This window comes from Puma concolor, chromosome B4 (assembly GCF_028749965.1).
Source record: "Puma concolor isolate L17-30 chromosome B4, mPumCon1.1.hap2, whole genome shotgun sequence".
Classification (NCBI taxonomy): domain Eukaryota; kingdom Metazoa; phylum Chordata; class Mammalia; order Carnivora; family Felidae; genus Puma; species Puma concolor.
Genome location: NC_141673.1, coordinates 89,767,172 through 89,911,350, shown reverse-complemented (window position 1 = coordinate 89,911,350; position 144,179 = coordinate 89,767,172). Strand labels below are relative to the sequence as shown.

The following is a 144,179-nucleotide window of genomic DNA, read 5'->3' as shown; positions in this document are numbered from 1 at the left end:
TTTAAATATTGAAAATTAGGTCGATAGATTGTGCTGCATTCATGTTTAATTTTTTGGCAATTAAAACACACTTTTTTTTTATCATTTATTTTTTGTTCTCAGCTTTTGAGCCTATCATACATGTAAGCCTGTGCATGATATTTCATTTGGATCTTTTCCTTGTTACTTCTCCAAGTAGTGTTCTCAATTCTAAGGTAACACAGGCACGGATGCCTAAGGATTCTATGATTTTCTCAGACGTTACTCTTTTTTTTTTTTTTTTTTTGTTAGAGGTTAACTCACTTTGCTTCTCAAACATCAGCACCAGTTGGGTGGTACTGCCTGAACAGAAGTCTGAGTCCCAGCTCTGTGGTGCCCCTTTCCTTGGGTGTCTAGGGAAACACCACCAGTCAAACAGCAGCCCCTCAAGTGGTCTGCGTCCCAGCTCTTCAGACCCCCTCCTCCAGGCTTCTAAATTGTAATCATCTCTTCCTTTTGTTTCCTCATTTGGGGAGTGGTAGCTGTCTCCTGCAGTTTCTGCTTCCATAATACCTTGCCATAGTTTATATTAAATTCTCTCTGTTAAAATAACTGGAGGACTTCTATTTCTTGACTTATATCCCTGAGAAATACGGGCACCATTGACACAATCTCCAATTCACTCCCTATTTCTTTCTCCCTTGTTCTAAGTCACAACATTCAAAGGACAGTAGAAATGAACACACCTTTTATCTCCCATAGGCATTCAGCTTTGTATATAAAATATTCTGCCTTACTCTTAGATGCATTCTCAAGTATATAAATGACAGTGAAAAGCATCACTGAAGTCAATATGTTTTACAATGTTTATTAAAGTCCACTGATGCAATTTCTGCTTTTTTCCCCCCTCAAGCTCAGTCTTGCTTTCACCAAACTGGCTTTTGTTCTGTGGCCTCTTTGAATTCATTTTCTTCTGACTTTTTTTCCTGCATTATTTCTGTATTTATGTCAAAAGAAATTTATTTTTAAGATACTTCAAGAAAAAGGTGTATTTTTGTAACTTGGCTCCGAATTGCCAAGCAGGTATAGCAGTGTGCACTTTTACTGAATATGATTGAACATAAATTCAGGAGAAACCAAGTATACTACCATTGACAGGTTACTCACATGGCATGCACATCTGCTAAGTCTCTGAACAATCTACATCATGATGTTTTTCTGACTACTCACTCTTATGAAACTACCTCTACATGTGTCATAATCTATGTTTGTTCACAGAATGAGAGTAAAAATGATAATCCTAGGCTAAGACAGTGGTTCTCAAATATTTTTGCTTCAAGAATACTTTATACGTCTAAAATTTTTTGACAACCTCAAAAACTTTTGTTTATGCAAATTATATCTATCAATATTTACTGAGTTAGAAACTTGTATTAAGAATTTTTAAAAGGGGTGCCTAGGTGGCTCAGTTGGTCGGGTGTCTGACTCTTGATTTTGGCTCAGGTCATGATCTCACAGTTCTTGGGATCAAGCCTTCCCATCAGGCTCTGAGCTGACAGCATGGAGCCTGCTTGGAATTCTCTCTCTCTCTCTCTCTCTCTCTGCCCCTCCCCTGCTTAGAAATCAATCTCTCTCTCTCTCTCAAAATAAAGAAATAAACATTTAAAAAAAGAATTTCTAAAATATTGTAGTTTATTTTAAAATAATAAAATAACATCAGTGAAGCAATTTTATGAGAAATAATTATATGCTATTTATGATTTTTGCAAATCTGATTAATGCCTGGCTCAACAGGAGACAGCTGATTCTCTCATATCTGTTTTGCATTCAATCTTTTATAATATGCTGTTTTACTTGAAGTCTTTGGCAAATGCAGCCTCACATAGATATCTAGTTTGAAAAGGGAAGAATATTTTTTTCAAGTTCGTTCTTTTTTTCTTTCTTTCTTTCTTTCTTTCTTTCTTTCTTTCTTTCTTTCTTTCTGTGTTACCCCCCCTTTTTTTTAAATTTAAATTTTAGTTAGTTAACATACAATGCAATATTGGTTTCAGGAGTAGAATTCAGTGATTTATCAGTTATATACAACACCCAGTGCTCATCACGACAAGTGCATTTGTTAGTACCCATCACCCATCTAACCCATCTCCCAACCACCTCCCTCTGTCAACATGTCATTAGAATCTCTTATGGTTTGTTTCCCTCTCTTCTCTTTTATCCCCCCACTTCCTATATGTTCATCTGTTTTGTTTCTTAAATTCCACACATGAGTGAAATCATGTATTTGTCTTTCTCTTATGGACTTATTTAGCTTAGCATAATACATTCTAGCTCTATCCACAACATTGCAAATGGAAATATTTCAGTCTTTTTGATGGCTGAGTAGTATTCCATTGTATATATGTACTTCATCTTCTTTATTCATTCATCAGTCTATGGACATTTGGGCTCTCTCCACACTTTGGCTATTGATGCTAATGCTGTTATAAACATTGGGGTGCATGTACCCCTTTGAATCTGTATTATTGTATCCTTTGGCTAAATGCCTAATAGTACAATTGTTGGATCATAGGGTAGTTCTATTTTTAGTTTCTTGAGGACCCTGCATACTGTTCTCCAGAGTGGCTGCACCAGTTTCCATTCCCAATGACAGTGCAAGAGGGTTCCTGAAAAGGGAAGAGTATTTTAATAACATTTTTAGATAATTGTGGGTATTCTTCTTTGACATTACACCAAAACTTGACAAGTGGTAGTTTCTTAAACTTCAGTTGCAATATGGGATCTGAAAGCATATTAACAAACTTTATGTACTCTACACATTGTAATCAATTGGTCTCTCTTGAACTTTTACCCATGATTGATTTTGTAAAATGATATAGTAGTCATTTGGAAACTCTTGATTCACTGAGTCAATGCAGTGCTTCTAAATGTTGACACATTTCATTATACGATATAAAAATTACTTTAATTAAAATAACAATGAGCTCATTTGAAAACTTAAGTATTGAGAAGCATCAAACTCATGATGGCAAACAGAAGTTTTCGAAAATCTAATTCTTTTGCTCAAAAATTTACTTTTTTATTATTTACTTTTTATTAAATCAGGAAAGTCTGTTTTCCTTGAAATGATTGGCTCACTTTCTTTGATTTTGAAGAAATTATCAGCCAAATGGCTAAATTGCATAATGGTAGCTTGTCTGCCAATCATTCTTTCAAGTAAAAGTAGTGCTCCATGGAAAAAAGATGGCTAGATCTGTTTGCAACTCAGAAAAATTGCACATGCGCTATTGACTTGGAAACAATCATTGCGCTCCATTATGTGGCAGAAGTGGTTTCTGTATACTGCCTATTACATCACATAGAATACAAAACGTGTCAAGATTTAAGGAAACTAACATGGCTTTTATTGTTTCATAAAGGAAATTCTTAACTGAAATCATTTTTTTTTAAATTGCAAGTATGTAGAGATGGTGTTTAGTGCAGAGGTACCCGCTGTTTTACCTGCCTTTGCTTTTGTGTCATCAGTGCAAATGTCAACACAGTGAGAGAGGCAAGTAACACTTTGTTGTAATTGTAAGCATAGTTTTGACCCCATGGATTCCCGAAAAGACTCCCCAGGGGTCTGCAGAAGATACTCTAAGGACCACCATACCAAACAATATGTTGATTCCACTCACCATTCAGAAACTCTCAAAGATAAAATAGTAATTCATGTCATTGGTTTAAAACACACACACTTTTTTTTTCTATTCCCAACAGTTAGTTTAACCAATTTGAAATTATCCATTTTTAGCAATAGTGACATTTATTTAATACTACATTTCATGGCTAAAATGGCAATAAACAACCAAAAATAGCATAGGAGAATGTAGCAAACATATTTGTTGTGGTCTCATCAAAAGAAAGCCTTAGTTCTAGAAAAATCATTTTCTATATCACATATTGTATATGCATACTTTGCACTGGAAATTAGAGAGCTTTTTTCCCCTCCTTTGCATACATTTATGTTTGCCTCTTTACCACTTTTATGACATTTTATTACTAAAGATTTTTTGAATCTCATTAAAATCATGAATGCATATCAGTAAATGGTAGTCCTTTGGAGTCTAAACAAAAATGTACAAATTGCACTTCATTATACTTATGGTAGGTGGGAGACTCAAGTGCAGTCAGAATCTGTGTTTTTCTCAAAGAAATTCTCTTCACAAAAGGTAGTAAAGACTGAGCTTCTGTTTTGAACTTGCAAATTGTCCTTTCTTGACCCAGATATAAACTGCTATCTTAAATTTCATGCTTCTAAAGGAAAGTGTGCCAACTTACTCTCTCCCTTTCTTTACTCTTACTCCTACATATATAAATCTAATGTATGCATGCTTTCCAGAAGTTTCTATACATTTCTCAGAATAGTAGTGACCAACCATGGACTAGACTACTGAAAAGACGGGGAATGTTAGTATAGTAGTTGTAATTCCTACAGTGCTGAGCGATAGCACCACATCGGAGAAGGGAATCTTCCCAGAATCAGTTTTATTTTAGATGAGAACAATCTTAGTAAATCTGATAAGTTAACAAAAATAAAACTCTCGTTACGTCAGATAAAGTGGAAGGAAAACAGGCTCTTTCAACTTCCTCTTATTTTAAGGAAAAGTCACAGGGGAATCATTTGGCTTTACAACTTTGATATACTTAGATGGATTTTCAGTACTTCTCATATTTTCATCTGAAAATGTTAAATCATTGTGAAGGAGTTACAGTGACCATTCACAGCATATGTGGAGAAAAACCTGCTTAGAATTATGTAAAACACTAAGAATTGATATAATGTTTATATTTTAGAATATCTTTAGTTATTTGAGAATCTCATTAGAGACCACATGTTGGGATATAAAGCTCTTTCGGCAGATTTCACCATGTAGAGCTGGTTACCCTTTGTTTCTTTGGCTGACCCCAGCAATATGCAGCATTGTCTAAAGCTGCCAGTGCACAACCAAGCTGTGGGCTGATGGAAAACGTCAGCCAAGAGATTCACCTAGAATCCAGCTAACAGGGCTGGGCGTCCCCTTTCACCCAAAGGCATCAGGAGACCATTAGTTCTTCTTTTTTTTTAATGTTTATTTATTTTTGAGAAAGAGGTGGGGGTGTGAAAGAGCACAAGCAGGGAAGGGACAGAGAGAGAGGGGGACAGAGAGAGAGGGGTACAGAAGATCCATACTGACAACAGGGAGCCTGATGGAGGGCTAGAACTCACAAGGCCTGAGATCAAGACCTGAGCCGAAGTCCGACCCTTAACCAACTGAGCCACCCAGGCGCCCCAGGAGGCCATTAGTTCTAGGGGCAAAACTGCCAAGTCTGACAGACCATGTAGAGAATGACTGTAGCCGACAAACCATAGGCAGCCTTTATCTTTCCAAGTGATGGGAGACTCTATTCACTTTTGTCTTTTTGGAGATAATAAAAAAATAGTGTTTGAAATCGTCAAAAGCATGATAAGATACACAAGTAATACGGTGTTAACTTTTGAATAGAAGAGGTTAGATAAACAGCTTCACAAAGAAGAGTCTCTTCTCAAGAGCTACCTTCCTAAAAATTTCATCGGACGCTAGTCTCTTGCTTTTACTACCTTTACATAAATCATGTTTGCATCCTGTCTTTCCTCACATAGGAAGGCATTCCTTCCCTTTCAGAGAGGAAAATAAAGAAAAATGTTTCCTTGCAAAATTCTTTTGCTCACTTCGTTTGTGTTGAGATGGCAACCAACCCAGCTGTCAGCAGAGGCTGCTTGGTGCTTCAGAAATGTGTATCAGCAGAATACACTCCATCCTGTGTGCCGGAGTAAGAAGCCAGCTGGGTGATCACTGGTTTGGTGAGGACAGAGGAGTCTCCCTCAGCGATTCCTTTTCTATCTCTGCCCATCTACCCTTTCCTTCCTGCCTTCCTTCCTTGATCTATTCTTTCACATTTCTAGGGTTTGTGCCACTGAACTTGGAACTAACCAGTGATTACTATATGAACTGTGATGTTCCAGTGCAACTCCTAATCTGAGAGGAAGATTTAGAACCTGCTCCTTCTTGTCCCAGGAGCAGTAGTTTTCAAACACTGGTGTGGTGTGTGGACCATCTGAGATATTGCAGATCCTGGGTGAGGCAGGGGATCTTTATGTGTATAAATATAAGGTAATTTCAACTAAAGTGATCCTGAGACTAATTCTGAGAAAAACGTTAAAAAACTACTTCCACTCTCTTCCTGGGGCATCATCTAACCTTGGGATAGAGTAAAGAGAAGTTGGAAAAGCCATCTGAAGAATTTGATTCAGCATCCATCTTTCTTGGCAACCATATCTCTAGACCAGGAGTTCCCAATCCTGGCTCTACCATAGAATCACTTGGGCAGGTTTAAAAAAAAAATGCAAATAAATACTCAGACTGACCTCCCAAGATTCTAATTTACAAGGCATTGGTTTTTAAAAAACAAAAACAAAAACAAAACTCCTCAAGGGACTTTAATATCAGATCTAGAGTAAAGATTCTTGAAGTGTGGTCCCCAGAATCAGCATCACTTGAGAATATGTTGGGAAAATTCTTAGACTCCCCACAGACCTACTGGATCAGGAATTCCAGGGATTGGAACCAGTAATCAGTTGTTAAAGGAGACCTCCAGGTGATTCTAATGCATGCTAAAGTTTGGGAACCACTGCTCTAGACTAAACTTCAAATGTGAACATGTAAATACTGTTCCAGTGATTGATAAATCAGCTATGTTGTCCTTCTCCTCCAGAGTAGTATTTTTTTTGCACACACCACTCAGTGAAGAATCCAAAGTCATTCCTAACACGAAGGTTTATTTGCTAGAAAAACATTTAATAAATTACAGTGAGACAAAAGAACTGAAAACCCCTGAGAGATGTAGAGTCTAGTTAATTAACCCTGTTGCTCATTGGCATATCACTTAGAAGATCAATGTTTTTCTAAAATAAATGTAAGAAAGTCAAAGATGAATCAACTGCTGAAAGGCAGAAGATGAACCCAGATTTACATTATTTCTCCTTTCCTCCCCCAATATGACATGGAAAGGTTTGGAAATATGGAATTCAATAGAGTAAACAGCCTCTTAAACATAGTGGATTCCTTTTGACTTCAAGCTTTAAAGTTTAATAGATGAGGTAGTGGCATTTTGGGGGCATCTATGTAATTAGGTATTTTTTATATAAGATTCTCAGAGCTTTACAAGTATCAAATTATTTATTCTGTGCCACAACATTGGAGGTAGGTATGACTTTAATACAAAGAAGGAAAGCAAAGTGGGAAAGATGGAATAATTTGCCCAAGATGACACAGCTATAACGTGCCTGAGCCTGTTCTTTTCACTACACCATGTAGGGGGAAAAATCACAGCTGCTGGTTTGTTTTTTAATGTCTTGAAACTTTATTTTGTTCAAAACCACTTTTTCTTCATGACCTCAATTTTTCTTCCTCATCTCCTAGTGTCTCTTTTTTGCATTTGTTTGTAATTCTTTTGTTGTTTCTTGGGGGAAACATTTTGTATCACTTCTATTTATGCCTTGCAATGTGATTTTTCTCTTTTTAATCAGTTGGGAAAAAATAACTGAAAAAAAATCTGCTCTTTCAATCACAGGATGTTTTGAGTCCTTTGCTTTAACTAAGTTAAGATATTCGAATAAGTAAAGAGAGGTGAACATAATTCACTTTCAAATTTTCCAAGGCAACATTAGCAGCTTCCTCTGCTGCTTCTGAGAAAGATGAAGTTGGCTATTTGAAGGAAATCCCCACCAAATTTAATCCCTTTCCCAGGATTTGTTTTTCATATTATTTATCACATTGATAGGTTTCTACATATTATGGGTTTGGCAAAGACTTCTGTGGAAGGGCCAGAAAACTAATCTCTTGATACTTCTGTGTCAAAAAAAGCACAGAAATTCAAGCTGTCAGGTATCAGAAGTCTGCACCTTATAAATTCTTCACCTGGCTTTGTAAACCTAGTGGCTTTGAATAAACATTTAATTTTCTCACTTATGATTAACAGTGTGGTGGTTTCTTGCACCATAGCCTACATTTTTCAGAAAAAGGAAGATTGAGAGCAAAAGGAGAGTGAGAGAAGAGTGGTGTTTTTTAATCCTAAACTGAGTACATAATAATTATGTGAAATATTGAAAGACTAAAATGAACTGGATAAATCTATAAGTAATAGGACTTATTTATGCTTCTTTCATACAGGATTGAGGATGGAGAAATTTATTTGGAGTTCTGATTGCAGTTAGCAAGAGTTGATTGATCTAAGACCTATATTTTCAACCTCTTTCACTCTTTATCACTCTTTATCCCTTTAGGTTTTAATTTCTTTTTACCTCCGGAAACACTTAAGTTTCTACAGGGCACTGTAGTGCTTGGGACTAAGTCAGTGGACAGACTAAGTTTGTCCACCTTTTGGACAGATCCTCAGGAATTCACTACCCTCTGTCCTGGGTTCAATCCCATGGTGTTTGTGACAAGTCATGTCTACATCTTGGTAAAGTTGAAAGAGCACACAATTCTGGAAGGTATATTGGCTTGTGTGTAAGTCTTGACTGACAACAACTTTCTGTATGACTTCAGAAAATAACTTAGTTCTTCAAACATTTTTCATTTGTGAAAATAAAATACAAATATCTATTTTATAAGGTTGTTATGACTAGTTTATGATTAATAACAACAGTGGCAGCAAAAACAAGAACAGAGCATCATAATAGCCAAATCCCGTTCTGAAATGGTGATCATGGTATTAGCTCAATGAATATGAAGAGGAAGTTTTCCTCTTTAACTTCCTGAACTGCCAGCAAAAGAATAGTTTAGATATTTTGAAGCCACTTAAAAGCATGAAGTTGAACAGAAATCAAAATGGCTGTGCTAATGCTGCAGTGAAGCTTGATTTTTAAGTAATCTTTTTCCTCTTTCACAAACCTCTCCTCCTCCCTTCTGAGCCTTTTGTTTTGGAACCAGCACCACCCTGAAGACTTGACTGAAGGAGGCTGGTAGCCAGACCCAATCCTGGTGGAAACCAGCTAGATCCTGTAGTTCCCTAGAAAACACCTCAGCCCTTTCACCCAGGGAGTTTTGCAGGTTTTTTTGAAGGCCCTAGCCTGCTGCAGCCTTCTTTGCCCTGCAAAGTAATAAAGCTATTGTTCCTCTTTATCCCCAACTCTGTCTTCGTGTTATATTTTGGCTCCGAGCCATAGAGTTCGGTTTTTGACAACAATTTGCCCATGCCAGAGAAAGTTTTCTAAATAATCCACTACTAAAGAACATTCTCTGAACATCTGAGCTGGGTAAGGTTAACATTTTCCTCCGAATATGTGTTTTTGCAACCTCTATTAATTTCTAACGGAGTTATGCAAATTTCTCAAAGGACCGATCTGGCCTTAAATCATGAAAATGTGGGGATCTGTACCCTTTTAAGTATGTTTTGGTTTGACATTGGCTGTGCTTTGGGCTAGATCCTTGCTTCTCAAAGCATTGTGTGACTACATGCCTAACCTCAGTGAATGCAAATTGCCAAAGGCCTGCACGTTGCTAGGAATTCTAATTGAGTATTATAATATGTAAAATTTTCTTGGTACTATCAACATTTCATCAGTAGTTGAAAAATCTGGTTTTTATCAATTCAGAAACACAGCTTATCTGTAGACAGCCAGCAAGTGAGCAGAATATCTCCAGAAAAACAAAACAAAACAAAAAACATTATACTTTCAGATTAATTCTCTCTTGGAAAACAAAAATAACAGGAGTTAGTAATTTATGGCCGAGGAATGCAAACACAAGAGAATCAGACTTTTGGGGGGAGAAGTAAAAGAATATTTAATTTATTTGTTCTTTACCTTATTGTAAAATGGCACTTGATAAAGTTGTGTCTGGGACAGGCTTCTACAAGACATGCTTTACATTCAAAGTGATTTTAAAAAAAGGGTAAAAATGGGTTTTGTGTGTGTGTGTGTGTGTGTTCTTTTCAGTAGTTTTTCTCCTATTGTTTTGAAGCATTGAATGCTAGATATTACCACACATCTGCAAGTGCAGAGTATAGAAGATTAGCTTACTTAGATCAGCCAAAAAGTCGGCAATGCACCCTGATGACCCACATCTGTTCTCTTCTTTGAGCCAATTCCACATAATGTGAATGAGTCAGAGAAAAACATGCTGGTTCAGTCAACAGCAGCTCTTTTTCTTCATTTTAGCAATGACTGGGACTTAGAGCTGGAAATGGCTTAAAAATATGTATCTAGTCCTTTCCCTGCCTGAAGGCAAGCATATGGTAGAGAGTATTTTCATCATGAACCATCTCCTACAAAAGAAATTTTACAACTTCCTTGAACACTTTCAAGTGTCTAGCATCCACACATTGTAATGTATCCATTCTCTTTCTTTTTTTAAAATAATTTATTGTCAAATTGGTTTCCATACAACACCCAGTGCTCATCCCAACAGGTGCCTTCCTCAATGCCCATCACCCACTTTTCCCTCTCCCTCACCCCCCATCAACCCTCAGTTTGTTCTCAGTATTTAAGACTCTCTTACGGTTTGCTTCCTTCTCTCTCTGTAACTTTCCTCCCCCATGATATTCTGTTAAATTTCTCAGGATCCACATATGAGTGAAAACATATGGTATCTGTCTTTCTCTGCCTGACTTATTTCACTTAGCATAACACTCTCCAATTCCATCCATGTTGCTACAAATGGCCATATTTCATTCTTTCTCATTGCCAAGTAGTATTCCATTGTATATATAAACCACATCTTATTTATCCATTCATCAGTCGATAGACATTTAGGATCTTTCCATAATTTGGCTATTGTTGAAAGTGCTGCTATAAACATTGGGGTACAAGTGCCCCTATGCATCAGCACTCCTGCATCCCTTGGGTAAATTCCTAGCAGTATCCATTCTCTTTTTTGCCACTTTATAGTGCAACTGCTGAAACCTGCACTTCTTTAACTGCACCCCACTCCCAGTGGGAAGGGATGGTGACTCTTCCTTCCAAGTGCTTTAACACTGTCACTGGCTAGGGGATCTCAGAGAGCGTGTCATTAAAAAAAATCATGGCAGTGTATTTGTGTTATAAAGGCTATGGGTCATATTAACTGTTATTTATCTCTTTATAAAAACATTTAGTGTCCTCCTTATGTGTCCTTGTACTGTTTTATGTCCTCCTCATGTGCTCTTGTATTCCTAGGAGTGTGTGCAAAAAAGAAGTACACGGTGGAAAGTAACAGATACTGCTTTGCATTTTTCTTGCTCCTTGGAACTAATGGAGCACTTAGCTAGAGTCTGCCCTCCTTGATGTGACATAATCCCACAGTGTAGGAGTTTTGTAGCCTAGGGAGAGAATGCCTCCAACACCTTTCCTAAGGGCAGAAGTACAACCCTAAAGTCATTTGCTTGCTTTCCTGAACAAGACTCTCTTTTATTCGAAGGCTTTAAATTATTTAGTGAAAGAAGAAAAAAAAAGATGAGCAACTATGGCTATAATACGAGCATATAGAGGGAGACGAGTTTCCCATGCTGCAACATAGTTTCTGAATTTTACAATAAACTCACATTAGCAAACCCACTCAACATGACAAATGTGAAAATAATGTACTTGTTGGGGGTGAGAAGGTACGGTCTCAGTCACTTTTTCTTGTGTTTTTTGTTTGTTGCGTTCAACGTGTTCCTTACCCGCCTTGAGTCAATTATGGGAAGGACTAATGGAAAGTAAAGAATGCATTGAAAATGAGGCCAGTATACCAGGAAAATTGTTTGCTCAGATCAGATTCCATTCTCATGAGCAAATATGCTGAAGCCTTCATTTCTTTGGCATTGAGTCTAAAATCACATTATGTCATGAAAATAAAGTAACTTATATATGTTTAAAGATAGCCAGCTTCTGTTTTATTTGTTGTAACTTCTAGATACAATTCTTGGTAAAGTTCTATAAGTGAATTAGTCTTTTGAAGTTTTCAAGGGACAGATTTAATTCAGTCTGGAGCTAAACATGAATTTATTGGCTCATATGACCCAAAATTCCAGGAGGTAGGTGTGATTTTAGGTGTGGCTGATTTGACATTTGTTTTACAACAGCGTCCTCCAGGATCTCTCCCTTTTCTCTCTTGACTTTGCCTTCTTCTGCATGGGCTCTACTCTAAGGAAGAATCTTTCCAGAAGTTAGAAAAAGGGAAACATCCCTCCAGTGTCACGGTGCCAAAGGAAGGAGACCTTTTGTTTGCTGACCTTCCTCTAAGTAGTCCTGTGATTGTGGCTTTATTGTCCTGCTTTGAGTCACATAACCATCCCTGAATATTTCAGTGGTTATGGAATATAGCTGAATGAGCCCAGCTCTCCTTGTCCCAATCAGCTCAAGGTGGTGATGATAGTTGGTAGCCTGTGTGGAATGAGGAATCTGCCAGGTGAGAAGATTCCTGGACTAAGAGACCTCCAAGACTTTTATCCTTTCATCCGTGAGAAGGGTTAACTTAACCACAGAGCTCAGGAACCACTTCTACTAGAATGTAAGACTAAAAAACCTCCCCAACAAACCATTACATTGATCTTATGTGTGGTTCCAGTCCCCAAACTCTTGTTGCATTCTACTTAGGCCATCTCTGTTTCTCGATGCCTATGCCAAAGCTATCGAACTTCTCTTTATCTGTAGCTACACTGCAGGACCTATGAATTTTCCATGTACTGTGTGTAGGAGTTTTCCACATGCAAGCACCTAGCTCTGGAGTACTATATGAGATCAGCATCAAACAGGTAGTTAATTACCCATAGGTCAAAATACCCATAGAGTAAAAAAAAAAAAAAAACAAACTCTACCCAGAAGAAAGGAAACTGGGAGGAAAAGGAAAGATATCTATGTCAGTACATGTTAATAATACTATTTGAAACTATTATCAAAGCCAATGTATTTTTATTATTTTTTTAAAGTGTAGTTGACAGGTAATATTATATTAGTTTCAGATGCATGACATAGTGATTCAACAATCATATATGTTGCACAATGCTCATCATGATAAATGTAGTTATCATCTTTCACCATCCAAAGTTATTACAATAGTATTGATTACATTCCTTATGCTGTACTTTTCACCCCTGTGACTTAGTTATTGTATAACTGGAAGTTTATACCTCTTAATCCCCTTCACCTATGATTCCTCCAACCACCAGTGTATATGAGTCTGTTTTTGTTTTTGTTTTTGTTTGTCTATTTTGTTTTTTAGATTCCACACAGAAGTGAAATGATATGGTATTTTTTTCTGTCTGACTTATTTCACTTAGCATGATACTCTCTGGGTCCATCCATGTTGTCAATGTCAAGATTTCATTCTTTATTATGGTTGAGTAGTATTCCATTGTAAATATACACTACATCTTTATCCATTCATCTATTCATGGACACTTGGGTTGCTTCCACATCTTGGCTATTGTAAATAATGCTGCAGTAGACATAGGAGTGCATGCATATATCTTTTCAAATTAGTGTTTTCGTTTTCCTTGGGTAAATACTCAGAAGTGGAATTACAGAATTATATGGTATTTCTATTTTTACTTTTAAAAATGTTTATTTATTTAGTTTTGAGAGAGAAGTAGAGGGAGAGAGTGCATTCATGAGCAGAGGGAGGGCAGAGACAGAGGGAGAGAGAGAAACCGGACCAGGCTCTATGCTGTCAGCCCAGAGCCCGATGTGGGGCTCGGTCTCACAGTGAGATCATGACATGAGCTGAAATCAAGAGTCAGACACTTAACCAACTGAGCCACCCAGGTGCCCCTCTATTTTTCATTTTTTGTGGAGCCTCCACACTCTTTTCCATAATAGCTGTACCAATTTACATTCCCATTAACAGTGCACAAGAGTTCCCTTTTCTCCACCTCCTTGCCAATACTTTTTATTTCTTGTCTTTTTTTTTTTAATATTATTCAAATATAACTGACATACAATATGTTTGTTTCAGGTATACAGCATAGTGATTTGACAATTCTGTACATTACACAGTGCCCATCATGATTGACTGTAGTTACCATCTGTCATCATATAATGTTATTACAGTATTATTGACTATATTCCCTCTGATGTATTTTCATCCCCATGACTTATTTATTTTACAACTGGAAATTTGTACTTTGTAATCTCCTTCATCTATTTCACCCAACTCCCTTTTGCCTCCCTTCTGGCAACCACCAGTTTATTCTCTGTGTTTGTGAGTCTATATCTGTTTTTTGTTTATTAGTTTTTCAATTCCACATATAAGTGAAATCATATGGTATTTGTCTTTTTCTGTTGGACTTATATCACTTAGCTTAATACCTTCTAGGCCCATCCATAAAGCTGCAAATGGCAAGATCTCATTCTTTTATATACATGAGGGTTCCCTTTTCTTCATATCCTTGCCAATGCTTATTTTTTGTCTTTTTGATGTTAGTTATTTTAACTGATGTGAGGTGACATCTCATTGTGGTTTTGATTTGCATTTCCCTGGTGATTAGTGATGGTGGTGAGCATCTTTTAATATGTCTATTGGCCGTCTGTATGTCGTCTTTGAAAAAATGTCTATTTAGGTCCTCTGCCCACTTTTTTTTTTTTTTTTTAAAGAAACAGGTTTTTTTTTAACGTTTATTTATTTTTGAGACAGAGAGAGACAGAGCATGAACGGGGGAGGGTCAGAGAGAGAGGGAGACACAGAATCTGAAACAGGCTCCGGGCTCTGAGCAGTCAGCACAGAGCCCGACGCGGGGCTCGAACTCACAGACCGCGAGATCATGACCTGAGCCGAAGCGGGACGCTTAACTGACTGAGCCACCCAGGTGCCCCATCTGCCCACTTTTTAATTTTTTTTTTTTTTTTTTTTTTTTTTTTTTTGCTTTTCTGGTGTGAGTTGTATGAAGTCTTTATACATGTTGCATGTTAACCTCTTGTCTGATATATCATTTGCAAATATCTTTTCCCATTCAGTAAGTTGACTTCTCATTTTGTTGATGGTTTCCTTTACTGTGCAAAAGCTTTTTAGTTTGATGTAGTCCCGATTGTTTATTTTTGGTTTTGTTTTGCTTACTTGAGGAGATAGATCCAGAAAAATATTGCTAAGGCCAATGTCCAAGAGATTACTGGCTATGTCTTTTAGGAGTTTTATGGTTTCAGATCTTACATTTAGATGTTTAATCCATTTTGAGTTTATTTTGGTGTATGGTGTAAATAATCTGGTTTTATTCTTTTGCATGTAGTTCTCCAGTTTTCCCAATACCATTTGTTGCATATTTTTCCTATTGTATATTTCTGCTTTCTTTGTCATAGATTAATTGACCATATAAGTGTGGATTTATTTCTGGTCTCTATTCAGTTCCATTGATTTATGTTTCTGTTTTTGTGACAGTAACATATTGCTGTTCTGATTACTATAGTTTTGTAGTATAGTTTGAAATCTGGGATTGTGATATGTGTAGCTTTGTTCTTGTCTCTCAATATTACTTTGACTATGTGGAGTCTTTTGTGGTTCCATACAAATTTTAGGGTTATTTGTTCTAGTTCTGTGAAAAATACTACTAGTATTTTGATAAGTATTGCATTAAATCTGTAAATTGCTTTGGGTAGTATAGACATTTTAACAATACTAATTCTTCCAGTTCATGAGCATGTATATCTTTTTATTTCAAGTTGTGATAATTTTTTAAAATTTTATGTTAAATGGCAAAAGTGGACATTTTCTCTATATAAAGATATTTGTGACTAGGAATCTTTTTGTTATAATGGATATAGTTCTTTATAAAAATATTCATTTAGCTGGAGGTTAATCTTTATAGGTTTGAATCTACTTTTGCCCATTTGACCTATGTTTATTGTTTCTATTGTGTGTTAGGCAGCGTTTTCTAGAGAAACACAATGAATATATATAGAAAGAATTTTAAGGAACTGACTTACACAATTATGGAAATTGACAAGTCCATAATTTGCAGAGTGGACTAGCAGGCTAGAGACCCAGAGAAGAATTGATATTGCAACTTAAGTCCAAAGGCTGTCTGTTGCAGAATTCCTTCTTGTCCCTGGGAGAGGTCAGTCATTTGTTCTATTTAGGTCATCAGCTGATTAGATGAGGCCCACCTACTTTGCAGAGGACAATCTATTTTACTCAAAGTTCATCAATCTAAATGTTAATCTTATCCAAAAACAGCCTTATAGAAACATTGAGAATAATGTGCAATCAAAAATCTGGGAACTGTAGGCCAAATTGATACATAAAACTAGTTATCACATAATGTAAAGTATTGTGCTACAGCGAATCAGGTTTTATGAATTTTTGGTTATGTTAATGATCCAATGATTTGCATATTGTTTGGAATTTTGTGTTAGATTTTGTGACTATGAAATCTTCCTCTTCATACTTCCCTACATGAGAAGTACATGGCATGTATTTGCTGTACAGCTGAATGAATTCAAATTAGTATTGTTATAAGAATTTGTTGAATATATTAGTAGGTGGTCTTTTGATATTTTTAAGAGAAAACCTGAGGTCTTCTAAAACCAACACTTAGAGTATGTTTTAAGAGCAAAGATTGTACAGTTAGTAATTTTTTTCCTAAAGTCAAAAATATTAAAGACATTGAAAATGAGCAGGAAAAAATGTTTCATGTTTCTAAGGATTAGAAGACTGTAAGAAAGGGAAAAGGTAAGCTTTGTGGTTCCCATGATGGTTTGATAATGGGCAGCTAAGCCAATTCATTCATCAAGTACAGGACATAATGCCCCTTTACACACTCATTCACATCACTCCCACTTCCTGCATATTTTCAGCAGGAAAATTTGCTATCTGAATCAATAGTTGCTGTTCTCAATATATTTCCTTCCAGAATTCTGGAACCAAAACAATTTGGCCCTTCACAAATTGGAATCAGTCCCAGGTTTGTTTGTATGTATGTATATATTTATGTGTATGTATAGCTGTACATGTATAAATGTGTTTATTGTTTTCTTTAAAAGTGTCTATTCAATTTGTGAACCCTCACTAAAGAGAAGTGGAATGTGTAAAGCATTCAGACACACATAAGCCTGGTTGAGGTTTAGTGTTGTGAGAGGTAACGCACATTTGTTCTTACCTACTGCAAGTACCAAAATTTTGACTGTGGTAATTTGCTTGTCCAGATATCTATTTACAGCAATGCTTGGAGAGGCCTTGTAATCTTTACTTTAGGGAGATAATGAAAATCTTAGCTTAAAATGACTGCACACATGCAGTGGAATGGAAATGACATTTTTTTTACTGAGGTGTGAACCTAAGCATGATGATACACAACACAGAAATGGTTCAGATAGATTCTCATTCTGTCCTAATTTTAGAACAGGGTGAAATATCCTTGACCTGTGTGGCTAAGAGAAATATTTTGGTTGTCATCCACATGCAGTTTGCACCCCCACATACTCCTTGTTTTTACATTGCCCTTTCTAACTTCAAACTCATGCTGTTCTGGATTAAGATGATGGAGTCAACTTGTGCCTCTCAGCCTGCCTTCTGCCTCTCAAAAACTACCACAAGAATCACTGTCAATTTCCTTACTAAGAAGGTTCATTTCTGTATTACTCTTGACAGTTTCTGTTCTTAATTGCATGTGAACCTTGGGCTGCCTCTTCTTTGACAGGCTCCATACAACATTGTCTCTCATTTCTGTGATTTATGGATGGCACTACCTTCTGATTAACTGTGATACTGCATTCTGACTCCAATTCTCTGACACCCCAATGGAATTCTAATCCAATTCGAACACTGACTTCCTAGAGTTGGTACTGACCCCACAAGTTGAAGTTCTTCACAAGACTGCCTCCACGTCAGAGGCCAGTCAGAAGTTTGGGGGTCTCCAAGCCACCCTCAATTCTGCCTGGTTGGCCAAAAATTTTAGGGCTTCCCAGAGCCTCCTCAGGTTTGATAATTTGTTAGAACAACTCACAGAACTCACTGAATGTGCTGTATTTACGATTGCGGTTTCATTAGAAAGGTTACAGGTCAGAAACAGCCAGATGAAGAGAGGCATAGAGCAAAGCTAGGTGGTGGGGTAGAATGCAGATCTTCCATGCTCTCTTTGCATGCAAACTGGATACACCCCTCTCCCAGCACATAAATGTGTTCACCAATCAGGAGTCTCCACTGAGTCTCCGTGCCTAAAGTTTTTATTGGTGTTTCATTACATAAGCATAAATAATTGAGTGAATCATTGTTCATGTGATTGGACTCAATTTCCACGTTTTCTCCCCTTCCCACAAGTTGAGTTGGCCCAAAGTTCTAACCCTTTAATCACACAGTTGGTCTTTCTGGTAATCAGTCTCCATCTTGAAGGTATGCAGAGCCTAGGGGAGTTACCTCATTAGCATAACAAAAGCACTCCTTATCACTCAGGAAATTCCAAGGATTCTTAGAGCTCTGTGTCAGATAAGAGGGACAAAGACCAGATCTAGATATACATATAGATACAGATTTTATCATACAACAAATAGATTCTTCCCATTTCTGGTCTCTATTTGTGACATGATTAGGAAAAGTTAAATTGGCTCACTTTTGGTGGGAAAATCCTGCCTGGCTTCCAGGCTAAAAATGGTTCTCCCATTAGGTAGAAACATAGATGACATGACATTTCTACTGAAATAGCTAAATATTCTTCCCTAATAAATAGGTCAGGGACTTACTGTTTAACCCTTTCACAACCTACTGTCACATGTGATATAAAAGTACTTTTTGAAATTAAGTATTTATGTGGAGCCTTGGCTGGCCTAGTCAGTAGAGCATATGATTCTAGATATCATCATCATGAGTTCAAGCCCCATGTTGGGTGTGGAGCCTACTTAAAATAAAAGATAAAAATAAATAAATAAAATTAAGTGTTTATGTTTCCCTTTGTGATTTTCATATTTCCAAAAACTAACTAAAGGTGAAACCTTAACCAATATTTATTGAACCTCTGTTATGTACCAGACACTGTGGATGCACATTAAAATGAAAAAGACCAAGTTCCTTTTCTCTCTAGAAGCTCTAAAATATAAGTGCAAGAGCTGAATAATCATATATGTCAGTAATAACATATTCTCTTCTAGGCAGAGCTACTCTTGTTAAGAGTCATACTAAAACCCTTCATTGAAACTTGGGAGTTGGAACAGAGCACACATACACACAAATCACCAATGCAAGCTACATTATAAAGGATTTTGCAAGGTAAAACATGACTGGCTAAAATAACTATATCGATGAAGTGTTCTGAGAGTAGCGGAATGAAAAATCATAGGAAGCCAAAGTCCCTGCGAAAGCTACATCCGGTAAGGCAATAGAGTAGGAGAATGGAAAGCCTGTGTGATGAAGATTGAGAGAAACCAAAGTAGGGAGCAGAATCTATTATTGAGACACTATCGCTTGTTCCCTGTTTTAGCTGGAGCATAGGGTAGCTGTAGATGAGCAATAATTTATGGAGCTGTTTTCTGTTTGGCAAAGAGGGGAATAGAAAGTTTTTAAGATGATGTCTTGTAGGATGAACTGGGACAGATGAGCCCTTCTGGCTGGAGAACAATTTCAAAAGCATTTGGAACTGTTTTGGCAGATGGCAAAGATTCCAACCAGGAGTAACAGCAGGAATGGGGAAAATGGTACAGGAACATATAGTTAACTTTGAAAAGGGCATAGATACAGGACTTGGCAAGTGGAAATGGAGAATAATTTTGGTGAAAATACCAGAAGCTTGAGGAAAATGTAAAATCACAATCGGCTGAAATCAGACAATACCGTCTTCAGGCAAAATGGAGTCTATTAAAATGTGAGAGGCTCTTTTTTTTTTAACAGTATTTTCAGGTTTACGCATTACTTGGAGAAAATTGCAGGGATTGGTTCGTTGTTCACCTGTGCGTGTAGGTTTGTGAGAATATATAATGGCTTGAGAATGTATTGTAACAGTAATCTCCTGCATTAATTAATGTATTAATATAATTAATATCAAAGTACTCAGATATCAGTGTTACACACGGAAACAAAGATGTGACAGTTGCGGTGTAAAAGAAGGATGTCTTTTATGCCCAGTACTCTGTGGAGTGCTTAGAGCATTAAAACCACATCTGGACAATACTTGCCTTATAAAACCAATTAGGTATGTAAACACTGACTGTAATGGCATTTTAACAGCTGAAAAGCATATTTTAAAATAAAACAGGAAGGCCATTCTTGTTTTAAGGTCAACATTTTCAAGATGAACATTTATTTCAACATTACATTGAAACTACCCAAACTGAAATCTTTTGCACATTGCTCTAGAGCTGGCTACTGTGTCACACTCCTATACAGAGGCTGTCTACAGGAAGCCATTGGCTCAAACACTCTGGTCAAACACGTTTTTCAAGGCATTAGCTAATTTTTTTCAAAAGCAAAAATGTTCTGTGGGTAGACCCATTCATTGATGCACTAAACACACCACAGTCTGTGTATTCTTTTCCTTGAAATCTGAATAAATTGAACAGTCTGGTTTATTTATGGTTAATGATTAGAGGCTTTAGATTGATTACCAGGTTTTCATACCATTAATTCCCTTCAAAAAGAGCTCTGCTGGTTGATTTACCTCATCCACCCATCAGTGCCACCAGTCGTCAGCCAACCAACTAGTACGGGACTTAGGTGAGGAACAGACAACTGGCTCCTTGGACATTTCTGATTATTTTCATCCTCAGGGGCATTTTTTTTTTTTTTTTAATTTTTTTTTTTTTCAACATTTATTTATTTTTTGGGACAGAGAGAGACAGAGCATGAACGGGTGAGGGGCAGAGAGAGAGGGAGACACAGAATCGGAAACAGGCTCCAGGCTCTGAGCCATCAGCCCAGAGCCCGACGCGGGGCTTGAACTCACGGACCGCGAGATCGTGACCTGGCTGAAGTCGGACGCTTAACCGACTGCGCCACCCAGGCGCCCCCTCAGGGGCATTTTTAAAAGATGACAGAAACTAACGTTCCTTCTACCATTTCTTTCTAGAAGAGTTTGAGATTGTCACTTGCATACAGTCTGTGTTTGATGGCTAAAAAACACTTTCCTGATTTTTAGACTTTGGATTTTTTTTTTAACCGCTTATTTAGAGTTGACTGTTTATACAAACTGGTTTGATATTTCTGAGTGACTTGACAATGAGATAAGCACAAAGTCAATTTCTGAGTTCTTTCTTATTGGCTTCTGCATACACACGTCATGGCCATGCTCCTCTAGAACCCCCTTCTTCATCTGTGAATCCAAAACTTCCTTTGTAAATTTCCACTAGTCTCCCTGGAAATCTTCAGTGTGTGGAATAAGAGACTGAAGTTTTGTATTTTTGTGATTTTATTTTATTTTTAGTATTTATTTATTTTTGAGAGAGAGAGAGAGAGAGAGATAGAGAGTAAGCAGTGGGGGTGGGCAGAGAGAGGAGACAGAATCCCAAGCAGTCTCCACACTGTCAGCACAGAGCCTGATGCAGGGCTTGAACCCACGAACCATGAGATCCTGACCTGGGCTGAAACCAACAGTTGGACACTTAACCAACTGAGCCATCCAGGCACCCCTGTGATGGTTTGATGAGAAAGCAGAGAAGATACATTTTAAGAAGTATAAAATTTGATTCATATACATATGAATATGGTATGATATGATATAAAATGATATGATAGATATATGAGTATCTGTATAGGTAGTTATAGGTATATATAAAATGCAAAATTGTTGACTACCATTCTTTGATGTATTAGGAACAATGTTGGCAGTGGTTTGGAGTCAGGAGACCCTGAGGCCTGGCTCCGCATCTATGTGATTTTTAAGTGTCTATACCTAATATTTGGTTCTTCATTCTTTTTAAATAGGTAAATTTATATCTTTGACCTAATGCTTAAGTGTTATCATTCTAAATTACATAGATTTGAAAGCAAGGTAAAGATCAAGAGTTAAACATTTTTTCTGTGGTGATCTGTTTAAAGTTATCATATACAAGGTGTCTCCTCAAACAGGACCTCCCAAATGTGGGGCCACCTGATCAGGTGAAAGCCAGGTGGCATGTGTGGTGAAAGAATTCACCCAAGGCAGAACAAAGGAGTTAGAAGGTTATTGAATACAGCACAGGAACAACAGGCAGGACAGCAAAGAAGAGACTGTCTTCCATGAGGCCATGGGTGGGGGCTGTATTTAAAGCAAGAAGGAAGGTGAGGAGGAATGGGGACTCATGGAACTTTCCCTTTTTTGGTAATTGTGCCTGGTTGAAAGTAGCCCATTGTTTAGTTAGACATATGGATATTTTGAGGTGGGTTGCCAAATGGGCCTGTTTGTATTCAGCTGGTCCCTGTGGGCCCTTTCTACATTCCATTGCTCAAGCCTGTTACCTAAAAACAGACTCTACAATACACACTTAATAGAAGTAACCCTGGCAAACACAATTGCTAGCATGTAGTTTCTTTTCTTTTCCTTGAAGCCCATTAGAAGTTGCATGGCTGAAGAGAAAGTTTGGAAACCATAGAAGTGTCACCTCTCCCCTCCACCGCCAACAGGGTTAATTTGTTTTTTTGAAGTGAAAAATAACATTGTTCACTTAAGCACAAATCTTTTTCTCATTCTAGCTCATCCTTTATTCCAGTTTGTAATCACTGTCACCTTGAGCACTGATATACCCTGAAAATTCAACAAAATGAGTAGTAATCAATAGTTAAATAAGCAAAGAAGGAATAAAGAAGATGGAACAAGAGCGAAGGGATGAATCTTATTGTCGTTGAGGCTGAGGACTGAGTTGGGTTCTGAGAGACTCCCTGTCTCCGACTGCAGTGTTAAAAGGACCTGAACAAAGTTTGCTTACATCTCTTGCTGTGAACCAGCAGAATTTTTGAATAGGTTTCTCCACATATAAAAATCTATTGTAAAAATATGGAAAATAATGGAGTGGAAATACAGACACTGAACTTTGGGCCTGAATGTCTCTTACAGATGTGTTTGGACCCTGAATATGGAATTCTCATGGAATTTTGAGATTCATCACATTGCAGTGTGACTCTTCCCCCCCTTCTCCCTCCCCCTCCCCCAATGTTGGTGATTGAAGATCTTCTCTTATGTGGCATGAGTAATTGCTTTTTGTATTCAAACCTTGAGCCAGAGGCGGTATATAAAGTAGATAAATTGGAATGGCATCTTAAACATTCTTATTGTTCAGGTGGTGGTGGTTTGAAAAGTGATGCAGACTTCGGTAGTAACTCCCTCTTTGAGGACACCTATTAACTTATTTTATTATACATATTTCTTTCTATATGTAATTCCTAAATTTTCTTGTCCCTTTTAGCTAGCATTTGAAGACTGAGGAGAAATCTCTACTTGAAGTTCTAAGAACTGATGCAACTTTGATACTTTGAGAATTTATTTTTGAAATGTTGACCTAAGTAACGCTGTAGCTGTTTTAGTTCTCTGTTTATATTTTAAAAATAATTTTCTTATTACCGAATCAATATGTTTCTAAAGAAATCAGAAACTACCAGTAAGCCAGAGGGAGATACAATCACCATAATTTTACATCCATGATAACCACTGTAAATAGGTTAGTTTATCTCTCCAGGTGGTTTTATGTATACTTATTTATGTATATATATCTTATTTTCACAAAAATGGGATCATACTGTACATTCAGCATTGTAAACTACTTAAACACATCAGAAGTATCCTTTTTTTGTTTAAGTTTATTTTATTTATTTTTAAAGAGACAAAGATAGTGTGAGTGGGGGAGGGGCAGAGAGAGAGGGAGAGAGAGAATCCCAACCAGGTTCCACACTGCCAGCACAGAGCCTGAAGTGGGGCTTGAACTCATGAAACTGAGATCGAGAGTCAGACACTTAACCATCTGAGCCACCCAGGGGCCTCTCAAAAGTTATCTTCTTGTCAGTACAAGTTTTCTATTATTTTAAATGGTTGCATTGTATGATGTACCATCGTTTATTTAACTAGTCTTCTAGATGTAGCATATATAGGCTGTTTTCAGTTTTTCATTAATACAAAAATATTTTTGATAAGCAGTTAAATCTTTATTCACATCTTATTAAAGTCCTTCATAACATGGATTTAAATCCATATAGCTCATTTTGTAAACCATTTTGTGTGTGATTCTTCTGCCTTTATCTAGAATTTGTAACTACTTCTCTTGTATTTACACACTTATGTTTCTTTGTTTGTATAAATATGATTAAAATTGTCAGCTAATGTAAGGAAGTTGCTCCCCCCCCACCTCTGCTCCATCCATCTGTTGAGAAAAAGAGACAACACCAGGAATTTAGCCTAAACAAAAGAAAAAACTGGAGATGTTCTAGAGTCTATACACATTTAGCTTGATGCTGTATACCATGGGTTGACAAACTATGGCCCGTGGTACTATAAATAAAGTTTTTTATGAGCAAAATTTTATCAGAACACAGCCACTCTCATTTGTTTCCATATTTATCTGGCTGTTTTCATACTATAGTGGCAAGGTTGAGTGGTTACACTCATGTTCTACTTAGATATAGGCCATGAAGAAAAAAGCTTCTGCTCAAAAAGCTTACATATTTACTCTCTGGCATTCTACAGAGAAAAGTTTTCTGGCCCCTACCCTAAACCATGGATTCCCAAAGTCATTTCAGTATGTCATTGACCCAGTCCATCAATAGCACCATACACGTTTTTTCATTGGTGCTCTGAAGTTTTGTTTTATGGTGTTTTGTTTAATCAGCCGGTTGTTTTATACAAAATTGGAATTGAAGTAACTTTAGTAGAGGAAAGTTACCAGTCCCATGCTTAAACAGTAGCTTTACCTAATTGTTACCCTTCAAGCATTATTAGAGCTTAGGAGCCTTCCTTAGTCATCTGAAATACTAATAAACTGAGGAGTGGAGGTCTAAGTAGGCACACTGTCTTTTTTGTGCCATCTATCAAAATTTCTTGTGACAAAGGGAATATATGAGAGCCTTAAGGAATTCAGGTAACCCTGAACTAGAAAGCTGCAGTATAAATAGAGCTGCTGCTGTGTTTTTCTGCATGTAACATTTCATTCATTGTGAAACTTGAGGCAAGGAGCTCTGTCCAGAATACTTCAGAATCAAAGTTTAGAGTGGTTGCATTCAATTAGCATGTAACTGTGAATCATACAGAAATATTTAGTCATACTTTATTCTATTTACTATGATTATTTTTTATTATGATATTATGATCAATAAGTGATGGACAAAATGAAGAGATTTATTTGTACTTGGGATAGTAGTGAAGATGGGATGGTGCTGACAATTGTGGTGGAGACAGACAATGACTGACCACATACATGGACTTTTTAAGGTAGGTCTGTGGATTATTTAGGGTTTAGCTTATCTCTATATTTGGGAGGAAGGTAAGTGTTACATAATCACCAAAGCAATTTATGAACTATAGAAATGATCCCTGAAAGTATCCTCTTAACATCAAAGGAATTTAAAAGGGTGTGATAGATTTAATGGAGAGCATTAGGAATAAAACAATAGCCTTTATTCAAATGTTACCAACTTAGACCTCTCCTGACCATCTACATAATATCTTCCCCTTATTCCCTATCTCCCTTCTCTGCTTATTTTTTTCTTCGTGGCCTATATCTAAGTAGAACATGGCAAACATTTTATTTTCTTTTTCTCTTTATTATTTATATTCCATTCTCAGCTCCCACTAGACTATGCTCCACTGAGGGCAGGTACTTTGGTCTCAGTTTTTGTACACTTTGTTGACTGCCGTTTCTCCAGTGCCTGCATGTAGTGGGTACTCAATAAATATTTGTTAAATGAGTGAAAAAAAAAGAGGGAAGGGATGAAAGAGAAGATGCCTGGTTGAGGTTAATTTCAACACCTACCATGTCCTTGGAATATAAGTATTTGGTATTAATTGCTACCCTTGCTCACAGGATCCAGTTATTGTGGCATTACACTTTTTTTTTTTTTTTTTTGGCACCAGTGTAATGAAAATGGTACTGATAATAGTGACAAATCCTTCCTTATTTCAGAAAATTTTTGTGCTGGTATAAAAAAAAACTAGTTTGTATAAATCTCTTCAAAAAAATATGGCAAACTTTTTGCAAAAAGAAAAGTATGTATCTATAAAATCTCAGAGAGAACATTTCTAAAGTAAGCAGACATTAAAATGTTTGCTTAAACAAGGTCTATCAAAATGACCTACAAAGCAAAACTTAACTTTGCAAGTAGTTTGATGTAATGTGCTTCTCTCTTTCTGGTGAGGTAGAGACTTAAGCAAGCTAATACATATAGCCTGAAAGTGAACATCACCTGGGTGATGAAATTTTTTTTTTTCCTGAAATTGTCTTTGTCTTTTTGGTCAGAGAGAGAGGGAGAGGGAGAATATACCAAGCAGACTCCACCCTAGCAGTGCAGAGCCAGATGAGGGGCCTACCTCATGAACCATAAGATCATAACCTGAGCTGAAACCAAGAGTCAGATGCTTAACTGACTGAGACACCCAGGGTGTCCTTGGTTATCATTTTTTATGTCAAGAAATTTTACTCTACCCCAAGGTCAATGTGTTAGTTTCCTATTTGCTGCCATAAAATAAATCACCACAAACTAGTGGCTTAAAACAATAGGAATTATTACCTTAAAGATCTATAGGTCAGAAGTCTGACAAGGTCTCACTGGTCTAAAGTCAAGATGTTGGTAGGCTTCCATTGCTTTCTGGAGACTAGAAGTGAAAAGCCTTTCCATGTCTTTTCCAGCTACAGGAGGCTTCCCCCATTCCTTGACTTGTGGCCCCATTCTTCTGTCTTCAAAGACAATAATGGCAGGTTGAGTCCTTTTCACATCCCATCACTCTGATCTGCTGCCCTCTTCCACTTTTAAGGACTTCTGTTACTATAGTGAACTCACCTAGATATTCCAGAACAATAATCTTCTTATTTAAGGTCAGCTGGTTAGCAATTTGTTTACCTTTGGCAGGTAACCTATTAATAGGTTCCAGGGTTCTTCTGAAGGCCACTATTCTGCTTGTAAATGTATTTTAAAAATATTATCTTCTAACATGTCTTTCTTGCGATACCCATTTCTCATCCATCGGCATGTATTTACTGAGTATCTACCATATATATGGGGCAAAATATCAGGTTATGGGGACAGCTGGGAATAAATAACACATTACACACTCCAATTCTAGTGAGGAGAAACAGGCAAAATGGCAGTTGGTTTATTGCATAATAAACACTTGATAGGTGTTTCATCCACTCTTGTTGGTCATGGAAGATTTGGTGGAGGAGAAGGATGTGTCTAATCTAATATTTGAAAGGCAAAGGGTTTTAATGAATTTAATGAGTGAAGGAAGGAAAGGGGGTTTGAAACAGAAGGAACAGCACATGTACATGCTTAGAGGTGGGAGAGAGTAGGAGATGTTGGCCGCATTATAGGTGGTTTGCTATGGCTGGAAGGAAAACTGAGGTAGGATAGTGTTGGAGATGCTTGATATGCTCCTGGATAGTTAGGTAGGGGCCAGATGTTAGAGACTCTTGAAAAGGTGGTTGGCGAAATTTAAAGTACAATACATAAAGACACCTGAGAATTTTAAAAGGAGTGTTAGCAAGAACATTTTCTGCAAAAAGGGACTCATTAAGATATGAGAAATTCAAAGATTCTGCCTTAGCAATCAAAAGCATCTTATTGTGTTATGAGTGTTTAGGGGTGCAGTCTGAATGATAGGAACAGAGTGATGCCAGACTATTTGAGAGCTGAAAGCAAGTCACTTACACTTAAGCCAAATACAGTTATTGAGCTTAATGACCTGCTAGAGCTCCAAGTTCTAGTAGTAATAAAGGAGTCATAAGTGGCCTTTTCCCATTGCTTATTTACACAGAACTAACACTTTAGAGATTCATAAAGTCCATTTTAGAAAAGAAGAAATTATTTTCTGGCTATATTTTCCATCAAGTTTATCAAGTCAAATTCTTTTCTAAGGGGAACTTGAATATAATAAGCAAAACCTGAGATTGATATGATGCTTTAACAAAAAAAAAGCTATTAGTTGGGGGGCACCTGGGTGGCTCAGTTGGTTAAGCGTCCTACCTCAGCTCAAGTCATGATCTCGCAGTCTGTGAGTTTGAGCCCCGCATCAGGCTCTCTGCTGGCAGTTCAGAGCCTACTTTGGATCCTCTGTCTCTCTCTCTGTCTCTCCACCCCTACCCCACTGGCACACAAGCAGTCTCTCTCTCTCTCTCTCTCTCTCTCTCAAAAAAAAAAAAAAGCTATTAGCTGGAAAAACAAATAATTTATGGGTCTACTTCCATCCTACTAAATTTAATAAATTCTTGAATAACTTTCTACTTTTTCTTTAAGTTGCTCTAGTGACTTTTCATACAATGAACTGATCTGCTGTTTGGTCATGGAAGAGATTATTTTGTAGAGTATCCGGGAACTTTGTTTCTCTAGCTTCATAAATTCATTTTAGTCAACAGGTATTTATTGAGCATTTAAATTTTTATTGTTTCTGCTGATTATTTTTCATTTACATAATAAAACACGAACTATGGGCCTGGCTCTCACAGCTCAATTAAGGAATCAGGTATAAACTAGAGGAACGGATAGGGGTCAGAAGGGCATCAGGAATCATCAATACATTCACTTAAGACGCAGACAGCAAGAGAGGAACTACCACAAGCAAGCATTCATTACCAGTCATCTACCATCCATGCTTTGTGATTTACCTATTATATTCATTTATCTCCACTCTTCCTGCCTCTTATTAGGTAATAAGATAATTTCAAGTTTTGCTTTTTTAATCTTTTTTAATCTGCCAAGTTGCTTTCCATTTGTACTTGCGTACTTAGGAAAAACTTTTTTAATGTTTATTTATTTTTGACAGAGAGACAGAGAGAGACAGAGCATGAGTGGGGGAGGGGCAGAGAGAGAGGGAGACAGAATCTGAAGCAGGCTCCAGGCTCTGAGCTGTCAGCACAGAACCCTACGCGGGGCTCAAACTCACAGACCGTGAGATCATGACCTGAGCCGAAGTCAGACGCTCAACTGACTGTTGGTGCCCCTTTAAAAAAATTTTTTTTGGGGCGCCTGGGTGGCGCAGTCGGTTAAGCGTCCGACTTCAACCAGGTCACGATCTCACGGTCCGTGAGTTCGAGCCCCGCGTCGGGCTCTGGGCTGATGGCTCAGAGCCTGGAGCCTGTTTCCGATTCTGTGTCTCCCTCTCTCTCTGCCCCTCGCCCGTTCATGCTCTGTCTCTCTCTGTCCCAAAAATAAATAAACGTTGAAAAAAAAAAAATAAAAAAAAAAATAAAAAAAAAAAATTTTTTAATGTTTATTTATTTTTGACAGAGAGAGAGAGACAGAGAGGAAAAACCTTTTAAATGATTTTTAAATCAAATCGTGTTCAAAAGTTAATCTTATTGTTTTCTTTATACGTGAAAAACTCCAATTCTGTATATATTTCAAGTTTCAAAATAAAGAGTTCTGTGTTATTACATCTTATGTAACTTATATAGAATACATAAGACTAGCTCAAAGCAGTTTTTCTTATATAAAGTGAATATTTAAATTACTGTGTCGTTTTCAGACAGCTTAATTCCACTAATCACAGTCATAGACTAATTTAATCCATTTGCTCAGTTACAGAAGAATGTATGCACATGTAAAATGATGTCACAATTTGCTTTAAATTGCATCATTTATTATTCTACACAATTACATTATTTAGAAACCTGTGAGCCCTAAAACTACCATTTAAAAATATAGTTTTTAAAAGTTTCAGTGTTTAACAATGTTTTAAGGTACATTTTTTCTTTATGATATTGAACAAAGCCTTTTTAAAGTAGGATAGTCAGGAGACCTTTATGTTTACTGAATTTCTTTTCCTTGATATCTCAATACATGAAATTTATAGACCTTTCAAAACAGAAAATAATTGGAAGTGTAGTTAAAATTCATGGCTTTTACTTAGCAGGATAATTAATGTTACATCCTCTGTCATGGAATTTATGTGATAACATTGGTAGCACTAAGCTATACTTCTGCAATAAGAATTTTTGTTATGTTATCAAATGACAGTTTGCTTATTGAAGAAAGAGGAAAACCAAGAAAACTGACCCCTAGTATTTGTTCCTTCCTGGGATATTGTGGTGGTCAGCTGAACCTTGAGGAAAAAAAAAAAGAATTCTTTGCGACTGCTCTGTCCCATTTACTTCGAGTATAGAGTGTGGGAAGAGGGAGTCTGTCTAGATGTTATCTGTGTATGCAGAAAATACAAAAATGTAAAACATTTTAATCACTATATCTAATTGTAATAGAAAATAAATCACTGAAAGCAACGTGAGAAGTATTTCAAAGCCAATCTAAACTAAAGAATGGTAACAAGAAAACAGGAAACTGGCTGGAACAGGATTTAGTAATAATTCAAGATGTGATTTAGGACCCGTAGGTGCCAGCACTTTCCCTTGCATGCGATTTCAGACCATTTAGTGAGGGTTTCTGGGCTCTAGTATTATCTACAGAATGTTAATAGTATAGGCTAATTTCTCTGAGCTCAGTGGAGGCTCTGTACCTCCTCACAGCTGATTCATAAGCAGTATGTTTTAGTGGAGACAAGTTGATTCTACTTGTCATACTTACTCACCTGGCTAGGAAGCACTACAATCAGATCACATACTTCTTTGACCATATAGGAAAAATGGAACTTTTACAGTTCTAAGAGCCTCTTCATATTTTCATGCTCTGAGAGATTTTCTTTATATCCTTAAAACTTTAATTATTAATTGAATAATTCTTCATCCAGAGTGTTTCTTTCCCAAGTCATTATTCAAATAAATATGATATTTAAATTTGCTTATAATTATAAATAGCCATGCTTACTCTGATAGCAGCCATGATTGTAACTGCTATAATGTAGAAAGTCTGGATGGTTGAGAACCAACTCTCCAGAAAGATGGGAATTAACCATGAAAAGAGCATGATTTCAAGATAAGACCCAATGTCCTTTTCCATGATGGCTTTGCAAATCAGTTCTTACTTTATTTGGTCATGTAAAAAGAAATGAAATTTAAAAATTCTAGGACAACACACAGTAAGAGTCCTTGAATAAGACCTTAGCCACATATCCACTGCGAACTGGTCCATCACATTTGCCTGGTAAAATTTATAAAGAATTGTCTGTAAGGTATGTAGATTATGAGAAGCCTGGTTGGTTCAGTCAGTTAAGTGACTGACTCTTGACTTTGGCTCAGGTCATGATCTCACACTTTCGTGAGATGGAGCCCAGCCTTGGGCTTTGTGCTGACAGGGCAGACCCTGCTTGGGATTCTCCCTCCCTCTCTCTCTGCCCCTCATATGCTTGTGCCTGCATGTGTGCACTCCTTCCCTCTCTCTCAAAAAAGAATGAACATTAAAAAAAAAGTATGTAGATTATAACATTAGTATTCACTGGTTTTAGTTATAAAAGCATATCAGGATACTAAGATAACTTGAATCTTATGTTTTCAACCTGTTTAATGTACCTGGCAATTAATTTAAAATCTTTTTTTTAAGAACATTTTATTATTTTTTTAATGTTTATATATATATATATATATATTTTTTTTTTTTTGAGAGAGAGAGAGAGAGAGAGAGAGAGAGAGAACAAGCAGGTGGGGCAGAAAGAGAGATGGAGACAGAATCTGAAGCAGGCTCCAGGCTCCAAGCTGTCAGCACAGAGCAGGGCTCGAGCTCCTGAACCGTGAGATCATGACCTGAGCTGAAGTCGGACAAGTTAACTGACTGAGTCACCCAGGCACCCCTAATTTCAAATCTTTGTTGGGTACTTACTACAATTCTTACCATATAGCCTTGAACTGTATAAAGCATAATCTCCTTCCTTAGTAAGTTTAGAACACTTTTGGAGAGAGAAAAAATTAAATAACATTGTAAAACATTGTGAAAATAGAAAAGCATTTTGTTTAGTAGGTATCTTCTGTCTTTCCTTATTTATTAAGAATGTTCTTCAGTTTCAGGCCTTCATCCCTGAGAATGGCACAGGGGTTCCCTGGGCATATTTTTAAGTGTATGATTCTTGATGGTTGTTATTCCTTATGACAATTGATATCGTTTTGCCTTTCTTTGGAATATGAGATTTATTACCATAAAAGTCATATCAAATATTTGAGCTCAATTCTGTTTTGTATTCAACTCATGGAATAGCAAGATTTAGAAAGTATTATGTGTCAGATCTCCCTAAGAAGATTTGAAATCAAATTCATAGGCATCAGTATAATAGAACAACTAATATTATCCACATTTTAACAACAGCTTAATTTAAAAAATCATATATTATGATACTGTTTGGGGAAGCTTAATAGGCTGTCTTTCCTTAGGTTATTCATAACCAAATTGTAAATGAAAAATTTGAAACCTCTTTGATCTTCTATTTACTAACTAGAATAGATTCTTCTAGAATCTAAGTATTTTATAGATAATTATATATAACTTTTCTCATAGTGGTGTGGATTTTACAATTGTGTCCTTGGAACAACCTCAGGGAATAATGACAAGGAAATTCACTTTCACCAACAAGTCGTTATACATTCTACATTGTAAAATCATCAATGGCATCACTTAATGACTCTCTTTGTAGCAGATTGGCCTTTTCACTTGAGTCAGAGGACTGTCAGATCGGTTTTGCAGTGGTCCTTTGAAACCAGCAAACTGGTAACCAGAACTAGTATGTTTTTCCAGGTCTGTTGGCAACTGTCAGAAGTCCTCTCAAATGTCTCTAATGGCTGCAAGTCTAAAACATTAAAAGGTTTCACTTATTCTTACATAAATATCTGAGGATATTTTTCCTCCCCAGAATACAGAGGAAGTTACAATTTGGTTTAATTTTCAAATAGAATTTCAGGTGATTTATCCATGCTTCTAATTAAAAAAAAAAAAAGCAAGAACAGTCTTCCCTTATTTCCAGATTTCTGTGTCAAGGTATATCATACTAGGTTGACCTCATGTGAAGGCATAATTATGTAAGCTTTTCTTTTAGTGTGAAAAAGTTCTGTTTAGGAGACCTGCCATAATATTTGTGTTGACATTATTACTTTTAGCAAGTAGAGATTAACAAAGAAATCATACAATTTCTAGGAACAGAGTTTGAGTCTGACAATTATGAGCACTTTTTTTTTTTAACTACTGTGAGTTCCAACTGCAGAGACATTCCCTAGATGGTAATGTCCCTTGCTTTCACAGTAACACTATTGAGTTCTCTGTGATAATGTGATGGTGATATAAACTCACAAAACAAGGAATTCCTTTAAGGTACCTCTTTTTTATGGTGAATAAATAAAGATGGTGCAATTAAAATGTTAACTGGAGTTCTGAGAAAGATTGTTGTAGAATATATAGGCTTTTGTGCTTTCCTCTTCTTAATTACATTTGACTCCCCCATATAACAAATCCAGAGGAAATACAGAGAAGATAGGGATCTGTAAGAAAAAAAAAATCTCAAAATGTAATCAGGTTCTTACTTCCCAGAGCACCAACAAATGGCAACAAGACTTAAAGGGGTTGCATATTCATTGTAAATTAGAGGTTACTTTTGCATGTAGTTCAGGGGAAAAAAAATGTGTGAGAGAAAATGAGACTGTCTTCCTAGTTCCCATTAAAGTCAGAGCACTGAATCTAAACAAACCAAAGTAAAAATTTAAAAATTTTTCCCAGGAGGCACCTGGGTGACTCAGTTGGTTAAGTGTCAGACTTGGTTTCAGCTCAGGTCATGATCTCACAGTTCCCTGTTCTGGCAGTGCAGAGCCTGCTTGGGATTCTCTCACCTTCTCTCGCTGCCCCTCCCCCACTTGCTCTGTCACTCTCAAAATAAAATGAAAATAAACTTAAAAAAAAATAAAAATATGTTCAGAACCTATTTGGCTTTGGTCTTCAAAATCTTTCCCCTCTTCCTCCCTCTCTTCTTTCCTTCCTACCCCCATCCTTCTTTTCTTCCTTCCTCTCCTTTCATGAAACATTCTTCAGGGGCCCATCAAATGCCAGAGAGCAGTATACAAGGACACGAGGACCCAGTCCCTGTCCTCAAGGAGCTTATGTTGGAACTGAACTACAAATACATAAGATGACAATACACAGTGTTGAAAGCTCACATGGGATTGGAGAGACAGAAAGGTGTGGAGAGGATTAGGCAGGAGAGAGTGAGACTGTAGTCTAGACAGTAGGAATAAATTTACACTTAACTTTTAAGCAGATGAGTTTTCAGAAAGCCCTTGTCTACACTAGTTTTCTCATTTTTGAAAAGTAACTGTTTACTCCAAAGAATTTTAGGTATGCCAGAAATCACACGTAATTCTGTGTTTTCAAGATCAAACTAAACTGCCTGCTTGGTTGCAATTATTTTATGCACTTGTGTTAAAAATGTCAGGAGGCACTCATTCCCAGCTGGCATTTCACAAGACTGCAAAAGCTCCTTTTCCAGGGACAAACTATCTTGGTCAGGAAAACTTACAGCTATTGGTTCTGTTCCCTGGGTGAATTGATTAGCACCCTGTTGCTTTTATATAACTTGAAAGATGGATCCAATTCAGCCGCGTAAAACTATAATTACATTGTCATGACTTGCATGTTATATTATCTCAAATAGTGAAGGCCTGGGGAAGAAAAAACCTAGTTCCATTCAGTGTTCTACAGAAAATGCCAGCTAAATATCAGTGTGACTGCAGAATATATAAGATTCTGGAACGGACTGGTTAAGATTAAGCAGCAATTTCTGTACTTTGATTAGACACAATGAAGGGTGACAAATTTAATAAAAATGTTAACTCTATGGACATGAACATAGTGATGTAAAAAAATTAAAAACAAAAGCCCAATATGTCCAGGGTCCTTAGGATTTAAAAAGTTGCTGAAACTTGTTGCATAATTATCTAATCTCCTGACTCTATCCCACCAGGTTACTCCAGTGGTGGTAGTTTTGGAGATTGGACAGTAGGCAAGGAGGTTGAGGATATAAGGGAATGTAAGTTCTGTCACTGAATCATCCTGTGTTACTTTCTTGTTAGTTATTTAAATTGCCTAAGTCTTCCTCTGATATCTATCTTCTTTCATCATCTTCTATTTCCTTTCTAGAAACTAACATGTTGTTTATTGTTTATTGTAAATGCGTAAAACCCACAAATCATTCCATGGCTACTTAGACATCTGGGTAGTCTGAACAGACACTAAGCTGTGCTCCTACAACACTGAATTTCCCCTTCTGTCTCATTTATGTGATTCTGTTATAATTATTCTTTCTGCTAAGGCTAGGTGACATGTGTCTTTCCTTGCTCACTCATGCATCCCAGAGTCTAAAAGAACACTTGGCAATAATGAATTTCTGTTTAGTGAACAAATAATGAGTGAGTGATTAAATATGTTACCAATACACACACACAAAGTCCTAAGAATAAATACAACTTTTAAATGCCTGTTAATTCATTATAATGTTGTCGGACAAATTGTTTAATATCATTTTTTTAAAATCTAGTGGCTTATACATAGAATCTCATAGTTTCTCTTTTATGAAATTTACATTGAATAGATTATACTTTTTCCCTCCAGGGAACATTGTGATTAAAGAGTGTAGCAGATTTGATTTTTTAAAATATCCTATCCCTGTGTTTTGCTTAACAGCATGACATTAACATTTCTCCAATGAGAGGTGAGTTCTGTATTCCCACCACTGAATATGGATTGGCTAGCCTCAGTGACTCACTTCTAAGGGATAGCAGCACTAGAAGTAACTGAGTGACTTCTGCAAGACTAGGTCATTAAAGGTGAAACCACTTCCACCTGGCTGTCTCTTCTCTATAAGATACTTGATCTTGGAACTTGGCCACCATGCTGTGAGAAAGCCCAGACTATGTGGCCAGGCCATGAGAAAGTGTTCTGGTCAAGACTTTCAGCAAAGGTCTCAGCTCACAGCCAAATATCCACTACCAGACATGTGACCAAAGGTGTCCACAGATGATTTTAGCCCCTTGGAGCCTTCCAACTGAGATCTCAGATGTCACAGAGCAGAGAAAAGCCATCTTGCCCTAGCCTGTTTGAATTCCATGACCATATTAAATTATTGTTTTTTACCACCACCTTTTGGGGTAATTTCTTTTCTTTTTAAGTTTATTATTTATTTATTTATTTATTTATTTATTTATTTATTTATTTGAGAGAGCAGGAGCAGGGGAGGGGTATAGAGAGAGAATCCCAAGCAGACTCCATGCTCAGCGCAGAGCCTGACCCCGATGTGAGGCTTGATCCCAAGACTGTGAGATCATGACCTGAGCCAAAATCAAGAGTCAGAAGCCTAACTGACTGAGCCACCCAGGTGCCCCGAAGTAATTTCTTCATGCAGACGTAGTAATGGAATGAAGACTTAGCTTTTATTTATTTTTTTACTTGTTGAGATGATTTATTGAGATATAATTCACATATTCTAAAACTCACCATCTTAAAATGTACATTTCAGTGATTTTAGTATATTCAAAAAGTTGTACAACCATCACCAATATCTAATTCCTGAACATTTCCATCACTGTAGAAGAAACTCCATACTTGTTAGCAGCAGTTTTTCCCTTTTCTCCTTCCACACTAGCCTGTGGCAACCATTCATCTACTTTTTATCTCTATGGATTTGCCTATTCTTGAAATTTCACATAAATGGAGTCATACAATATGTGGCCTTTTGTGTCTGGTTTCTTTCACTTTGCATAATGTTTTCAAAGGTCATCCATGTCATATGTATCAGCACTTCATTCCTTTGAATAATATTCTGTTATATGAATATACCACATTTGTTTATCCATTCATCAGTTAATGGACATTTGGGTTGTTTCTATTTTTTGGCTGTTGGGAATAATGCTGCCATGAATACACATGTACAGGAAGTTTTTCTTTGAAAATATGTTTTCAGTTCTCTTGGGTATACAGTAGGAATGGTAACTTTCTGTTTAAATTTTTGAGGAGCTGTCAAGTTTTTTCCACAATGGTTGTACTAATTTATGTTCCCATCAGCAATGTATACATTTCTCCACATCTTCACCAATACTTCTTATTTTCTAATACTATTATTATTACTTGTTGTTGTTGTTATTCAAGTGTGTGTGACATGGTATCTCATTGTGATTTGCGTTTGCATTTCTCTAATTACTTAATGATCTTCAGCATCTTTTCTTGTACTTCTTAGTTATTTGTCCATCTTCATAGGAGAAATGTCTTTTTATTTTTTATTTGTATATTATATTATATTATATTATATTATATTATATTATATTATATCATTATTTTATTTATTTATTTTTTAATGTTTTATTTATTTTTAAGACAGAGAGACAGAGCATGAGTGGGAAGGGGCAGAGAGGGAGATACAGAATCTGAAGCAGGCTCCAGGCTCTGAGCTGTCAGCACAGAGCCTGATGAGGGGCTTGAACTCATGAACTGTGAGATTATGACCTGAGCTGAAGTTGGACGCTTAACCAGCTGAGCCACCCAGGTGCCCCTTTTTTATTTTATTTTATTTTATTTTATTTTATTTTATTTTATTTTATTTTATTTTATTTTATTTTATTTTAGAAAGAGATAGCACATGCAAGTGGGGAAGAGGGGCAGAGAGGGAGGGAGACAGAATCTAAAGCAGGCTCCATGTTCAGCTCAGAGTCTGACACAGGGCTTGATCCCATGACCTTGGAATCATGACCTGAGCCAAAATCAAGAATCAGATGCTCAACTGACTAAGCCATGCAGATGCCCTGAGAAATGTCTTTTTAAATCCTTTGCCCATTTTTAAATTGGGTTGTCTTTTTATTGTTGAGTTGTATAAGTATTTATGTATTCTGGATATTAAATCCTTATTCAGATTTGCAATAATTTCTTATTGGATTATCTTTTCACCTTTTGATAGTGTCCTTTTATGTACAAAACTTATTAATTTTTGTAAAGTCTGATGTATCTGTTTTTTCTTTGTTCTTTGGGTGTCATATCTAAGAAACCATTCTCTAATCCAGTATCATAAAGCATTTCTGCAATGCTTTTTTCTAAAAGTTTTATTTCTTACATTTACATCTTTAATCCATTTTGAGTCAATTTTTGTATATAGTGTGAGTTTAGGGTGTCAAAATTCATTCTTTTGCCTGTGGCTATCCAGTGGTCTCAACAACATATGTTGAAAATACTATACTTTCTCCCATTAAATTATCTTGGCATCCTTATTGAAAATCTATCAACTATAGATATTAAGGGTTTATTTCTGGACTCTTTCTATTTTATTGATCTATAGTCTATCTTTATGCCAGTACCACACTGTATTGATTACTGTAGCTTTATAGTAAGTTTTGATATTGTAAAGTGTGAATTCTCCAGTTTTGTTCTTTCTTAAGATTGTTTTCACTATATTGAGACCCTTGCATTTCCTTATAAATTTTAGGATCAGCTTGGCAATTTGTGCAAAAACAGAATTTTTATAAGAATTGCCTTGAATCTGTAGGTCAATTTAGAAAGTATTTCTATCATAACAACATCATCTTCCAATCTATATGCATGGAGTATATTTCTATTTATTCATGTCTTCTGAAATTTTTTTCAATAATATTTTATAGCTCTTAGTGTACAAATCTTGCACTTTATTGGTTAATTTATTCCTAGGTATTTTATTATTTTTGAGGCTTGCAATTGAAATGGATTTATTAATTTCATTTTTGGATAATTTCTATCAGTATATAGAAATGCAACGAATGTTTATATATTGATCTATAACCTACAAACTTGGTGAACCTGATGATTAACTCCAACATTTTCTTTTGTAAATTCCTTAGAATTTTCTATATATAAGACGATGTCATCTGCAAATAGAACTTTTACTTCTTTCATTTTAATCTAGATGTATTTTATTTTATTTTCTTGTCTAATTGCCCTACCTAGAACTTCCAGCATGATGTTGAATAAAAATGATGAAAACAGACATCTCATCTTGTGTTGGATTTTAGGGAGGGAAGGCCTTCAGTTTTTTATCATTAAATGTAGTATTAGGTGTGGATTTTTCACATATGGCCTTTGTCAAATTGAGGTTCCTTTCTATTCCTAGTTTATTGAGGGCTTATATCATGAAAGAGTGTGGGATTTTGTCTAATACTTTTTCTGTGTCTATTGAGATGATGTGGGTTTTTTTTTTCTTTCATTCTATTAATATGGTATATTACAGTAACTGATTTTCCTATGTTGAACCAACCTTGTATTCCTGGAATAAATCCCACTGGGTCATGTGTTTTGTTGAGGCTTTTGTATTTACATTCATAACTTATATCGGTCTCTAGTTTTCTTATAATGTCTTTGTGTGGTTTTGTATTGGGATGATAATGGCCTCACAGCATGACTTGGGAACTGTTTCCTCCTATTTGGGGGAATGTTTGAGAAAGGTTAGAAAATAACATTTGACTCTAGCTGCCTTAAAGCGTTATTAGAAAAAACAAAAACAAAGTGATATATAAGCTGTGTGTATTTTTTTTTTTTCAACGTTTATTTATCTTATTTTTGGGACAGAGAGAGACAGAGCATGAGCAGGGGAGGGGCAGAGAGAGAGGGAGACACAGAATCGGAAACAGGCTCCAGGCTCTGAGCCATCAGCCCAGAGCCCGATGCGGGGCTCGAACTCGGGGACCGCGAGATCGTGACCTGGCTGAAGTCGGACGCTTAACCGACTGCGCCACCCAGGCGCCCCAATATAAGCTGTGTGTATTAATCTCTTATGGCTGCCATAACAAATGGCCACCAACTGGGTGGCTTAAAACAACAAAAATGTATTGTCTCACATTTCTGGAGATGAGAAGCCTTAAATCGAGCTGTTGGTGGGGCTGCACTCCCTCTGGAGAACTCTAGGGGAGAATCCATTCCTTGTCTGTTCTAGTGTCTGAGGCCTGTTGGCATTCCTGATTTGGGGCTGTATCACTCCACTCTTTACCTCTGTGGTCACATTGTGTCCTCTTCTGTTTGTCTCAAATCTCCTTCTGCCTTTCTCTTATAAGGATATTTGTCATTGGATTTTGCAATCACCTGAATATTCCAGGATGATATCCTCAAGAACCTTAATTTAATTACATCTACAAAGACTCTTTTTACATAACATTAACAGGTTCCAAGAATTAGGACATGGACATATATTTTGGGAGGACCATTCAGTTCACTACACTATGTGAGAGTATTTTGTGAACTGTAAAATGGTATCTATCTATATTATACATATATATTGTTATAACATATAATGTGAAGGTTCAAATATGTGAACTTTCTGTTAAAGGAAGACTTCAAAGTAATTAGTATGGATAGTATTGTAAATGTTTCTAAAATGATTCTATTTCATTTTTAATTTTTGTGACCCTTTCTACTTCCCCTCTCATATGTTTAGTCCCTCATGATATAGTTGGGAACTCAATCTAATGTTTCACTCCTTATTTTCTTCTTATTCAAATCTATTTTTTAATATTTATTTATTTATTTTTGTAATTCAAGAGCAATACAGTCTAGGTATTAAAAAAAAAGTGAAGCATTACAGAAGTGTATACAGTAAAAAGCAAAAGTACATCCTTTGACCAGAATGCACATTCCCTTACCCCACTCTGCCCATGATGCCAACTTAGATCTAATGTGTTTAGATTAGATCTTAGATCTAGTGTGTTTCTGGAGGAAACCAGTCTGGTGGATATTCTTCCAGACCTTCACAACTTTGATGACTCTCTATGCCCTTCATTTAAAGGATTATACAGTGTTCCAGAGCATGGATAAACCTATGTTTAAACATTTTATTACAGTAGGCACTTAAATCATATACAATTTAATAAGATCAATCATCCTCAATATAGATTTGGTCAATGTTTTTATTTTTTCTCCTGTGATTGACAGAAGATTGTATGCTTTGTCCAATGTTCTACAGAGTTGTTACATTTTTCTTATTGATGTCTAGGGATACTTTGAATTAGGGATATAACTTTCTCTATAAAGAAATACAGTCTAAGTTTAAATTCTAATTCCATTACTATTTCTGCATGCTGCATTCCAATTAAATTTGAAAATAAAATAAAAATGTATAAGGGCTTTCAACTTACTGTAATTATGACCCCTTTAATTAACTACATGCGACTATGTATGTATATCATTTGTCACTATGATAGATGAAATAACTGAAGAGTCAAGTATTTAAAAATATCTGGATACCTTGATAATTTACATCATCTAGAAAAAATATAGAGGTAGTTCCATGAAGTAATTAATAGCACAGTCTTTGGTAGCAGATGAACTTGAGTATTCTCCTGAGCCCTGTAGTCTTGAGCAAGTTATTGTATCTCTTTAAAATTTTTTATTTTATTGCCTATAAAATGGGTGTAATTACCTATTTCAAGAGGTGGTTATGAAGATTATATGAGATGAACCGTGAATAGAATTTTGCACAGTACACAGCACACAGAATGCCTGTAATAAGTGGTAGCTACCATAATATTATTATTGATAAATGATTTAAACATAGTAAAATCTGCATACTTGGCTATAATTTTCAGTTTTCAAAGAGCACAGTTCACAGTTGTCTTTCTCTTCATCTAATCTCAGTAGAAGAGATTGACATGTCTGGAAATTAAAACTTCAAGTTCAGATCAGCTCTATCCTGTGACTGTGGTTTCCTTAAGTAGTATTTGCACCTGAACTGATGAGCCCCTGAAAGAAATACTCTTGTTACTAAGAGTACCAAATTACTAAATTGGTACCAAATCCCACCCTGGTCTTCTGGTTGTGGTAGTCAGACCAAAGCTGTGATCTAGTACCCAACTGGCTAGATAACAATCCCCTGAGCACTACCACAGATAGTCTAGAAGATTTCACTTCCGTACATCAAAGGAAGGGCTTGGGAATCTGTTTTTTTAAAAAGCTCCCTGATTCTGATAGGTAGTTGCTTTTGATAACCACTGTGGTAGAGCAGGCCAAAGCTCCCTCCTCCTAGTCTATACTCTTTTCACCTTCCTATTGCAGTACCTGACTGCTAAACTTTATAAAGATTAGTGGAGGTGACCCCAGGAGAGAAAAAATACTGCCTGAAGGGAGACCAAGAGAGCACTTGTCCCTATGTGTTGCAGGATTTTTTTTTTACTTCAATACCTGGGATTCATTGTCTCACCACTTCAAAGAATGAGACACAAAATGAGCAGCAGGCAAAAGTTTATTAGAATATAAGATTAGAAAGGAAGAGTAGTAGGAAGTCTCTCTTTACAGAGAGGAGACATTCAAAAGTGAGTGCCAGACAACTATAGGCAGGGGTCCTTGTTTTATAAGGTTCTGGTCACCTTTTAACCTTCCTCACTTCCCCCTTGTTCCTTCTCAGGTTCTACCCTTATGGGCTGGATAACTCTGGGTGTTGGGTTGTCCATTTCTGATTGTTTCATTTCCATGGTATGAGGGATGGTCTATGGCCATATTTAGGTCTTTCTTCAAATTCCTGAGGGAAACCTGAGAGGGAGTAAGTGGCCTCTGTCACATTTTATTAAGAGGAACCTTAAGCCTGAGGGGGTTTGCTGTGGTCAGACACTCCCAGCATTGTTCCAAAATATGTGTTTTTCTCCGCCCAGGGACCTCAGTCCTAATCCTTCCCTCTCTGCCTATTTTATCCTATCTGCCTAATTTCCTATTATATATGTACTTTTTATTCTCTTCTCATTAGGATTTGATCCCCTAACAAACTGTGTCCAGTAAGTCCTTTCTCATCTCCAAAAATGAAATAACTGTTCTTTTTCTTTGGCACTGGTATGTGTTCAGAATACGAAAGGGAGAAGTGCTTCAAACTCCTTATGGGTTTTGATGAGAAAATTAGGGACTACCAGGTTTAGCAATCTATATAGCCTGGGATCCAATTTCAGCAAAATGAAACAAAAATTAAAGTAGATGAATAAAGTCTTCCTCATTCATCCCTCCCCGTGCACAGAGAAAACAGCCCCCGCTCTGCATAGTCCCATCTCTCTGGGCCTGTGAAATCTTAGAAGCTTATCTAAGGCTGACTGATTCTTAGGCTGCTGCCAGGGACTTAGCATTTGGAACCATGATAGGAACCACACCTATGACCACTGTGGGACAAATTGTTGGCAGGAGAATGACACTGGAATTTGTGGCTGATTAATCAGATAAAGCGTTTGAGATAATATAGAGCTTCCTCTGGAGCGCTCACTGATGTAAGGACTTTACATATATTAACTCTTTTAATGCTCAGGATAGCATAGAAAGTAGATAACTGCTTGTCAGGAAATCTGTGAAAGCCATTGGAACTAAGAGAAGAGAGGTATACGAAAAGAATACACAAGTTCATTAAGATCAAATATTTTTAAAACATAATGCATATAATGAAACACATTTGAAAGTTTTCTCATTAGCTTTACAAAATGTACTTAAGTACCTGAGGAGGTTCATCAGTCAGATAAATGAAGCACTTAAAGAAGTAGAATGCAATTAATTGATAGATACAGATGTGAGGGAGGAAAAATAATTTTCCTTCTACCCTCCTAGGTTCTTGGCAGAGACCCTTTAATAAAAAGACAGATTAACAGGAGAAACACAAGGAAAAATGTTATAGTATGTATGTCTCCTGTTTACATGGGAGATACCCCAGAAAAGTAATTAACTACTTGAAATGACCCAAGCTCCAACCTTAGATATAATCTTCAGTTGAAGACCAAAGATGTTGGAGGTGGGTGGGTGGAGGAGGCCAGTTATGGGAGGTTAATCAGAAAAACACAATAAACAACCATAAGGTTGTTGTGCAGATTTAAGCCTTAATGCCTTCTGCATTGGTAAGAGTTTTTGGAGAATCATTCTTCTTTTGAGGTATGAAGAGGAAGATGCCATTACAAATGGAGATTTCCCTTTTAAATGTAAATGTCTCTTATCAACACTGTGTAATGTAATGTTGTTTCCAAAAACCAACCAGCTTAAAATAATCCTTATGCCAAAAAGGCATACTTTAGGGTGCAGGATTCTGCTCCTCTTCACAGACTTGAAGATGTTTAGTTAATTATGTTTTAATGGAACATAAGCATTGTTTAAAGGCCCCTTAAAATTGTTAAAATTTGCTAAACTGCGAATCGAATGTTTTGTGTAAAAATGTAGTCAGAGCTTTAATTAATTAAGCAACTGCATTTAAAACCAAAGGGAAACCTCTGAATAAATTTGACGTCTTATAAGCTACATTCTTGGGCATCCAAAAACTCACGTTTAACAAAAACAAAAGTGAGAAAGACATAAAACTGTGATGAAGGATTAAAGCTCCTACCCTCTTTCCCTTAAGGAAATGTTGTAGGAAGAATATGTGTTATGCAATCAGTGAGGAAAAGCAAATAGATGTCACTTACTCATGTGGTGTGTTACAACAGCCCCCTTGCCTTCCACTGAGGTCCTTCCAGACCCAGCTTGAAATGATAGAGTCCCTACTGTTGCTTCTCCAGAACCTAGAGACCTTCTTACCTGGCTGTGTTTTTTGTTATTGGTCTATGGTGGGACTCAAGTCCATCCATTTTTCTCTCCAGCCTAAAAATACTCCTTAGTATTTGGTACTCCAAATCTTACACCAAATGTGCTTAAAACTCACAAATGTGTAATCAAATGTTGTGGTGAAGGTGGCTTATGCAGTTTTTGAAATTTTAGTGCAAAGTTATAAAATGCTTAAGTAACAGAAGTAGGTGTGGTCACAAAGATCTCATTTCCCTTATTTAAAAAAAAATGCATGCACATAAGACTAATTTTTAAAACATAAAATGAATATTTTCATTTTTTTATTCATTTGGCCCTCGTGGAAGAAATGATGCTTGTGACTACTAACATGGAAGCTGGTTATGTATTAAATTGCAATTTTTTGTAGGAAACATGGTTAAATATAGGCAATTTAAAGTGCTTCAATCTACTAATTAAGTAACCTCATGCTTACCAGTGTCTCTAAACAGAAATGTAGTCAAAATTATTATAATTAGTTTTTAAACGGGATTGGCAGCTCCAGATTACCTTTAGAGAACATTTTGAGATGCCCAAGGTTTATTGTTACACTTGGCAGATTAAAATGGCAAGATGACATCTTTTGGAAGCTTAAATGGCCCAGGAAATTAAATTTAAAGAATTACTCTTCCATTTATTCATTGTAAACTTGTAAGTCTGTCTCTGTATTAATTAGGGCTACATTTAACTGTGAGTGTCAGAAAATCCAAATTAACAGTGGCTTAAACAAAACAGAACTTTATCTCATTCACATAAAATGAGGTACAGGGATAACAGTGTGGGGCTTGTAGAATGGCTCCACCATCATCAGGAACTATGGCTTCTTTTACATCGTTGTTCTGCCACCCTCTATAGATGGCTACCAACTCATGGGCGCAACAGGCTCCTTGAACTCCAGTCATCAGACTTTTATTACAGACAGCAGAATGGAAGAGGAGGGAAGAAAGGCGTGCCCACTCACTTTACAGAAGATGGCCATCATATTTGTTTACATCCCACTGGCCAGCATTAAGTCATATGCTACACTGTGCTTTAAGCTGGGAAATGTAGTCTCATTCTGGGCAGTCATATAGTCATAGAGGTAAAATGAAAAGTTTCATTAAGGGTGAACATACTATATTGGGGGGATAACAGGCTTTTACTCTGGGTTCATAGATATATTTCATGGAAATTGTCAGTCTCCTACAGTTGGTCAAATTTTGTAGAGAAAAAGATATACAGCTTTTGCCAGATTCTTAAAGTTCTCTGTCATGCAAAAATGTTTAAGAATCAGTGTCTCATATATAAATTTAAATCTCTATTCAGTTTTAAATAAATAACATACAAGTAATGTCTATTTCTCATTATACCTAATGAATTTTGTTACTGTCAATAATATACCTAAGCTCCTATTAGGTACATAAGTATCCTATGAAAGATATAAAACAGAATTTTAAAAAAAATTAAGCCTGGGAAGTGAACAAATATGTTTAAACCCCAGAAGAATATGTAAAGATAAGTGAATCACTTGTTTCTTGCTTATCAACTATTATAAGAGAGTATGTCTGCTTTTTGTCTCTTACAATTTATAACCTAAGTTGGATTTTAACTCAATGTATTTAGCAATCAAAGAAAAGCAAATTAAAAGAGCAAAGCAGTATTTATTTAAGTCAAGAAAATAAAACAATAACTCTAATATTTCATGGCAGAATATAATTGATGTCATTTTGGAAGACAGTTTGAGAATATGGATAACATAGACAAATACTTTGATTAAGATCCTTTGTCCCATGGAATTAAAACAACAACAACAACAAAAAACTAAAAATATATAGATAAATATTTATTGCATTTTTGGCAGCATTTTTAAAAGTTTTATTTATATATTTTGAGAGACAGAGAGACAGAGAGAGAGGAAAAGAGAGAGAGAATAAGTTGGGGAGGGGCAGAGAGAAGGAGAGCCTGAATCCCAAGCAGATTCTGCACCATCAATGCAGAGCCCAACGTAGGGCTCAAACTCGCAAACTTGGTGTCATGACCTGAGCTGAGATCAAAAGTCAGATGCTTACTGACTACGCCATGCCTTGCAGCATTTTTTAATTAGCAGTTTCAGATGGGAAAGTATGCAAATATCCAACTATAGGAGAATAGTTATGCAAATCATAATCTATCAGCAAAGGAAACACATGAAACTCTTCAAAGTGATAATTATGACACTTTTGTAAATAGCACTGAAAATTATCATGTTATACTAAATTAAAAAGACACAATAGAGAATTGTATACAGATACCTAAGAGTTGACCTTTGAACAACATGAGAGTTAGGGGCGCTGACACTCCGTGCAGTCAAAAATCCATGTATAACTTTTGACTTTCCAAAAACTTAACTACTAAGAGCCTACTGTTGACTGGAAGCCCTACAGATAACATAAACTGTTGATTAACATATATTTTGTATATTATATGTATTATATACTATATTCTTACAGTAAAGTAAGCTAGAGAAAAGAAAATTTTATAAAAAACCACAAGGAAGAGAAAATACATTTATAATACTGTTCTGTAAAAAATCTGCCTGGAAATAGAGCTGCAGAGTTCAAGCCCATGTTGTGCCAGGGTCAACTGTATAAACAGTAGCTGTGTCATAATATACAAAAGCAAAGGTTGCATTGATTTTTTTTTTTCCTACATTTTAATTTACTGCAGTGGAGTATCTTTAAACCTGATTGGATTGGATACATATATACTTCCAAATCACTAATGGAAGATCACTAAAGCATGAGATATACTTTCAAGGAATCTTACATAGTTTCATGTAATATCTGTACAACTGCTAAAAAAATACATAAAAGGGAGTGTTGGGGCATTCAGAAGACTAGTTGAGCCAGGTTGAAATAATGCCATTAGGCAAATGTACTTCAGCGTTCTACTCTGTTGCAGAAGTTTTAATCCTGTGATATTTTAGGCTGGTGCTGTGGAATTCATCCATGCATAGAATTCCCTGTACTCTGACCCTCTCTACCCTTCCCATAATGATATTACTCAAATCAAAAAGTTCATAATGAGTACTTTTAGTCTTATGATTTGTTTAAGGCTTTCAATTTAAATTTCTTAAACAAGAGAAAAAAAAAAACACAAGAAAAAAATTTTTTTCCCGGATGTATAGTAACAGTAGCCCTTCCTAAGCTTGCCTATCATTCCTACACTCACTTTTCCCCCCATTTTTTTAATCATGGTAAAATACATATAAACAGACAATCTGTCATCTTAACCATTTTTAAGTGTACAGACCAGTGGTGCCAAGTACCTTCATTTGTATGTACACTTCAAAAAATTGTACTAGAAAGATTTTCTATGACCTTAATGCTTTGATAATTTACTCAGCAACTAGTTTAAACTACAGAAGGGTGTCAAAGAGTTTGGAACTATAAGTTCCCAAATATTAAAATGGTAATTGTCTCCTCTTATGTTGAAAATTCGCAAACTTTTTGGAGAGGTTTCTCTGATTCCTTATTGAAACTACTAGGCCAGTCCTTGAAAGGCAGTCATTCTGCTTTTACTGACTCTAGAAGAGCAAAGGTGGAAGTGTATCTTTTTCAGTCATGTCATTTAATAGCATGCCTACAATGTGCCAAACATTGTGTTAAGAGCTTTTGTACACATAGCAAGGGTCCTCTGATGTAGATGGCATTGTTTACATCTTACGGATGAGGAAACCGAATCTCTGAGATTTGAAGAGCCTTGGTAAGGCATGGCGGAACTAGATTACAATCCAAATCTTTGGTCTCCACGTCCACTGCTGGTCAGCCCAGTACAGCTGTCATCCCACATGCTTGCAGCATCTCTAACAAATCCACACAGGCTGACTCCCAAAATGGCACACAAAGGAGAATGTTCCAGATACAACTATTTATCTTTTCTTCACCACTTTTAACTTGTTGGCATTTGTCACTTAAAAGACATCAACTCTAAGGTTCATGGTGGTTATATCTTAATTATTATATTTTAGACATAATTCCTTTCCAGATCACACTGTTGGCTATAGTAGGTTTCTTTCCTTGTTTGATTGTGTGTCTGCTCAACCGAAGAGTAAGTATATAGTAAATAGGTATAAGTGTAGCACAGAGAGAATAGGTATCTATATCCATATTTATATATCCATACTGATACAGTCTAGATACAGATATATACAGTGAGAGTATGTAGAGTATGTAGAGGTATATAGTGCTGATACAAGGCCTGGGTGTCCACAATTAGACTGTAGTTCCTCAGGTTCTAAAAAGACCAGTCTCACAGGGCTATAAGGATTCTTTAGGATCTTACATTAGTTGAAGAAAGACTGGCCTTCTCTTAACCGACTTAGCCACCCAGGAGCCCCCCTTGTGTTTTTTTTAAGCTAACATTTTTCAGAGATTATTATATGTCTGCCACTGAGCTGAACACACCTCCTGCTCTCTCATTTAATTCTCACTCACAACCCATGAGGTAGGTACTATCACCATCATTTCACAAAAGAACCTGAGGCCTAAAGAAGTCAAAAAACTTGGTCAGGTTCTCATAACTAGTAGGGAGTAGTGAAGCCAGGATTGAAATCCAGGTCCTCTGACCACCTTACCCCAAACTTTTTCAATCTCCTCACTGTACTGTCCCTCAGAATAATTTAAATTTTTGTGATGACTCTGCCTTCTAAAATTAAACATTGAATTCACCTGCATCATGCCAGAGTAAGACCATCTGGACCCAAGAATACAGTCCTACAATAACATAGATAACATATGCATTGTAGTATTGTAGTGTTGAGCCACTGAATAAAGTTACAAAGGGTCACCATGTACATCTATATTCAGTGGTCCAAGACTACAGTGTTTGGGGGGTTCATGACACTTAATTTTCTTCTCTTTTCTGTCCTCTTTCTTTTTTTTTTTTTTTTTTTAAATTTTTTTTTTCAACGTTTTTATTTATTTATGGGACAGACAGAGACAGAGCATGAACGGGGGAGGGGCAGAGAGAGAGGGAGACACAGAATCGGAAACAGGCTCCAGGCTCCGAGCCATCAGCCCAGAGCCCGACGCGGGGCTCGAACTCACGGACCGTGAGATCGTGACCTGGCTAAAGTCGGACGCTTAACCGACTGCGCCACCCAGGCGCCCCGGTCCTCTTTCACTGAGTAGGTAGCCTTTTGTGGTCAAAAGCATGTGGTTTACAGAGGTAGGTTTATTGAATTCCAGCTCTGCTCTGACAGACACTAGCAGTGTGATCTCCTTTTCATCTGTAAAATGGGTGTGGCATTGTCTACTCTGGAGAAGATAAAAGGAGACAAAGTAGCTAAGGGTCTAACACGGTGACTGGCGGGCAGTAAGTTCTCAACCAATGGCACACTATTATTACAGCATATCACTGCTGTCAGGTGGCTAACCATAATTTCTCACTGCTATCAGTGTTCCTGTTATATCTGGCTCTTTCACTAATTTGTAGGGTCTAATCTGTTTGGGCTTTGAAAGCAGTTCCTGTATTGGTAACATAGCAAAATGGACTTGTGCAAGATATTGGCACTGACATGAGGGTGCAGAGTCAAGCCAGGAACAAAGCCGGGGTGGAAATGCTGAGAAAACATGGACAACATTCCAAAGCACAGTCCACGTAGTTGAAACAGAATCAGAGACGTGACTGGGGCCAGATACTAGGGTAGCCCAAGAGATACCAATGGGAGAGCCAAAGTCCATGGCTCAGTCTGGGGTCACAAGCTGACAGGAGCTGAGCAGAAGATAAAGAACAGGGGCTCAGAGAAGACAGGCCTGGCTTGGAATATGTTCATGCTCCTTTAGAAGGCCTGGGGCTTTTCCCCATGGATCCTTGGATCTTTTTGTAGGCGCACCTCCCCAAGACGAACATCTCTTAATTAGATTATAAGCTTTTTTGTTTTAAAGTTAAGGGGCATAGACTCTGAATAAGGATTTAGGGAATATTTCTTTAAATAACAAGCAGGAATTTCAACATGCACATTTTGTTTGACTGACTCAGATCTCTTATTTACCAGTAGGCTTTTGACTAAGTAATAGATTAATGAATTTTCTTGACCGCATAGGGTTGCCAGGTCAAGTATAGGATGCCCAGATACATTTTAATTTCAGATACACAATGAATAGTTTTTTAGAATAAGTATGTCCCAAATATTGCATGGAATATACTTATGCTAAGAAATTATTCACTATTCATGTAGAATTAAAATTGAATTGGGATCTTGTTTGGTTTTGCTCATTCTGGAAACCATGAGTACAACTGACTATAGTACCATGAATGGTAACTAATAATTATTTAGAAGTTCCAGAATCAGTGATATTTTTACTGTACACTATTTGACCTCTTACAACAACTGATAAATTTGATGCAACTGTTGTTCTCCAAACTGTTGATCATCAGAGGAGAAGTGGGTGGGGGGACGGGTGAAATAGGTGATGGGGATTAAGGGATGCACTTGTTGTGATGAGCACCGGGGGTTGTATAGAAGTGTTGAATCACTATATTGTACACCTGAAACTAATATCGCACAGTATGTTAACTGGAATTTAAATAAAACTTAAAAAAAATCTATTGTTCTCGTATTATCAGTCTTGAAAGATTAATTTCTAACAGTTTGCAAATGGCAGAGATAGAAATCAAACTTATATCTGTATGACCTGAGCCTTAAATAACACATATACCTTTTTATTAATTTAAATCCACACACATAGTCTGAGTCTGTGGCTGAGAAGGCAAATACATGTATACTGGCTTTCCGTGATGTTTAGATATTTGGATTCTGGCTACCATCATTGTTAGTTAGCCCTATGATATATTCATAAAATGCAGCCATTTCCTCTCTGTGTTTTCTTCGATCAAAAAGGAAAACTCATTTCTGACTTTTCAAGCTCAGACACGTATGTTACGGGGCTTTCTCAGCAGGTGCTAGTTTTCCTGCACAGTTTGAGATTGCATTCAGGTGACTCAAGTCTTCTGACCACTCTGTGCTGATGGTCCTGTAATACCTTGTAACAGCAATTTCACTTTCTTAATCCTTTTTGTTACTTCCCTGGCCTTCAAAACACTGCTGGCCAAATATAAATTTAATGTGGGCAGATTGGTCACTTTCCAGGAACTAATTGTTGGCGATGCTCCGTTGCCATTAAATATTAAGTATTACAAGTAGGTAAAGCTAATAAAACAACTTAAGAAAATGGATGTCATGTTATCACACCCACTGATAGATGTCTAAAGCTATGTTGGTGCCCGAAACTTCCATGTGTTTTTGGATTTGGGGATTTTTACCTAATTACCACAAGTAATCTTATTTAAATAGTTACTTAATCACTGGAAACTGAACTGCTACAATCTTCATTGATTTTTGGAGAGTGTATTATCAAGAACCAGAATTAAAAACTATAATTTATATACCCCTGTCACTTCTCCTGTTGTTATTGACTTCTATTGGCAAAACAGTCTGGAGGCATTTGCTATTAACATGACTAAAGCAATTACATAAAAGGCTTTCAAATAATGTCCAGCAAATATACGGTTTATTGCATTTGACATTAAGGATTTATGGCAATTCCAGAGCTCATTTTCATTAAATAAGATATCATTATCCCAGGAGATATCATTGAGAAACATTAATTTTGAAATACTTTTTAAAATGTGTTGTTATCTAATTCCTCTAAAAACAAAAACAATGGAAAAACTTACTTGACTAAAAAAAGTCTATGCTTTTTGTCTGTATGATACATTTATACTCATTCAAGCCCATTCATACTAAAGTCAATCAGTATTCCAGTTATCATTTTATTGCTATTTGCCTATCTTTAAATAGACCACAAAAGAAAAATCAGGGCTCTAGTGTCGTATTTAAAAATATATACAACTAAAACATGTTATTTTCAACTAATTAAGTCTTATATAGAAACATTCAAATGATTCACAGGGTTATTCACTTTTTTATCTGGAGGTTTGGGTTTTATGACTGTACAGGCAAGCTTGAATTTACTGAGATAAACTTTGGCAAGATGCACCTGTCTCTCATATGACATCAAAGTGGTCAAAGGGAAATGAGTGTACTGGTTCCTTTGATGCAAACATCGGACTGGATCTGAAACAGTGATTGTGAAATCTTCAAAATGAGCCACCAAAGTATAGAATCTGGGGTTTCATGATAAAAGAAAAATAATTTCTCAAATTCTTCAAGTAAACAAAAGTATCTGGAAACTTGTAGTCATGTTTATCAGGAGGTTGGAAGTACATGTAGGCTTATTATGATTACCTCAAACACTGTAGAACACTTTACAGGCTTCTCAGAGGGCATCACTTACATTCTTTTTAAGGTGCATATTTAAACTCACAAGACAATGGTGTTTGTACACTGAAGCACATAACATTTAGTTTCATCAGGTTAACTTGACACAATCCACTACAAAGCAACACTTTTTAATGATCAGTGTTTAAAGCGTTTAAAGAAAAACATTTACTAACTGGTGACAGCATCAGAAAATTGAGGGTTTCAATTTCTTCAACAAAAAGGAACACTAGTTAGAAGTCAGTGATAGAATCAGAGTCTTATTAGTGTATTCTGAGAGCTTACTACCTTTTCTAACTTCCCTGCTTTCTATTTTAAACAGTATCATTCTAAAATTTCACATTGAGGGAATGTATCTCCTGCCATGATCTTATTTTTTTTCAATGCAATATTTTTTTCAAGTTTTTATTTAAATTCCAGTTAGCATACAGTGTAACATTAGTTTCAGGGAATGCAATTTTTAAAAAAATTTTTTAAAATATTTATTTATTTTTGAGAGAGAGAGATAAAGTGCAAGCAGGGGAGGGGCAGAGAGAGAGGGAGACACAGATTCTGAAGCAGACTCCAGGCTCTGAGCTGTCAGCACAGAGCCTGATATGGGACTGGAACTCATAAACTGTGAGATCATGACCTGAGCTGAAGTTGGAAGTCTAACCTACTGAGACACCCAGGCACCCCAGGGAATACAATTTTTGTTTTCAATGACGAGGTTTTAACATACAAAGCATGTTTTATTTCACACTTAATGAATCAACACTCAAGAACTGGGAAGAGGGTAAATATACATACTTAATCCTAAATATCTTTATTGTCTGCTTTCATGCAGTTAGAGTAAATTTTCTCTAAACCAGCCATTAGAAAATCTTAAAAAAAAATCTCTTATTAGGGAAAATTTTAAATATACATAAAAGGAGAGAATTGTATAATGAACCCAATATACTCTTTGTCTAGCTTGACCACGTAGCAATATGTTACTGATCATTTCTTCTGTCAACTATTCATCTTCTCTCCATGTCCATTATGTTGGATCCCTGATATTATATTGTTTCTTCTGTAAATATTTAATTTCTTTAATAATTCTATTATCACTCTATAAAAATAGTATTAATTTGCTGGGATTGTCAAATGTCTAGTTCACATTTATTTTTCCTTTTTTCCCCTAATTTATTTGAAATAGGGCCAATAAAACCTATATACTGTGGTGTGTTAATATGTCTATGTGTTAATATTAAGTTTTCTTAGTGTGATTTCTAGCATAATGATGGTCATGGATATATTTTCTTATATAGTGATCTTTGCCTTACTCTTGCGGTAATTAAAGTAAAATACAATTTTTAATTGATATTTTCTCCCTGTAATACCAAGTAAAACAATAAGTAGAACAATCAGTTTTGTGATATCTGAGCCTAAGGATCATTTGCTTAAAAAATTCTGGTTTATTTATTTATTTATTTCCTTTTCATTCAAATATTTTCTTATGGTGTATATGTAGGAAAAAACAGTAAATAGAAATTTAAATATTCACATATTTAGAGTTTTGACATTGGTAGATATCTTTAAAAATATAACTTACAGGGGGCGCCTGGGTGGCGCAGTCGGTTAAGCGTCCGACTTCAGCCAGGTCACGATCTTGCGGTCTGTGAGTTCAAGCCCCGTGTCGGGCTCTGGGCTGATGGCTCAGAGCCTGGAGCCTGTTTCCGATTCTGTGTCTCCCTCTCTCTCTGCCCCTCCCCCGTTCATGCTCTGTCTCTCTCTGTCTCAAAAATAAATAAACGTTGAAAAAAAAAAAAAAATTAAAAAAAAAAATATAACTTACAGGTTAAAATACTCAAAATCATAATCTATTGCTATTGATACTTTATATGCCATAATAATTACACATTTTCTCCTACTTTTATCAGGATCTTTAATTTGGTTCATAGCTTATCTTGATTATGAATTAAGATTCTTTCTCTGAACCATGGAGACTGAAAATAAAGCTGTCAGAAGATATTCATGTACATCATTTAGGCATAATTTATATAATTAATTGCAATTGGGACTGCAGTTGTTAGAATCAGTTAAAACAAAATAACCCACTAATTGTTTTATTTACTTTTATTTAAAAAATCATCATTTATCCTTGGTTTTGTTCTAGATATGCATTTGATTTTAAAATGTCTTTTGATTGAGTAGTTTCTACTCACAAGGAATGAGTTGGAATCTTTTTTTCTCCTTGAATTACTTATACCCTGGATACAAGTATAAATTTGAAGATGGGATTTAAAAGGTGAATGATTTATACGATCTGAAGAGAAACGAGAGCATTGAAGATGGGATTTAAGAGTACTCTTTACTGTTTTTAATTAAAACAAAAATTTTTTAATGTTCCTTTATCTTTGAGAGAGAGAGAGAATCAGAATCGGAAGCAGGCTCTGAGCTGTCAGCACAGAGCCCAACCCAGGGCTCCAACTCATGAACTGTGAGATCATGACCTGAGCTAAAGTCGGAGGCTTAACTAACTGAGTCACCTAGGTGCCCCAAGAGTACCCTTTGTTAATGATGCCTTCTTATTTGCTAATGAGCATGAAAAGTGTGAATTTCAAGTAGATAATATTACTGCCATTATTGCTGAAAGGGGAACCTAATTTATTTAAACCAATAGAGATTTTGTTTGTTACATAAAGTGTTAAAGGATGCAAACTATTTTTCTCTTTTCTGAACAAACATGGTCTCTTAAATAATCCTGATTGTCCAAATAAATATATATATTTGCCTTTGTAAAGGAAATGGAATTGCAACATAATATCTTCTGTTGAATTTTCTAATATGCTTGGCAATTGAAGTTGCTTTCATAAATGTATTTTCTGTTAAAATTCTGAATAGGAAATAATAGAGAAAATAGTGATTCATGCCATCATTATGCCTTCTTTGTCTCTAAACAAAATTCCTGTGGGCAGTGGTAGGTCTTTAGGAACTCAGCTAATACTTATAAGGCATGTAATATGTTCTAGAAATATTTATAAGTATCTAATATACATTAATCTTATCCTTATAATGACAGGAAGTTACGATACTTATAATCTCCATCTTACCAATGAGGAAACTGAGAGATACAAAGTTTGAGTGACTTACAGAGAGTCACAAAACTAGTTTGCACCAAGGCATTCTGGCTCCAGAGATTTACTTTTATACATGACACCATACTGGATAACAAACAGAAAACCTATCAGTGGTTGCCTGCGATTGGGAAGAGGAATGAGTGCTATACGGAAGGAAGGAGTCAGTTATTTGTATAGTGGAAATATCGTGGACCTTAATTTGTGGTGGTAGCAACATGAGTGTATAGATCAAAACCCATCACACTGTCCATGTAAAATGGATACATTTTACCATATGTAAATTATACCTCAATAAAGTTAGTTTGTAAAAAATCATCAAGACTCACTTTATGGTCCACTATATAGTAAATATTGGCAATTTTTGAGTGTGTTGTTTTCTATATGACCTAATTGATATGTAGAGAAAATACTCCCCTTAAAAGTTACAAGCATATACATCCCTTCCAAATGCAAGAGAATAGGTTAGCACAATTTGCCATGCAGTGGATCATAAAGTGGGTCTGTCACTAAACATTAGTTTCAGGTCTTCTATATCCATACTGATTTTCTCTGCTTGTTTTATGACAACAAGGAGAGCTATACCAAACAGATCATGATTTTTTTGCCCTTTTCATTCTGCTTCTTTTGTCCATATATTTTTGCCATTTCTCATTCAATCCATATAGATGTTTTAGCATTATTATATTTGCCACTGGAGTGATCTCTTTATCATTAATAGTCCCTCATGGTTTCTAGTCATGCTTTTTGACTTAAGCCTAAAAATTTATATGCCCACACCATTTTTTCCTAGTTGGTATTTGCATGACATATCTTTTTCTGGCCTTTTGCTTCAACCTTTCAGGGTCCTATATATATATTTTTAAAGTTTTTATTTATTTTGAGAGAGAGAGAGAGAGAGAACATGTGCACATGAGTGGTGGAGAGGTAGAGAGAGAGGAAGAGAGAGAATGTGTGCTGACAGCACAGACCCCAATGCGGGGCTCTATCTCACAACCCTGAAATCATGAGCTGAGCTGAAATCAAGAGTCAAATGCTTAACTGACTAAGCCACCCAGGCCCCTCAGTATCCTATTGTGGGTTCTTATCACGTCGGGGCCACCAATTGTGGGTTTGGCTTTTGGCTTTATCCAGCAAAACCGAGGACAGCAGAAAGGATAACTCAAGACTCAACAAGTCAAGAGAGGTAAGGAGGCTAAGGGAAGTCTACCCAAGGTGATCTCAAGCTCCCACATTTAGTAAGCATACATTATAGGGGAAACATTGTGCAATATGTCCCTTGGTAAATGCCAGTAAGGGCTATAGAAAGACTTGCAAAAACAAACAAACAAACAAACAAACAACAAAAAAAACACGGTGTTCCCAAGAATACAAAAGAGCAGATGCTGAAAGCTGGGTGGAGAACAAGATAAGATATTCCTTTGATAACATGATCTAAGGAATTCTTGAGCACAGACCAGACCCAACCCCTATATACACATTAACTAGATACTGGTTTACTGTGTTTAGCAGGGCCAGAAAGCAGTGTAATGGGTTCCCTAATATCTTCTAACCCAGGACATAGCTATTTGATTTCCCACATCCTATATTTTATAAGAACATGCACTTATATTTGTTTTTGCTTTTGTTTTATTTTTCATATTCTGGGAATATTCATTAATTTTTATTTAATCACTGATATATTTGAGTTCACATTTACCATCTTCCTATTATTTTTTTTAAATTAGTTCCATCAGTCTTAAGTTCTTTTTTTCCTTTCTTTTGTTTTCTTCTTTTTCATTGATCAGTTTCTTTATTATTCCATCTCTACCTCTTGTTAGTTTTATACTACATTACTATCATTTTACTGTTTACTTTGGGATTACAATATGCATACTTCAGTACAGTCCATTTATAAAATATAACTTTTACCATTCCCCAGTCACACTAGGAATTTAAACCATTTAAATTCCATTTTACCTTTTCTATTTTTTATATATTATTGTTGTAATTTTAATTCTACATATACATTTGAATCTAAAATAAATTACTATTTTGCTCAGTCAGTATTAATTTATATTTACTTGTTCTTTCCATTGTTCTTTATTCTTCACTCTGAGGTCATTTTGACTCCTCTGGGGTCATTTTTCTTTTGCTAAGGAATTCCCTTCAGTATTTCTAATAGTTAAGGTCTCCGGCAATACATTTTCTAACATTTTGCTTTTCTGCAAAAGCCTTTATTTTGCCTTCATTTTCGATTGATTTCCCCCCAACTGTTGATAGCATTCTAGGTGGGCAGGGTATTTACTCTGGATACTTTAAAGATGTCATACCGTTGCTTTCTGGCTTTCATCATTTCTGTTAAAAATTCACTTGTTGGTCTCATTGTTTGTCTTTTTAATGATGCACTTCCCCCATGCTTCCCCACTCCCCTACATCTCTGGGTCCTTTTAAAATTTCCCTTTGTTTTGGGTTTTCAGCAATTTGATTATGATGTGTCTAGGTTTCATCCTGCTCGTATTTATCATAGAAGTGAGCAAAGGGCTTCAGAGATCTGTGGCTTGATGACTTTCATCAACCATGTTCTCTTAAAATACTGTTTTTCCTTGGTTCTTTCTTCTCTTTTCTTCCAGAACTCCAATAGCATGTCTGACATGTAAACTATTTTTCTTATACACACTTGTGGACTTTTAGTGTTTTTACCCTCTGTGCTTTGGTATGAAAATTTTTGTTGATCTGTATTTCAGTTGACCAAATCACTATTTTTCTCTAATCGGCCACATATCTCATTTATAATTTTAATTGTTGTATTTTACATTTCTAGAAATTTCATTTGACTTTCTTTTCAAGATTTAGACTCTGGTGAAATTTTTCGCATTTTCATCTATTTTCTTCATCTTTCTTTCTACTTTCTTGAACATGTTAGTCATGATATTGTAATGTCCTTATTTGATAATTCCAATATCGGGATAACCTGTGGATCTCTTTTTATTGATTATTTTTTTCTTGTGGTGTTAAGTTATGTAATCCTGTTTTTTGGTATGCTTGGTATTTTTAAATTTAATGTCTGACATTGTATATGAAAAACTGAAGAGCTTTCTTCATATCATCTTCCTCAAAGAGTAAGAGGAGTGGGGGCTGATCCCTTTAGTCCACTCAGAAATTAAATTCTAAGGCTTCTTTCTAGAGTCTCTCTCACTCTTGTTCCAAGAGTGTAGTTTCCAAGGAATTCCTATTTAGGACTCAGGATGCTCACCTGTGCCCCTATCTTCTGGTCTGCCCAGAACTTGAATGCCTGTCTTCTAGTACAACTGTTAGACAGCCAAATCCTCTCTCTGCTTTTCAAAGACATTCTTCTTGGCTTCTTGGATTCTCTCCCCACCCCCCCCCCCCCCCATAGCTGCAGAAATCAGTGTCATGAGGGGAAATCCAGCAGGAGTGTGGATGTTGTTCTCTGTCCCTACTTTCTGGATGGAATCCTAGCTCCTCAAGTCTCTAATTTGTGCTTTCCAGCTTCATGGGATGGTCAAAAGTTCTGGTGGGGTTTCTACCTCTTAGCAAGGACATCTACTTGGCCTTTTTCCTGACCCCAGCCACTTGCTACATGCTCAGAACTGGCAAATGCACCAAGAAAAAAACAAAACAAACAGACAGACAAAAAAACCCCACTGCATCATGTCCATTTTCCTCCAGAACTATTTCTGTCCTCTTAGCACCCTGTGCTATGGCAGCCCTGGTTACCTATGGCAGCAATCTGATGCCCAGTCTTATTCTTTTGTTCAGCTTTCTATATGTCTTCAGCAGAAGCTTTGTCTCTTTCAAGATGCTCCATAATGCCCCATTATGAATCTTCATATCCCAGGTAAAACAACAGCAAAACCACAAATAACAATTCAACTCTTTTAAGGAGTGATATATGAGAATAGTAATAGTAATGAGTTATAACTCACTTCACACAAGAGGCAAATGGGAGAAATAAATGAGATACTGGTGAATCTAAATAACAGAATTAATTAAATAGAACTAATAGATGTACATTTGACTCTATTTAGTAATTATAGAAAATGTTACTCTCTTCAAGTCTCTATGGGTTGTTTCCCAAAATTGTCTAGAAGAGAACAAGGAAAATATCAGTAAATCTTAAAAAGGAGTAACATTGTAGACAATATTCTCAGATTATATTGCAGTAAAAGTAGAAACTTATAACAGAGATTGAAATAAGAAAATCACAATCTGAAGTTCTAAATTTTTTTTTAACTCTAAGAGGAAATCTAGGCCTAAATTTCATAGCTGGAAAGTAAAAGTAAGGCTTTAGATCCAAAAACCTGTGGTATGTGAAAAGCTGTGGCTAGAAAAAAAAATATGATAGCCAAAATCTTTAATTTTCTTTGAAAGAAGAAAAATTGTTAGCTATTCATATTAATATTTTAAAAAATAGCAAAAATTTAACTTAAAAGAAGGAAGACTTATTTTTTTTCCCCTTCCCTTCCCCCATGGTCTTCTGTTAAGTTTCTCAAATTCCACATATGAGTGAAAACATATGATATCTGTCTTTCTCTGACTGACTTATTTTGCTTAGCATAATACCCTTCAGTTCTATCCATGTTGTTGCAAATGGCAAGATTTCATTCTTTCTCATTGCTGAGTAGTGTTCCATTGTGTGTGTGTGTATGTGTATCTATATCTATATCTATATCTATATCTATATCTATATCTATATCTAATCTATATCTATATCTATATCTATATCTATATCTATATCTAATCTATATCTAATCTATATCTATATCTATATCTATATCTATATAGATATACACCACATCTTCTTTATCCATTCATCAGTTGATGGACATTTGGACTCTTTCCATAATTTGGCTATTGTTGATTGTGTGAAGATCATGGGGGAAGGGAAGGAAAAAATATAATTACAGAGAGGGACGCAAACCAAAAGAGACTCTTGAATACAGAGAACAAACTAAGGGTTGATGGAGGTGTGGGGGTGTGGGGGAGGGGAAAATGGGTGATGGGCACTGAGAAAGGCACTTATTGGGATGAGCACTGGGTGTTGTTATGTAAGTGATGAATCATGGGACTCTATTTCCGAAACCAAGAGCACACTGTATACACTGTATGTTAGCTAATTGAAAATTATATTTAAAAAAATAAATAAAACATCCTCCTGCTAAATAAATAAATAAATAAATAAATAAATAAAGGGAGAAATAAGAAAGTCAAAAATTAAATGTAATAAAAGAGAAAAACATTAGAATAAATACATTTTATAACTGATTCTTTGAGAAACAATAACAATAAAATAGAAAACCTATTAGGCTAACTCTCAAAGAGAGCTGGAGAAGGCACAAAAACACAAAATTAGAAATGAAGAGGACATAAGAATAATGTAAATTATAAGAATGGCCAGTATTTTGCTGGAAAAAAACTATATTCTCATATTTCTGTATTTCTCATACTATTTTCCACATACTATTTTCTGATGCATCAGTAAACCTACCTGTCCAACCTTCTACATACAACCCAAATCTGACCACTTTTCCTCACCTTTCCCGGTACCTCTTTTCAGCCTCCACCATCTCACCTCTACCATTTTCCTACACAGTCTGCATCTAACACCTTGCTTATTAATTCTTTCTCCACAGAGAGAGAGAGATCTTTTTAAAATAATAGTTAAATCATGCCATTTTCACTCACAGATTTCAACTTTGGGTTCTCATATCTCCCAGAATAAAATGCAAAACCCATAAAATGCTATATGGTCCTTCTTGCTATGGCTTTTACCTACTTACTGCCTTCAGCCCCTGGTCTCTTGAGCATATTTCTCACTCAGGTCCTTTCCATTTACTATTCCTTTTTCCCTCACACCAGATATTGAAATAACTCACTCTCCTTTCATTCAGGCCAGAATTTACTGACTGCCCAATTTAAAATAACTACTTTATACCCGTATAATTTTCTATTCTCTTATCTAATTTATTTCCTCTTAGTATTTATAATCACCTAACATATTGTATATTAAATTATTATCCTGTTCTTCTTCTTAGAACATAAGTTCCAGAAGAGTAAGGTATTTGTCTGTTTTGATCACTGCTTTTTGTTTAGTGTTCTCATTAATACTTGGCACATATTAGTGCTTGATAACTATTTATTGAATACATTGATGAATGGTCTGATTAATAACTAGAAAGCTTCTGGAAAAATCCATTGAAAAGCTCTTGCAAACAGTAAGAGAATTTGGCAAGGCAAATGGTTCAAAGTTAATATAACAATAAGAAAAAAGACAAAATAGCTAAAAATAAGTTTAACTATTAATGTGTAGGATTCTACTGATGGACATAAAGAGTTAAAAGAGTAGAGAAAAATACCTTACTCTGTGATAAAAAGCATCAATATTGTGAAAAGGTTCACTTCCCTTGATATGTGGAATTAAAATACCAGTAGGTATATTTTGGGGTAAATGGACAAAGGTTTTTTTTTCTTTCCTTTTTTTTTTTTTTTTTTTTTTACTGACGAGCAATCAGTTGACAATAATTAGAAACATTCTGGAAAGAAAAAGAGTAGTGAGCTAGACCATGTTTTATCAGATATTAAACTTGAAGTTCAGTTATCATAACCTAAAGGATATGAGACTGGTGAAATGGAGAATTGTGGATTAGCTTTAAGAAGCAAGGTATGGATCTAGATTCATGTAGAGATTTAGTAGATGATGATGGTAGCATTTCGGATCAGTGAGGAAAAGTCAATAAAGGAGGAAACACTTGCCTAACAATTTAAAATTTAAAAGGACAGTAAGTTTGTGACCTACCTCATTCTTGTATCAAATAACTTTCAGATGGGTCCAAGATTTAAATGAAATTCAGAAATCAGCAAATACACAGTCATCTCTGTGTATCATGAAATAACCAGGAAAGGAAAAGATGGAAGATACATTGACTATTTACAAATTTTAAACTTTTGTATTTCAAAAATCACCATAAACAAAGTCAAAGAAAAATGAAAAAAATGGGAAAATTATGTGCAACACATATAGCAAACAAAAAGCTAATTTTTCTTACTTTTACACAGAAATGGAAAAAAATTAATAATCTCACATAAAATGGGCAAAGTGACTCAATGGATATTTCATCCAAAAAGAAAAGAGAGAAAAAAGTACTAACATCCAGCAAACACATGAAAAGACCCTTTTCATTCTTGATTTTAAAATGCTAATTAAGAAGATAGTGTGATGTACATTTGCATGTTACATAAAATGACCTAACTTTTTAGAGACTAGCTTAGAAAAATCACTCAAAATTAAAGACACATAGTATTTGACCCAGGGAATTCCCTTCTAAGAGTTTCATAAATACTCCTATAAGTTTGCGAAGATAAATGTACCAAGATTTCGATTGCAGGGCCATATGCAAGAACAAACAAAGAGAAGCAATTTAAATATCTACTAATACAAGCCTGATTAATAAATACTAGTATATTTGACACATGCTACAACGTGGCTGAAACTTGAAAACATAAAGCTAAGTGAAAGGTTGCATATTGTATGATTCCATTTATAGGAGATATCCAGAACAGGCAAGTCTTTAGAGACAGAAAGTAGATTAGTGATTGACAAAAGCTGATGTAGGGTAGAGGAACTGAGAGATGATGGCTAAGAGTATGAGGTTTCTTTTGGGGGTAGGAAAAATGTTCTAAAATTGTGATGATGGATGCCCAACTCTATAAACATACTAAAAAACCTCCGAGTTTTCTACTTTAAATGAATGAATTATATGAGCTGTGAATTCTATCTTAATAAAACTTGATAAAAATCATACCACCAAAAATTTTTTTTAAAAAAAGTAAGTAACAGTATATTGATGCAATGGAATATCATGCCGTCAATAAAAGGCATGGGAAATGCATTGTTGAGGGAAAATGACAAAGATAGATTGTTAATAAAAAAAAAAAAAAAAAGCATCTGTTAGCTTTCTTTCCAGCGGGCTGTGAGTGATGGGCATCCCTTGGGACAACTGGGCAAGACCAGGGGCAAAAGAAAGCCTTTCCACAAGGAGCAGAAGTTTGAGCTGGGACACACTCTGTTGCACTAAGATTTGCCTCTGCTGTATACACACAGTCTGACTTTGGGGAGGCAACAGTAATTACCGTGCCTGGAGGCTGGATCTGGGGAATCTCTCCTGGAGCTCCAAGTGTTCTATGTACAAAGCAAGGATCATCGATGTTGTTTGCAAATGCATCTATCAATGAACTGCTTCACCAAGATTCTGTGAAGAACTAAATGATGATGACAGCATACCTCCCAACCATGGATGAATCCCACTATGTACTGTCCCTGGATGGGGAGGAGGCCCAGCTGACTCCTGAGGAGGAAGAGATTAAAAAAAAAAGATCAAAGAAAATGAAGAAGAAATATGAGTTAAGGTCAAAGAATGCCCAAATCAGCATCTTCTGGAGGAGGAGCTCCAGCAGGGCAAGCTTCTTGTGTGTATCACAAGAAAAGCAGGCCAGTGTGGCAGGGCAGATGGCCTTGTGCTAGAGGGCAGGGAACTGGAGTTCTGTCTATCTGAGGAAAATCAAGGCCTGGAAAGGCAAACGAATCCTCTGTCCTCCCATCTTCGTTCATGTAATAAAGGTGCTTATTTTTAGAAAAAAAAAAAAAAAAAAAAAGGGAGGGGGGAAGTGCATGTGGCTGAATACTTTGTATATAGGAGTGCATTTTTTTGTTTTTCTTGGTAACAAGAATAAGCAAACCTAAGCTTATTCATGCATAGATAATTTCTGGAAACAAACACAAGAAGTTATTAGCAATGTTTGCTTCTGGAGACAGGACTGACATTCAATGATGGAGGAATATATTCTTTTTACTCTGTATTCCTCTATACCTTTTGTGTTTTTTTTTATGAACACTTTGATTAAATTTTTCAAATTATCTTAAAATTATGTGACAATGCTAATGTTCAAGTTTGCTCTAATATTAATTGATCATTTATTTCCTTCATTATTATTCATTCTTTAGGAAGAAATTTCACCTAATTAGGAAATTTCACCTTTTAGGAAGAAAGTGCACCTCCTGTGTGTGAAAGAAGCCTGATTTAAAGATTAAAAGTTAGATGATGTAAATGGAGAGATATATTTCAAATTGTAGACTAAAGACTTTAACGTAAGACCTGAAACTGTGTGAAACTCCTAGAAGAAAACAGGAGAAAAAGCTCCGTGACATAGGTCTTGACAATGATTTATTTGGATGTGATACCTAAAGCACAAGCAACAAAATGAAAAATAAACAAGTAGGACTACATGAAATTAAAAAGCACCTGCCCTGCAAAAGAAATAATCAACAAAGTGCAAAGACAGCCTAAGGAATGGGACAAATATTTGCAAACTGTACATCTGAGAAGGGGTTAATATCCAAAATATATAAAGAACTCATACAGCTCAATGGAAAAAATCAAATAACCAATTCAAAAATGGGCAAAAGGTCTGCATAGACATTTCCCCAAAGAAAATATATGAAAGGCTAACAGGTCCCAGGACAGATGTTCAACATCACGGGTCATTAGGTAAATGCAAATCAAAACCACAATGAGATATCACCTCATGTCTGTTAGATTGGTCATTATGAAAAAGACAAGAAATAAACTCTGGCAAAGATGTGGAGAAAAGGAAAACCTTTGCACTGTTGATGGGATTGTAAACTGGCACAGCCACTATGAAAAACAGAATGGAAGATCCTCAAAAAATTAAATATAGGATGATCATATGATCTGGTTATTCCGCTTCTGGATATATATGTCCAGAGGAATGAAACACTAAGTTGAAAAGATATCTGTACCTCTGTGTTTATAGCAGCATTATTTACAATAACTAAGACATGGAAACAACCTAAGTGTCCACTAATGGATGAATGGATAAAAAAGCTGTGGTATGTGTATACACCCACCCCCCCACACACACACCAAATTAAATATTATTCAGCCATAAAAAATGACAAAAACATCTGCCATTTGCAGCAACATGGATAGACATTGAGGACATTACGCTAAATGAAATAGGTCAGAAAGAGAAAGGCAAATAATCGTATCATTTCATTTACCTGTGAAATCTAAAAATAAACAAATACAAAAAGCCAAACTCATAGAAAAAAGATCAGATTTGTGTTTATCAGAGGCAGGGAGTAAGGGGAAGGAGAATCGGAGGAAGGTGGTCAAAAGATGTAAACTTCTAGTTATCAGGTAAGTAAGTACTAGGGATGGAATGTATAGCATGATGACTATGGTTAACATCTATATGATATATGTACATGAAGGTTATAAAAAGTAAATTCTGAGTTATCACAAGGAAAATTTTTTGCCTTTTTTTTTTTTTTGCTTTCTCTCTTTTCTTATTTTTTAATTTATTGTATTTTTAAGTAAACTCTATACCAATTGTGGGGCTTGAACCCAAGATACTGAGATCAAGAGTCGCATGCTCCACCAACTGAGCCAGCCAGGTGACCCCCTTTTAATTTATATTATTTTTAAGTAAATGCTTTCTCTTTTTATAAATGCTAACTAAATTATTGTAGTAATCATTTCACAATGTGTATGAATCAAACCATCAGGCTATACACCTTAAATGTACACAGTGATGTATGTTAATTATATCTCAATACAACTGGAACAAATTAAAATTAAAACATTGTGATGGGGAGAGAATGAGATCTGTTGCTCTTGTTCAAGTTTACACACATTGCTAGATGGTTTCAAAAGACTGGGTGTTCCCTAGGGCTTGTCCATTATTGTTATGCATGAAAGCAAGTTCTGAGTGCTGAGCATTAGCAAACTAAGATCTTTCATGGACTCAAGGTCCAGTAAAGATAGCTCTTGTTTTTATTGGAGTCAATAGCTGTGAGAGAAGGTTTTTCCCTTAATCGTTTGTTCTTTCATTCAACCAATATATATTGAGTGCTTGCTTTTACAACATACTGGACCAGGCACTGGGTATATAGTGGTGACTAATAATAATCATACTTACATTTATTGAGCCATTAACCAGAGCATGGTTCTGAGTATGTTACAGAGATGATCTCATTTTCCTCACAAGAATGCTGGGATATGGATACTACTATTACACTTTTGAACAGAAGAGGAAATTAGAGTTTAGAGAGGTTGAGTAGGTTACTCAAGACTACGTAGCTAATAATAAGCAATGACCTTAGGGTTTAAACCTACGGAATCTGATTACAGAACATTTACTTCTTTTTTTCTTTTTTAATGTTTTTATTTATTTATTTTGAGAGAGAGAGAGAGGGAGAGAGAGCAAGCAGAGAGCATGGAAGAGCAGGGGGAGCTGCAGAGAGAGAGGGATAGACAGAATCCCAAACAGGCTCTGTGCTGTCAGTGTGGAGCCCTACATGGGGCTGGATCTCATGACCATGAAATCGTGACCTCAGTCGAAATCAAGAGTTGGACGCTTAAGTGATTGAGCCACCTAGGCACTCCAGAACATTTACTTCTAAACATTATATACTGCCTTTAAAAGCACCATTAATTTCATCGTGGGAGAAGGGAATCTTGCCATTCTATCACTCCCGCATGATAGAAAGGAATAGTTATCAATATTACTAGCAAGGAAGAACAAGACAGACATTTTTCCTGCACTCACTCAATTATTCAACAGAATTTTTTTTTTTTTTTTTTTTTAATTAAGTACTGGGGCACCTGGGTGGCTCAGTCAGATAAGCATCAGACTTCGGCTCAGGTCATGATCTTACAGTTCAGAGGTTTGAGCCACATGTCGGGCTCTGTGCTGTGAGCTCAGAGCCTGGAGCCAGCTTCAGATTCTGTGTCTCCCTCTCTCACTGCCTCTCCCCTGCTCCTACTCTGTCTCTCTTTCAAAAAGAAATAAAACATTAAAAAAAAATCTACTGTATGCTTAGTACTGCTCTAAGTCCTGTGGCTATAACGGTGAAAAAGACTGGTAAGATCTCTGCCCACAAGGTATTTACATTCTAGTAGATGAGAAAGTCTAAACAAGTAAAATGCAAAAAATAACCACAAATTGAGGTGAGAGAGAAATTGATTACAAGAGTAGAGTAAAATAGAAGTGAGCTATTTGCGATTAAGGGTCAGAGAGAAACTCTCTGAGTAAGGCGACAGTGGCCAAGATGGTAACAAGTACTCAAAACCATTTACTTTGCCTTCTGGGCACAGAGCTAAACAGCATTTCCCAGGCTCTTTTACAAATTGATGGAGCCAGTGGAATCTGGGCAAAATTGGCAGACTCCTCTTTGAGGCCTGGTGCTAAACCTCTGCTGTGATGCTCCACACATTCTTCCTTTGTCTTCTTGCTGGGCACAGACAGTCCAGTGAAGGACTCTGAGGCCTTAGAAAGTGATAAAGCCACCTACTGAGGAGGGACCCTGAATCCTCATTAGGAAAGCTGGCTGTAGGAACCTGACATGAGCTGATTAGACTGTCATGACTGAGGGATAAACCTTTTTTTTTTTTTTTTTTTTTTAACAAGCCACTGAGATTTGGGGGTTGTTATGGCAATTAGCACATCCTGATACATTAAGCGCTATTGAAGCTAAATCTTGAGAGATGAGAATGATGTAGTGTGGGAAAGAGTGTTGCAGAGAAAGGAAATAGCATGTGCAAAGGGTCTGAGGCATGTGCAAAGGGAAGGAACTGCTGTGGACAACAATCTGAAAGGTGCCAGTATGCCTGCAGCCTCAGTGAGTGAGGGTGTTGAAGTGGGGAAGCGAAACCTGCACCCCAAGAAGGCAGGTCTTTGCAGACCTTGATGTGAGGGCTTGATTCTCAATGCAATGAAAAGCCATAAATGTGTTTCAACCAAGGGGGTGGCATGATTCATGTGATAAAAATAACCTCAGTTGTTAGTGTAGAGCAAATTAGAACACGCAAGACTACATTTAGGACCAGGACAAGGTTACATATTTTGTGGGGCCCAGTGCAGAATGAAAATGTGAGGCCCCTGATAAAAAATTATTTAAAATTTCAACACTGCAACAGCAGAGCATTAAACAAAATACAGGGATGACTCCCAGGTCATCGCAGCGGGAAAGGGGGGCATTGGGTGTTTTCTCCAAGTGACGGGAAACCGGAAGAAGCACGGGTTATCCCCATGAAGTGATCATGTGGAAATGGCAACGGTGGATGGTAACTACCTACACCACTTAGGAGAAAAGAACAACCTTCACCTGAAAGGGCTGCAGGGGGAGCTGAGCCTGTGATGAGATGCAGATTTTAATTAAAGCAAGGTAAAGATTTGTTTACTAATCAAAGTATGGGAACTTTAGAGGGCACAGTGTGGTGGCAGAGAGTGTGGTTGACCAAAGTGGCTAATGAAGGATGATACTCAGTTCCAGTCCTTCCTTTCTTCACTATCAGTGATGTGCATGGTGATGAGAATAGCAAAGAACATGTCCTATCAGATTACTCTCAGTTCTGTTCCTAATTAGAGCCCGATAAAGTGGCTTATAATAACTAAAGCAGAGGAAGCACTTTATTTAGGGTGTCAGATTATTGCCAGAATCCTAGATGATGAGCTTACTTAAGGCAACATGGGATCTCCCATAGTGTCTGAGTCTTTCATATTATCAGCCTTTCTCAGTGCCTTGGTGGTAAGTGTCTCCTAGACCTCCGAGGAGTCTGTGGTTTATCCAAAATCTACTTTCAAATCTATTCTTAAAATGATTCCAAGCAGCCCAAGTTATTAATTTATAATCTAAAAGAAACAAAACAAAATAAACTAGATTATTTTTTTGAGCTAGCATACACCTTTGCTAATAAACTAACTCACAGTAAGGAGACAAACACATACCAACCCAAAGCAAAATTAAATATACAGATAAAATGCTGGTAAAATGGTGTTTTGCATAGATTTAAATATTGTAATTTGCTGGGTTTGTGAGGCAGGCGGATGCAGTTCATTCTGAAGTAGCTTTTGGGTCTTTTCACATGATTTGGCTATTCTTAGATTTCTGAGTCATTCTGTCCTCCATGCTAGTCGTTTTCAATTCCATATTCTCTATTCATGAGGGAGATACAACATTAACCAGTCCAAATTTGGCTATGTGGCTTAATACTCTGAACAAACAGGCTATATATTCATTCCTATTCTTAGCAATACCTTGGGACAAGTTGAATGTAAATAAAATATTTGGGCAATGCACTCTCACACTGTAGAATTTCTGGTAAGAGGTGCCAGGAAAACTTGGCATGCACATTATTGCATAATTGTTTTGATTCAATTTGGTTGTCTTCTTAATGACTAAAATCCCAAAGCAGTAGGAATACTTAGGAAAGAACAGAAATGTGGATAACATGGGATGAGCCAAAAGACCCTGCCAATGTTTTATCCAACAGAAGCATCATATCCTAAACACTAATGCAGGAGATACATTGATATCTGGAAATGAAATTCTTTTGACAAATGGAAGATAGTAATAAATTCTTTATCCAAGGTGTCATCATGGGAGCTAGGAAGTGTGAGTATAAATAGACTGTAAGGGGACTGGGAATTGAAATTTGAAATTCCATCTACATGGGTTTGTGAATACAGCAGAGGAAGAGGGAGAGAATCCACCAGATAAATTAAGGATTCCCAATGTTTTACTGTATTTTTTATGCTCACCTGATGAAAGTGTCAGCTAGATTGTTGCTCCTTGAGGATAAAAACCATAGCTCTTCATCCTCATATCTCCATTGCCCCAAATAAGGCCTGGGACATAATGGACACTTGATGACTATTTGTTGAACTATAAGAAACTTCAGTGGCAGGGTAAAGCAGGCCCACACTTATTCTTCCACCATATTGTTCTAGGGGAGCCACTGTGTGTTAGAACCACCTCCTTACCCTCCAACTAGCTTTTAGCGCATAGTCTCATCAACCACTCTGAAAATTTCAGTGGAAGCAAAGTATTGACTCTGTCCTACTTTTTACCTCATCCTCCATTTTCCCCCATTTTTTCCATCAGGAAGGTTTAGGGAACCATATATGCCTCAACTGCAGTAGAATCCCAGCTCTGAATAGGAGACCTCCCAGGTGGAGAAGTATTAGCTCTGACATGCCTTGTCTGGTAAGGGCTATCAATCTAACTTAGGCCCCAGACCATCTTCTTTGTCTTCAAAAATTACAACCAACTTGAGATAATTCTTGGCTCCCTCATTGAACAAGTAGATATTTTAAGACCAAAAGGCAGCATGTATATGTAGTTTTGTGTCACTTTGTACCAATATGTGGTACTCCTAAGAAGTTAGATATTATAAGTCACATGCAGATTCATATTCCATGCTTTTATGCGTGTTTGAGATCAATTTCTTTAGTACTCAATTCCACTGTTTCCTAAAAGGAAGCCAGAAGAAAGAAGTACCATACACATCATAGGAAAGAATTCCAGGAAAAAAAAGGAATGGTCTACAGAGGCTTAGGCCACAAAAGTTGAACTAAAATAAATTCAGAAGAGTATCCATTGGAGCTAGTAATTAGGTCAATGACATTCTTAGTAGAAGCAAGTTCAATATGCTGCTCAGAACAGAAGCCAGTATTCTGAGGGTTGTGAGGTAAAGAATTAGAACCTGAAGGAGCTTGACCAAAAGAATGAAGGAGAGAGAAGGATTAAGTCTATAGAAGAATTTAGGATAAGTAATGAAAATGTTTTTAAATAGGGCAGACCTGAATGTGCGTAAAAGCTGTAAGAGAAGATTCAGTTTTGGCTAACTCCATATGTGGATAAATAGAGGCCAGCTAAGGCCAGGCCATGAAGTGGGTACAAGAACCAGGAAGCAGTCAGCTGGGTAAGGGATGGAAGGGCTGGCCTCTGGGCTGCAGAACAAAGGGAAAGAGTCCTCTGAGAGGAGAGATAAAATCAAAAGCAGGCCAACTTTTCAACTTTAATGAATCTAAAGGGAGACTCCTGATTTAAGGCAGTAAGATAAAAACAGAGTAAATAAAGCTGTCGTGAAAGTCATTGAAGCAAACTGTAGGAAGTAGATCCTGGAGAAATTGCCTATGCATTGGGAACATAGCCACCACTCTTGTAGAGCTCTGGTTGCCCTGCAGAGAAGGAAAAATTTAGGGTGCCAACCTGGCTGGGTAAATAAAGATGTCAAAGATACTGGAGAAAGAGTTTGTTACAGATAGAACAAGGTCCCTGAGGTCATGAAGTGTGTTGGCATCCTGACCATAGGTTGAGTAATTAACTTCATTAACATGCAAACCATACATGAGTTTCTGAGCCAAGAGGGAGAGTCAGCTTGAAGGCATTTTTTATGGGCTTAGATACCTGGGATCTAGAGCGGAAATTTCACTTGTGTTTAGACTCTGAGGGAAAAATACATATGCGTATTAAAAAGTTTGCATATTGTGTTTTTACAATCCCCAGTATTCTTAAACATTCCAAAAACTATGGCCAAAGAGACGTCATAAAATATTTGTGTTTAAATAACCTTTAGTAGTTTTTACATGGTTATTATTCTTTCCATTTGAAAGGATATTTCTTAACCTAGTTTTCTCTGTACCAGTCCTCCAAAGTACTCCTCTTAATTTCCATTTAATGAAAATCTCTACATTTATGGGTTTGTATTTTCTTTGGATTTAAGTTAATCCTTCAAGAGGAGCGTTAACTCTCTCAAGCTACTGGAACTCTGCTTTCTGGAACTGTTAACATTTACTACTGGGGAGTGACTACGGCACCAGGGAGGAGTTGGCTCAGTACATTTTTTCAACCAAATTGCTAACATAATAATTTTTGAATCAGAATATTGGAACTAAAAATCTAGATTTAGAAAATTATTCACTATTTAAAGACAAAATAACTATGTTCATGATTTATATTTTGTTATTTCCAAGTGTTTCTCTGAGAAGTCCTTGTGCTTTATTGTGTCTGTTTATAGTCCCTCATTCTATGAAATCCAGTATTATTTGACATTAAAAATCTAGGATAATGATGAAACTATCTGGTTTGTTGAAATTTAATATCTAGATTCAGAAAGAAAATAAACAGGAGAGGGAGGACAAAACTCACACTAAGGATTATTTATTTTTCATGTCTTTCTTTTTGGATTAAAAATATTTTTAAAAAAGAAGGAACTTTTTCTTAAACAGCATCAATTGCAATGAATACCTGGTTATTAGATGCTCATGTACCTCAATTATTCATTTCTGGGAATTATTAGTTTACTAAGTGAAGCTCATAATCCAAAAGAGCTAATCAGACCTTGAAATCAGGTCTCCAAAATCATAAATGTTGAGTCTCAGTTTTTATTGGAAACTTCTAGGTGTCTTCCATATTTACCAATGCTGTTCTACTTCTTGTCTCTCTAGAATTGCATAGCAGATTTTCCCTTACTTTGTAATCTTTGACATACACATGTATATAAAATAAGTTATTTATTTATTTTATTCTTTTTCCAACAATATTTTTATTATTTTGCCTTAAATTTTCAATTAAAGGTCTGGAAGAGGTAAATAATTAATAATTTGGATTTTTTTTAAAAAATTGCTGCTCTTTGGATAAATCTGAGATCTTGACATCTGCTAATTACATTGATAACTTGGGAAGTGAGTGGAGAATTCTTATTTATTCATGCACTTAATGAATGATATTGGATGTATGTTTCCTTCTGGCTCAACACTTCAAGGTCGTGCACTGATCCCCACATATGTTGTATCAATGTCGAGATATCACACTGTCTTATAATAATAATAAAAGAATAATTTATAAGCACATTTTAGAACTTATCAGCAGGCTATAAAATCTATTTGATTGAATAACATTGTAAACTATGGTTATTGTGCCACTGAATTAATCAAAGCACCAAAAAAATTATAGATCAAGAACTGCTGAGCCTGATTCTCTATTTCCAGCCAGAATGGAGCTAAGAATATGCTTTCATGGATGTGAACTATGCAAGAACTCTCTCTCCCTCTCTCATATCCTCTTTTCCATTTGTCTCCAAGCAGAAAATTATCCAGTAGGTACCAGTAATAGTGTTTAGAGAAAGATTTATGCCTATTGACTTTGAAAGGATTGGAGGTAAAACCTTGCTCTGGAGGGGAGAAAAAGCTGAACGTGTAAAGGGTATGAACTCTGTCTGGGTGGACTTATTGGCTCAGTCAAGAAATTGAAGTGACCTATTTGGTATCTACTATACATTTAACTGTGTGAAGTGTGGCAGTGTAAATACGAATCATAAGCTAATTTACTGAACATGCTGCAATTTATTTGGAGAGATGAATGTGATAGGATGATGTACAAATAATTAATATATTTCCCATTCTTCCTCCACCCTCATTTGTATACTTTGGGGCTGCGATGCAACCCCATTTTATCTAGGTAGGCATTGTCCAAAAGGAGATTCTCACTCATTAGCTGTAAATCGGAAAAAATTGGGAGAAGAAGTGATTGGACAGAAGCAGCTGCCCACCCTAGTAGCATATGAACTATGATTGCTAAACTATGCAGGCAGGGAGGGTTAGAGGGGATGAAAGAGAGAAACAGAGGTCTTAGAAAATATTGAAAAGGGGACTATGATAGGATCTTAATATACTTAAGAATGTAAGGCTGAGAATAGAGAGGTTGAATGCCTCTGTCTAGTGGAATGCTGGAAAGTAGCAGTGTCACAGATGTGTCCTTGCCATATAAATGCCAATAATTAGTAAAGAGGGCTGTTTGGAGAATCTCAATGGCAGAACAGGCTAAGATAGCTGGGATAAGCTAGGCATTTCTGCTACTATCACCGGGGCTTAGTTTTGCAGCAGTCAGCTTATGGCTTGATGGGGGATGAGAGGGTGTCTAAGGTAGCCTCCCTCACGTGTCTGGAGACCTAGTGTTGACTATTGCCCATGATCAATGATCTGTGAGATCTCTCATGTTTCAGTAGTTGCTTCCAGGCCTCCTCCAATGGCAAGGATATTTTCCAAGAGTGTGAAGAAAAAACTAAAGCCTTCTTGAAAATTAGGTTCTGGAACTCCTACAACAGCACTTTTCTTACATTTCATTAGAGCAAGTCAAAAGGTGAGAGCTTAGCTTCAAAGAGTGGAAAAATAGATTCCACTATTTAATGGGAGGAACTGCAAAGTATTTGTGGTCATATTCAATCTACCACAGTCTGCCCTCTGGCTATGTAAAATCTGTTCATCCCTCCAAAAAAGCCTCATCTCTTGGAGTGCTGAGACCTTGTGGTAAGCAATGCTTTGAGCATATGCCACACGTGGCTATTGAACAATTGAAATGTGTCTATTGCAAATTGAAATGTGCTGATATTTAAAATACACATAGGATTTCAAAGACTTAGTAGGAAGAATATAAAATATCTCTGTAATACTTTTTCATAGTGATTCTATTTTTCCCAGCTTTCAAGGGTATAATAGACATATAACATTGTGTAAGCTCAAGGTATACAACATGGTAATTCCATATAGGTATATACTGTGAAATGATTACCATACTAAGATTAATTAACACATCCATCACCTCTCGTAGTTACCCTTTGTGTATGTGTGTGTGTGTGTGTGTGTGTGTTTCAGAGCTTCTAAGATCTACTCTTTCAGCAACTTTCAATTATACAATATAGTAGTGTTAACTATAGTCACCATGCTGTTCATTATATACCCAGAACATATTCATCTTGTAACTGGAAGTTTGTACCCTGTGGCCACCTTGGCCCATTTCTCTCTACCACTGCCCCCCCCCCCAAGGCCACCCCTGCCAATCTGTTGTTTCTGAGTTTAGTGTTTTATTTCCACAATGAGGTGAGATCATACGGTATTGTCTTTGTCTGACATTTCATTTACATTAATGACCTCAAGGTTCATTTATATTGTCAGAAATGCCAAAATTTCCTTCTTTTTTATAGTTGAGTAATATTAATCTTGGATTGCGACTAACTTGTTCTGTGAGTGTTCTACAAGATGAGCAAACATTTCTAATAAGTTTTAACTTGATAAATGAGTGATGTCTTGCAATACAAGTAGTATGTGACACTGAATGTCACATGATCACAACTGAGCCAAGGTTCCTCTCTCTCTCTCTGTCTCTCTGTCTCTCTCTCTGTCTCTCTCTCTCACTGCAGGATTGTGGGTGATAATCTCCCATGCTTGGCTACTTGGTCTCAGGCCATGGTGTTTGGCAGAAATCAGAAAATCTGATTTCTGAAAATCAGAAATGTTTTTCAGATTTCTGGCACTAGTGTATTTTTTGTCACATCAAGGCATCTATGGATAGTCCTCTGCTTTTTCATGCAGGAGTAAGCTTAGGAATGCTTTGATGCAATCTAGGTCAGGCTGCCTGCAGATATAGAACCTTTCCTCTGCTGCCTCATTGCCAGTTACACAGTGTATGACAAGAGGTTATTAATACTATACTGTAGTCAACGCCTGTGTGAGCGTATATAATGGTCCCCATGCAGAAAAAATTGAAAAGGAGGTAAGAAGGTGATGATTACAGTGGAAGTTAAGAAGATCATTGGAAATATGAAGTATGCAAGTGGCTGAAATTGCGAGATTTTATAAGAAGTCTATGTTTGCATCTTGTCTGCAGAGGAGGAAGAGAAAAAGGTGAAGGAATCCCTCACTTCAAATGAGATTAGGTAGATGTGTCAAATGTGGGAAACTGCAAAATTCTGTAGAAAAGCACCATCCAAATAAGGCTGTAGCAGAGCGAGCAATGAATCTGTTTAACAACGATGCAATGTCACATTTCTGCAAAATCCTCAAAAGGAGGCGTGTCATTGGATAGTTTTCTTGCTAAAGTTACATGAAATAGAAAGAATCCATTGAGCCAATGGATAGAAGTGATTCCGTTAGTGATAGTGAAAGTTGTCCTACACAATAACTCTCTTCCCTTGTCTCCCTCACACCAGCCACAAAGGTTTTCAAAGGTAATTGCAGGTTAATTTGTTTATTTTTCTTTATATTTTGTATTTTCTTTATTTTGTATTATAGTACTGTAATCATTTTTATATGAATATTTTTGGGTCGTGGAACGAATCATCTGAGTTTCCATTATTTCTTCTGGGGAAATTTGCTTTGATATACAAATATTTTGGATTAAAAGCATGTTTGTGGAATGAATTATGCTCTCAAACCAAGGTTTTACTGTACACACACACACACACACACACACACACACACACATTTTCTTTATTCATCTGTTGATGGACACTTAGGTCATTTCTATGTCTTGGCTATTGTAAAAATTCTTTAATGAACATGGGGTACAGATATCTTTTCAAAATAGCATTTTCATTTCCTTCAGTTATATACCCAGAAGTGGGATTGCTATATCATATAGTAATTGTTTTTAGTTTTTTGAGGAACCTCCATTCTGTTTTCCATAGTGACTGTACCAATTTATATTTCCACCAATGGCACACTTTTCTCCACATCCTTGCCAGCACTTGTTACGTCTTATCTTTTGATACTAGCCATTCTAACAGGTGTGAGGTGGTATCTCGTGGTTTTGATTTGCATTTCTGTGATGATTAATGTTAAGCATATTTTCATGTGCCTGTTGGCCATTTAAATATCTTCTTTGGAAAAATGTCTTTTCAAGCCCTTTGCCCACTTTTATTTATATTATTTATATTTATATTTATATTTATTTATTTTTTTATTGGTTTCAGGAGTAGAATTTAGTGATTCATCACTTACATATAACATCCAGTGCCCTCCTTAATGCCCATCACCCATTTAGCCCATCCTGCCACCCACCTCCCCTCCAGCAACCCTCAGTTTGTTCTCTGTATTTAAGAGTCTCTTATGGTTTACCTCCCTCTCTGTTTTTATCTCATTTTTCCTTCCCATCCCTTATGTACATCTGTTTTGTTTCTTAAATTCCACATATAAGTGAAATCATGATATTTGTCTTTCTCTGACTGACTTATTTCACTTAGCATAATACACTCTAGCTCCAGCCACATCATTGCAAATCCTTTGCCTGCTTTTAAATCAGTTATTTGTTTCTACATTTTTGCAGTTGAGTTGAATTCTTTATATATTTTGGATATTAACTCCTTATCAGATATATGGTTTATGAATATTTTCTCCCATATCTTAGGTTGCCTTTTCCATTTTGTTGATGATTTCTTTTGCCTTGTAGAAGCTTTTTAGTTTAGTTTAGTTTAGTCTCACTTGTTTATTTTTGCTTTTGTGGCTTGTGCTTTTGGTGTCATGTCCTAAACATTATTGCCAAGGACAATGCCAAGGAACTTTCCTCTGTTTTCTCCTAGGAGTTTTATGATTTCAGGTCTTATATTTAAGTTTTTATTCCATTTCAAGTTAATTTTTATGAGCAGTGTAATATAGGAGTTCAGTTTCATTCTTTTGCATGTGAATATCTAGTTTATTGAGTATCTTTTCTCCATTGGGTATTCTTGGCTCTCTTGTCAAATATTAGTTAACCGTATATGCATGCAGTTTTCTGGGCTTTGGATTCTATAGTGGTCTATGTGTCTATTTTTATGCTGATAACATACTTTTTTGATTTACTATAGCTTTGTAATATAGTTTGAAATCGGGAAATATGATGTTTCCAGCATCATTCCTCTTTCTCAGGATTGCTTTGGCTATTCTGAGTTGCATGTGGTTCCATATGAATTTTAGGATTGTGGTTTCTTCCTCTGCAAAAAAAAAAAAGTCCATTGGAACCTTAATAGGGATTGCATTGAATCTATAAATAGCTTTGGTTAGCATGGATATTTTAATAGTATCAATTCTTCCAATCTATGAACATGACTTATATTTTCTATTTATTTGTATCTTCTTTAATTTCTTTCATCAAAGTTTTATAGTTTTCAGTGTAGATTTTTCACCTCCCTACTTATATTTACTCCTAAATATTTTATTGTTTTGATGTTATTGTAAATGGATTTTTTTCTTTATACCTTTTTCAGTAATTCATTGTTAGTGTATAGAAACACAACTGATTTGGGGCCCAGTTGTGCATGGGTTGCCCAGTTGGTTAAGTGTCTGACTCTTGATCTCAGCTCAGGTCTTAGTCTTAGGGTTGTGAGTTCAAGCCCTGCATTGCGTTCTGTGCTGGGCATGAAGCCTAGAAAGAAAGAAGGAAAGAAAAAGAAAAGAAAGAAAGAAAGAAAGAAAGAAAGAAAGAAAGAAAGAAAGAGGGAGGGAGGGAGGAAGGAAGGAAGGAAGGAAGGAAGGAAGGAAGGAAGGAAGGAAGGAAGGAAGGAAGGAAGACATGACTGATTTTTGATTTTGAGTCCTCCAGTATTACTGGGTTTATTAGTTCCTACAGTTTTTTGGTGTAGTCTTTATAATTCTATATGTAGAATTACATATATATGGAGAGAGAGAGAAGATAATGTCATCTGCAATAAAAATACTTTACTTTTTTCTTTCAATTTTGGTACCCTTATTTCTTTGTTTTGCCTAATTGCTCTGGTTAGGTCTTCCAGTATTATGGTGAATACAAGTATTGAGAGTAGGCACCTTTGTCTTATTCTTGAAAGTTTCAACCTTTCATCATTGAGTACGATGTTAGCTGTGGGTTTATCATATAGGAACTTTTGTTAAGGTACATTCCTTCTACACCCAATCTGTTAAGGTATTTGTTATGAATAGATGTTGAATTTCGCCAAATTCATTTCCCACATTTATTAAGATAATTATATGATTTTTATTGTTCATTCTGTTAGTGTGATGTATCACATTTATGGATTTGCACATGTTAAATCATCCTTCCATTCCAGGTATGAATCCCACTTGATCATGGCATATGATCTTTTTAATGTGCTATTGAATGTGGTTTGATAGTTTGTGGTTTTTTTTTTTTTTTTTTTGAGAATTTTTGCATTAGTATTCACTAGGGATATTGGTTTATTGTTTTCTTATAGTGTTCTTATCTGGCTTTGGTATCAGCGTAGTGCTGACTTCATAAAATTAATTTGGGAGTGCTCCCTCTTCAACTGTTTGGAAGAATTTGAGAAGAATTAGCATTGATTCTTTAATTTTTTTTTTTCCAACGTTTATTTATTTTTGGGACAGAGAGAGACAGAGCATGAACGGGCGAGGGGCAGAGAGAGAGGGAGACACAGAATCGGAAACAGGCTCCAGGCTCTGAGCCATCAGCGCAGAGCCCGACGCGGGGCTCGAACTCACGGACCGCGAGATCGTGACCTGGCTGAAGTCGGACGCTTAACCGACTGCGCCACCCAGGCGCCCCTGGCATTGATTCTTTAAATGTTTAGCAAAATTCACCAGTGAAACAATCTGATCCTTTGACTTTTTTTATTACTGGGTGGGGAGGTTGCTTACTTTTCCAATTGTTTTATACATTATTGATCTGTTTAGATTTTCGGTTTCTTTCTGATTCATCAATAGGTTGTATGTTTCTAGAAATTTGTCCATTTCTTCTAGTTTGTGCCATTTGTTGTTGTGTGCAGTTGTTCATAGTAGCCTCCTATGAGTCATTGTATTTCTGTGCTTTCAGTTTCAACATCTCCCCTTACATTTATAACTTTATTTTATAAATTATTAATAAAATATAATTTCATGTGAGTTCTCTCTCCCTTTTTCTTGACTCTCTTTTTCTTTTTCTCTCCTCTTTCTAGCTTAAGTGTTGTCTATTTGATTTCTCTTTTCAAAGACCCAACTCTTAGTTTTGTTAGCCTCTTTTATTGTGCTCCTGTCCTCTATTTCATTTATTTCTGTTCTAATTTTATTATTTTCTGCCTTCTGCTAATTTTGGGCTTAGTTTGTTTTTCTTTCTCTAGTGTCCTGTGGTGTAAAGTTAGGTTGTTTATTTGAGATCTTTTTTTTTTTTTCTTGATGTGTGCATGTGTTAATTGGTATAAAGTCTTTCACTTTGACAATTTAATCATAATGTGTCTTGGTATAGCCCTTTTGGGGTTCGACTTATTTGGAATTCTTTGGGCCTCATGAATCTGGATGTTCCTCTCTCTCCCCAAGTTTGGAAAGTTTTCCACCATTATTGCTTTAAATACACTTTCTGTCCCTTTCTCTTTCTTTTCTCCTTCTGGAATTCCCATAATGGATATATTGCTTTTAAAGTGGTATCCCAAAAGAGTATCAGAGACTTTCTTCACACTTTTATTCTTTTTGCTTCTCTCTGGATAATTTAAAATGACCTATTTCCTGGTTAATTATTTGTTTGTTCTTCTGTTTGGTTGATTCTGCTGTTGAAGCTGTCTATTGAATTCTTTCATTCAGCATTTATATTCTTCAGCCTTAAGATTTCTGTTTTTTGTTTGATTTGTGGCTCCTGTTTCTTTGTTGAACTTCTCATATTATTTGTGCATTTTCCTTCTTAATTTTGTTTAGTTTTGTCTGTGTTTTCACTGAACTTCTTTTAGAGGACTGTTCTGAAGTCTTAGACATTTTATAGATCTTTGTTTTTTTAGGGTCTATTATTGGAGCTTTATTACTTTTCTTTGGTGATATCATGTTTACCTGATGCTTTGTGATCCTTAATTTCTTGCCTTGGTATCTGCTTATTTGAGTAACTTGTCTCTGCTTCCAGACGTTACTGGTTCACTTTGGTGGGGAAAGGCCTTCACCAGTGAGCTCAGCTTGGAGTATTGAATAGGTCAGCTGGTACTATCCTTGGGCAGGCAGGGCTTGCTATTAGGGTCTTTATTTGGATAAAGCTACTGGCCATGTTCTGAGGTTGGGGTGGGAGTGCAACAGGCTGGACTCTATGTTTAAGCAATGCCACTGAGTGGGATCCCTCACTGGGCAGGGCTGCTGGCTATACTCTGTAGTCAGGTGGGGCTGCCAGCAGGATTCCTCAATCACTTCTGATCATGTGAGGTCACAGCCTGTGTTCCCTAACATACTAGTGTCCCTGGTTGGACTCCACAATTGGGCAGGTCTATGGGGTGGGCTTAACAATTGCTCCTGGTCATGTGGGTTTTCATGCTATGTTCCCCAACCAGCTGGTGCTATTGGCTAGACTCCGTGTTCAGGCAGGGCCTCGGGCAGAGCTTCACAATTGGATGAAGCCTCAGGTTGTGCCCTGTGATCAGGCAGGGCTCTAAGTTGTGTCCTGAAGTTGGGCAGGGGCACAAATTGAACTTTTCCCCCAGGTAAGCCACTAGCAAGTCTCCACTGTATGGCAAGGTTCTTAGGTTCTTAGGTCAAGTGGGGGCTCCAGATGTGTCCCACAGTTGGATGGGGATAGAGACTGTGCTCTGTGGTTAAGTAGAGTTGTTTTCCATGTTCCTTATCAGTGGGGCTGCAGGCTATGGTATGCAATTGGGGAAGGTCACCGGCTGAGCTCCCTGCATTGGTGAGCCTACTGGCTATGTTCAGCAATCAGTCAGAGCCACACATTGGGTTCTGCAGCTTGCCAGGGTCATTGTTTAGGCTCCTTGGTTATGCAAGGCCAGAGACTATACTTAGCAGTTGGATAGGGCTGCTGCCTTGGGTCCCCACCCAAGCATGGCTGAATATGGCTCCATGGTTGTCTGGGTTCTTTGGTTGAGCTTCCTGGTCAGGCAGGACTGAAGGCAGTGGGGTATGCCTTCTAATTTGCTTCCTTGCCCAGGCTGGGTCATAGAATGGGCTCTGCTGCCCATACAGCTCATTGGCTGGGGACTCAAATTAGGCAGAACAGCCAACGGAGCTCCCTGACAGCATGGGGCAAAGCTCCTAGCTAGGATCAGCTCAGGCTCCACTGTAAGCAAAAATGTGTTCCACCATGATCTGAGTGTTGGTTGCTGTAAGCTCTGGCCAACTTTTCTGTGTCTGTCTGATCCCCAGTGGTCAAGACCCACAAACTCTCCCAGTGATCCCCTTGAGGCAAGATTCAAGTGGGCCTCACAGGATGTGTCCGAGAATCCTGGGGGGATTTGATGTCCACCTTGCACTCTTTTTACTCACTAGGTAAATTGAAGGCCAGGGCATCCTCTCAGTAAGGCACTGTGCTGGCCTTGGGGAAGGGTGATGTGGTCCATGGTGAGTACTTTATTTTTTATTTTTTATGTTTTCTCAGGGTGGGTACTTTGTCTCACCTCCCAATTCTGGGATTTTCACAGTGGTATCTTGTTTATGGATAGTTGCTAGTTGTTCTTGTGAAGGGGACTGAAGTCGGGAACAACCTATGTTGCCATCTTATTGATATCACTCCCTGATTCTATGTTGAAATGATAATATTTTGAAAAATTGGTTAAATAAAATATTTTATTAAGATTAACTTCACTTGTTTTTACTTGTTTTAAAGTCTTTTTTTTTCCTTTTTATTTTTTAAATGTGGCCACTAGAGAAATTTAAATAACATATGTGTTGAACATTTTATTTTTATTGGACAGCACAAATTTAGAGCAGTAGTTGGCAAACCTTTTCTGTAAAAGGGCCAGATGAATGTTTTAGGCTTTGTGGGCTATAGGATCTCTGTTGCAACTACTCAACTCTCTCTGCAGTGTAAAGCAGGCAGAAATAAGATAAAAATAACAGAGCATGGCTTTGTTCCAAAACAACCTTGTTTATAAAAACTAGTGTCAGGCTGGATTTGGCCTGCAGGCTAAATTTTGTGATACCCTGTTTAGATCATTAACATTTAATGTAATTATTGGTATGGTTGGATTTCAGTGTACCTTTTATTTTGGTATGTGTTTGTTCTTTAGGGTTTTGTTCCTTTTCTCCTTTTTTTTTTGCCTTTTCTTGGATTATTTGAATTTTTTGTTAATATTCCATTTTAGGAGAATGGATCAAGATGGCGGCGTAGGAGGACGCTGGGCTCACCGCGCGTCCTGCTGATCACTTAGATTCCACCTACACCTGCCTAAATAACCCAGAAAACCGCCAGAGGATTAGCAGAACGGAGTCTCCGGAGCCAAGCGCAGAAGAGAGGCCCACGGAAGAGGGTAGGAAGGGCGGCGAGGCGGTGCACGCTCCACGGACTGGCGGGAGGGAGCCAGGGCAGAGGGGCGGCTCGCCGGGCAAGCGGAGCCCCCGAGTCTGGCTTGCAAAAAAGTGGAGGGGCCTGACGGACTGTGTTCCGACAGCAAGCAAGCGCGACTTAGCGTCTGGGAGGTCATAAGTTAACAGCTCTGCTCGGAAAGCGGGAGGCTGGAGGACAAAGGGAAGGAGAGCTGCTGAGCCCCCTGACGACAGAGCTCAGTTTGGTGGGGAACAAAGGCACTCGCCAGCGCCATCTCCCCCGCCCATCCCCCAGCCAAAATCCCAAAGAGAACCAGTTCCTGCCAGGGAACTTGCTCGCTCCGCGCAAACACCCAACTCTGCGCTTCTGCGGAGCCAAACCTCCGGCAGCGGATCGGACTCCCTCCTGCTGCCACAGGGCCCCTCCTGAAGTGGATCACCTAAGGAGAAGCAAGCTAAGCCTGCCCCTCCTGCCCCTGTGCACCTTGCCTACCCACCCCAGCTAAGACGCCAGATCCCCAGCATCACAAGCCTGGCAGTGTGCAAGTAGCCCAGACAGGCCACCCCACCCCACAGTGAATCCCGCCCCTAGGAGAGGGGAAGAGAAGGCACACACCAGTCTGACTGTGGACACAGCGGTGGGCTGGGGGCAGACATCAGGTCTGACTGCGGCTCCGCCCACCAACTCCAGTTATACACCACAGCACAGGGGAAGTGCCCTGCAGGTCCTCACCATGCCAGGGACTATCCAAAATGACCAAGCGGAAGAATTCCCCTCAGAAGAATCTCCAGGAAATAACAACAGCTAATGAGCTGATCAAAAAGGATTTAAATAATATAACAGAAAGTGAATTTAGAATAATAGTCATAAAATTAATCGCTGGGCTTGAAAACAGTATAGCTGACAGCAGAGAATCTCTTGCTACAGAGATCAAGGGACTAAGGAACAGTCACGAGGAGCTGAAAAACGCTTTAAACGAAATGCATAACAAAATGGAAACCACCACGGCTCGGATTGAAGAGGCAGAGGAGAGAATAGGTGAACTAGAAGATAAAGTTATGGAAAAAGAGGAAGCTGAGAAAAAGAGAGATAAAAAAATCCAGGAGTATGAGGGGAAAATTAGAGAACTAAGTGATACACTAAAAAGAAATAATGTACGCATAATTGGTATCCCAGAGGAGGAAGAGAGAGGGAAAGGTGCTGAAGGGGTACTTGAAGAAATAATAGCTGAGAACTTCCCTGAACTGGGGAAGGAAAAAGGCATTGAAATCCAAGAGGCACAGAGAACTCCCTTCAGACGTAACTTGAATCGATCTTCTGCACGACATATCATAGTGAAACTGGCAAAATACAAGGATAAAGAGACAATTCTGAAAGCAGCAAGGGGTAAACGTGCCCTCACATATAAAGGGAGACCTATAAGACTCGTGACTGATCTCTCTTTTGAAACTTGGCAGGCCAGAAAGAATTGGCACGAGATTTTCAGTGTGCTAGACAGAAAAAATATGCAGCCGAGAATCCTTTATCCAGCAAGTCTGTCATTTAGAATAGAAGGAGAGATAAAGGTCTTCCCAAACAAACAAAAACTGAAGGAATTTGTCACCACTAAACCAGCCCTCCAAGAGATCCTAAGGGGGACCCTGTGAGACAAAGTACCAGAGACATCACTACAAGCATAAAACATACAGACATCACAATGACTCTAAACCCATATCTTTCTATAATAACACTGAATGTAAATGGATTAAATGCGCCAACCAAAAGACATAGGGTATCAGAATGGATAAAAAAACAAGACCCATCTATTTGCTGTCTACAAGAGACTCATTTTAGACCTGAGGACACCTTTAGATTGAGAGTGAGGGGATGGAGAACTATTTATCATGCTACTGGAAGCCAAAAGAAAGCTGGAGTAGCCATCCTTATATCAGACAAACTAGACTTTAAATTAAAGGCTGTAACAAGAGATGAAGAAGGACATTATATAATAGTGACAGGGTCTATCCATCAGGAAGAGCTAACAATTATAAATGTCTATGCGCCGAATACCGGAGCACCCAAATATATAAAACAATTACTCATAAACATAAGCAACCTTATTGATAAGAATGTGGTAATTGCAGGGGACTTTAACACCCCACTTACAGAAATGGATAGATCATCTAGACGCACGGTCAATAAAGAAACAAGGGCCCTGAATGAGACATTGGATCAGATGGACTTGACAGATATATTTAGAACTCTGCATCCCAAAGCAACAGAATATACTTTCTTCTCGAGTGCACATGGAACATTCTCCAAGATAGATCATATACTGGGTCACAAAACAGCCCTTCATAAGTTTACAAGAATTGAAATCATACCATGCATACTTTCAGACCACAACGCTATGAAGCTTGAAATCAACCACAGAAAAAAGTCTGGAAAACTTCCAAAAGCATGGAGGTTAAAGAACACCCTACTAACGAATGAGTGGGTCAACCAGGCAATTAGAGAAGAAATTAAAAAATATATGGAAACAAACGAAAATGAAAATACAACAATCCAAACGCTTTGGGACGCAGCGAAGGCAGTCCTGAGAGGAAAATACATTGCAATCCAGGCCTATCTCAAGAAACAAGAAAAATCCCAAATACAAAATCTAACAGCACACCTAAAGGAACTAGAAGCAGAACAGCAAAGGCAGCCTAAACCCAGCAGAAGAAGAGAAATAATAAAGATCAGAGCAGAAATAAACAATATAGAATCTAAAAAAACTGTAGAGCAGATCAACGAAACCAAGAGTTGGTTTTTTGAAAAAATAAACAAAATTGACAAACCTCTAGCCAGGCTTCTCAAAAAGAAAAGGGAGATGACCCAAATAGATAAAATCATGAATGAAAATGGAATTATTACAACCAATCCCTCAGAGATACAAACAATTATCAGGGAATACTATGAAAAATTATATGCCAACAAATTGGACAACCTGGAAGAAATGGACAAATTCCTGAACACCCACACTCTTCCAAAACTCAATCAGGAGGAAATAGAAAGCTTGAACAGACCCATCACCAGCGAAGAAATTGAATCGGTTATCAAAAATCTCCCAACAAATAAGAGTCCAGGACCAGATGGCTTCCCAGGGGAGTTCTACCAGACGTTTAAAGCAGAGATAATACCTATCCTTCTCAAGCTATTCCAAGAAATAGAAAGGGAAGGAAAACTTCCAGACTCATTCTATGAAGCCAGTATTACTTTGATTCCTAAACCAGACAGAGACCCAGTAAAAAAAGAGAACTACAGGCCAATATCCCTGATGAATATGGATGCAAAAATTCTCAATAAGATACTAGCAAATCGAATTCAACGGCATATAAAAAGAATTATTCACCATGATCAAGTGGGATTCATTCCTGGGATGCAGGGCTGGTTCAGCATTCGCAAATCAATCAACATGATACATCACATTAACAAAAAAAAAGAGAAGAACCATATGATCCTGTCAATCGATGCAGAAAAGGCCTTTGACAAAATCCAGCACCCTTTCTTAATAAAAACCCTTGAGAAAGTCGGGATAGAAGGAACATACTTAAAGATCATAAAAGCCATTTATGAAAAGCCCACAGCTAACATCATCCTCAATGGGGAAAAACTGAGAGCTTTTTCCCTGAGATCAGGAACACGACAGGGATGCCCACTCTCACCGCTGTTGTTTAACATAGTGTTGGAAGTTCTAGCATCAGCAATCAGACAACAAAAGGAAATCAAAGGCATCAAAATTGGCAAAGATGAAGTCAAGCTTTCGCTTTTTGCAGATGACATGATATTATACATGGAAAATCCGATAGACTCCACCAAAAGTCTGCTAGAACTGATACATGAATTCAGCAAAGCTGCAGGATACAAAATCAATGTACAGAAATCAGTTGCATTCTTATACACTAACAATGAAGCAACAGAAAGACAAATAAAGAAACTGATCCCATTCACAATTGCACCAAGAAGCATAAAATACCTAGGGATAAATCTAACCAAAGATGTAAAGGATCTGTATGCTGAAAACTATAGAAAGCTTATGAAGGTAATTGAAGAAGATTTAAAGAAATGGAAAGACATTCCCTGCTCATGGATTGGAAGAATGAATATTGTCAAAATGTCAATACTACCCAAAGCTATCTACACATTCAATGCAATCCCAATCAAAATTGCACCAGCATTCTTCTCGAAACTAGAACAAGCAATCCTAAAATTCATATGGAACCACAAAAGGCCCCGAATAGCCAAAGTAATTTTGAAGAAGAAGACCAAAGCAGGAGGCATCACAATCCCAGACTTTAGCCTCTACTACAAAGCTGTCATCATCAAGACAGCATGGTATTGGCACAAAAACCGACACATAGACCAATGGAATAGAATAGAAACCCCAGAACTAGACCCACAAACGTATGGCCAACTCATCTTTGACAAAGCAGGAAAGAACATCCAATGGAAAAAAGACAGTCTCTTTAACAAATGGTGCTGGGAGAACTGGACAGCAACATGCAGAAGGTTGAAACTAGACCACTTTCTCACACCATTCACAAAAATAAACTCAAAATGGATAAAGGACCTGAATGTGAGACAGGAAACCATCAAAACCTTAGAGGAGAAAGCAGGAAAAGACCTCTCTGACCTCAGCCGTAGCAATCTCTTACTCGACACATCCCCAAAGGCAAGGGAATTAAAAGCAAAAGTGAATTACTGGGACCTTATGAAGATAAAAAGCTTCTGCACAGCAAAGGAAACAACCAACAAAACTAAAAGGCAACCAACGGAATGGGAAAAGATATTTGCAAATGACATATCGGACAAAGGGCTAGTATCCAAAGTCTATAAAGAGTTCACCAAACTCCACACCTGAAAAGCAAATAACCCAGTGAAGAAATGGGCAGAAAACATGAATAGACACTTCTCTAAAGAAGACATCCGGATGGCCAACAGGCACATGAAAAGATGATCAGTGTCGCTCCTTATCAGGGAAATACAAATCAAAACCACACTCAGGTATCACCTCACGCCAGTCAGAGTGGCCAAAATGAACAAATCAGGAGACTATAGATGCTGGAGAGGATGTGGAGAAACGGGAACCCTCTTGCAATGTTGGTGGGAATGCAAATTGGTGCAGCCGCTCTGGAAAGCAGTGTGGAGGTTCCTCAGAAAATTAAAAATAGACCTACCCTATGACCCAGCAATAGCACTGCTAGGAATTTATCCAAGGGATACAGGAATACTGATGCATAGGGGCACTTGTACCCCAATGTTTATAGCAGCACTCTCAACAATAGCCAAATTATGGAAAGAGCCTAAATGTCCATCAACTGATGAATGGATAAAGAAATTGTGGTTTGGGGCGCCTGGGTGGCGCAGTCGGTTAAGCGTCCGACTTCAGCCAGGTCACGATCTCGCGGTCCGGGAGTTCGAGCCCCGCGTTAGGCTCTGGGCTGATGGCTCAGAGCCTGGAGCCTGTTTCCGATTCTGTGTCTCCCTCTCTCTCTGCCCCTCCCCCGTTCATGCTCTGTCTCTCTCTGTCCCAAAAATAAAAATAAACGTTGAAAGAAAAAAAAAAAATTAAAAAAAAAAAAAAAAAGAAATTGTGGTTTATATACACAATGGAATACTACATGGCAATGAGAAAAAATGAAATATGGCCTTTTGTAGCAACGTGGATAGAACTGGAGAGTGTGATGCTAAGTGAAATAAGCCATACAGAGAAAGACAGATACCATATGGTTTCACTCTTATGTGGATCCTGAGAAACTTAACAGGAACCCATGGGGGAGGGGAAGGAAAAAAAAAAAAAAAAGAGGTTAGAGTGGGAGAGAGCCAAAGCATAAGAGACTGTTGAGAACTGAGAACAAACTAAGGGTTGATGGGGGGTGGGAGGGAGGAGCGGGTGGGTGATGGGTATTGAGGAGGGCACCTTTTGGGATGAGCACTGGGTGTTGTATGGAAACCAATTTGACAATAAATTTCATATATAAATAAAAAAAAATAAAAAAAAATGAAAGTAAAAAAAAAATATTCCATTTTAATTTATATCTTGGGTTTTTGGTTATAATTTTATGTGATTTTTTAGTGGTTGTTATAAAGATTACAATACACATATTTAAACTTTCAAACACAGCTAGAGTTAAAAAAAAACTTATCTTAGATCATTTGATGCTGTCCCATAAGTACTTGAGGTTCTGCTATTTTTTTTCAATCTTTTTTTTCCCTCTCTGTTCTTCGTTTGGATAATTTTTATTGGTATGTTTGCAAGTTCACTGACTTCTTTGTAAACTTCATTCTGCTCTTGAAGCCATCCATCGGAATTTTTATTTCAAGTATTTTATTTTTAAGTTCCTAAATTTTCACTTTTTCTCTTTTTTGTAGGGTGTATTTCTTTGTTGTGATTTTCTATCTTTTCCTGCATTTTGTATTTTCCTATACTACTTGGACATAGTTATTAGAGATGCTTTTCCTTGTTAATGGGTCTTTGTATGTCAAGTAATTTGGATATTATCTGGAACATTGTGAATATGATATGTGCATATTCTAGGTGCTGTCATACTCCTCTGGAGAATGTTGCTTTTCTTTTAGCAGGCAATCTTCCCAAGTAGTTGCACACTGTCAGCTTTGGCTCATCTTTTGTGACAAGCGTTTTCAACTCTGTTCAGTTTCCGAAGGCTTCGCTTGGGTCTATGTGCAGATGTGGTTCAAAATGTAGGGTAAGATTTGTGGGGATTTATACACAGTATTAGGAGAAAACCTTCTGTGGCTCTGTCTCTTCTATTCTCCTGACTGCTGGGGCTTCTTTTTAGGAGTTCCTTTTTGCAAAAAGAGATGTTGGGGTTTCTTTTGAAAAAATTTTTTGTTTTAAATCAGGAGACTATAGATGCTGGAGAGGATGTGGAGAACGAGACCCTCTTGCACTGTTGGTGGGAATGCAAATTGGTGCAGCCGCTCTGGAAAGCAGTGTGGAGGTTCCTCAGAAAATTAAAAATAGACCTACCCTATGACCCAGCAATAGCACTGCTAGGAATTTATCCAAGGGACACAGGAGTACTGATGCATAGGGGCACTTGTACCCCAATGTTCATAGCAGCACTCTCAACAATAGCCAAATTATGGAAAGAGCCTAAATGTCCATCAACTGATGAATGGATAAAGAAATTGTGGTTTATATACACAATGGAGTACTACGTGGCAGTGAGAAAGAATGAAATATGGCCCTTTGTAGCAACGTGGATGGAACTGGAGAGTGTGATGCTAAGTGAAATAAGCCATACAGAGAAAGACAGATACCATATGGTTTCACTCTTATGTGGATCCTGAGAAACTTAACAGAAACCCATGGGGGAGGGGAAGGAAAAAAAAAAAGAGGTTAGAGTGGGAGAGAGCCAAAGCATAAGAGACTGTTAAAAACTGAGAACAAACTGAGGGTTGATGGGGGGTGGGAGGGAGGGGAGGGTGGGTGATGGGTATTGAGGAGGGCACCTTTTGGGATGAGCACCTGGTGTTGTATGGAAACCAATTTGACAATAAATTTCATATATTAAAAAAAAATTTGTTTTAATGTTTATTTATTTTTGAGAGAGAGAGAGAGGGAGAGAGAGTCAGAGCGTGAGCGGGGGAGGGGCAGAGGGAGATGGAGACACAGAATCTGAAGCAGGCTCCAGCCTCCAGGTTCTGAGCTGTCTGCCCAGAGCCTGATGCAGGGCTCGAACCCATGAACGGCAAGATCATGACTGGAGCTGAAGTCAGACACTTAACCAACTGAGCCACACAAGTACCCCAAGATGCTGGGGTTTCTGAGTTTTAGGTGTCTGCACTGTGCTACTCTCCAACAGGGGCCCAACCTTAGAGCAAAGAAATAAGACAAAAATTAAGTGAAATTTACCCCAGTGTGGATTGCCTCTCCAAGTGTTGACTCCCCTGACTTTATGTTTGAGAGTCCTCAGGTAAGTTTTTAAAATTATAGGAGTCCTTAAATAGTTTATTTTTTTCCGGAGTTTTTAGTCGTAATCAGTAAAAGGGATGGGCTGTAAGACACTTGCACTGCCATCATAGAACCTACATCACCTTTCTTACGATTGTTTGGTTTTCTTCCCTTTTGTTTTATCAATCTTCATGTATTTCTATGTCATAGATGTCCTTTTGCTAAAAACAAACTGTTGTTTAGATTTACTTGGAAAGTTTTGTCACTTAGCTATAGAACTAAGTCTGTTTACCTTTAATGTAATTATGTGTTTGAATTTACATCTACCATTTTACTTTCTACTTTTTACTCTTCTAAACTGTTCTTGATTCTTTACTTTCTCTCTTCTTTTAGATTGATTGATTTTTATATTTCCATTTCCCTCCTAATTCAGAAATTATTTATTCAGTTTCTATTCATTTAACATTACACATGAAGTTATAAGAGTATATTTAAATATTAAATCTACTATTTTTTTTTTTTTTTTTTTTAAATTTTTTTTTCAACGTTTTTATTTTTATTTTTGGGACAGAGAGAGACAGAGCATGAACGGGGGAGGGGCAGAGAGAGAGGGAGACACAGAATCGGAAACAGGCTCCAGGCTCTGAGCCATCAGCCCAGAGCCCGACGCGGGGCTCGAACTCACGGACCGCGAGATCGTGACCTGGCTGAAGTCGGACGCTTAACCGACTGCGCCACCCAGGCGCCCCTAAATATTAAATCTACTATTAACTGGTACTTTTACTATCCTTTTGGACAATACAAATAATTTTAAGTCCCCATTTTTATTGGTTTATAAAATTCATATACCTTTATTTTATTTATACCTTTTCTTTTTCTCTGTAATCTTTTATGCATCCTGATTTTTCATCAGAAATAATTTTTATTGTGAATGAAGAACATTGATTGGGATTTTCTATGGGTGGCAAACTCCATTTTTTCTTGTCTTATAACTTCCCTTATTTCTTTTTTTAAAAAAATTTTAATGTTTATTATTTTTGAGAGAGACAGAGTGCACATGGGGGAGGTCAGAGAAGAAGAGAAACACAGTCCAAAGCAGGCTCCAGGTTCTGTGCTATCAGCACAGAGCCCAACATAGGGCTTAAACCCATGAATCATGAGTTCATGACCTGAGCCAAAGTTAAACCCTCAACCAACTGAGCCACCCAGGCACCCTGTCCCTTCTTTTTTATCTTAAAGTATCCTTTTCCTAAGTATACAATTCAAGGTTGGAAATTATTTTCTTTATCTCATTAACAATGTCATTGTAGCTTCCTCTGTTGCCATTGAGAAGTCAGCTGTGAGTCTTTCTGTGGCCTTTTTGAAAGCAGTCTATCTTTATTTCTTCTGACTCCATTTAATATCTTCTTATTTTGATTTTTAAATTCCACATGAAGGTATGTAAATATAGATTTATCTTTAATTATTGTTTGGTATTCACTGAGTTTTTTGAATGTGTGGATTTATATCTTTAATATTTCATGTGTAATTTGATTTACTATTTAATGAAATAAATAGTATTTCATAGCTAATTGCTATTTCCAATCCACAAAATTTCATGTTATGTTTTTCAGTTAATGAATTATTATTCAGTTTTTTTCTCATATCTGCCATGTCACAGTTTATACTTTCTATTCCCCTACAAAAAACTGTTAATTTTTGTTGACTTTTGCAGGCATTTTATATACAATTATTTTATCATTTGAGGTTGATGATTCCAATAAGTCATACTTTTTGTTTTGCTTCTTTTTTGGGTGGTGTCTAATTGTTTATTTTGTCTGTTGGCTTTGATTCATGGTCTTATCTTTCCTTGTGTTCCTGATTTTATTTGACTATGTGATATTATATTAAAATTGTTTTACTAATCATAAGGAAATGCAGTTCAAAACCACAAGGAGGCCTCCCCTCATACTTGTTAGAATCGTCACTATCAAGAAGATAAGCAATAGCAAGTGTTGGTGAAGATGTGGATAAAAAGGGAACATTTGTGCGCCATTGGTTGGAATGTAAATTGTTTCAACCGCTATGGAAAACTGCAGGCTGCTCAACAATTTAAAACTAAAAATACCATATGAACCAGCAATCCTACTACTGGATATTTATCTGAAGAAAATGAAAACACTAATTTAAAAAGATATATGCACCCCATGTTTATTGTGGCATTATTTACAAAAGCCAAAACACGGAAATAACAAATGTACATTGATGGGTGAATGGATAAAGAAGCTGATATTTTCATAACAATGGAACATTATTCAGCTATAAAATAATGAAATCTGGCCATTTGCAACGACATGGATAGAACTTGAGGACTTTATGCCAAATGAAATAAATCAGATAGAATAAGATAAATACTGTATGATCTCATATATGGAGTCTAAAAAAAAAAAAGAAAAAAATGAACTGATAGATACAGAGGACAGATTTGTGGTTGCCTGAAGTGGGGTGTGAGGGAATGAGTAAAGGGGGTCAAAATATACAAATTTCCAATTATAAAATGGGTAAATCATGGGATGTATAGTAATGTACAGTATAGTGATGACACTTAATACTCCACTGCATATTTGAAAGTAGCTAGGTGAGTGGATTTTGAAAGTTCTTATCACAAGAAAAAAATTATAAAAAAACATTATTTGGAAAATATTTCTTATGTCTTTTATATATCATCTTTCATAGAGGATTTTCTGTTGCTTTTTCTAGGGATATGGGGTCCTGCCAGTCCAGAACCACTTTAAATGAAGTTTGAGATTTCAGCATCCCTACAGATGGTGCAATGTTGAGCCACATGTTCAAAAGAGGGCTTGCTAACCTCCAGCTTATCTTCTAGGTATAGCTCTTTGTAGTAGGTTAATTATTTAAAAAAATTATTAATGTTTATTGTGTGAGAGAGAGAGAGAGACAGACAGAAAGACAGACAGAGCATGAACAGGGGGCGGTGCTGAGAGAAAGGGAGACACAGAATCAGAAGCAGACTCCAGGCTCTGAGCTGTTAGTGCAGAGCCCGACACCAGGCTTGAACCCATGAACCGTGAGATCATGACCTGAGCCAAAGTCAGAAGCTTAACCAACTGAGCCACCCAGGTGCCCCTGCAGTGGGTAAATTATTAATGTTTCTTCTCCTAAAAAGTTCCTGATTTTGAGTTCTATTTCTCCAGTCCCACAAGACCACCAAAAGCACTGCTAAGCCTTTCAACTACTCCTGCAGGAATGGTCTATAATACTCTTAGTATGCTTTGAGTACCTTAGCTTATATGTCTGACTACTTGTTTTCTACCGTATCTTGTTCCAACAAATTCTGGAGTATCTTGTGAGCAATTTAATATCTTTGAGAAGAATCTTGTCTGTAGTCTTATGTTTATCATCCATACTCAGGTTTGCATATCACTTCATTTGACTACATTTTTTCTTCATCTTCAAGTTAAGAATTACATTAATAACTCTAAAACATGTGACAAAACTGAGAGTGTTAAGGAAATATGGTGATAGTGGTATCAGTATCCAAGTTCACAAGACTTTTTTAATTACAAAGCTTCACAAACATCTTAATCATGCACATCTGTTTCCTATAAGAATCATGAGATTTCCTCCTAGGAATTATTGAACATGTCAATCATAATTTAGAATTTATGCAAAAAAAAAAACCAAAAAAACAAAAAAACAACACTGAGATACCAAAATGTGAAGTTGCTTAAGGAAAGCAGTGAGTAAATATTTGCACTACACGATCACATATAGTTATCAGTATCTACATTTGGGATTTTAGGCATTCTTGTGAGCTCTTCGTGAAAGTTTTTAGATCGTTGCACGGTATAGTTTTAGACATTTGAATGAATTCTCATTTTGTTTTGTTTTTAAATGTTTATTTATGTTGAGAAAGAGGTAGAGAGCAAATAGGGGAGAGGCAGAGAGAGAGAGGAGCAGGCTCCACGCTGTCAGCACAGAGCCTGATGCAGGGCTTGAACTCGCAAACTGCGAGATCATGACTTGAGCTGAAACCAAGAGTCAGACACTTAACTGACTGAGCCACCAGAGCTCCTGAGTTCTCTTTTTGAATTAAATGTATTCTTTCATTCAAAAAGAGCTCAAGTGTAAGATTTTATCCTATATTTTAAAGAAATTTAAATTTTTGTCATAGTAGCTACAGATGAAGTAAATGGAATTTTGAGAGAAATGTCTACTATCTACTTCTACTGGTCAAAATACTATGGTGCTACCTGGACAAAGAAAACCAGGAGGCTGCTTACCATAATAACAAGTCAGGATCAAGGTAAGAGATTAAACCTACCACTGTTTTTGAATATCACATATGATAAACTCCAAAGGTGCTGTCTCTTTTAGCAATGCCTTAGCACAAGATTGTCTCACATGGAAGTATATTGTAAATGTTACATGATTCCCAATATAGCACCAGGCTGCAGTCCTGGAAAAGCTTCTATTTATATCTCTTAGAAACAGCTTTTATCAGGAAGTGTTTTGCCCTCCTGACCAGCCCTCTCATAACCTTCCCGAGAGCGCCTTCTCTGAAGTGACACAGGGACCTAGGGTTTACTTTGTTAAAATAAAATTCATGATAGAATGATTAAAAAATATAGAGAGAGGACATAAGGATAAGGTGGTATGATTGTCAGCCATCATAGAATCCTAAACTGAGACATCTGAACCAAGATACCACATTCATTTAAAATAAATCTTATGCAGGGGTGCCTAGGTGGCTCAGTTGGTTGAGTGTCTGACTTGGGCTCGGGTCATGATCTCGCAGTTTGTGAGTTCAAGCCCTGTGTCGGGCTCTGTGCTGACAGCTTAGACCCTGGGGCCTGTTTCTGATTCTGTGTCTCCCCCCTGGGCCCTCCCTCCCCATTCACGCTCTGTCTCTCTCTCTCTCTCAAAAATAAACATTAATTTTCTTTTTTTTAATAAATCTTACACTGCAGTGGGCTCTTGAGAGTATTGAGTCTTGAGTTTTTTTTGCTTGATCTTGGTCAGCTCCTTTAAATTTTGCCTATTGATTCTCTTAAATGAATCAATGAGTCAGCTGCTTATAAGGATACTTTTGTTCCAAATAAGGCATGTCTTGACTTAACCCCAGTAAGAAAAGGAAAAAACAAAACAAAACACACCACACTGCACTTTTATGACATTTAGTTGGCCCTATTGGGCTTAAATAGAATAAGAGCTATCAGTCAAAACCTGCTGGTTCCTGATAACCATAATTTTACAAGGGGCGTAAGCAGAACTTATTTAAGAGGTGCAGTCACACCAATATTTGTTCCTGACTTTTTTTCTTTGTACTGGTCTATGTTTTCCTTTCTTTGAGAATGAATGGTTTACGAATCACGAGTCTCTTTGATTTGGGGATGACTTAAATGGGGTGTGATGGAGTATCTAAAATCTTGGAATTTTTGTTTCATCAAAAATGTTTGAGATGAAGCATTTAAAATATATTAAAAGGCAAACATGAAACACGGAATAGAAATATCCCTGCAGGTTTTTATTAACTCAGCATGATTAAACACTAAGCAAGGAAAAAGATACCAAGGGAATGAAGAGTTAAATTCTGAGTCTAGTTGGAATTGAATGTGCACGTGGTAGAGATTTCCAGGGAAGCATGTGTGCCTTATGCATGAAAAACAGTTGGGAAGAGGGGCTCAATAAGAGAAACCACTTGGGAAGAAAGGTTACATGATGTATGAGCTAGTGAAATTTCAGCATGTAGAAAGTGCATAGCCATTCTTAATAATCACATAAAATTATCCTCAGGCCACAGTAAACTCTCTAAGGTCTAGAGAGAGTGGATCAGTGTGACACCTGTATTTTTTACTCCCTGTTCATCATTCTGCCTTAGTTATCTAATTTGACTATAACCATAGTATTTAACATTGAATTAAGAACTTCCCATGTTTCTGGCATGCTTTAATGTATCAACTCTTTAAATCTTCTTAACAAACCTATGAAGCAGAAAACTATTTTACAGATGAGGAAACTAAAACATATGAGAGGTGAGGTTCTTTGAGCAAGATCAAACGGCTGTAAGTGGTAACCTAGCTACAGTGTCTGTTCCTTCACCACTTACATCAGACTCCTGGCTACATACCTTACTTAGCCCAGTGACTGTGAGACCATGTAGGGTCACTTGTAACATTTGTATAATTGCTCAGAATCTCTAGGACACTTAAGATTCAGAGACCGTTTTGGCCTTAGTGAGCTGAATCTCACGTGCCTTTATGTTTTCTGACGTAAAAAATAACAAAGACTCCCTTCATGTTCCATTTTAAGGGAAAAAAAACATTTTGTAGACAACTATAAAACATTTCATATACTGCTATGTTCCTGGTACTATTTGAAACATTTGACATTTACTCCTTGGAGGTATTTGATGTTAGTAATATTATTTCTATGTTAATGAAATTCAGTGCAGACCTGGTATTTAAACCTAGTTTGTTTTTTATTTCAAAGCCAGCATTCTCTTGCAAATTGTTACAAAGAAAATTTAAGGTTATTTTGGTTATAAATGACAGGATGTTTTTAATTTTGAATACCTCTAGGAGAAGCTATCCAAATAAATGTATATCTGGAGGTGGAATCTGACTACTGGCCAGTCTGAGGAAATTCCCAGCTGATAGGCTGATGAGCCACTTATGTAAAGATGGAAGAACTATCATGAGATTCTTATAGGAATGCTATTCCCATATCTTCCTCTATCCTAAGAAAAAACCCAAGAGGGTAGACCAGCCTGCATTTAAACTCAAAAGGTAAGGAACTTCTGCCTTCTGGTATTGGTGGCATTTCTGATAATATTATTCTCTCGGTGAAAGGAATCTCATAGGAGACCATAGTGGCAATCTTAATTTTGCTCAGAAATGTACAATAATACACACAGAAGCACTAAGATAGCAAGAAAAGAATACCTCGGGTGGTTTTCAGAGAATAACTCAGGTGGTTTTCAGAAGAAGATTATTTGAAAACAGAAGTCAATGCACTTGACCTCTAAGCATGCTGTTCTCTGGAAATTGGTTGGACAGAAATGAGGAACAACTCTGTGATGAAAGAGAGTGGTAGGAATTGTATCGGGTTGATTTAGTGGCAGCCGCTCAACTCTTATACAAATGGAGCAAAAATGGAAGTAAAAATAGAGTTGCTAGAGCCCTGAAGGCAAAACTGATTATGAGGCAAAACTGTTGGCTTCTTCATATCCTATTTGTTGCCAAGCTCATAGTTAGAGACTTTCTGGATGGGCGACTGGCCCTATCTATCAACAGATTCCTAGCATTACGTTGGGATCACAGGCCAACTTGTGATAGAGCCACTGTGTTCTTGCCTTCTCAGCAGATAAAGAGGTGCAAAGGCAGTAGGGAAATCTTAGAACTAATTGTATTTTGTCTCTTCAATATAAGTGGCATCATCAGAAGACAAGGACAGTAGCAGTTACTATACAGTACCGTCTACCTCATGAAGTTCCCCAAGGTCCTTAGGTGTGCCATGTGGTAGGCATTTTAGTGTGTGTGAAAATGTTGATTGTTGAAATGTTTCATAATGGTGTGACTAGTTGTAAACAAATTGATGTTTTTCTACACTTCCTGTTAATTGTAATCAATAAAATCCAAACCAACAAGGTCCATTTTTATCCTATTCTCTGCCAGCTTGGTTAGGACAGAGCCAGGGGCCTAGAAGAAACTTTAATGTATATGTTAAAAGGCTATAAATCAGTAACAACATGACTTTCTGCAGACTGCTACATTGGAATGATTGTTTATATTCCAAGTTACCTTTCATTGAACAGGCATATTGATTAGGTACCATGAAGCAGTAATTGTGCTGGGATTATTAATAAATGATTAAGACTCACAATCTTTCAGGAAGTTGTGTTCTAGTGGAACAGATAAAAACAAGTAACTTGGACACAAGTTCTAAGGCAGCACAGAGTTGGTGAACTCAGTCCAGGCTGGATATCAGGGAAGGAAAAGACATCTGAACATGTCTTGAAGAATGCTAGGCTGACAGTGAAGGGGAAAATGGTATTCAAGGTACAGGGAAGAGGTGAGAAAATGTACAAAGTTTGAAAGAACCTGATGTATACAGGGAATCTTAAGCAGTTTGGTATTTCTTTATTACAAAATGCAAAAGCAGAAACAGGTGAAAATATTGTAGTCAGAGAGAGATGTGAAGAATATGCATTGGACGACAGTTTTGCCATACTAAAAAGTTTAAATTTCAGTTTTTTGAAGTCATAAGAAACCATTAAAGGCTTTTAAATACTGTGGCCAACATTTCAAGATTTGTGATTTCAATTTGTGGGCCTCTCTAGTTGCCTTGGAGAATGTATTTGAGAGGACAAGACTCTGACTAAGCAAGAAATAGAAAAACAAAGCAGCTCAGAACTCTAAATGGTATATTGGCTACTATGACACAGAACTCCCCATACCAAGTGGCTCATCTTAAGATGATAGCTAGCATTCCATCTTTTATGTGTTTGAGGTTTGAGCATTGCCCAAAGATTACTGTCAGCTTCCTGAATTACTCATGAATCCTATCTGCTTTTCATTAGTTGGCACATATAAATGGCCAACAATAAGGTGCTAGAACTTAGCCAGTCTGCTGACAGAAATGGTGGCCACACCAAACTCTTATTTGGTCCCCATTCATGTGAGTATCTATGTCTCTGCTCACATTGCTTTCTCTACCTGAGTGTTCTTTCTCCATTGTCTGCTTACTAAACTACACTAACATTCCACATCTAAACCTTTTGTGACATTCCTTCCCTTAAGCTTTCATCTTCCTCCCTCAACAATTCTCTTCCTTGTGCCACATGTCTACCTGTAAGTATTAATTTAAGTTGTAATGTTACCTCTTAATGATTCCTCGTTAAGGGTCAGGCGCAATGCAAAATACTTTTCACAGACATCTGATCTTATAATAACCCTACAATTTACCCCAGATAACAGATGGAAGGATTGAGAATTTCACAGACATAATGTAACTTGCTCAAGATCTGGTTAGAAAGTGGTTAGAAAGTGAAGACCAAGGTTTGAATCTTGGTACGTCGACCTTTGACATTTATATGGTTTCATTAATGCCAAACTGTTCTATTTCTCTCTCATCTTCTATAATGCAAGAAATTTCATCTGCCCCCATGAAGCCTGGCAAGTAAATAGTGGGTGTTCAAAAACTAATGTTTAAATGAATGAATATTTAGAACAATACCACAGTGCCAGATAAGTTCTTCAGTACCTAGAATTCCCATAAATGAAATGGGGCAACACAGTGTCAAATCAGCTCTTTTAAGAATATACTGAAGCGTAATGTCTTCTAAGTCCATTAGTGTTGTTACAAATGGCAAGATTTCTTTCTTTTGTAAGGCTAACTAATACATTATTGTATGTATGTTATCACATTTTCTTTATCCATTTATCTGTCAGTGGACATTTGGGTTGTTTTCATATCTTTGCTATTGTGAATAATGCTACAATCAATATGGAAGTGCAGATATCTCTTTGAGATCACAATTTAAATTCTTTTGAATATTTGCTCAGAAGTAGAATTGCTGTATCAGAAGGTAGTTCAATTTTTACGTTTTTTTTTTTTAAATTAATGTTTATTTATTTTTAAGAGAGAGAAAGACAGAGCACATATAGGAGAGGGGCAGAGAGAGAAGGAGACACAGAATCCGAGGCAGGCTCCAGGCTCTGAGTTGTTAGCACAGAGCCTGACATGGGGCTTGAACTCGTGAATCACAAGATCATGACTTGAGCTGAAGTTGGATGCTTAACCAACTGAACCACCCAGGCACCCCTCTATTTTTAACTGAGGATTCTCCATACTGTTTTCTGCAGTGGTTGCAACATTTTGCATTTCAACCAATAGTATACAGGGTTATAATTTAACATGCCAAGAGAAATAAGTCAGTCAGAGCAGGACAAACAATACATGATTACATAACATGAGATGTTTAAAATAGTCAAACTTATAGAACCAAAATGTTAAACGGTGGTTGCCAGGATATGGGGGGGAGAGGAAAATGGGCAGTTCTTACTCAAAGACTATAAAGTTATAGTTACGCAAGATAAGTAAGTTCTAGAGGTCAGCTGTTCAATATAGTGCCCAAAGTTAAAGATACAGTATTTTGCACTTAAAAATTTGTTAACAGTACCCTCATGTTCAGATATCATGTTGAATGTTGTTACTACACAAAAACAAAACAAAACAAAACAATAAAGCAAAACAAAAACAAAGGGACACAAGGTGATAGACATGTTTATTACCTTGATTGTAGTGATGGGTATATGGTTATGTCTACACTCATAAAATTGCCTATATTAAATATATAAATATGTATGCAGTTTTAAAAATATATCAATTATACCTCAATAAAGCCGTAAAAAATACACTAAAGCAAATATTATTTAAATTTGATTTAAAACTTTGGTTAAAAATTGATTTAAAAAATTTGACTTAGGTATATAATTTCATGAAAGCAGTAAACAGTATAATGACATATGATAGAGATCTTTTTAAGGACAGGGCTATCTGAAAGATGATAAGTTTATCACAAGCACTCAAGAATATGAAAATGTTGGATAAAGTGCAATATTAAAACACCAACTATGGTATTAGTGTAGCGAAAATTAATTATGCTGAAGAATGTTAAAAAATTAACTCATATCTTTGCATTAATATATAAATACTGCTTTTCAGATATCAATTTACTATGTGCTCATTCAAGGGCCTACTATATAACAATTGCAAGTATGATTGAGTCTTCTACATGGTAGTCTATTATATGACAAATATAAATATAATTCTGCTTAGTAAATGACAGAGCCTCCCATATAAACAATTGAACATATAATTGTGCCTAAGAATTGCAAATGACCACTTACAAAGCTGAATGTGATAGATTTCTTGCCATTAAAGAAATCAAAACTTTGTAAAAGATGTCAATCTTGTAAACAGGGGAACTAAATTTGGCATTAGTGTCATACCCCATCCTGAGGCCACATAAAACAGGGGAATGAGATTATCTTTATTTAAGCCAATAATTCGGGGTGAGATTCATGGTAGGAGGTCAATAATGTCCCCATAGGAGAGACTCAGAAAAGGCTTCACAGAGGAAGCAGTATTTGACCTGAAGAGATTGAAGGGAGCAAAGCACATTCAGATAATTGGAGAAGTTGAACACAGTTGCAGAAACATAAAAACCTTTAATGTATTGAGGGAAGAATGAGTGGTTTAACATGACTGCAGAGTAAAGTATAGGGTGTGGTATGTCAGGAAGGGCTAGAGGGAGATAGGCAGGGATTGGATCACAGAGAACAACATAGGACATACTAATGGATTTGAACTTGATTTGGTTAGATGTCACTCAAAAATTTTATGATGGTAGTAATGGTGGTGGTATGTGCAAAGTTAGTTTTTCCTTATAGAAAATGTGTCTGTGACATGGAGATTTGATAGTGGAGGGTAGGGGAGAGAAGGAAGAAAACTTTAACTGGAAAAAGATAAGGAATTTATCTAAGACAGGAGAAATAGAAATGGAAATGAAAGTTCAGGTACCAGGAATGTTAAAAAAAGTAAACCCAACTGATCTTAAGGACTAATTATAAAAGGTGTCTGAGGAAGAGAAAGCAGTCTTAGATGGCTTCTGGATTTCTGACCTGGGGGCCTTGGTAGATTCGGTTGCTATTCACTCATGAATGAAACACAGGAAAAGAAGCAGGTTGTGGGTGGAGGTTAGGAACAAGGCATTGATATAATTCTGCCTAGTGTGAAAAGTACAAGCTCTTTAGTTATATGAGCCTACTTCTAAATTGTTGTTTGCTGTGGGACCTTGGGCAAATTGTTGAAGAAATCAAGTCAAATTGAGACAGATATCAATTGAGCTTCAGGAATAGATCTCGTAACAAATGGTGTATGTATGTGGTACCCAAATTCATAGAGAAAGGGAGTAAAGTGGTGGTTGCCAGGCGTTAGGAGGAGGAGGGAATGGGCAATAGGTGTTTCATGGGTACAGAGTTTCAGTTCAGAAAGATGAAAAGTTTTAGAGATGCATAGCAGTGATGGTTGTACAATGGGAATATACTTAATGCCACTGAACTGTGCACCTACAAATGGCTAAACAGGTACAATTTGCATTATTTCTATTTTATTACAATAAAAAAAGCAGAGGTTGGAAAAAAGGAATAGATCTTGTAATCAAGTTACCTAATAAAACACTGAATAACTGAAGAAGAATTAAGGCTAAAGAGATTCTTTTAGTGAGCCTTAAACACTAGTTAGTATATGTCCACAATCTAATTGCACAAGCTATCTCTGCAGACTAATATTTAGAGAAATCCAATTCTACTGTGTCAATCTTTGAAACCCTAATGAATTAGCTGTTTGGCACATTATAAAATCACTACTATCTATGTTAATATTATTAGATTGGTGTAATATAACATGTCTAAATAAACGTATGTAATCTCCAAGAGAATAGTAAACAAATGAGGTGTGATTTGAAAAGATATTTCAATTGTAGTGCAGTGTAAAACTGCAAATATCACCCCTTGCCCTGAAGTGAAATTTGGGCAGACCACCACCACCACCAACAACAACAAAAACCCAGATACCTGCAGGGAACAACAACCACACACACGCGCGCACACACACACACACACACACACACACACACACACACACACAAAACCCTAGAAAATTACATTCTTAAAATTATTGCCCCCTCTTCTAGTAGATCATAGTAGAATAATTGAAAAGAAATAAGACTATCGTCTAAAGTATTTATACAAAAATCATTACAAAGTCAACATTTAAAATAGCAAAATGTAGGAATTTGTCCTGAAAGCATAGTTGATTAGGAGAGAGCAGGTAGTGGAGTTCTCATTAAGTACATTGTGGCTAGAAAAATAGAGCTTTACGGGAGACTAGATTCATTTTAATTGGAACAGGCCCCTGTGGAAAACGAAGTACGTCACTAGAGTTGTTCTCTACATTATCCGTGGCTTTGAGGCTAGACTACTCAATGAAGCAATTGTTTACTTATTTCATTAATTCTTCTGAAAAATAAGCTTACTCTGTATTCTCTGGAAACAGAAACTGTAAAAATTGTGTTTTCAAGGGGAAGTGAATGCGTATGCTCTGAATTAATTTGTCTGGAAGTCTGGAAAACATTACTGAATGTGGTGAACATTTATCAATTTCAACAACAACAACGAAAAAGAGCACAAGATTTGCAGTGAATGAGACAAAGTCTCTTAGAGACGGATTAGATTTCAGCACCTCTTTGTCACCGTTAGATTGCCACAAACAGAATAATCCATTCGGCACATAGTAGGACTTCACATATTCATTGAATGATGCAATATTTTGGAAAACAAGTAAAATATTACATTAAAATAAGCTAAACAGGTGGTATTTAACTATTTTTTTTTACTCCACGGGAGTCTTTCCTTTGGCTGTCTTCCCATTTCTTCAGTCATGATTTTTATGTAGCCATTAGTCATTATTTGATCTCATATTTCAGAACTTACAGCATACCTGATATAATATATTAGAAAGATACCTTGCATTTATAATCATGAATTTTTGTCAGAAATGTATGATTAACTTATGAAATACCAAAAGTGACATGTCCTTTTCCTGTTGTTTCAATGTCAAGCTTTTTTCCTTGCTCCAAATTCTACGAACTATAAATTTGGTGTGGTGTATGTGTATATGAATGGAATGTGTGTGTGTGTGTGTGTGTGTGTGTGTGTGTGTGTGTGTGTATGTGTGTGTGTGTTTTCTAGATTAAACAAGTTCATGTAATTCTCTATATTGAAAGATTCCTCTGGGCTCTTAAAGAAGGGACATTCTAAGTAATCATTTTCCAAGAGGCAAAAAATAAGGTTTTTGTCTCTCCTATACGTAGTTGATAAATTATGTTTCATTGAATAATTTTAACTACAATGACTGTACTGCTGGAGTTAGAACTTTAAAATATTTTATCATCCCCACACTGAATGTTCTCAGTATTAAAAATGAAACTTAATGAGATCATGTATAAGTTTCTAGCATGGTAACTATATAGCAGGCATTCTCATTGTTTCTGATAGAACAGCCTTATTCCCCATGACTCGTGTATTCCTACTTCACTCATTCATTCCGGTTTATATTCCTTTCAGGCTACATTATTCTTTCCTGTCAAAAGCCTAGGCAAAATAAAAGCAAACGGTGACCTAATTTCATCTGAGCATGATTCTTATATCAGAAAGCATGAGAGAGTTTAAATGAGGAATGGAAAAAATTCAGCCTTGATCTGACAGTTGTTTGATGAAATAGGGAAGTGAATTTAAATGTTCAGGGGGCCTTGAAATAGTAGTCATGTATTATTGTTCCCAGCTTCTCAAAATTTTATTTCTCAGAACCAGGAGTTAATGATAAACTTATCAAAGCAGGTGGTCCTTGTTCTGTAGTCTGTTGATTTTACAAAATAAGTAGATGAAACTTAAACCCCAGAATGCCCCCAGTATTTCAGTTCTGCAACCATTAAGATGCTCTCCAACCCTGAGATTCTGTGACTTCATGGTGGAAATCTGAAATTGATCTGGGAGAGGAGATATAGTTATATCTTATATATGATATATCAAGGTAACAGTAACTTGTTGTTTGACAAGGGGACATATTTGACCACGATTATGTCTACAGGTTAGACATAACCTGTGACAACCAAGGTTATCCTGGGATTCCAGTATATCTGTCTTGGAATTAAAAAGTAATGTGACTGGTAGATGTATACATTTGCAGTTCTTATAGATATACATCATAGACCCTCTTCAGTACAACTTGAGGAGGAAAAGTAACTAACCTGAATAGTTTGGGAAATTATTTGTGAATAATTTGATTATTTTAATAATTATTGTGAATAATTTGTGGAGTGAAAGAGGCAAGATGAAACTGCAATATTCCCTTACCCCACCCTCATGATACTGCAGTATAATGAGAAATGCATATGTGGTCTTTCCCTCTGGTTCCTGGTACAGAGCTCCTAAAACCCTAGGAATTCCCGGAGTCAAAATTATGGAGTGTCTTTGTTATTCATAACAAACCCCTTTCAACCACACCTAAGTATGCTAGTGAGGTGACCCTGGGTGGGCTTCTAGATAGTTTCAGGATGAGGGAAAGTTGGCAGAGGAAGTGACCATGTGATTGGTGGCTTGGAACATTCAATTCCTCCTCACCCAACCTCCAGGAGAGGAGAGGGCCTGGAGATTGAGCTAATCACCAATGGCTAATGGTGATGATTAATCAGTCATGATTAAACCATTAAACCATAAACTGGTTTTAATCAGTCCAGTTTATGGTAGTGGAATTTCCATAAACATCCTAAACAGTGGGGTTCAGAGAGCTCTGGTCTGGTGAAGACATCATGGTGCTGAGAAGGTGGAGTGTTCAGAAAAGGCCGGAAGCTCTGTGTTCTTTCCCCCAAGCTTGCCTGGGCATCTCTTCTGTTTGGCTGTTCCTAAGTTGTATCCTTTCTAATAATCTGGTAATAGTAAGTAAACTGTTTTCCTGAGTTCTGTGAGCTGTCATAGCAAGTTATCTAACACAGGGAGGGGATTGTGGGAACCCCTGATTTATCACTGGCCAGTCAGAAGGTTTGGAGGCCTGGTCTTGTGACTGGTGTCTGAAGTGGGAGTTAGTCTTGGGATTGAATCCCGTGGTGCCTGCACTAACTCTGGGTTGTAAGTGTCAGAATTCAATTATATGACACCTGGTTCAGAGAGCTGGAGAATTGGTTGGTGTGGGACACCTTCCCCCCACATATTTCATGTCAGAAGTGTTGTGTGTAGTTCCCCTGCACCACTGCACACACTTCACTAATAACCAACTTCTGCCAATACTTCCTAGACATTTCACAAACCTGGCTTTTCTTTCTCTTTTCCATCCCCACAGTCACTGTCCTGGTTCAGTTCATTACCACCTCTGCACAGTCAATATAAATTCACACATCTCATAAGTTATCTCTTTTTCCTAGAACACTTCTTTCCCCCAAATTAACCTTATCCTGTGTCTGGTTAATCCTTTGGATCCTATACATCCCAGTTCAGGAGATTCCTGTGAGTCTTAGTGTCATTTTTTTTTTTTTTCTGGAAAGACTGCCTATGTCCCTGGGAAGGTCAGAAGTCCTTCTGTTCTCAACATTATGAGTACAGCCCCCTCACTGTACTGACAACGTTGCTTTTTTGAGAAGTGGAAAGCTTATCTTCGTTGTCTCTACATTCTCAGAACATAACAGAGTACCTGCTCTATAACAGTTGCTCCACAAAATATTTCTTGAGGGCCTGAAGCTTGCTCTAAATGCCCCCTCGATAGCATCGGTAGAGTCAGCTGTGTTTCCACATATACTTCTTACCTTTGCTCGAGACATGAGCTACTCAAGAAAATGTCTTCCCTTCAGGTTTCATTCTCATTCAGTTCTGCACATCTTTCTAAAATATGTATCTTACCATATCATTTCTCTCCGTTCTTTATCTTCCCATAATTCCCAAGGAAAGTTCAGGGTGAACCAAATATTCTGGTTTACCCTTTAATATCTTTGGATTTGCGCTTTGTCTATTTTGCTCAACATCCTTCACTTTTCTATGTATGTCTTTGGCACAGATTTATAGAACAACTGGCATTCTTCATAATTGTCATGCGTTTCAAGTTTTTACGACTGCACACACACTGTCTCTTTTGCCTTAAACATCTTCCTCCTAATGCCTTCTCCTTTCTTCTAAATCCTGTCCCTCTGTTAAAGCGTCAGCTCTCTTGGGAAAGACTTCTCTGAGCCACCTCCGTCCACGTCATGTGCCCACATCTGAGTCACTGTTCTCATTACACTGCATGTTTCCTCCATGATGTACCCATCACAATTCACTATCACTGTCAATTTATGCCTCTCTTTCCTCTAGGTGGGTACAAACTCCTTGAGGGAAGGACCTCTGTCTTCTTGCACCTGCATTTTCAGCATTGAGTGCAGTATTTGACACATAGTATGAGATCAACTGCAAAGGAAGGAAGGAGAAGGGAGAAAAATAAAGAGAAGCAAAGAGAAGAAAGGGCAGTGGGCATATACTAATTTCCAGATATTTAAAACCATTCCAAATAGTAACTTCTTTAAACATAAGGGTCCTGGTAGCTGAACGATTGCTGTCCTCTCTGTTTCTACAGTACCTTAGAAAACAAACCTTAGTTTTACAATCATAATTTATTTGATCATTGCAAATGAATAGATTTTGGTAATCTTGCCATTTTTAAAGCTGTAGAAAAAGAACCTCAAGAAATTCATGAAACTAGGAAGTAAGAAAATCAGGATGTGAATCAGTCTGATCAACACAAATCTGGATATTCTGATACCATACCCAGGAATGGCTACACAATTTGTGGAAACTAAAAGTGCAAAATAAAAATGTGGGGCATCTTGCTCAGAATTACTGAGAATTTAAGGCAATGAAAGTAGAGCATTAAACCAAGCTCAGACCTCTTCTAAGGTGGGGTGTGTGCAACTATACAGGTTGTACGGCCGTGAAGCTGGCCTTTACTGTACATTCCCATAATTCTATGGGGCTCTCATTTGAGTGCTAGGAATGGGATTGGCAGCACATTGATCAAAGGCAAACTCTGTCTTGTCAAACTAAGGAGAGCGAGAATTAGCATTAAGCACCAAGCACTGGGGGTAAGTGTTTTGGGTGTCATCTCATTAATCCTCACAATAGCCCTGTATCTTCTAAGATGACTTTCTCCCCACATCTTCATCAGCCAGCTCAGTCCTATGCCTTTTGAAGCATCAACTCTTCTGGGAAAGACTTCTTTAACCCCATTCCTCTACATGGTATGAATCATTGCCTTCCTACATGGTCTAAGTATACCCTTTACTGGTTCCAGTGTGTCACCTGTGTTGATTTTATTTTCTTACCTGATACAAAAACAAACTGAGACTGAGTCATAGCTAGGAAATAAATGTTGTTGAGAAGATTTAGGTTTACAGCTCCTTTCATTGCTAGCTCAGCATTCCGTTATGCTATTTTCACCTCTTTGAGGCCACTTAACCACCTAAAGTGTTCAGCATTGGCCACTTTTGTCATCACTTTGCTTTTATGCCCACAAAAGTAGTATACTGAGGGTTGAGGAAGGAGGTGATACCTGGTTTTCTTGGTGATAGATAACATACTGGAACATATATAGGTCTTACCTAGGCTTTGTGACTTGTTGAAGGTATGACTCAGTGTATATGAGGGTAAGTATGCACCTTTGTCTCTCCAAAGCTGGGATTAAAAAAAATAAGCCAAGAAGAATCATTTCTCTAAGAATAACACCTAACAAGCTATCACCTGCATCTGAAAAAGAGAGGCTAAATCCCTTTGCATTCCAGGAAGCTTGAAGACAATATTAGCATTTCTTACAGGATTTGGTTTCCTAAAATGCTAAATGATCTTAGTGTCATGTTGGAACTGCTCCATTGGCAAAATAAACATTTTACCATGATGTAATATAAAATTTTTAAGAGCTTGACTTTGCAATTTAAATTTTAAAATATATTTTAAAATGTAATGTATATGCCTCTACCTTTAAATATGAGAATTAACATATAGAACCACAAAGTAGAGCTTAATGTTCTGCATATAACAGAAGACACATGGAAACCAAAAATCAGCTTCTTGAAGTACAGTAACTGCTGAGATATGACCAAGATGAACATTTTTTCTATGGTACACTTGGCTTAATTAATTGAAGATGAGGTCATTGATTTTTAGAAGGTGTTTAAAAAGTGCGGTTAGAGATTGACATTTTCTAAGGCGAATTCATGAATCTTTGATAATCCTCAAACAGAATAAGGAAGTACTGGTACAAAGGAGTCTTCTGTCCATCATATAAGCTTAAATCAGTGAGGTTGTTGTTTTGTAACTGGATGTTAATTCTCCACAAATAGTAGTAAAGCTCATAGTAATACAGAACCTAATGTGGAATTAATTTAAAAATTTTTTTAGAAAGTAACTTATTTGTAGACATTCTTCCAGGATTTGGGGAGGAAACTGTAAAGAAGTGCAGGAGATCCTCTTGGGCACATCCCAGAAAATCTCACTAATTGTTAAATAGCCTCTCTATTGATTTCTGAGCACTTCCCCCCACTGTGACTGGGGGAGGAATAGATGTACCCAAACTATGAAGTAAAGTGTGCAGCTGGGACTGACAGATCTAAAATGGACAGATTCACTGTGTCTGCCAACCTCAGCTTAGCAAGGGCTTTAGTCCAGATAACATCACTTTTTAACATTGTTTGATGGGCTTCCTTTCAGATATGTAGAAGTATTGCCTATCCCTTTAGCTCAATCTCTCAGCTTTTCGTTTAAAAAAATTTACATTTATTTGTTTTTGAAAGAGAGAGAGTAAGTGGGGCAGGGGCACAGAGAGAGGGAAACACAGAATCTGAAACAGGCTCCAGGCTCTGAGTTGTCAGCACAGAGTTTGATGTGGGACTCAAACCCACCAATCTTGAAATCATGACCGGAGCAGAAGTCAGACGCTTAACCGACTGAGCCACTCAGGAGCCCTCCCCGCCCCCCGCCTTTTTTTTTTTTTTTTTTTTTTTTTTTTTTTTTTTACTGTTGGGAAGGAGGTGATACAATGAAAGTTCAAATACGCTTTCTTTTCTAGCTTTTCAAGTATATGACATTTATTCTAGTTGGCCCAAAAATTCATCAAACCTGGAGAAGATTAAGACATGTTATTGCAAGAAGGATGATGTAATAGCTTCTGACATGGAAAATAAGATTTTTCAAATTCCTTAAGTTTCCTTTCAGTGTATCAAGAACACTGGTGGATGAAGAAAAGGAAGAAGTTAAAATTCAGCCAGAAATGTGTGTTCTTTTTTTTTTTTTTTTTTTTAATCGTGGGCTGCTGCTCAAAGACAAAACGAGTAAATAAATGAGAGCAAATGAGACCAGTATTGGACTTTTGTGCCCACTTCTCATTTGAGACTCTGAGCGCTATAAGCTACCCCTTTAAGCTACTTATCTTATGAAGTAAATATTATTCTTCTCATTTTAAAAATTGACGGGGCGCCTGGGTGGCTCAGTTGGCTGAGCGTCCGACTTCAGCTCAGGTCACGATCTCGCAGTTCGTGGGTTTGAGCCCCGCGTCAGGCTCTGTGCTGACAGCTCAGAGCCTGGAGCCTGTTTCGGATTCTGTGTCTCCCTCTCTCTCTGACCCTCCCCCGTTCATGCTCTGTCTCTCTGTCTCAAAAATAAATAAACGTTAAAAAAATTAAAAGAAAAAAATGAGGCAAGTGGAGAGGAACAAGTTGTTCAAGGTTATTCAGATGGCATAGAATCTGGATTTGAACTCAGGACAGTGTGACTAACCACTCTTAACCATAATACCCTATATACTGCCTTTCTGTGAATAGAGCTATGGGGGGAAAAAGTTAATTAAAGTGGTGAAGACTGAAATAAAGTCAGCAAAATTTTAATATTTTGCAGTTATAGAATAAATGAGTTTCTAATTATACTGTTATTGGATATGATATGTCACTTGCCATGCTAGTGTCGTAGTCTTTTAAAATCTAAGATTTTGAGTAGAAATGGAAATTTAATATGTAGCTTGAACTTCTATGTTGGCTTGTTTAATAAAAGTACAGCCTCTTTAAATTGTGTTTTTGTTCAGTTGCATCCAAACTAAAAGTATATCTTTTTATGTGAATGTCTTCAGTGATTTTGTTATTATTGATAATTATGAAAAATAATATAATTTCTGTTCTTGACTTATGAAGGATCATAAACTTCTATAATAGATTTGTAATTTCCTCAGAGTTTCAGAAAATAAATTAAACGCAACAATAAAGATGCTCTTTGAAGCTCTTTTTAATAGGGTGCTTTGTTAATATTCCAGTCATTCCCTTAGAGATGGTGGAAACATTTAATAATTGTTTTGGGAACCAGACTTTTGTATAAAAGAATATTTTGGGTCTTCATGTTATTTAATCCCATCATCCAACAGAATATAAACTACCTCCTGTCTAGATGTTATTTCCACTTTTAGGTTGTTGGCTCTTTATTCACATGTTTTAAAGGATTATTTCATAGCAGTTTATTTGAACTAAATGAGACATTTCTGACATCAACTTTTAAAACGTGATGGTTTTGTTCTCTTTATTTAGTAGATTTGCTGTCTCTAGCGCAAGGCTTGCTTTTGCTTGTAAACCTATAGTGTTACCAATTAAGTGATGTGGCAATTCCAGTAATGTTAACTATCCTGAATTAAAATGCTCTCGGACAGTAAAGCAGCAGTTGAAAATCATTGGAATTTGAAAAAAATGTGTCATATGATCAACATATGACACATGCTGCATGATTTTTAATGTACAAGGTCTTAGCTAGAAAATGAAGGTGAGCCTGCTACATAATTTCATGCATGACATAGCATCAAGTGGAAGGGAAGAAGAAGACTGGAGCAAATGGGAATCCTGGCTTCCCAGAATAGTGAGGGAACCAAACGTGACTGAGAAAAGTGATAAGTAAATGGTCTAAAAATCGTTGGAGTTATCAACCAGCCAACTGGTTGATTAGATTATATTAGATTAGAATGAGAGACAAAGAAATATTTCAATGTATGATTTATAAGTTGTTTTCTACAAAAGGGAAAACCTTCAATGCTAAGTGAAAAAAAGTAAGAATATCATCAAACATAGTAAATGAGATCAGTTTCTTCTCAGCTTACTCAATAACACATTATGAGAAAACTGTGCAGGGAAAATGTAGGTGGGACCCAATGAAAATGTCAAAATCTATCCTGATCGAAAAGAAACTCCTACATTTCATCAAAGTAGGAAAGATAACTGGGAACAACTTAGGTAAGTGTGTCAAAACTTCTCTGCAACAAGTTGCAATAAAATGTGTGGCCTAGCCTGCAACAAAATCAAAATTGTGGGAATTTTAATGAAGTACCTGTGGAATTGAAAGAAGAAAACATAATGCATTTATCATCATGCCTGTTTGAATTTACAAGTGATATTGTTTGGTGAATACGTAAAAAAGTTGTGAAAAGTTCTCAATTCTATCATGTCTTCATATGATACCACTCACGAACGTGCAGAAAGGTGAACACTTCTTAAAAATGGGTCAGCAGAACAAAGATATTATACATGAGCTATGAAAGTTGCAAAACAGACCTTGACGTATATTTCATCTTACATATTGGTATAATGAAGATGGCATCTGGAGATGAATGAATCCTCAGATAAGCAGATGACTGGTGAATCGAATGTTTGGCTGACAGATTCCAAATTTAAAATTATAATTTCCTTAAAACGTTTTTTTTTAAATATCCTGTGCTGTTCTTAGAATTCTTTCTCATGAGCAATAAATTAAATTATATTACAGACCCTTTTTCTTTGCTTTCTTTTTTTTTTTTTTTTAATTTTTTTTTTTCAATGTTTATTTATTTTTGGGACAGAGAGAGACAGCGCATGAACGGGGGAGGGGCAGAGGGAGAGGGAGACACAGAATCGGAAATAGGCTCCAGGCTCTGAGCCATCAGCCCAGAGCCCGACGCGGGGCTCGAACTCACGGACCGCGAGATCGTGACCTGGCTGAAGTCGGACGCTTAACCGACTGCGCCACCCAGGCGCCCCATCTTTGCTTTCAAAAAATAAGCATTATTCCTTTTTGTTCTTTTTTTTTTTTGTCAGAGAGAGATAATAAATATTTTAAATCCATTTGGGAAGAAGTGAAAACATATATCACAAACTAACCTCTGAAGCTTTCAAAGTACCCACGCCCTCTCTTCAAAGGAGGCACAATGTCAACGCATAATGAATTTTTCTTATTTCATGGAATGAACTCTCATATAAAGCAACATGAGGATGTTCACTGAGAGCAAAATTTTGTCTGTTTTGTTCACTCTACTCCCTGCACCTGGAACAGGACCTAGCACATGGTAGATGCCCAATAAATATTTTATGTAGAACTGATTGAATAAATGAATAAATAAGTGAATGAATAATTATAGGCATATATAACTCTAGAATTCTAATTCGCTGAAATTCTGCAAATCCTAACTTCATCCATGAGTGTATCAACATAATCAGTATGGGCATTTGATGTATTTAATGTGGTATACATAATGACGCTCACTCAAACCTGGCAATGTTTTGAGTTGGCCAATTGCTACAGCAAGGCACGTGATTTATTTCCATTCCATTTCATCCTTAAAATTACTTTAAAATTACCGTGAAAATAGAAAAATAATACTAGTTGCTGGCATTGATGGATATCAGGAAATAATTGATAATCAAATTGATGGAGTCAGAAGGGCTTAGTGGCCCTGGGAAAAGATTTGCCACATCAACAGAGAGAAAGTGATGCTTCACTAATGACACCCCTAAGAGCTTATTACTGCAATTTTATATGTTCTCATTATTCACATTTTGGATTTTAGCCTCTCACTTCTAACAAACACTGCTTTGGTTATAGTTGAATGTGATGTCTGTTTAATTGCTAACAATAACATTAAGGAAGTTAACATTATTTTATTAAAAGCCTCTACTTTTGGGGCACCTGGGTGGCTCAGGCTGTTGAGTGCCCGACTCTTGATTTTGGCTCAGGTCATGATCCCAAGGTCGTGGGACCAAGCCCTTTTCTGGGCTCTGTGCTGAACATGGAGCCTGCTTACAATAGTGTCTCTCTCTCTCCCTATGCCCCTGTCCCCCACTTGCACACTCCCTCTGTCTCTAAAATAAAAAAAAAAATCTCCTACTATTATTAAAATTAATGACCCAGTTGAAAGATTGCTCTCAAATTTCCCATATAGCATTCATTTTGTTTTATTTAAAGTCCTTACCTAGAGTACCCACCACTACCAATTCCTGGGAATCACATCCATTTCATAGACCTATCTGAATTATAAGTATTAGCATTCAGCCCATTAGGCATCTTGAGAGTAGGAATATAGTCCATGTTTTTAACTGATTAGGGAGTTAAACTTATATAATAGGACTGAACAGCCAGTTTCTAAAAAGCAGCTCTCCAGTTGACCTCAAAGGAAACCCAAGAGGATGAAATTGTTTTCCCTAGGTTTACCAGTGGATGCTTTGCCAATTGTCCTCACTTCCAATAGTTTATAAGGTCTCTGTTCATTTTATAGTATTGCACTTCCATTCTTGTATTTTGTGTTCTTCCTTCAAGCCCTTTAGTCTGGCTGCTTTATTTTTATCCCTCGGTTTTGGAACTTCTATGTTTTAAGTCGTATTTGTTGACATTCAGTTCCGGCTCCCTGTATGTCATTTTGGGGTTTGGAGTATTCGTTTCCTTACTTGGTTTCATCTGCCATGTGTGCATATGACTCTACATACATGTGTCTAGGATTCATGAGCCCCTTCTGCTCCTAGTGTGGCAAGCGTCACACCCTGGACAGGAGGGGTTAACATGTCACACCCCCTCTGGTCACAGCTCTAAAATGCACATCTTCTCATGTCATGCTCTTTCTTACAATCCTTTAATACCTCCCTGGGATGATGCTGACGTTCCTTAACAGTTCCTGTGAGACTTTCCATGATACGGTCCAGGCTCACCTCTCCAAGGCCACATTTCATCATTTAATCTCTGGCAATATTGAAATGTTCTCAGTTCTCCAAATCTGTTCTCTCTCCTTTCACATGCTTCTTCCTGTGCTAACAACACATACCTCCCTAATGCCATTTACCCTCAGGACTCAGGTTATGTACCCTGTCCCTTGGAAGACCTTCACTACCACCTTGCAGATTATACATAGTCAAGCCACCTGCTCCCTGGCCCCTTGTACTATCAGAGAACAACTGATCCCCTAGATTTTGATTACCTATTTACTTTATTCCCTACTGACTTTAAAGTTCTTGAAGACAAGACCTGTGACTTGTTCACTATTTTATGTGTAGAAAAATACTGAGCGCAAATTAACCAGGCAATATTCTTTCATAAACAGAAAGGTAGGTGTTTTGTCTTATTCAGCATTGTATTCTAAAGACTCAAAATCATGAATGTTTTCTTCCTGATTCCTCTAGATTTCTATGAATTTTTCCAAATATTTGAATTTAAGCTTATGTAATAAAAAACAATTCATTTTTTGCTGTTTTAAATTATGATTTAAAAATTTTAAATTACCTTTGAGCCTTGCCTTGGCTAGTTCCTGTAAATTTTGGCTATAATTTAGTCATCATCATTAATTCCTGAATAGTTTATAATTATAGATTTATAGTTTTTGTCTAATATTTAAAAGACTTCTTATATAATTTTTTTAATGTTTATTTTTGAGAGAGAGAGAGAGAGAGAGACAGAGTGCAAGTGGGGGAGGGCAGAGAGAAAAGGGAAACAGAGAATCTGAAGCAGGCTCCAGGCTCTGAGCTGTTAGCACAGAGCCCGACGTGGGACTTGAACCCATGAACTGTGAGATCATGACCTGAGCCGAAGTCGGATGCTTAACTGATTGAGCCACCCAGCTGCCCCTTTAAAAGACTTTTTGAATTGTTAAATGATTGGGATCCTTCTTTAATATTTCTTCTATAAATATCTAGTTTCAGTCTTTTGCAGAGTAAATATAGATAGCAATTTTTGGACACTTGGAATTTATGTAGGTTTTTTTGGCAAAATATATCTTTGCTATATATAGATATGTTTTAAGGGTCATGTATACTAGTTAACTGTTTAAAGCCTTACAAAATCTGAAATATATACAATTCTGAATTTATTAGTCTTCATTATATATATTTTATATAATTAAGGGCTAAGAAATGTGTATTTAGTTGTGCCTATGCCTTATTATCATTAAATGCCAAGAAATTTTCTTTATGTATTTTGACACATTTTACAAGTTTTATTTTTTATTATTTTAAAGATCCTCTTTCATCCATGTTAAAAAAAATCTACCTTCTGTTCTACTTTGTTCAAACTAATAAGGTTATTTGTCTCATTTTTCTTAATAATGCCTAACTCACTGCCACCCACTGTTTTATGTGTTACCTTTCCTTGCTGGTTTGCTTAAGTTCTGTCTTTTTAAGTAAAGCTCATTTGATTTTGGAGTGCTGTGAAATGTCCCTTCTGTCTCCCCTCAAGCCAAATGAGAGGGGATTCAAGGAAGCCCCTTAAAGAGGTTGCCTTGTGTGCTGGGGTTTGGGGCACAGTTTGTTGCCCCAAGAGCTACAAGACTCACTGCCTTAGGAAAAACTTGCATTGCCAGAGGTCTGTGGAAAGAAGAATTCATGAATGCTTTCTGGCAACTCCTGAGGGCCACATAGAAGAGAGAGACATAACTGCAGCCCCCTTTCGGGGTGATAAGCTCTTGAGAAAATGTAATGGGCCTCAGAAAATCAGGCTGAAGTCCTGAATGTCCAGGCAAAGGAGACCTCACTTGTGTTATGAATGCAATAATGGGAGACCCTGTGCCCAGTGACAGTTCCATAGAAATTACAAAGATGCTCCATGAGAAAGAATCAGCCTTAAATCCCTGCCAAGCCCAGAGGAAAACAATGCCAGATGACACTGGTGCCTGTCAAATAAGAACTTTCTTGGAGTTTACGGCTCTCTAACACCTCTGTGAAATCTAGAAGATCAGGATCCAGGCTGTCGACAAGGAGGAGAAACAGTGAAATAAAGGAGGTAACTGGAGCCCTCCCCACACTGCAGGTTTACAACCCATTCCTTAACCTGAGCAGGGAGGGAAGAAGTTGTTGTTGTTGTTTTTAATAACTATTATTGTGGGTCTTGTTTGGCAGCCATATATATTACTGACATATAGTTGACACACAATGTTACATTAGTTTCAGGTGTACAACATGGTAATTGGACAAGATTATGCCTTATGCTATGTTCACCACAGATGTAGCTACCATCTGTCTCCATACAAGGACCGCTATTACAATACCATTGACTATATTCCCTATGTTGTACCTTTCATGGCCGTGACTTACTCATTCCATAATTGGAAGCTTTTATCTCTCACTCCCCTTCACCCATTTTGCCCATCTCTTCACCCCTTCTCTCTGGCAACCATCAGTTAGTTCTCTGTATTTATGGGTCTATTTCTGCTTTTTGTTTGTCTATTTATTTGTTTTTTAGATTCCACGTGTAAATGAAATGATATAATATTTGTCTTTCTCTGTCTGACTTATTTTCACTTAGCAGAATACCCTCTAGGTCCATCTATGTTGTTACAAATGGCAAGATCTCATTCTTTTTTACGGATGATTAATATTCCTCTGCGTGTGTGTGTGTGTGTGTGTGTGTGTGTGTGTGTGTGTATGGTACATATCCAGTGTATACCACATTTTCTCTATTCATCTATCTATGGGCACTTGGGTTTCTTCCATATCTTGGCTATTGTAAATACTGCTGCAATAGTCATAGAGCTGCATATACCTTTTTGAATTAGTATTTTCGGTTTTTTTTTGTTGTTGTTAAATATCCAGCAGTGGAATCACTGAGTCATATGGTATTTCTATTTTTAATTTTTAAGGAACTCTCATACTGTTTTCCACAGTGGCTGCACCAATTTACATTCCTACCAACAGTGCACAAGTTTCTTTTTTCTCTATATCCTTGCAAAAACTTGGGGAATGGAGGAAGTTTTAAATGCAGTTGGGAGTCTTGACCATTACTTGGGAATGATCATTTAAAGACTAAAATTAAATGTTTTATGACTAAAAGTGACCAGAGGACTTTTTGTTTTCTGAGAATGATCAGAAAAGCCTTGGGATCTGCTTAGACTTCATTGAAGGGGCACAGGATTAGTCTCACAGAACAGATTTGAATGAGCAGTGAGGGAAGAGAACAGAATTTTCTGTTTAATTCTAGGGAAACTGTTTCAGTGACAGTATACTTTTCCCTCTGTGTGTTTTCCTGGATCAGTGGTTCTTACATGTTGATGCAAATCAGAACACCTGTAGAACTCAGAAAGAACACTGAAGAGTAGGCTCATTGAAGAGAATAAGCCTGAGCTTCTTGAGTTATACCAACTTCCCAGGTGATTCTGATTCCATCTAAGGTTTGAGAACCACTGTCTTGTCGGTGGAAAAATGGATGAGGCTGTGTCATGAGCTGCTTGCTAAATGCAAATTAAATCAGAATCCCTTCTGGAAGTTATCTGTAACTGGACTCAGTCCTGTTTTTCAAATTGCTTATTCTTCCTGTCTGTGTTTCAACCTTATTCCTTTGTCTCATTTATTTACATCCTAAAGAACTAATGTCCTCACCACTCCATAACCATTCTACCTTATCTTGTGTCTAATTACCATAATTAGGGTGCTTCATATTCTATTTTAATTTTATGCATCATCAGGCTGTGTGCTGAAGGCCCAGGAAAGGACTTTGGCCTTGATACAGTGAGGTCTTAATTAAGGAAGATTCTTCCCCCATTTCTCTAGATTTATTATTTTGGCCTAACATCCTTTTATGTTAACATAATTTAGTTTACAAATCTACACATTGGACAATTAAGCTTTTTATTTTAATTTTCCCCTTCAGTTAATCATCAGTATTGATGTATTGCTGTATTGATGAATGTATCAATGACTTGTATATTAGTTTCCTCTGGTTGCTGTAACAAATTACCACACATTTCAGTGGCATAAAATATATTTTCTCACAATTCTGGAAGCCAGAAGTCCAAAATCAGTTTCACTAGGCAAATCAGGTGCTGGCATGGCTGCACTGAGCCCTCCAGAGGCTCTCGGGGAAAAATCTGTTCCTTGCTTCCTTCAGCTTCTGTGGCTGCTAGCATTCCTTCATTTGTGGCCGCATCACCAGCATCTTCAGATCTCTGTCTGCTGCATCTTCACACTGTTTTCTCTCTTCTACGTGTGTCCATCTCATAATTCCTTCTGTTTCTCTTGTATAAGGAGACATGTGATTCCATTTAGGGCCAACCAGGTTAACAAGGATAAGCTCTTCATCTTAAGGGCCTTAACTTGACCACCTATTTTGCCATATAAGGTAATAATCACAGGTTCTGGGGATAAGGAAGTGAGTATTTGTGGGGGGGGGGGGACCCAGTTTTTCAGCCTACCACAAATTATATTGCTGTGACATTATGACCTCTGTGTAATATTTCACTGTGTAAATACACCAGTTTATTTATATCGATGGGTCCCTGGGTAGTTTTCAACTCTCTGCTATTTTAACTGGTGCTGTTAGAAGATTCTTGCCCATGTCTCCTGTTGTACGGATGCATGAGCTTTTGTAGCATGTATGCCTAGGACTAAAAATTCTGGTCATGGAGTGTGTGAATGTTCAAGTTTTGGAGGCAAGGTCAAATTGTTTTCCACAATGGTTTCACTACCTTTACAATGGTAATATACAAGAAATCTTGGGAGTCTACAACCTCCCTGATACTTGGCATTTTCGCATTTCTAAAGTTGTGCAAACTTAATGGCTGTAAAATGGTATCTCATTATGGTCTTAATTTCCCTGCACTAATCATTAATAATATTTAATATATTTATTTTTTAAGTTTATTTATTTTGAGAGAGAGAGAGAAAGAGAGAAGAAGGGAGGAGGGCAGGATAAAGAGAGAGAAGGAGAAAGAGAATCCCAAGCAGGCTCCTCACCAGCAGCACAGAGCCCAATGTGGGGTTCCAACTCACAAACTGCGAGATCATGACCTGAGCCAAAACCAAGAGTCAGATGCTTAACTGACTGAGCCACCCAAGTGCCCCTATTATCATATATTTATTGTCAATATGCATTTTACCTACAGTTAAATGTCTGTGTCTTTTTATCCATATACTTTCTGCTTTTCTTATTGATTTTTAAGTAGTTTTAAAAGATATATTCTTTATAGCAGTCTTCTGTTGTTGCAAATGTGCAAATGTTTTCCTTCATCATAACCCTTCCCCATCCCCACCTGTTTCCTTAAGGTGTTTTGTATGAACAAAATTTCTTACTTTTGATACAGTACTGTTTATTTTTTGTTTTTGGTTTTTGTGAATTAAGAAATCTTGGGGCGCCTGGGTGGCTCAGTCGGTTAAGCGTCCGACTTCAGCTCAGGTCACGATCTCGCGGTCCATGAGTTTGAGCCCCGTGTCAGGCTCTGGGCTGATGGCTCAGAGCCTGGAGCCTGCTTCCGATTCTGTGTCTCCCTCTCTCTCTGCCCCTCCCCCATTCATGCTCTGTCTCTCTCTGTCCCCAAAATAAATAAACGTTAAAAAAAAAATAAAAAAAAAATAAAAAAAGAAATCTATACGTAGTAAAGACTTAAAGGTAAGACCTTACCATTAAGGTCTTAAAAATATTCATCTATATTTTCTTCTAGATGTTTTATATTTCCATTTTTGCATGTAAAATCCCTATTTCACTTAGAATTGTTTTATTATTAAATATTATTATTATTATATGCAGTAGGGATCAAATTTGGCCTTTTTCTGTAATAGATAACTTTTTTCCCAACTCCAGTTATTAAACAGTTCCTTTTTTCCCACCTCTGCATATATCAAATTTCCACCCTGAAGTAGCCCTATTTTGGGAGTTCTTTATTTACTCTGCTGGTCACTTGGTCTCTATTACTATGGCAGCCATTGTCTTAATTATCCTGGTGTCATCATAAGCTCCAATTGTTTAAATTTCCTTAAGTAATATCTTAGGTTAAAAAATGATCTCTATGGATGAAATATATTTTGCATGTGGTATTATCCATTGTAAACATTTTTTTGAAAATATACATTTTTGAAAGGAGTGGAATTAGTTAATTCTGAAACCAGACATTTATTAAATATTCTAGTATGGAAGAAATAAAAATGTCTTCTTACTATTGGTATATTTGGGATTTTATTTTTAGAGTCAGCATATTATAAAGAACCACAAGTTTTAAATTCAAGGTAATGTTCACCAAAGATACTTATGGGTTGCTACTTGTTTTTCCAAGTATAAAATGGGCCTGATGCAGCTTACACCTCAAAGTGAATTTTTTGGTGATAAAAATGACAGATTTCACATTTTCTAATTAAGTGAGGCTTAGTCTTTGCATGTGCTTGAGATTTTAGTCTATTTTAGACAATCAAGTTTCAGCACATTGGAAACATGCACTTTAACTTAGGGGGTACATTCAAAGTAGTTTCTGATAAGTTGATTTGCTTGGAGAAGATTGAGGGGGCAAGTCACTGTAACTTGCTGACTGCACTTTCATAGATCTGGTGTCACCTGAGGGGAGGCTAACTGGCTTGAGGATGCACACTGAAGTATGACTCCAGGTCCTCTAGTCTGCCCTATATTCTAGAGCAGCTTAAAAAACATACACAGATTTTTTTATACTTAATGGGCACCAACTCTGAGCTAAAACTAATTGCTGGGAACCGGCCCCACTGAGTCCACTGTTGAGTGAGAATTTTTGAGAGGTCAGTTGCTAAGCATAATCCTGATATGAAACATCATACCCTAAGTCCCTTCTCTGGATTTTCTCAGTTCTTCCATATAAAGTTGAAGTAGATATCATTAACAACCAACTGGATCGTCATAGTAACATCTTGATCAATACAGTCAGCGCCGGGCGCCTGGGTGGCTCAGTCGGTTAAGCGTCTGACTTTGGCTCAGGTCATGATCTCACGGTTTGTGGGTTCGAAACCCATGTCGGGCTCTGTGCTGACAGCTCAGAGCCTGGAGCCTGCTTCAGTTTCTGTGTCTCCCTCTGTCTCTGACCCTCTCCATTCAGGCTCTGTCTCTCTCTGTCTCAAAAATAAATGAACATTAAAAAAAAAATTTTTTTTAATGCAGTAAGCACCATTTGGTAGGAATCACCAAATAGTAGCACAACTGCAACTCCCACTGACAGAATGAGTTCCATCCTCTTTGCCTATTTTACTCAATACAAGTTCAGAGTCTAACATGGAAGCGTCTGTTTAGAGATGCCAATATCCTAAGTGCTGGGAGTGGGAGACAAATACAGGAGTGGGTTTTGCTCTTTTCAGCTTCTATAGTGGGAGATAGTTCAACAAAGGCATATGATGGGGAATTCTCCAGATATACAAAGGTATTTCAGATTCTAGGCAGCCAAAGAAACACAAGTTTAATTTGCCCAAAGTCACTGAGCTAAGTGAAAGAGTCCAACTGCAAATCTTTCTACCCTAAGACTCATGGTAGATACTGTGTATGATTAGGTAAACAGTGATAATATTTTGGATTTATAGCATTCCTCAGCAAGTAAACAAACCCTGAACCACTTTGACACTTGTTTGCACTTAAAAAATTTAGTAGTTTGAATAATTTATTACTTTATGTAACAGATGACCAACCTGAGAGAAAGAGACACTAAATGGCTTCCCCATGCAAATAGTCGATAGTAGATTTACCATTATTTGTTTTTCCTGACTCTGTTTCAACCTACTACTGTCCATTACCTGCCCTTGGAAAAGAAAAGGATATGGCTACAAATGAAACACTTTGAAGCTGAGTGATGTGTTTTCCTCCCCCAGGCTTTTTGTATGATGCAGGAGGTTAGTAACAGGAAAACTGAAGTTTAGGAGATACAGAAAATAATGGATTTGGTCCGACTGGACTATGAGAGGATTAGAGCTGAGTTAAATTATCATAGCTTTAAATAACGCAAAGTCCAGCTTAAATGGAAAGGTACTCTCAAAACTTCTTGGCGTATTTCCACTTTAATAATCCAACACCATCTGTGAAAACAAAATGAGTATTATAGGTCTCCACTAAATGGATTATATGTTTCTTAGCAGACACCTGTTCAGAGCAGTTAGGTATTAGGTGACTCAGGGATCTAAAACACATCCATATCTATTGATTGAGCCTAGATATCGAATCTAAATGTCGGGAAATACAGTGGCAGTTTTAGAGAAAAAATATCATGGGAAAATATTATATATCCAGTTTAAGCTCTTTGAATTTGAGATTATCAAAGGCATAGTCTTATTCATTTGCACAGAATGGCTAATTTATGAAATGTGTTCACAGTGCAGACACACTGTCAAACATTGGCTACTACTAGGGCAGTGCAGGTGTGTGGTCATATATTATGGGCTATAAGTTGGGGAGTTAGGGAGGCCTGTCCATCCACTGGACTGACAACCTAGGGTTTCACTATAATGTTAGGTGTGTCTGGCCAATCTGGCTGAATGTGGTGGCCCCGGATTTGTCACTAAAATTTGGGTCGGCTTAGTCCAGATTTTCTTTCTTTTATCTTGTGTTCTTCAGGACCTGGTAAAAAAGCTATAATAAAGATAAGTATAGACTTGAATTTTGTTACAATTTAATTTGTGCTGTAGAAATACACTGAACTTTGAAAAGCAAGCATAGTGATTCAAGAAAAAGCAAAAATTAAATAGGAGGGGATACACATTGCAAGTAAATGTAGCCCACACTCCAATAATACTTTAGAATTAAAAGAAATCAGAATCACCCAGGACTCTGATATATAGGAGAATGAATGCTTTTCAAACTTGAGTTTTTGTGCATGTATGCACAAGGGACTAGGAACAGTTCGATATCTTTTGAAAAATAATATGTTTCGTGATAAAACTCAGTCTGAAATAAGAAATAACATAACTCATTATGTTTCTTGAATGTAGGGGCTAAAGTATGCATATTCCAGTGGATATTGCTGTGGAGAAATGCATGAAGATAAATAAAAGCAGGCTTAGACAGATATAGCTATTATTCTGTTCTTCAGGACTGGAGGAAAGGAAACGGGTAAGGTAGGACGGCCCAAAAGAAAAAAAAAAGATAGATAGAAGTTTGTCCTAGAAGTTTCTTTTCCACCTACTTTACTGGGAGTCCTGCTACCCAATACATAGACTTATAAAAAATGGGAAAAATGACTTTAAGCTAACTGATGATGCTCTATAGGAAATGCATCCTCCATTTAGGTAATACATTTGTGACTTGGAGTGCTGTTGTGGAACATATTTGGGGATAGACACATCAGCACACTTAAGCTTAATTAAAAAAAAAAAAAGTAGGAGAAAGTAGAAATTGCTCTTGGTCCTGGAAGATAATTGTTTTTCTTATTAATCAAATCTCATTCATAGGTTAGCAAAGAGAAGAGATAATAGAAGTAAGTCTTTAAAACAGAAGGATGTTTGAAAATGGCTATTTTAAGATTTTTTACTCTAGGACAGTGTGTCCTGACCTTTAGTGCTTATAAGCATTACCAGAAGTAGCAAAAAAAAAGTAAAAAAAGGTAGATTCATAGGCTGCATCAGCAGAAATTCTGATTTGGTGGGTCTAGGGGAGCTCAGGTATTTTAATTCTTAAAAAGCTTCTAGGAGATTCTGAAGCAGATGGTCTTGAGAGAATGTGATGATCCCAGGTCCACAGTGAACAGTATTCCTGTTCAGTTCATCAGGAGCAAGGCTCTTACCTGTGTGTAATACAGCTCCAGAGTCTAAAATTTAAGATAGAGAATTGTAAGTGAAGAACTGGAAAGGAATTGCAAGGAGCTGAATAAAAATATTTGTTTGTATTGTGAGAGCTGATAGGAGGACTTTTTTTTGAATTGAAAAAAAATGACGTACAACAAGGTAAAGCTTATGTTCTTTATTTCTAGCAGATTGGTTTTAAGGGATTGTTTATATTTTGTCTCCCTTAATCATATCATTAGCAGTAACGGTTGGTTAGGGGATTTTAGAGGTTTTTTTTTGTCAATTACAAGTGTTAGAATACACAGAAGTAGATAAAACTCTGAGTAATGTAAACAAACATCCACCCAAACAGGAGGTATTTGAATATGTCATTGTAATAGAATATACAAATGTGAAGATATTTCTGTATCTGCATTTACAAGACATATCTATTTCTACTATAGATTCTCTGAGGAAGATGTTTAATATATTTTTTTTTACTGTTTGCTTATAGTTCATAAAACAAAAGTGTTGCTTCTTAGGAGGTTGAAAACAGTAACTAAATATAAAGTTACCACATAGCTTTCTGGATACTAATCATCAAAGAAGAGTTCTGGAGCTAGTACTCGTCTATGGACTGGAATTTATTGACTTAATTATAACATTGCTAAGTATGAAAAAAAATCAATGCACCAAAAAAAAATACATAGAAAGCACTTGTACTGGGACTTTTTCATTATGGATAAGAAAACAGGACAAGAGTTTTGAAGAATGTTATTATATATACCACTAAAACTGCTTCCAATGGAAATTCAAAGGAATAGAATGGTGTGATCATGATATTAAAAAATGTTAAAGAATAAAGCAGAACATGGCCTAACATAATATGCTGCAGGGGGGGATGTAATGTGTGTTGAAAGACAAACAAAATAAATATAAGAAATTAGGCCAATTAAAGACAAGAAAGACTTATGACAATAACCTTCTGAGTTTCCCCAGAGAGGTTAAGAATGCTCTCTGAAGATGGGATCCCATGAGGCAAATGGGCCCAGATGATTCTAAGGAAGAAGAAAAAGGGAAGCAATGATCATGAAATTACAGGTCTGGGAGGGATTTGAAAGATTAGTCACATGCCGTCTGCAGCAGTCCTTCAAGTTGATGGCCCTACTGCCACAAACATCACATAGAATGGCCTCTATAGTCTCCATTCATGATTCATAGAATACATCTTTAATAGTCTCCCTTGACTCATTTTTTATATCTAGTAACCTGTCCTACCCTATGTTCTGCTCTTAAACTTCTTTTTTTACTAACCTATTTTTACCTCTGTCTTATACTCTGAACTTGACAGTTATATTAAGGCTTTGGCTGTGACCATACTCTGCTCTCCACATTCAACCAGTCATTGTTGGTACTCTCATATCCTGACACATCCTCAGATCTTCACCGCCACCCCTCCGCCCACCCCAGTTTGCTCTTTTTTGCCCTGCGACCAAGACTTACTTAAATCCAACCTCTTAATTGGAAAGCTAAATAAATGAAGTTCTACAGAAGTTATGTAGCTTACGAAAGACATTCGGATAATCAGTAGACATAATCCTGGTCTGTTTACAACCATCCCAGTTTTATTTCTACCTAGAGTTCTCTTTTTAGTACTAGTATCAATGGGTAGATACATACATTTTAACTCAGGTCCTCCTCCTAGTAATTTTTTTCTTCAGCTCACTCAGCAGCAGGTTGTCCAGAAAGGGATGCTGACACAAGTTCCTGTGCTCCACTCATCGTTGCTGTAGCGTGATTCCTTAGACACCCGGCACGCCTTGACCCACAAGGTGTTGCGTGACTTGCTGTACACAGCAGGATCCACAGTCCAGCAGCAGCAACACTGCCTGGAGTTTGTGAGAAAAGCAGAATCCCAGACCTGCTCCACCCACTAGCATCAGAATCCACATGTAATCTTTATACTGATGAGAGGAAGGGAGACTGAAGCTACAGAAGCAAAACTCCTTGTTTTGAATTTTGTTAGCAATTATGTTGGGACAGTCATTTACCCTCTACTCTTTTTACTTTAAAAAATATTTCATTAACATTTTTAATGACTAGTTTTTTTTTAAGAGCAGTTTTAGATTCACAGCAAAATCGAGAGGACAGTACAGAGCTTCTCCACATCACCCTCTGTCCCCACACATGCACAGCTTTCTCTTTTATCAACAACATCCCTCATCAGAGGGGTACGTTTGCTGCAATTGACGAACCTCCACTGACACATCATGATCACCCAAAGTCCATTGTTTTATATTAGGATTCACTCTTGCTGCTGTACATTCCGTGGGTTTGGACAAATGTATAATGACATGTACCCATCATTATAGAATCATTCCGAGCACTTTCGCTTCCCTAAAAATCTTCTGTGCTCTGCATATTCATCCTTCCCTTTTTCCCCATCCCTGACAATCACTAATCTTTTTAATGTCTCCATTTTCAGTATGGCATATAGTTGGAGTCATGCATAGGTAGCTTTTTCATATTGACTTCTTTCACTTAATCACATATGCTTAAGGTTCCTCCATGTCTTTTCATAGCTTTATTGCTCATTTATTTTTAGTGCTGAATAATATTCCATTGTCTGATGTACCACAGATGTTAACCTACTGAAGAATAAGTTGGTTACTTCTAAGTTTTGGCAATTATGAATAAAGCTGATACAAATATCTATGTGCAGGTGTTTGTGTGGATATGAATTTTCAACACCTTTGGGTAAATATCAAGGAGCATGATTGCTGGATCATATAGTAAGAATATGTTCCCTTTGGAAGAAATCACCAAACTGTCTTCCAAAGTAGCTATAGTATTTTGCATTCTCACCAGCAATCAATGAGAGTTCCTGTTATTCCACATAATCACCAGCATTTCATGATGTTGGTGTTCCAAATCCTGACCATTTTCATAGGTAAATAGTGGTATCTCATTATTGTTTTATTTTCATTTTCTTGATGACATATGGAATATCTTTTCATGTGTTTATTTGCTGTATGTATATCTTTAGTATCTTCTTTGGTAAGATGTCTGTCAAGGTCTTTGGCCCATATTTTAATCAGATTGTTTCTTTTCTTAGTGTTGAGTTTGAGTTCTTTGTATATTTTGCACAATAGTCCCTTATCAGCTGTGTTTTTAGTAAATATTTTCTTCTAGTGTGTGGTTTGTTTTCTCATTCTCTCTCTGTTGTCTTATCATAGAACAGAAGCTTTTAATTTTAATGAAGACCAATTTATTATTCTTTCCTTCATGGATTGTGCCTTTGATATTGTATCTAACAAGTCATTGCCATACCCAAGTTCATCTAGATTTTCTCCTATGTTATCTTCTAGGCGTTTCAAAATTTTGCATTTTACATTTACTATCAACATTTTTTAAAGATTTCTTTTATCACTTGCAATACCTAAAAACATGTTGGCCTTTCTTGCTTGTGATAACAAGGGCTGCTTGAGTGAAATTTATGTTCATTCCTTCTCTTATTTAGGAACTTCTTGCTGTGATTCATACCACAGCAGGATCTAAAGGCATTCTGACTCATTTAAGAGAGAAGTTTAGAATGTGTCAAATAGGTTGCATTTTTTAAAGCCCCATGATGCTATAGTGTGTAAACATGCTTTGTATAAACAGTCCACAAAGCCTGGTATTCCTGCTTTGTTCAGCAGTAGCTAGGCTTTTAAAACTGTGGGATACACAATCCTAGAGCCTGAAACTTAAGAAGAAGTTGGTAACTTGGAAGAATTTGCAAGGAACTGAATAAACATGGCACCTACATTATGTGGGCTGACAGAAATTGTCCATTTCAGTGATCTTCTACACCATATCTCACATTTTATAAGGACGATATGGGTTCACATTTAGCCATCATCTTATAAAGTGGAGTTGTCTTACAAATGAGCTGTGTCTTTTTGGGCATTTGAGAAAACATGAAGAGCTGAGAAAGTGTGACGATTCCTGACTCAGGCCATGTTACCTTGATATGCATGTTTTGGATAGAAAGTCATGGCTTCTAATGTCTGCTTGAGGGAACTTGGGTGTCTGGGGTAATAGAAACAAAATGGAAAGCACGGATGTAGTACCTTTGATATTTACATCCAAGGTTTTGAAATTCTGGGCAAACTATCAAAATGCAATTCTATACATAATCCCAAAGAAAGCATAAACAGAGTATTTCCTTTTTATTACCGTTTCCCTTTGTTTTCCCCAAACTATAAATGCTAATATTTTTCTAGCTTCAAAGTTTATAAAATTAAATGTCCTAGATACTCCCAGTATAACTAACCTCTAATGGAATCCTAGAAGCCTAATTTAAATCCTCAGGAATCTATTTTAGGTTCTAGTAATATAAAATATAAAGTTCCCAATAAACTTCAGAGATTGACATTTTGTGTACCGGAGGTATAAGAATCTTTGCCTTTTATGCACAGGTTCAGTTTTCACTTGCTTTAGCTCATCTCTGGAATTTTGGAAAGAATGACTGGTTTCACAAAAAACTCTTCTTGACTTAGAAGGTTTGACTAATGGAGGGGAAACAGCCATGGGCAGGATGAATGGGGGGAAAACTTCCTGAAAACTAGAGAAATGAGAGAAGCCAAGGGAGAAATCATCCTGTATTCTTTGGCCATCACTGCTATATTTGTTCTACTTTTGCAGTTTATAACTGTAGAAATGTCATGAGCATAAATATGAGAAAGTGTCACTCAAAGTGACAACTTCAGCCACATGTGCTTAAGTTATTTCAGCAGGACCATGCACTCAAAATCAACCTTGAGTGAACAAATTAACCAAAAATTTGAACATAAAGGTTTGCCCCTAAAGAGTTTTTGGCCAGCTGCAAATAGGTGATGTGGACCCAAGATCACAGGCATGTCATGAGGGATAACTATAAAGCATGTTTTATCAAGGCGGTGACTACCTGATTCATCCAGAAATAGAGAGACATTTCCAAGCCCACACCTTGATTTTTCACTGCATGTTTATTATTTTCCAAACCCAATTCTTTACTGACACTAAATTCCAATTCTGAAAATACTATGTTACAGTGGCAGTCCTGAAGGTAGGTTCTAGATAAACATAATGCCACACTACTTCTCTGCATTTCTTTTTTTCTTTTCTGTGCTTTATCATCTTAACCTATTGATAGTGTCCAAACTGAGGTCTCAGTTGTACAGCTGGGAGTGTTAGCAGTAGGAAAAAGGGGAAGAGACATTGTCAAGATTTAGAGAAGTACCAAGGATCAATAATAGAATGACAAGATTTTAAGGACAGCAGACGGTAGCAAACTGTCAGCATTTGGTCAATATTTCCACATTCAGGTGTGATAGGGTGATAAAGAGTCCAGAGAGGGACGAACAACCAGGAAATCAACAGGCATGATCGTGATGATGATGATAATACTATGGCACATTTATCTGATGCTGCGAATTTACTGGCTACTTTCACACAGAGGGAATTAACAATGTCTCACAGTTTATCTGCACCTAGGGAAGTGTATTTATGGGGTAGAGTGTCTGGTCTTAATTGTACTAAACTTTTTTCAAATTGACAAATGGTTCTAATGGATTTCTGCAAAAAAAGACAAACAGACAAACAAAAAATCCATAGACTGAAAAATTTGTAATGCAAGAGCAAGCAGAGAAGACAATGGAAGAACTGCCATTTCTACCCCTAGTCACATTATAAAGTAAAATAAGGATCACTAATCACAGCAATATATTTATATCATATTGCTCTCACTGAAGTTTTTGTACATAAAAAATGAAATAATATGAATTTATGTCATTTTATTTCCTCTTTAGGTTTAGAATTAATTCCTTAGAGGGAAGCCTGACAGATAGGGAATGAGATAAAGCATCTCACATTGGGATGGTCCCATGGGATGTGGCAGTCTTGGAGACAGATTTCAGGAATCAGTGTCCTTGGTCCAGCAAGTGGGGTAAGTGGCGGAAGTGGCCAGTGAAGAGCAAGAAGGCAGGACAGATGGCATTTCTCATATGGGGTGAGCCGAGGTGTTAGGCAATGGTCCTCAGCTGTGCATGTTGTGGGTCAGTGCTTCATAGAGGGTCAGCAGTGGATTGTATCAGAAGTTTGGGTTTCTATTTGTTGGGTGAGATGAATTGCTTACTTTGTTTTCCCCTTCCCTAGTCTTTGGAAGGTGGAAGGAAGGTATACTAGATTGACTCATGTTAACCCTTTCAACCAAAAGGTATGTGCAAATCATAACCCCTAGTACCTGCAAATGTGACATGATTTAGAAATAGGGTCTTTAGGGGCGCCTGGGTGGCGCAGTCGGTTAAGCGTCCGACTTCAGCCAGGTCACGATCTCGCGGTCCGTGAGTTCGAGCCCCGCGTCAGGCTCTGGGCTGATGGCTCAGAGCCTGGAGCCTGTTTCCAATTCTGTGTCTCCCTCTCTCTCTGCCCCTCCCCCGTTCATGCTCTGTCTCTCTCTGTCCCAAAAATAAATAAACATTGAAAAAAAAAATTAAAAAAAAAAAAAAGAAATAGGGTCTTTGCAGATGTAATTGAGTTAAGATGAGGTCATACTGGATTAGGGTGAGCCCTAATCAAATGAGTGGTATCCTTAAAGAACAGGAAAATTTAGGCTTTTTTTTCCAGCTTTACTGTGCTATAATTGACATATAACATTTTGTAACTTTAAGGTGTACAAGTGTTGATTTGATACACATATATTTCAAAACTATTTCCACCACAGTGTTAGCTCACACCTCCATCATGTAACATAATTCTCTTTTTTGTGGAGGAGTGGTAAGGACATTTAAGATCTACTTTCTTGGCAACTTTCAAGGACATAATAAAGCATTATTAGCTATAATCACCATGCTGTCATTAAATCCTTAAAACTTATTCATCTTACACCTGGAAGTATGTATCCTATAACCAACATCTCCCCATTTCCCACACCCCCCAGCTCCTAGTAACTGCCATGCTATTCTCGCATTCTGGGAGTTCAGCTTTTTTAGAGTCCACACATAAGTGATATCATACAGCATTTGGTTTCTGTCTGACTTATTTTGCTTAGCATAATGTCATTAAGGTCCACCTATGTTGTCCCAAATGGCAAGATTTCAAGAGGAAAATTTGGAAACAAAAATAGGTGAGGGAGAGAGCCACAGAATGTGGAGACAGAGATTGGAGTGATACATCTATGACCCAAGGAAGGTCAAGGGTTGCCAGAAGAGTACTCCCCAGAAGCTGGGAGAGAGGGGTATAACATTCTCTCTCAGGGCATCCAGAAGTAGCCAGCCCTGCTCACAAACCTAGATTTCAGGTTCTAGCCTCCACAACCATGAGAGAATGAATTTCTGTTGTTTTAGGCCACTTACTTTGCGCTAATTTGTTATGGCAGCCCTAGGAAATTAGTGCAGAACAGTAGAGATTAGCTCTCTATTTTGGGAGGAAGTTAATTGATTTGCCCATTACACATCATTATTAAAAGGCAGAATCAAGGCTAGCTATATGAATGTGGGCACATTACTGGGCTTCAGTTTCATCTGGAAAAATAATGTGAGAACCTAGACGCAATTTAAAGTTTCTTTAAACTTTTTAAAGTCAAAAAAATATATGTGCTTACATGTGCTCCTCTCCACCTTTCTTCCCTCCTTAATAATGAAGCAATTATTATGCACTACTGTGTTTGGTGCAGGAGTTAAAACAACGTCATTAAATTCATACATTCTAGAGCAGTGGTTCTCAATTCCTAGTGCACATCAGAATCAGCTGGAGGACTTAAGAAAGCCAGAATATCGGGTCCTAATCACAGGAGTTTCTATTTCAGTAGGTCTGGGAATTTGCATTTGTAGCGAGTTCCGAGGTGATGCTAATGTTGCTGGTCTGCTAACCACACTTTGAAAAATGCTGCTGTAGTGCATGTTTCCTAAGCATCTTCCCAATTGTGATTTTGACCTAGGACCAGTGATGTTGTTGTATGATAATATAGTTTTACCTGGTAGCAAGACAGGGCTTTAACTGTTGCAGCTGCAGAATGTTGGTAAATTGGGTGGGAGAAGCTGAGGCTGTTAGCTTCTGATGGCTTCTATTATTCTAATAAAATAGGGGGCTGTCAGCTGAGAGTGAGGTGGGCAGGGGGAAGTGTGGGATATTTGAAAGTAGAGCAATAGCTGTGAAACTGTTATCAGGGAGAGGGGGACCCTCAACTAATGAGAAAATGTGGTAAGTTTTCTGGGCTTTTGTGAAGGCTCATGGTTAGTGGTTTAAAGTGAGATGGGTTAGCAATCTGGCTGGTTTGTAGTCAACCATATGAGCCTCTCATGTGTAAACATGAAGTATACAGGGATTGAGCCTCACTAGATTCGGGGTTTTGTCCAGTAATGCAAGGGATTATGGATGTCAATGAGTTGACATTATACACAAGGATATGAAGATAGTGACAATGAGATGCAAGGTCTGAGTAGGCAGTGAAAAGGTTTCCAAGATAATGGATTTTATTCAAGGTTGGGATGAACAATTCTTGGAATTGGGATCTGGGAAATATAGGAGTTGGTGGTTACTTAGATTGAGATTTTGTAGATGGCTGAGTAGTATCAATAAATGAATCATTTAGTACCATTAATAATCTCAGACTGGCTACATGAGTAAGTGTTTGATTTTTTCACTTATCAAGAAGTCCCAGGTAGACAATCCAAGGCTGGTGCAATTATGCATTGTTGCCTTTAGGACTCAGCTTTTGTATGTGCGTGTCTCTCTCTCTCATATAGTAATAGATGCAGTTTGGTTACATATTTATTTTATTTATTTTTAAGATCTTGGGGTCTGTGTTCATGAGAGTGGTTGAACAACACCTATCCCATTTCTTTTAATATCCTTCTAAGGTTTTGATTTAATATTTAATAATATGTTGACCTCATCAAAGAAATTGAAAAGTTTTTTTTTTATTTTTCTTTTGTTTTGTTTTGTTTTGTTTTTTCTTTCCTATTGTCTGGAAGGCTTTATGGGAGATTGGTATAATTTTTTCCTTAAGTGGATGGGAGAATTCACTGGTGAAGCCATTGAAGTTTGCTTTGTGTAAACATCCTTAATTAAAGATTCAAAATTTTAAATAGATAAGAAACCATTCAGATTTTGTATCTGTATCTGTTCTTGTGCTAATTTCAGTAAACTTTTTCTAAAAACATATTTATTTATAAAATTAATTGTCATGAATGTTCATAGAGTATCTTAGTAGAAGTTGTAGTTCCTGGACCAGCAGCCTTTGTATCACCTGGAACATTGTTAGAAATGCCTATTGTCTCCCCCTCCCGTGCTTACTGAAGCAGAAGTTCTAGAGTGGGGACCCAGCAGCCTGTGGTTTAAGAAGTCCACCAGGTGATGGGGCGCCTGGGTGGCGCAGTCGGTTGGGCGTCCGACTTCAGCCAGGTCACGATCTCGCGGTCCGTGAGTTCGAGCCCCGCGTCAGGCTCTGGGCTGATGGCTCGGAGCCTGGAGCCTGTTTCCGATTCTGTGTCTCCCTCTCTCTCTGCCCTTCCCCCGTTCATGCTCTGTCTCTCTCTGTCCCAAAAATAAATAATAAAAAACGTTGAAAAAAAAAATTATAAAAAAAAAAGAAGTTCACCAGGTGATTCGGATGCATGCTGATGCCAGGTGATTCGGATGCATGCCGATGTTTGAGAGCCACTGCTTTAAGTTAAGCTCTAGCAGTGTCCTACAACTTTGGGATGTTGTTTTCTGTTACCAGTATTTTCTAAGTTTCTTCTTTTAATTTTAATTTTTCACTGGGATTTCTTCTCTGACATAAGTGTTATTTTGGTGAGTTTTGCTTAATTTTTAAATATTTGGGTTTTGTTTTGCCTAGGTTTCTAATTCAATTTTACTATGGTCAGAAGATGTGTCCTTTATGACGTTAGCCTTTTGAAATTTGTCTTAACTTGACCTAGTATACATCTGGTTTGGTAACATTTTCACATAAACTAGAAAAGAATGTATATTCTATCATTGTGTATAGTGTTCTATATATGTTAATTAGGTCATTTGTTAAGCATGTCCAAATCCTTTTTTTTTTTTTTTTTTTTTTAAGAGAGAGCAAGCATGAGAGGGGGTGGGGGGTGGGCGGGTAGGGGTAGAGGGAGAGAGAGAATCTCAAGCAAACTCCATGCTGAGCATGGAGCCTGAAGTGGGGCTCCACCCCACAACTCTGGGATCATGACCTGAGCCAAAATCAAGAGTTGGACTTCCAACTGACTGAGCCACCCTGGCTCCATGCATGTTCAAATCTTATATGTGCTTACCATCTGCTTGTTTTATCTTTCTCTGAGGTAGTTATGTTAAAATCTCCCATTATGATTATGGGTATGTCTTTCTGATTTTAATTCTGTTAAATTTACTTACTTTTAAACTATACTATTCAATGCATAAAAATTTAGAATTGTTTTATCTTCCTGGTTGGCTGACAAATTTTATCATTGAAATGGCCCTCTTTATCTTGAAGCATTCATTTGCCTTACTTTCTACTTCACCTGATGTTAATGTAGCAAAGGCAGTTTCATTGTACAGTGTTTGAGTGGTTTATCTTTTATAAATTCGGTTTCTTTTACATTCAATGTGTCATTATAATTAAAGTGTGTCTCTTGAAAGCAGAATGTAATTAGGTTTTGGTTTTTTTCAGGTTTGAAAATTGTGTCTTTTAATTGAAGCATTTATTTCATGTTCATAAATCTATGATTTTATATTTGTTTTCTGTTAACTCCACCTGCCCTATGTAACTTTCTTTCCCCCCTTTTGTCTATTATGGATTGCTTGGTTTTTTTTTTTCTAATTCTATTCCTTCTGTTTTATTAGCTTATTAGTTTTGCATTTTTTAAAACTCTACTTTTGGTGGTTAACCTATTGCAGCATGAATTCTTGACTTACTAGAATCTTCCTTATATTGACACTCAAGCAATTTCAGAAAATGCAAGGACTTTAAGTACTATAATTCCACTTACCCATTCAAAAATATTTGCATTATTCTTGTAATTTAATTCTACCCACATTTTATGCTCTATAAAGCATTCATATTTTATATAGTATTTATTTAGATATGCTGTATATTTTTTTAAATTTTTAAAAATCTTTTTTATTTTTGAGAGAGAGAGTATGAGCAGGGGAGTAGCAGAGAGAGAGGGAGACACAGAATCTGAAGCAGGCTCCAGGCTCTGAGCTGTCAGCACAGAGCCCAACCTGGGGCTTGAACTCACAAACTGCAAGATCATTACCTGAGTCAAAGTCACATACTCAACTGACTGAGCCACCTGGGCACCCCTAGAAATACTGTATATTAACTCTTTCTATTAATATCTATCTATCTATCTATCTATCTATCTATCTATGCCTTTCATAAGCATCCCCCTTAGTGTTTTCCACAGAGCAGTTCTGCGGGGGACAACTTCTACAATTTTTCTTTATATACAAATTTTAAAGATTTAAAAGATCAGTTTTTTTAGAGATAGTTTTGCTGGATATAAGTTTCTTGGTTGGCAATTAATATCTTCAATCATTTGAGATACGTTATACATTTCTCTTTTGGCTTCCATTGTTTCTTTCTTTTTTTGAGATCTAATTGACACATGATGCTATATTAGTTTCAAGCGTGCAACATAATGATTTGGTTTTGTATATATTGCAAAATGACCACCACAATAAGTCTACTTAACATATATTGCCACATAGGGTTATACATGTTTTCTTTCTTGGGATGAGAACTTTTAAGATCTACTCTTAGCAACTTTCAAATATACAACACAGTATTATTAACTATAGTCACTATGCTGTACATTACATCATAGGATTTATTTATTTTATGTTTAGAAGTTTGTACTTTCTAACTACCTTCACTCATTTCATCCCTCGTCCCATCCCTTCCTTTGGTGACCACCAATCTGTTCTCTGTATCTATGTTTGCTTTTGTTTTTGCTTTTAGTTTCCACATGTAATTGAGATCATGTGGTATTTGTCTTTCTCTGACTTATTTCACTTAGCATTATGCCCTCAAGGTCCATCCATGTTTTTGCAGTTGGCGAGATTTCATTTTTTATGCCTGAACAATATCCCATTGTGTGTGTGTGTGTGTGTGTGTGTGTGTGTGTGTACATATACATTCATATACACATACACCACAATTCCTTTATACATTCATTGATCAATGGACATTTACATTGTTTCCATATCTTGGCTATTGTAAATAATGCTGTAGTGTATGTGGTTGTGCATGTATATTGTTCTGAGTTCTTGTTTTTGTTTCCTTTGGATAAATACCAGAAGTGGAATTGCTAGATCATATGGCAGTTTAATTTTTAACTTTCTGAGGAACCTCCATTCTGTTTTTTTTAAGGTTATTTATATATTTTGAGAGAGAGCACAAGCAAGGGAGAAGCAGAGAGAGGGAGAGAGAGAGAATCCCAAGCAGGCTCCACACTGTCAGTGTAGAGCCCAAGGTGGGGCTCAATCTCATGAACCATGAGATCATGACCTGACCCAAAATCCAGAGTCAGATGCTTAACCGACTGAGCCAGGTGCTCCCTTCCATACTGTTTTTTATAGTGGCTTCACCAACTTACATTCCTACCAACAGTACACAAGGGTTCCCTTTTTTCCACATTTTCATGAACACTTATTTTTTTGGTCTTTTTGATAATAGCCATTTTAACAGTTGTGAGATGATGTTTCATTCTGGTTTTGATTTGCATCTCCCTGATGATTAGTGATGTTGAGCACTTTTCACATACCTGTTAGCCATTTGTTTGTCTTCCTTCGGAAAATGTCTCCCTGTCTTTTAATCAGATTGTGTTTTTCTCTTGTTTCTTGAGAGAAATTAGCTTTCATTCTTTTTGTTGCTTCTTTGAAGGTGGTATGTTTAATTTCACTGATTTTAAGATTTTTCTTTTTGCACTTGGTTTTGGGTAATTTTTTTATGAGTGTCTCAATGTGGTTTTCTATTTATCATACTTGAGAATATAGTATTTCTTACACTGGTGGCTTCTATTTTTCCAGAGATATTGACTCCTCAATTTTTTTCTTCCAGTCTTTTTTCCCCCCATCTTATCCTGAAAGACTTAGTCATTTTCTATGCTTCACTCCATCACTCTCAGTATATTGGCTTTGAGCCTTAGATCCTTATACTTCCCAACTTATGGCTTCTAGTTGGTGGCTGTACCTCTAGGCCACATGTCTGTTGTAAGAAAGAAGAAAGCTCAAGTGAAAGCAGCAGTACATTTATTTATATTTCATGTGACTACCGTGTAGGATCCTGAAGAAAAGTGTTTAGCTTTTGCCTTTTATACTGTAGATTCAGGCTAGAGAGGGTTGGAAATAATCCTGGTTAGCTAACCATCAGTGTCTGCTACAGCAGTTATTGGTGATAACAATATCTAGGTTTTGATGATGAAAGTGGATGACAGAGGTGAGATAGCAGATAAGGTCACTGAAGGTAAGAAAGTCAAGGACCTAAAAGGCTAGGGTCTAAATTGGACATTGTAGATGGATATTGAAATCATTAAGAATCAGTAGTAGGGAAAAAAAAACAACAACACAGTGATTTGGAGTCAATTCCTTCAATACTTATGATGGTAGATGACCTGAAAAAGAAGAGTAAGGGATGACATTAGAGAAATAAGGCACCTACCATATATTTCTACTTGAAGACACTGCTTCTCATGCAGCTCTCCTCAGTGGAGACCCCCTCACCCCCCAATCCAAATGGTGTTGAAACAGCATAGATTCACTTTTTCTTTTTAACTGCATCTTGTGTCTCCTTCTTACCCTAGAAGTCATTACCTTTAAATCCATCAACTAAACCACATTCTATCTCACCCTGTTGGAGACACCTGGAGAACTCCTAAGTCACTCTTCCTCATTTTATCAAGGCCTAAATTTCAGGCACAAGGGCACTGTCTCCAACATTGCTTTCTCATCTTTCATAATGATATCAATATCTATATAGATAATCCTTCAAATATACTGGCTCAATTCCTCAATTCCAAAATCTTCTTTCCCCTAATGATCTTATCCCACAGTTTGCCTCCATCCTCTGCTATACTCTTTATGACTAGAACGGAGATATCCTCATCACCAACAATGTAAACTTCCATAATCTCAATTCCTAGTGTTCTGTTTTCTGGCCACAACATTCTATCATTCTAATTTACTTCCACAATTACTTAAACTGTAAAAATTACTCTGCTCCAGCTCAATCTGCCACCATCTTACTGTCCCTTACTTTCCTCAAGTTCTCATTTTTCTCATCCAGTATGAATTCAGTTGTCATTCTCTATAATAAACAATTCCCTTATTTTTCTGTGCCTTTGTGGTGCTTACCAGGCATCATCCTCTGCTCTCTGCTTGGTCAGCATGTGTCCAGGTGAATGCAGCTGGGAAAAATACAAAACCATGTTGACTGCTCTCACTTTAAATTCATGACTTCAGAGCCCCATGTATATTTAGAGCTGCCCACAATCTTAAAACATTTCTCTAAACCATTCATTGCTTACTATGCTAGATTTCTATTTCCTATCTTTCTCTGCTCAAATTTGTAGATAGTACTTCCTCTCCCACCTCACTTTTAGCTGATGACCTTGCTTTCTATTTCACTGAGAAAATAGAAGCCATTAGAAGAGAGTCTCTACTCGTAGAACCACATTTACCAATATGGGCCTGTGCACATTACTCCTTTTCTCCTGTTAACTATGAAAGGATTGTCAGTGCACCTATCAGAGGCTGACATTTCTACCTGAGCACTAGACCTCCCCCCGCCTTGCTCAAGGACTTTATTACAAGTTTTCCCTCTTTATTTATGAGCATTACATTCAGCATAAAATATGCCAAACTTAAAAAAAAAGAAAAAAAAAGAAAATTTCTTGACATCACATCCCTTCTGTCAGTGAACTTTTACTGCACAACAAATTACCGAAGATGTAGTGACTTAAAACCACATTCTCCATTGAACTTCCCCCACTCCAGATTTGCCTACCACTCCGTAGATGCATCTTTTGCTACAATCATCAATGACCTCCATGAAAGTAAATCTCTTGATAGATTTTGAGTCCTTTTCTTATTTAACCCTTCACAGTTGATTACACTTTCATTTTTGAACTGTCTTCATTTAATAGACAGGAGATCACATTCTACAGATTTTCTTCCTATCACTGAACACTCCTAAATTTTCTTTTGATGGGGACTCTTCCTCAATTTCCAGTTATGGCAGTGACCCAGGATTCAGCTCTTGGACATTTTTCCTATGAACACTATTTTTGTGATATTGTTCAGTTCGATTGCTTAATCTATATTCTGTAGACTCCCACGTTTATATTTCTGGACTGGGTTTTTGCCCAAATTCTAGAATCTTTTTCAAAGTGTTTACTTTCATATGTCTGACAGGCACTACAAATGTAACATGTATAAAACAAAATTTCTGATTTTCTTCCAAACCTACTCCTCCAGAGTAATCCCCTTCTGTTAGCTAATCCTATTGGACCTCCTTTCACAAATACTCAGAATCCAACCTTTTATTAACAACTAAATTCATGCCGCCATCATCTGTTTCCTAGATTATTACAGTATTCTCCCAGTGGGTTTCTGCACTTACCCTCTTTTGGTTTATTCCCAACAAATCAGAGTCGTGCTTTTAAAAACTAAGTTATATCTCACTAACAATCTAGTCAAAACCCAACAAATATTTGTGAAGTGAATGAATGAATAGCAGGAAGGTTGAGTGGATTTCTAAATTTATTGGACATTTGGATTGGCACTTGTTAGAATTGCAAATCCATATCCATGCCTAATTACAAAAAAATTTTTGCAAAAGTTTTTTGGTGTTATTAACTCTTTTTAAAAAAATTTTTAAATGTTTATTTATTTTTGAGAGAAAAGGAGACAGAGAGTGAGCTGGGGAGGGGCAGAAAGAGGGAGACACAGCATCCGAAGCAGGCTCCAGGCTCTGAGCTGTCATCACAGAGCTCAACGTGGGGCTCAAACTCACAGACTGTGAGATCATGCCCAATGAGGTGCTTGAACTCACAGACCATGAGATCATGACCTGAGCTGAAGTTGGATGCTCAGCCAACTGAGCCACCCAGATGCCCCTAGTCTTATTAACTCTTTATCTTTAACAAACATTACAAGTATATTTCCCAAAGTATGGTTTGTCTATTGACTTTTTAATGATTTTTAAAAAAAATGTGTAGTGTTAAAAATATATTAATCAAATATGTCTATCTTTTTTTTTTTTTTGCTTCAGAGTTTCTAATCTTGATTTTAAAGTGCCATCCAACTCCTAGATTATGAATACAAATTTTCTCCTATTTTAGGTTTTGTGTTATTTTTTATTTCATTTGGAATTTTTCTTATATATGGTGTAAGGTAAGGAAAAGTGTAAAGATAGCCAACTGTGGGACACCTGGGTGTCTCAGTTGGTTAAGCATCCAGCTTTGGCTCAGGTCATGATTTCATGGTTCATGAGTTTGAGCCCAGCATTGGGCTTCACTGGAAGTGTGGAACCTGTTTGGAATTCTCTCTCCCCTGTCTCTCTGCCCCTCCCCAACTTGCGCGCGCTCTCTCTCTCTCTCTCTCTTTCTCAAAATAAATAAATAAACTTAAAAAAATAAAGATAGCCAACTGTGCCATCACCATTTATTATATAAATTTTTTTTTCACATCTAAGTTTTCATGTTCATTTCTGATTGTATTGGCTTTGTTTTTAACTGGTATGGCAAGTTACTCTTCAGTAGTCTTAGAGTTGATTTTTTTGTTTGTTTCTTTTAAAATTTATTCTTTATAGGGGCGCCAGGGTGGCTCAGTCAGTTAAGTGTCCAACTTCAGCTCAGGTCATGATCTTGAGGTTCACGAGTTCAAGTCCCACGTCAGACTCTGTTCTGATGGCTCAGAGCCTGGAGCCTGCTTCAGATTCTGTGTCTCCCTCTTCTCTGCCCTTCCCCTGCTCATGCTCTGTCTGTCTCTCTCTCAAAAATAAACAAACATTAAAAATAAAATAAAATTTATTCTTTATAGAAACCTTAAGATAATTTTATCTAATTTTTTTCCCATCCCCCTTCCAAAATAAGTCAGTTGGGATTGAAATTAGAAGGACATTACAGTTTTATATTAATTTTGGGACAATTGATATTTTCTTTCCAAGAACATCTTTTCTTTCATTCTGGTCACATTTCATGCCCTACAATGAGAGTTATATTTTTGTTATGGCACTATTATATTGGAATACTTTTTACTACTTGTGTTATTTTAGATAGCTATTGCTAATATGAAAAAAAAAAACTGTTGTATATACCTTGTATCCAACCAAACACTTTACCAAATTCTTTCATTCAAAATACACGATTTATTAGATTTTTAAATATGCAATCATATCATCAGCAAAATAGATCATTGTGTCTCATTAGTCTAATATTTATATTAATTACATTATGCTGATTATCACATTTATAGAACCTCCCTAAAGGTTTAGATAATGATGATAATAGCAAGAATATCTGGTTTTTTTTCTTTCCTGCATCTGATGAATATGGTATCTTAGTGTATCTTTTTTTAGACTGATGGTTGCTTTATTTTTCACTTGGTTTTTCTCCTATTTAATTGCTTCTATTTATATTTAGTTTATAATATTTTAGTAAGAACTGCTGCTTATCTTAAGCTTTAGCATATGTTAACATGATTATATTATTTTTCTACTTTAATTTTAATGTGATTATATTGATAACCTTCTTGATATTAAACTATTCTTTAATCCTCAAAATCGCATCATTTTATAATAGGATATTTTTTCCCACAATGCAGAATTCTATCATCTAATATTTTGCTTAGGATTTCTGCTTCTATTTTTATTAACGAGCTTGGTTTATAGTGTTCTTTTTCCCTCTTCCTTTTTTTTTTTTAATGTTTATTTACTTTTTGAGAGAGAAAGAGAAACAGAACGTGAGCAGGGGAGGGGCAGAGAGAGAGAGAGAGAGAGACAGAATCCAAAGCAGGCTCCAGGCTCTGCACTATCAGCACAGAGCCTGATGCGGGACTTGAACCCACGAACCGTGAGATCATGACCTGAGCTGAAGCCAGATACTTAACCGACTGAGCCACCCAGGCGCCCTCATTTTCCTTTATTTC

General features: G+C 37.0%; 1 pseudogene; it reads left to right on the top strand.

Annotated features, from left to right (window-relative positions):
- Positions 1-63,851: 63,851 nt before the first annotated feature.
- On the top strand, positions 63,852-127,963 carry LOC112867853 (small ribosomal subunit protein eS8 pseudogene; annotated as a pseudogene).
- Positions 127,964-144,179: the final 16,216 nt, after the last annotated feature.